Source organism: Euleptes europaea, chromosome 18, assembly GCF_029931775.1.
Source record: "Euleptes europaea isolate rEulEur1 chromosome 18, rEulEur1.hap1, whole genome shotgun sequence".
In the NCBI taxonomy this organism is placed as follows: domain Eukaryota; kingdom Metazoa; phylum Chordata; class Lepidosauria; order Squamata; family Sphaerodactylidae; genus Euleptes; species Euleptes europaea.
Genome location: NC_079329.1, coordinates 22,674,214 through 22,817,729, shown reverse-complemented (window position 1 = coordinate 22,817,729; position 143,516 = coordinate 22,674,214). Strand labels below are relative to the sequence as shown.

The 143,516-nt window shown below is 47.1% G+C and overlaps 4 protein-coding genes and 1 pseudogene across 4 annotated transcripts; 3 read left to right on the top strand and 2 right to left on the bottom strand.

The window, feature by feature from the left end:
• Window positions 1-7,608: 7,608 nt before the first annotated feature.
• On the bottom strand, window positions 7,609-23,184 carry DUSP3 (dual specificity phosphatase 3). The gene is made up of 3 exons (XM_056863848.1): window positions 23,063-23,184; window positions 8,368-8,594; window positions 7,609-7,822 (listed from the first exon to the last, which is right to left on the bottom strand). Exons 1-3 carry the CDS (start codon window positions 23,182-23,184, stop codon window positions 7,614-7,616), a joined length of 558 nt encoding a protein of 185 aa, XP_056719826.1. The 3' UTR covers window positions 7,609-7,613.
• A 4,498-nt stretch (window positions 23,185-27,682) lies between these two features.
• On the top strand, window positions 27,683-43,600 carry LOC130489929 (ras-related protein Rab-18-B-like). The gene is made up of 7 exons (XM_056863717.1): window positions 27,683-27,759; window positions 27,878-27,933; window positions 31,312-31,373; window positions 32,797-32,869; window positions 33,961-34,079; window positions 39,993-40,059; window positions 43,431-43,600. Exons 1-7 carry the CDS (start codon window positions 27,683-27,685, stop codon window positions 43,598-43,600), a joined length of 624 nt encoding a protein of 207 aa, XP_056719695.1.
• Window positions 43,601-47,493: 3,893 nt separating this feature from the next.
• Window positions 47,494-60,626, top strand: CFAP97D1 (CFAP97 domain containing 1). Its single transcript, XM_056864616.1, has 5 exons — window positions 47,494-47,614; window positions 50,834-50,904; window positions 52,164-52,282; window positions 55,255-55,378; window positions 60,570-60,626. Exons 1-5 carry the CDS (start codon window positions 47,494-47,496, stop codon window positions 60,624-60,626), a joined length of 492 nt encoding a protein of 163 aa, XP_056720594.1.
• A 9,553-nt stretch (window positions 60,627-70,179) lies between these two features.
• MPP3 (MAGUK p55 scaffold protein 3) lies at window positions 70,180-136,746 on the bottom strand. The gene is made up of 18 exons (XM_056863373.1): window positions 136,713-136,746; window positions 135,438-135,556; window positions 131,811-131,888; window positions 129,200-129,280; window positions 122,673-122,810; window positions 120,467-120,548; window positions 119,438-119,523; window positions 111,671-111,745; window positions 109,536-109,732; window positions 103,692-103,756; window positions 99,526-99,546; window positions 95,628-95,669; window positions 94,210-94,374; window positions 93,022-93,102; window positions 75,163-75,256; window positions 74,695-74,803; window positions 72,483-72,605; window positions 70,180-70,417 (listed from the first exon to the last, which is right to left on the bottom strand). Exons 1-18 carry the CDS (start codon window positions 136,735-136,737, stop codon window positions 70,238-70,240), a joined length of 1,761 nt encoding a protein of 586 aa, XP_056719351.1. The 5' UTR covers window positions 136,738-136,746; the 3' UTR covers window positions 70,180-70,237.
• Window positions 136,747-141,485: 4,739 nt separating this feature from the next.
• LOC130490807 (basic proline-rich protein-like) overlaps window positions 141,486-143,516 on the top strand; it is a 2,390-nt pseudogene continuing 359 nt past the window's right edge.

Here is a 143,516-nt window from a genome sequence, read left to right as displayed (position 1 = left end):
AAAGCAAGTAAGTGTAAGGTCTGGATAAATTGGAAAATAATGTCGATTATTTTGCAAGGCCACAATAATTCAAACTCCTCATCAAATTCATCTAGACATTAGGAAGAATTTTCTAACAGCTAGAGCGGTTCCTCAGTGGAACAGGCTTCCTCGGGAGGTGGTGAGCTCTCCTTCCCTGGAGGGTTTTAAGCAGAGGCTAGATGGCCAACTGTCAGCAATGCTGATTCTATGACCTTTGGCAGATGATGAGAGGGAGGGCATCTTGGCCATCTTCTGGGCATAGAGCAGGAGTTCCTGGGGGTGTGGTGGGGGGGAGACAGTTATGAATTTCCTGCATTGTGCAGTGGGTTGGACTAGACGACCCTGGTGGTCCCTTCCAACTTTATGATTCTATGATCAGAGGAAGGGCAGGAAGGGATGGGTCAGTGCTCGGCTCTCATGGCCCTTTCTTACATGCCCAGAGAAAATGCTGAAAGCCACTTTCGGGTCAGGAAAGAATTTTCTTACAGGGCAGATTGGCCAGGGATTCAGGAGGGATTTTTGCCTTCCTCTGGGCATAGAGCAGGAGTCCCTGGGGGAGTGGGGGGGCAGGCAGTTGTGAATTTCCTGCATTGTGAAGGGGTTGGACTAGATGACCCTTGAGGTCCCTTCCAGCTCTACGTTTCTAAGTATCCCTCACCACAGTTAAAATTGCAAAGCCAAAATGTGACAATTGTGCAAAAAATCCGTAAACGGGTAGATTTGGAATGCATGCAAAATATCATCATGACCTTTCAGATACGGAGAAGGAAAATGAGGGAAGAAGGAGGAGGAGGAGTTGGTTTTTATATGTCAACTTTCTCTACTACTTAAGGATCAAACTGGCTGACAATCACCTTCCCTTCCCCATCAGGTGGGGCTGAGAGAGCTCCAAGAGAGCTGTGACAAGCCCAAGGTCACCCAGCTGGCTTCACGTGCAGGAGTGGGGAAACCAACCCCGTTCACCAGATTAGCCTCTGCCGCTCATGTGGAGGAGTGGGGAATCAAACCTGGTTCTCCAGATCAGAGTCCACCACTCCAAACCACCCCTCTTAACCACTGTACCACGCTGTGATATACTCTTATTCTTTTAAAACACAATGCTGGAATCACTTTAAACTGTAGGGTGTGACAGAGGTACACAGGACTGCTACCCGACGCTGTCATGGATTCAGTGGGCGGGTAAGTTACCATCTTTCTTTGTGAAGCGGGGTAAAATGCGTTAAAATTACAAAAAGAGGACTTGTCACTGTTCTCCCCCGCCAATTGTCGCATCTGTATGGTGGAATCCTTGTACGCTTGAGAAATGCTGCCACCACGTGGACAGTTTGGAATCTAGCCTTGGTTGTATTACAGGGAATGTATGTTCAGCTTGCATTTACAAGGGCTAACGTCCTGCATCCGCTTTGTGCTTCAAACCAGGGTCCGCTGCTTGGATAAATGTGGGGTTTGCATCACATGTTCAGATGTACATGCGTTGAGTGTCACGTGAGAATTACTCAATGCGTGTAAAAAAAAGAAAGATCCAAGTGTACGCAGACTGGACGTGTGTTCCCCATAACTTGTGAACAGTTACTGGTTTCAGCCATCAGAGACTGAGGCCTGATACCCTTATGTGAAGATGGTTTGGAGAGAGTGGACAGGGAGAAACTTTTCTCCCTCTCTCATAATACCAGAATGCGGGGTCATTGGCTGACGCTAGAAAGTGATTCAAAACAGATAAAAGGAAGTATTTCTTCACACAACGTATAGTTAAATTGTGGAACTCCCTGCCCCAAAATGGATACTAGTTATGATGCATACTTATTCTCTCCAGGATCAGAGGAGCATGCCTATTATATCATGGCTTTTCTTATGTTCTTTCTTATGACAACCGGGGGAAGCAGAAATGGAAGGGCACCGCGTTGATCCGTTGGGGAGGGGGTAGAAATCAAATGAAACAGTAGCATGTAATATATATATTTTTATTCAGGTAATATTTTTTTTTTAATTCAGATCAACAAAAATAACCACAAAATACTGAGCACAATGGAAAGTGCAAGGAAAAGACAGTCTCTTTAAGCCACGGCCTTATCGTGGACTTACAAGAACTGAAGAGAACATCTGCTTCAAGAACAGATTTGGGCATGTGTTTAGGGAGTATCTGAGCCCAAAAAAAAACCCGGGTGTGCCTTAGGCCAGGCAGACAACGGAGCACTGGCGTCTCACGCCCTAAAGAAGAGGCTGCTGCCTTCCAAGTTAGCTGAAGGGCCTAGACAGTCACGGAGTACTGCTCTTCACAAAACATGTGATGCCTAGAGTAAAACCAGCCTGTCCATTTCCCCACCCCAGTTTTCCCCTCAAAAGAGACTAAGGCCACCTATCAGATAAAAGGAAGTATTTCTTCACACAATGGATAGTTCAACTGTGGAACTCCCTGCCCCAGGATGTGGTGATGGCTGCCAACTTGGAAGGCTTTAAGAGGGAACATGTTCATGGATGAAAGGGCTATCCATGGCTACCAGTCGAAATGATTGCTAGTCATGATGCATACCTATTCTCTTTAACGTGGTGTAGTGGCTAAGAGCTGTGGACTCTAATCTGATGAACCGGGCTGGTTTCCCCACTCCTCCTCGTGAAGCCAGCTGGGTGACCTTGGGCCAGTCTCAGTTCTCTTAGAGCTCTCTCAGCCCCACCTACCTCACAAGGTGTCTGTTGTTGGGAGAGGAAAATAAGGAGATTGCAAGCCGGTTTGATTCTCCTTTAAAAAGGTAGAGAAAAATGGCATATAAAAACCAACTCTTCTTCTCCAGTCTCAGAGGAGCATGCCCATTCTATTAGGTGCTGTGGAACACGGGCAGGATGGTGTTGCTGAAGTCGTCTTGTTTGTGGGCTTCCTAGAGGCACCCGGTTGGCCACTGTGTGAACAGACTGCTGCCTTGATGGTCCTTGGTCTGATCCAGCAGGGCTTTTCTGATGTTCTTATCAAAGCCAATAGTGTCTGGTGCACACAGATTTTAATGAACCTTTTCCAGCTGTTCCCCACCATCACCCCCGCTGACAGAAATCGCATCAAATTTGATAGAACACAGAGCATTCTTCAAGGTAGTCATTTTGAAAAAAATCCCGAGGGCCCATGGCTGAGGCACGAACTTGCCTTATACTGTCAGGCTCTTGGTCTATCAAAGTCGGTATTGTCTACTCTGACTGGCAGCCACTCTCCAGCATCCTTCCCATCGCTCACTACCAGATCTTCTCAGCGGAGATGCCAGGGATTGAACCTGGGACCTTCGGTATGCAAAGCAGACGGTCTGCCACAAAGCTGCAGCCCCACCCCTGTAAAATGGGGGTCCTCACCCTTCGCTATTTCCCCCTCTTTATACTGGAATAACTCCTCCCTGGCACATGAAACCAGAGGTGAAGTTTTCACGTGTTCAGCCAATGGCCTCCTATTCATTCACAGGGGCTTCAACCAATTTCAGGGACTGCACAAATCAGAGCACAAGGATGATCTACACCAGATCTGAAACTAACATAAGCAAGGAATATATCCTTAGCCTCAACTCCTGACCACCACTGCCTACAACTGGTCTACCTTGCATGGCAGGCGTTAAGATTACCTGTGGAGCGTATTCAGTAAACACCAGAAATGTACCAAGTACCACGTAATTAAAACTGATCTTTTGCTTTCTACTTTTTTTTGCCACTGTTGATTTGTTACTGATCTGGGTTTTTTTTAAGTTGTATTTTAGTTTTTTCCTCATTTGTTTGAATGGATCATTAGGGACTTTTTACCAAGGTTTTTTAAAAAGCAGAATGGAAATCAGTTAATATTGTTTAGTATTATTAGTAAACCTGTTTGCTGTTCACTTGCTCAGATCTGAAAACTCCCCCGTTTAAAAAAAAAAAGCCCCTCCCTGATGCATGGGAGATGTGGTTACTCACAGACAAGGGAAAAGTATTTCTACACATGCTCAGAGGCACTCTGTACTTTATTACTGCGTCATACAATCCAGAGAAATCCAGGATATCACACTCCAATTCCAGACCTCTCAATCTTGGCTCCAATTCAGTTCTGAACGAGTCCCTTTAATCGTGGAAGAAGATCTTCACCACCGACAGGCAACATGAAAAAGCCGGCAACCTTCAGCCTCCAATCCTACATACAATCTGACAACGGAGCTGGGGTTTTCAGAGCAAAATAAATGATGCAAAATGCCGTCGAGATAATACAGTTCCTTTTGTCAAAAGCTGCTCAGCCCTTAACTTCAAAAAACACAAGCACGCCCTCCCTGACCTTCCCCCGAATCTTAATAATATTGGACCCGGGTGCCCTCATTTAGCAAGAAGAAAAGACCCTTGGCGCAGGATTAGAACACTAATCTTCTGCTCTGCAACCAGAAGAGTATTTGGAGGGGGGGGGGAAACATCTCTGTGCAAACCTACAGCTGAGCGTGCTGGGATGTAGCTCCACCGGCCTTCTCAAAACGGCAGCAGGAAGCACCCCTTCTTGCTGCTGGACTCCCCTTCCGGTCCTTCAAAATGATCTTTCTTTGCAGGAGTGGAAAGTTCCGGTTCTGTTGCGGGGAGGGGAAAGGGGAAATTCAAGTCGATCGCGTCTACCCAAAGGGGGGGCAGCGATTAACCCCCCCCCCCAACCCTTTAGTACGCAAGTGAAGGCGCCAGTCCCTGGGATCACCAAGCCGAGGAGAGGGGAGAAGCGCCTAAGTGAAGACTGTAAAGGCAGCGGAAGGCGACTCAGATGGAGACTTCCTTTAATACGATCTGCGGTGGTTGGAGGATATAAGGGAGGACAGAGAGGGGAACCAGCCTAGATGGCTATCCAGTCAGCTAAGCAGCTTCCTCAGACGGGGAACAGGCTGATTCTCCAGAGGCTACACCTCCAAAACGTCCGATTATAGGCCACCAAAATGCCAGCTAGCTGGATCTGTACATGCTAGTTTAATCTGCTAAACTTAAAAAGAATTTGGCACCAAAAAAAAAAAATTATTGTGACAGACTGGGGGTGGGGAACGACAACAGATTGTCAGTAGCCTTCATCGGGTCTCAACAGCAACCCAGTGGCCGCCATCTTGAATAGAGCCAAGTGGCCGCCATCTTGAATAGAGCCAAGTGGCCGCCAACTTGACTAGAGCCAAGTGGCCGCCATCTTGACTAGAGCCAAGCAGTGTTTGCCATTGCTACATGTAGCCAGTCAGCATCCCAGTGACCCGTTAGCCAACAGTGGCCCCACACGTGCAGTGCACCCGTTGGGTTGGATCCCGTCTAATTTCTAGTCCCAGAAGGGCAAATTCTCTGCCCTGCTGCCTCCCAAGGCAGCCCAAACTGCCCCCTGAAATGCTGGGACCCCCAGAATTGACAAGAAGGAGGGGTTAGAAGGCAGCCACAGAAGGGGGGAGTTGCCCCTCCTCGAATATGTGGATCTTTTCCACAGGATTCAACCCACTGAATCTATCCAAGATGGCCCCAACCACAGGATACTGGGCTTCTGCCACACTGGCCAGTTTTAAGACAGCTATTTTTGACACCAAAAATGTGAGCACGGCTATATAAATACATACAAAAGGTTACCTGCATTAACAGCATATTCCCCAATGGCTTTTTTCTTCTTCATTGCTTGAGTGCATATACATATTATTGTACTCTCTATATATTATTGTTATTATGTATATATCCACAGGTGCATATGAAACACAGAGCTATACAAAAAAGCAAAGATTACAAGAAAGAGTGCTTCGGTGTATGTGCAGTCCGTTCGCCGAGGGGAGGGGGGGTAGGCACCAGATTTCAAGCATGCGTATGTATGAGAGAAGGTAATAGGATTTTAAAAAATATATGGGGGGGCAGTTGTCTCGGGCCGCAGCCCCTCTGTGTGCCACATCCTGCTCCCCCCTCTCCTTCCTGGGGCATCTTCCCAAAAATAACCCGAGAGCCACCTCGTTTCCACAACCGACGCATAATTGGGACGGCGCTGCCCTGAGAACAAGACTGTTAAGCAGTGGGACGGATCGAAATTAAATCAAAAGAGTTTCCGTCTAGGCATTAGGAAGAATTTTCTAATCATTAGAGCGGTTCCTCAGTGGAACAGGCTTCCTCGGGAGGTGGTAAGCGCTCCTTCCCTGGAGGTTTTTAAGCAGAGGCTCGGTGGCCATCTGTCAGCAATGCTCATTCTATGAACTTAGGCAGGTCGTGAGAGGAAGGGCATCTTGGCCACCTTCTGGGCATGGAGTGGGGGGTCACTGGGTGTGTATGAGGGAGGTAGTTGTGAATTTCCTGCATTGTGCAGGGGGTTGGACTAGATGACCCTGGTGGTCCCTTCCAACTCTATGATTCTATGAAAAGGGGAAGCCGGGTACTCAGACAGGCCGAGTTTTGCAGAGTAGGGCTATCCTTCTCCAAATGCTTCCCCCGGGTTAGAGGACTGAAACTCATTCCACAGGAAATCCGGGCAGAGAGACCCCACCGTAAGACCCCAGGCAAAGATTCCTGCAGGGAAATACCTGCTCACATCCCCCAGACCCAATGCAACTATCATACAGAAAAATAAATTGCATGACTTGCATGCCTTCGTCAGCCCTCAGAGGGACCAGAGCCCTTCGGAGCCATCCTGCGAAACACCCGCTATGGGACACGAGCCAATCGGCTCACTTGTCTAAAGTCCACAGCAAGGGTCCCCAACCTTTTTGAGCCCGCAGGCACATTGGGAATTCTGACATGGCATGGTGGGCGCAGCAACAAAATGGCTGCCGCAGGGGGAGGAGCCAGCCACAAAACGATGGCCACCGCTTAACTTCAGTAACACCGTGCCAATCCTTGTGCTGTGGTGGCAGCTGCCACCAAAGCAACATCTGCACAGTGGATCAAATCTCCAATAGTCACTCAGAAGCCTGGCTGGGCAAAAGCCCTACCTGGCCCCACCCACTCCGTAAAAAGACTTGGCAGGCGCCAGAAAAGGTGTCAGCGGGCGTCACAGCACCCACAAGCACCATGTTGGGGACCCCTGGTCTCCAGCTTAGCACGCTGGCTCAACAATCTCTCTGACGCGTTAACAGCAGCCCAGCTGGACTTTGCCTGTGGATCGTACGGAGCACTCTCAAACCACACCCTTTGACACGTAGGCGTAACCAGATAGAGGGACCATCTTCAACATGTCAGCTAGAAAACTCTCATCGATATCCCTCAAAACAGGGGGAGGGAGAAGGTTGGGCCACAGGGTGGGTGCCCCCAGACATGGCAGATACATGGGGACGGTGCCGGCTGACTGTGCCGGCAGGGACCTAGCGATACAAAGCTTGAGTCCCCAAAGTGGCCACAGTTGATAAGAAGCGCCCAGTGCCTCCAAACACACAAACACACACACACACACACATTACAACAGGCAGGTTCCACAACTAAAGACCCAGGAGACAAGCCGAAGCCTAGCGGTTGGAGTCTTCCTCGAAGGGTATTTGGACAGTGCCACGGCTCTCTCGTTTGACCCCCCCGGGGCGTGGCGTGGCAGTTGGAGCTGGACACCGAAAGCCACTGACGGCCTTGCGGCGAGCCACACGGAGAGAGAGAGAAAGAGAGGGAGGGAGGGAGGCCGGGCGAGGCAGCTACGGCTTCTTCACCTTGCCTTCCTTCACCAGGCGCTCGTTGAGCTGGCACAGCTGCCTCAGGAAGCCGTCGTTGGGGCCGATCTCCCGCTTCTGCCGGACCATGCTCACGGCGCTCTTGGCATCCATGTGCTGCCGGAGCATGAGGTAAGCGATGACCAGCGTCGGCGAGCGGCTGTAGCCTTCGCGGCAGTGGACAAACACCCGGCCTGAGCGGAAGAGAAGAGACGGACAAGGAGGGGAGGGGGAGAAGGGTGTCGTAAAACTGCTTTGGGGAGAGAAGCGGGGTGCAAACCAAAGGTGGACCATAGGGAGGAAAGAGGGCAAAGGGGAGGGAGAATGGGAACCCCCCCACCCAATCTCACAGGTCCCCATTTGTACATTTTAAAACACCATTTTGGTCAAGGTCACAAGTATGTGCTTTGCGCGTTGCATACCTGCAAGGAGAACCCACAAAGAGCAAAAACTACAGTCGGGAACCCACGGGTATCTAGCCATAAACACTGCTGAACAAAAAACAAGGCACCCAAAAACGAGAGAGCACCCCCACCCCCCAAGCTGCCAAACAAGTCCGCCAAAGAATTTACCCAGTGGAGATCATAGAATCACAGAGTTGGAAGGGACCACCAGGGTCATCTAGTCCAACCCCCTGCACGTTGCAGGAAATTCACAACTACCTCCCCACAGGTCCCCCAGTGACCCCCCTACTCCACTCCCTGAAGATGAGGGAGGGGCCACGAGCTGGGCATCTCACCATCTTTCTGCGCCAGTGCCTTATCGATGAAGTCAGAGGCCTCCTCGAAGTAGCGGCTGAGGTTGAACTCCTGGGTGTCGTTGGCCTTGATGCCGTGGTAGGTGATGCCGGTGCCCTCGTAGAACTCCGCGTTGGTGTTGACGTGCATGAAAGACCGGCCCTCGGCGGCATTCAGGACATGGGTGATCCCCAGCCGCTGCAGCCGCATGATGTTCTTGGCGATGAAGCTGTGAAAAAGGAAAGCCCAGTTAGGAAGAGAGGAGCGAGTCGGTTTTCAGGGAAACGCTGAGCGACCTTGGTTAAGCCCCTGCGCTGACAGACTTGCAAATGGCAACAAGGATCGATGGATTTCAAAAGAAACGCAAGAATTATTTTGACTATGCTCAACTGAAAATATAAAATGAGATATTTATATTTGAGAGCGTGCTTTAAGGATGGATGAAAATTAGGGGGGAAAGGTAGTAAATTGTGGAGAAGAATTTCCAGTAGAACTATAGTAGGGGGCTAAGTAAGATTAAAAGTATCAGGCAGTTTGTAATGTTAGAGTTTTGAGCTTTGTCTAATCAGAAGAACGGTAGAATGGAAGATGAAAAGGCTCATATGAGTTATATGCAATGTAGAACAGTTTATTACTAAGTAGAATTGATAGTATAAAACAATATTCTTGATTATTTACTGGCTTATTCACAATTGTTTGCTGATTTCCTTGGAAGAAGTTATAATCTGTACGTGTATGTGTATGCAATGTTTAAGCGTATGTAATGTTTAAATAATTAATAAAACATTTTTTAAAAAACAAGGATATTACAATGTTTTTTTCTTTTTCTGGGGGATCCAATGATACAATAACGTTTTATTCAACAAAGTTAACCGTTTCAAACACTGGCAGCGCTAGCTTTTTAGTTACACAGAACTCTTCTACAGGCACAACTGCTGAAACCTCATCAAGGGAAGGAACAGTATTTACACCCAAAGAAGAGTCTTATGTCTTATTTTTATCTTCTTGGGGTATTTATGCCCAACTTTCCCCCCCGACAGGGACCCAAAATGGACCTCCATTTCGTCCTCACAACAACCACCTTGTAGGGCAGGGAAGGCTGAGAGAGAAAGCGATGTGCCCAAGGTGACCCAGAAAGCTTCCATGGGAATGTGGGAGTTAGAACCTGGCTCTCCCAGATTCTGTTACAACAGTCTAACTACGCTACACCCATGCTAAATGTAGCTCAGAAGCTCACACCTTTTTTCCCCCGTCAAGTCACAGCTGACTTATGGTGACCCCGTAGGGTTTTCAAGGCAAGAGACTTTCAGAGGTGGTTTGCCATTGCCTGCCTCCGCATCACCCTGGTATTCCCTGGAGGTCTCCCATCCAAATACTAGCCAGGGTCATGGCCGAAAGTGTGTGACTGGACCAAGGTCACCCAGCAGGCTTCCATGGCATGGGTGGGGATTTGAACTTGGGTTTCCCAGGGCCAAGGAGGAGGAGGAGGAAGAGGAACAGGAAGAGGAGGAGGAAGAGGAAGAAGAAGAGTTGGTTTTTATATGCCGATTTTCTCTACCTTTTAAAGAGAATCAAACTGGCTTACAATCTCCTTCCTTTCCTCTCCCCACAACAGGTAACACGTGAGGTAGGTGAAGCCGAGAGAGTTCGAAGAGAACTGTAACTAGCCCAAGGTCCCCCAGCTGGCTTCATGTGTAGGAGTGGGGAAACCAGCCTGGTTCACCAGATTAGCATCCGCCGCTCCTGTGGAGGAGTGGGGGATCAAACCCAGTTCTCCAGATTAGAGTCCACCGCTCCTAACCTCTACACCACGCTGGCTCGCACACTTCTAGCCCTGGGCATTTCAAACGCTACACGACAAGCCACGTTTGCTTCCATTTTGCCATGCCTGGGGGAAACTGAGGCCACTAATGTTTCTAAAAGCGCATTTGTTCGGGGCTTGAGTAGTAAAGGATCTCAGGGGACAGGTGCTCAAATTTACAATCTGACTAGACCGTGCCGATATACGTGGACCATCGGTCTGACTCAATATAAAGCAGCTGCATAGGTTCCCAGTCTTGCCTGCCAGAGAAAACGTGTGTATCTACCACAGAACCCCAGCCTACTGCAGAGGATTCGGGGACACATTCTAGGCTAAGGTGTACACTCAATTCATGAGATGTGACGTGGCAGCTAGTTAGTGCGAGTCACAAGCTAGTTCTCGTTCAAGGGAGCTGGCACGATATTGGCGAGGAAACCCGACAAGCTGCTGGGAAAACACACTTTGCAAAACGAACACCCTGCTACTGAGCAAGCATTCTGAGTGACGGCAAAGCCCTCGCCTTTCAAGCGTTCTGAACCTGAGCACTGCCAATAAAAGGCCGCTCACGGCCTCCTTGGCTCAACTTGTTTCACTGGGTAATTACGCATCGCTTATATTTTTAGGCCGCCCTCGGGCTAGGTAGAGAAGTTAGATATCCACAGATCTGACAATTTTATATTTTACAGTTAATAATATTTTTAAAACTGTTTAGACACTTCTACGGAAGTCGGGTGAGGGGTCACTTTTTTAAGATGGGTGGAGGGTCAAAGGGGTATCTTGGTTTTTCCAATTTTATATATTCTATCATTGTAAATGAATTGATAAGTTTATATGGATACTCTTTTGTATTTTCTGTTTTTAAAAAATGTCTTGTATTATTATTATTATTGTGTTTGTTTTTTTAGTTTGTTATAAAAATAAAAATAAAAATTTAAAAAAGAGAGAGAGAGAAGTTAGAAGCCATTCATATTTAACATTATATACTATAATCATGAATAGCCAAGGCTGCAAGGCTGAACATCAAGAGCAAGGGGGGGACATTTCGGGTCGCTGCCCCCCTTTTGGGAGCTCTTTCCGTCATTCTGGAGGCCTGCAAAAGGCCCCAAATTTGCACGTTTTGTACTTTGGAAGCAGATTTTTCTGTGGGCTTCTTTTATTATTAATGGTACTATCCTGGGAGGTCACTGACCGGGGTTGCCAGGTCTCCCCCGGCCACCGGCAGCGGATGGGGCTATAGGGTTGCCAGATCCGGGGCAGTGGCAACTGCCCTTCCATTCCATCCCTGCACCCCCTTCTGTAGCAACGCGCATCTCAGCTATCAAACGTCTTTCCCCCAGTTTTCCAGAGCAGTGCCAAGAGAGCAAAACTTGGAACGCCAGCACAGATCACCATTACAAACCAAGCTGCCTCGGAACGATCAAATGCCATGTCTTCTTCCGCCCGAGACAGCGGAATTGACAGGAGCCGCTTGCTCTCGAAGGGAGGAGACAGATCTCCGAGCCAAGAACAACTTGTATATCCAAGGGCAGGAAGAAGGGAAAGTGGCACAAGTCCAAACAGAGGCGTTGCAGACTCACGACGCTAACACAAACACACACACCAGAAAGACAAAGTCTTAGTGCAGAACCAGAGATAAAGGTTTAAGGGTCTGGACCCACTTCAATTGGCTAGATTCTTGTCTTAGATGACTGAGTCAGAGATTGGAGGGGCAGGGTCTAAGCTTTTTTCCCCATTCTTTGGAGGTGGTGGGGAAACCCACTATTTTTCTTGGTATTTTTTCTCCAGGCTTTCACGTGTCTACTGTCAGCTAACCACAAAGATTAAAAAGAACAAGAAAATACATCCTCTGATCCAATAAAGAAGAAGAAGAGTTGGTTTTTATTTGCCAACTTTCTCTGCCACTTAAGAAAGAATCAGACCGGCTTACAATCACCTTCCCTTCCCCTCCCCACAACAGACACCCTGTGAGGTAGGTGGGGATGAGAGAGTGTGACTAGCCCACGGTCACCCAGCTGGCTTCGTGTGGAGGAGTGGGGAAACAAATCCAGTTCACCAGATTAGCCTCCACTGCTCATGTGGAGGAGTGGGGAATCGAACCCAGTTCTCCAGATCAGACTCCACCGCTCCAAACCACCGCTCTTATCCACTACACCACGCTGGCTCTCCAATAAAGGCATCTAAAGTGACGGGACGGCTGTGCCGGGGTCTGCAAAAGCTCCTTTTCATTGCCACGGATTAAAATCATCACCGGAGAAATCCTGAAAAGCCATGGGTGTTCACAATACATAACCAAGAACAACTAAGAGAGAAACTTTCTCTGCCATCGTCCCTGAGGAAAGTCCTGGAATCTTGCCTGCTCTAAATACGGCACTCACCCCAGTGAGGCCTGTAACCCTACACCCGCCCCTGGAATCAATTTTACCCTATGCAGAATATTACATTAGCAAGGGACTGATGGCCACCAGTTAACACGAATCTCAGCAACCTCTCAGGGGCAGCAGAAATAACAAAATTATTTCCTCCAGAGGAACTGGAATTGATTCCTGCCTCTGACACCTCAAGTTTAGGAGGCAGGAAGAGCAAAACACACATACAAGCTTATAAAGGGCCACTGAGACTTCAGTCTGGGGAACCAGGTTCGAACCCAGTTCTCCAGATCAGACTCCACCGCTCCAAACCACCGCTCTTATCCCAGATTAGAGTCCACCGCTCATGGGGAGGAGTGGGGAATCAAACCCGGTTCTCCATATTAGAGTCCACCGCTCAAAACCACTACACCACGCTGGCTCTTTGGTATCTAACCCCCCCACCCCAGAAAGTATACCTTGCTATTTTTGTACATTTTTTTTCTTTTTAACAAAAGCCCCCTTTCTTTAAAGGCTGTTGCAACCCTTCTGTAACCCTATAGTGTACTACTTTTCAAGTCTGGGGCAGGGGTTGTCAACAGGGTGACCTTGGGCTAGTCACAGCTCTCTTAGAGCTCTCTCAGCCCCACCTACCTCACAAGGTGCCTGTTGTGGGGAGGGGGAGAGAAGGTGATTGCAAGCCGCTTTGATTCTCCTTTTAAAAGGTAAAGAAAATTGGCATCTAAAAACCAACTCCTCCTCTTTTTCTTGATTGCTTCCCGATTGCTCCCTAGCTGCTTCCAGGCTCGAATGCCCAAACTCTGAAGATAACTTCTTAAAACTTTTTAAAGTTCATCAAACGGCATGCACAAGACCTGAATGTGTGTGTGTGTGGCGGGGGGGGGGGGGGTTGTACACAGCAAGTGACATCCCAAATCCTATTCTAAAAGGAACAACAACTCTCTCCCAACTCAGTTCCGGTCAGCACTCACAAGATTAGCAGAGGAACTCATGGGCAGGCAGGGAATGCCTTTCTAACAGCATGCTGGGAAACTGCCACCTTCCTGCAAAGAAAGGTGTCAGAATCCAGCTCAATACAGCACAAACAGTTGTCAATACATTGACTGCAAAACAAAAATAAAATCTTGGCAAACAATGAAAGATGAAGGAAAGGATATTCAGTGGTTATTATATGCCATTATTGGCATCAATAATGAAAAAACAGATTTAAAAAACAGGAAGGTGGAAGTTTAAGAGAAAGGACAGCTTATGAACATTTCATTATGGGAGACTTAAGACATTTGTTCGGGGAAAATATATAAATTGTTATTACAGTATGAAACCGAAACAGAACAAGTCAAAGATTAAAGTAATGTAATGGTCCCGAGGTTTACTAGGCAGACTTTGTTTACGGGGTGGTTTGCCAGTGTCTCCCCCAGTCATCTTCCCTTTACCCCCAGCAAGCTGGTGGAGTCAACCTAGAGCCGGCTACCTGAAACCATCTTCCGTTGGGATCGAACTCAGGTTGTGAGCAGAGCTTGGACTGCAGTACTGCAGCTTACCACTCTGTGCCACGGGGCTCTTAAATCAAAGATTACATGATAAAAATGGATGCAAAATCTGGGAGAGAGTATAAATATGAGCCAGTGGGAAAATTTACAGACAAAAAAAATTGAAGTTCACGGAATGTCAAACTCTAAGAGAGAACTGGTATAAAATTGTATTTTAGGTTGTAAATAACAACCAAAGATTGGTTCTTGTAGGTTATCCGGGCTGTATGACCGTGGTCTTGGTATTTTCTTTCCTGACGTTTCGCCAGCAGCTGTGGCAGGCATCTTCAGAGGAGTAACACTGTCCTTCAGTGTTACTCCTCTGAAGATGCCTGCCACAGCTGCTGGGGAAGCGTCAGGAAAGAAAATACCAAGACCACGGTCACACAGCCCGGATAACCTACAAGAACCAATGAACTCTGACCGTGAAAGCCTTCGACAATATTTTTAACAACCAAAGACATAGCAAAGGCTAACAAAGGTTTTAATGGGAAATGTTGGGAATGTCAAAATACAGACACAACATTCTATCACATGTGGCTGACCTGCAGAAAGGCAATACTGGATAATGACACATGATGAAATGCAAAGAATAAGTTTGCCTTAGATCCAAAAAGCATGCCGTTAAAATATTTTACCAAGCAATATCTCAAAAATATATTACGCACTATTAAGGTATGTGGTTCCAGCGGCAAGAATGATATATGCAAGAATGTGGAAAGCAGAGGAATGCCCAGATGGAACTGAATGGTTAAATAAATGAACAGAGTATGTGAATATGGCTTATTTGAAGTCTTTAGTACATAAGAGATCAATCTCTGAGTTCTATGAAAAATGGAATGTATTCTTTAACTAAAGGTAAAGGTAGTCCTGTGCAAGCACCAGGTCATTACTGACCCATGGGGTGACGTTTACTAGGCAGACTATGTTTATGGGGTGGTTTGCCATTGCCTTCCCCAGTCGTCTACACTTTACCCCCAGCAAGCCGGGTACTCATTTCTTTAACTACACAGCCAATAATTAATTATAGAAAGAGAAATTAAGAATTTTAGTAACAAAGGTATTGTAAGATATATGCGGAATATAGAAGAGTGTTAGTTAAAGAAGGCAATAATTGAATTGTAACTATAAAGTTCCAGTATAATGTAACAATTTGTTTATGTTTGCATGTCGGTATGTTTAGTTTGGGCCCTGACCTGGATGGCCCAGGCTAGCCTGATCTCGTACGATTTCAGAAGCTAAGCAGGGTCATCCCTGGTTAGTATTTGGATGGGAGACCACTAAAGAATTCCAGGGTTGCTGTGCAGAGGAAGGCACTGGCAAACCACCTCTGTTAGTCTCTTGCCATGAAAACCCCAAAAAAGGGTCGCCATAAGTCTGCTGCAACTTGACGGCACTTTACACACACACGTTTAGTTTGGAAATATATATATATATATTAAAAAATACATTGATTCACATGCAAATAGGCCTGGAAAGATGCATTGTGGCTGCAGTTTACACAGGGAAGGCAGCTGGTACATCTGCAAGAAGTAAAACAGCCTCCAATGACACCTTGATCTAACTTTTCTTTTTAATATTGTTAAGACCGCTCATTGGACTTGTCCTCATGTATTTCCCACCCCCATTTTTGCAAATGTTGCAGTTCCCTGTCCTGTATTTCCCATTTGACCTTTCAATGCGGGCGCATTAAAATGCATAGGGGTTCATTGATGCCCTGCTTAGCTAGCAATCCTGTATCAATGACCTTGTCAGCATTTGTACCAATCAATGTCTTCTTCAAACAATACCTTCGATACCTTTTTTAAAAAAATCTGGAAGGCTATTTTTAAAGAAACAAGATGGGGGGGCCGAGGAATCTTATTCACCAGTTTTCACGTCATAAACACATGAAACTGCCTTCTACTGAGCCTAGTTTGTTCTAGGAGCCAGCGTGGTGTGGTGGTTAAGAGTGGTAGTTTGGAGCGGTGGACTCGGATCTGGAGAACCGGGTTTGATTCCCCACTCCTCCACATGAGCGGTGGAGAATAATCTGGTGAACTGGATTTGTTTCCCCACTCCTCCACATGAAGCCAGCTGGCTGACCTTAAGTTAGTCACAGCTCTCTGAGCTCCACCTACCTCACAGGGTGTCTGTTGTGGGGAAGGGAAGGTGATTGTAAGCCGGTTTGATTCTTCCTTAAGTGGTAGAGGAAGTCAGCATATAAAAACCAACTCTTCTTCTTCTTCTAGTTTGTCAAAGTCAGTATTGTCTACTCTGCCTGGCAGCCGCATTCCAGAATCTGAGACAGAGGACTTTCACATCACCTACTACTTTATCCTATTACCTGGAGATACTTGGGGAATTGAACCCAAGACCTTCTGTGTACAAAGCTGATAATCTACCGCTGAGCCACAGCGTATTCTCTTGTATTTTAAAATTCCAATATAGTTACGTGAGCACCAGTGTGGTATCACTGCTGTGCTCAAATACTTGGTCTTCAGCCCCCACCCCTGCAAAGGAGTCTACGCATAACACAAGCAAATCCCTCTGGCAGACTGGGCTGCCCATTTCTCAAATGGGAATCATTGATCTGCTTCACAAGCTCACTCCAGACATAACGCCAAGCCATGGTGAAAAGAAGCTTATAGAAAAAATGAAAAGGGAAAAAAAATCAACCTAAATCACACAAAGAATTAAAAATTGATTTAATATTATACAAATTGTTGCTATAATTTATTATAAAGTGTACACGCATTAAAAACAGCAGGCCCAAAACGTATAGGCTTCAAATTAAAATTACTAAATATCCAACAGTGTTGATGATCTGTAATAAATACAAATAACCAATATAAACCAGATGTGTTTCGGCCCGTTCGGTCTTCCTCAGTGGTCATATGACCAGGGCGAAAGGGGACACGAGGCTGCCTAACGGCAGCTCCTTCCCCCGACCAGCACTGGGAATGCCTCCCAGGACACCAGAACGCCCCCTGGAACACCGGCGTGGGCCTTTATGTTGGTGGGACGCTGGCAGAAGGCCCCATTGGCGTCCTGGGGTGGCGCTGCCATGGCAGTGCCTGGAGACTGGCGTCCGGGCCTCCCCGCTGGGGTTGGGGCTACTAACGCCAGCGTAAGTAGCCCAGACACTGGGGGGGGGGGGGCTAACACAGCGTCTTCCTGGCCTCCTAAGGGCTTTTGCCCTTAAAGCTCAGGAATGCGCTGTAAGTCTACTGAAGTCTATGGCCATTTATGCATGGCTGTTTCCTCATGATCACCCCGCCAACTACTTTGGAGCTTTGCTTTCATTGTGCTAGCATTTTCCAATGGTCAGAGGTAGCCTTGATCTCCCTGCCATTTCCCCCACATTTTCTGGATCTGTGTTTAGGCAGAATCAAGAAAACACGGGGGAAATGCGCGGGGAGACCAAGGTGACCTCTGATGGTTGGAAAATGCAAGCACAATGAAAGCAAAGCTCCAAAGTAGTCGGCAGAGTGTCCTCGAGGAAACAGCCATGCACAAATGTTTAGAAGAGTAACATTGTACAGGTTTAGAAGAGTAACATTGCTCAGGTAATAAAGCAAACAGGCATAGGTTTGTGATTAATGCTCCCTGCATTTTTCAGCAAGAGAAGACGTTTGTAACCCGACTTTGTAAATCTCTTTAGGATGTGCCTCTTGGGTCTTTATACACTTGGGGCCCTCTGAGCTGCAAGCATGTGACAGGATGTTACATGACATCAGAGGGGTCATGTGACAAGATAAAGGGGAGCCCAACTTTATGACCTCACTGGCATCAGGACCATGGACAGCAAACCAAAGAGGAAGGGTAAGGGTAAATACCAGGAGATGAACTATAGTGAGACAAGCAAAAGGCAAGGGCTGTGGAAGAATCTTCTCCGCCACTGAGTAACCTCACCACACTGCCTGCTGTGCTTCTCAGAACACATGCAAAAAGAGGGAGGAAGCAGGGAACCAATGCTGGGAGAACCAAGGAAGGGCTGAATCAGGATCATACCTACAGAATCCATCCCCAGTCTCCACAAAGTAATAAGAAAGTGCATAGATGCTCATGTGCCACAGAGGCCCCTATACGGTACTCAAGTTCCAAACAATTCTGGGATGGGGCCAGAAGACCTGATCCCTCACACTCTCCCTAGATATTTATTTCTACTTCTCTGAGCATCTGCAAAGGACTGCTGTCACTTTTGGTTCAGAATTACGCTCGGTCGTCTAGCAAATCGGAGGCCATCCAGCAAATGCCGAGATCAAATTGTGGGCCAGTCTGTTCCCTGCCCCCATGACACTATAAATCTAGCTGGATCTTATCTCTGCAGTTCCTTGTTTCCATAACAGCAACACAGAGTGTAGGAGAGGGGATCATTTTGTTTACTCTCCTTTATCTCCTTCACGATCATTACCTGGGTGGCTTCCAGATGGTGAAGATTTTCCATGTTGCTTCTGCCACAAATGCAGAGGTGTATGAATGAAAACAACAACACCAGGCTAAAGAATGGAACAATATATAATGAATTAGACAAGAACCACCCACAAAATACTACAATGTATAGCAATCTATATAGTGTCTAAGCACACATGTAGACAAACATTACAGTCCAACCTCACGTGGGGGTAAATAAGACCGAGAAATCCAACAAGATGTGAAGAAAACTGGTGGTCAGGTAAGTGTGGATGCTGAACAATGATCCAAAATGGATCAAAAGGGTCCAAAGTGATCAAAGAAGGAGACAGTTGTTCCAGACACAAATTAGAAGTCTGTGCATAGAATTCAATCAATTCTTTCATAGTTCATTTCAGCCTCTTGCCATATTAGATTCCAATCATCGCGCTTAGCACAAGTGTGATCTTCTGAGATCGAATGACTGATGAAGCCTTTGGCAGAAACGGACTTCTAATCTGTATCGTCTCCTTCTTTGATCTCTTTTGGATCTTTTTGATCCACTTTGGATCATTGTTCAGCATCCACACTACCTGACCACCTGTATTCTTCACGTCTTGTTGGATTTCTCTGTCTTATTTACCCCCACGTGAGGTTGGACTGTAATGTTTGTCTACATATGTGCTTAGACATTATATAGATTGCTATACATTGTAGTATTTTTTGCATGGTTCTTGTCTATTTCATTATATATGGTTCCATTCTTTAGCCTGGCATTGTTTTTTTCATTCATACGTTGCTTTTTACAACACTATTTTTCATTTTTGACTTGTTTGTACGAATGCAGAGGTGTGCAGCTGGCAACGGGACTTCCACACAGGAATTTTCTGCGCACTATCCTCCACCAACCCCTCTAGATCGCCATTTTCTCAGCATTTTATCCCCTCTGTGCATCAGAGCATTTTGTAGTCCTGCAGCAATTACCATTTTTTCTCCAAAGTCCTTCAAAAGCCCTCCAGTGGCAACAAGCCAGCAATGGCTATAAGCCACTGAAAAGCCCCCCCAAAAAACAGCAACCATGACATTGCCTCGATGGCGAGAAAATACCACCCACACAGGCAGTTCCTTTGCAGGACAAGAAAATGTGCGCTTTTCTGTCCAGATGGCACAATAACCTGCTCTTTCCAAAAAAGATCCGAGCACAGCAGGTTTAAGAAAGAACACACTAAGGACAGGGAAAGGACGATCCAAGCACAGACTTCTATGGATACCAAAAATAAAATAAAAGCTCTCTAGAGGTTGTGAGCCAAGGTGGAGAGGGGGATAAATCTCCACGTGGAGGCAATCTCTTCACACATTGAAGAGTACACAGACTGGATCCAAGTTCCCCAACATGTGTGTTGTGTAACAGTTACAACGTTACTTGCAGGTTCACCTCGATTCCCGGGCATGTGGTGCCAAATATGGACTGTCACTGTGGAAACATGTAGAGAAGGAGCTTCGGCCTTCCCCACTGCACCGTTTTCCAAACTTGCAACGGTCATGGGAGAGCGTTATTCAGCCCATTGGGGAAAGCTACATAGACATTATTTAATACTCCCAACTGACCAATCAGTGCCCCCTCCCCCTCAAGGATTGTTTCAGGTAAGAAAATTGTAGGGGAAGAAGAAGAAGAGTTGGTTTTTATATGCCAACTTCCTCTACCACTTAAGAGAGACTCAAACCAGCTTACAATCACCTTCCCTTCCCCACAACAGGCACCCTGTGAGGTAGGTGAGGCTGAGAGAGCTCTGTGACTAGCACAAGGTCATCCTGCTGGCTTCATGTGGAGTGGGGGTGGGGAATCCAGTTCACCAGATTAGCCTCCGCCGCTCATGTGGAGGAGTGGAGAATCAAACCCTGTTCTCCAGATCAGAGTCCACTGCTCCAAACCACTGCTCTTAACCACTACACTAGGCTGAGGGAGGAAAGGCTGAAGACCCTGCCAGAGTTGTGGTTTAAATCAGGCACCATACACACAGGAATGGAGGAGGAGGGGAAGAAGGAGGGGAAAAATGAGAAAAAAGAGTTGGTTTTTATACCTGGCTCTTCTCTAACTTTATGGTCATAGAATCAGCATTGCTGACAGATGGCCATTTAGCCTCTGCTTAAAAACCTCCAGGGAAGGAGCGCTTACCACCTCCCGAGGAAGCCTGTTCCACTAAGGAACCGCTCTAACTGTTGGAAACTCTTTTGACTTAATTTCAACCTGTCGGTTCTGGTGTGTGAAAATCTTTTTGGGACCAGCCACATAAACATCTGCAACCCCTCTGGAAGCCGCAGGATGGGCGCTCGCACCAAAGGAGCTCGCAGCACCCAAACAGGGAGTCCTCCCACGGATAATACCCAGCCCTATACTTAGCTTCAGACATGGAACCACAGCAGGTACTTTCAGACCGTCCTCTGGGCCACTGCCTACAAAGCATCCTGCCACCGTGAGCCAGCTGGCCTGCTCAACGCCACAACAGCCACTACAGGCAACTCTTCCAAAAAAAGAGGAATCCAGCAACGTTTAACTTTTTTTCCTAGCAAAAAGACCAAGCCGCAAGGAACATGAGTAGGATGGGAGCGGGCAGGGCACGTCTCGCTTTAGGGCCAGGAGGCCCCAAAAGCATCCCACCGCCCTTTGCTTGCACAAAAGGGAAGTGAGCGCTTGGCACCTTTGCAAGCCAAAGCCCTTGCCAAAGCTCCTGGCTTCCCTTCCTCCCCAAAGCTGTTCCCAGCTCATTTCCTCCATGCATATTTTAAAATGTTTTTTTCCGCAAGTGGTACCCAGAACTCTTACGCATCTCCAGATGCACAGCCAGAACAAAAGGAAAACGGATCATTTTGCCCCCATAGTTGAACATAAGAAATGCCTTGCACGCATATTCTGTTTGTTTTCTGTTGCCCCTGAAGGTCGGACCAGAACTAACGGGTTGAAATTAAATCAAAAGAGTTTCCGTCTAGACATTAGGAAGTTAGAGTGGTTCCTCAGTGGAACAGGCTTCCTCGGGAGGTGGCGAGCTCTCCTTCCCTGGAGGTTTTGAAGCAGAGGCTAGGTGGCCATCTGTCAGCAATGCTGATTCTAACCTCCTTTTCCTGCCATCACTACATCCCCTGGCAGCGAATCCCACAATGTAATTACTCCTTGAGTGAAGGAGTATTTCCTTCTCGCCGTCTGGAACCTATTGCCAATCTACTGGAAGCCCCTGAGTTGTATGTAGCCTTCCAGGAAAAGGAGGGGGGGAGTTTACCGATAAGAAGAATGCAAAGCTCTGTTTAAGGAAGGTTATGGGAGCGGCCAAACTTCTAGCAAATGTGTCCAAGGTGTCAAACAGCCAGTCACGGGCAGCCGTTGTCCCATCTTGGTTGACATGTTAACACTCCAGGACCATTTCTCTCTCCAGCAGCAAGCCCCCCGCCCCAGGCCACTTTCAAATTGGGCAGATGTGATTCTTAAGCCTAACCTCTCAACCCAGAGCGGGTCCATACCTCCGCCTGCCAGGCCAAAACGCAAGGCAGGATTCAGAGTGGGTTGCAGAGAATTGCCTGCAGAAAGCATTACCTTTACTATGCAATGAGCACATCCTCCTTGCTGGGGAGGCAGACGATGAGTTCCCAGGGAGCGTTTGTACTCAAAAAATGATGCCCAGAATCGGATCGAGAGCCCGTGTGGTGTAGTGGTTAAGAGCAGTGGATTCTAATCTGGAGAACCGGGTTTGATTCCCCACTCCTCCACATGAGCAGCGGAGGCTAATCTGGTGAACTGGATTTGTTTCCCCACTCCTCCACATGAAGCCAGCTGGGTGACCTTGGGCTAGTCACAGCTCTCTCAGCCCCACCTACCTCACAGGGTGTCTGTTGTGGGGAGGGGGAGGGGATTGTCAGCCGGTTGGATTCTTCCTTAAGTGGTAGAGAAAGTCGGCATATCAACACCAACTCTTCTTCTTCATCCCTGGATACCCGTCTTCGGGACCTGTGTTCTGGTCCCCCACTGCTATGGACTAGCCTGGCGGCCTTTGGCCCAGTCCGTCTCCCTGGGCCTCAATTTTCTAACCTGTAAAATAGGAGCAACAGACAGAGAGCAGAGCCTGCCAAGAGAAGAAGAGCAGCCTGTTTTCCCGGAAAGCCTTATGGGGGGGTGGGGAATAGCCATAAACCTGAATTTAAGGAAATCGACCAGCCACTGATGCCTGGGAGGTTTTGCCGCTCTCTATCCCATCCAAATTCTCAAAACTTTGAATGGGGGCTTCTGCTCTGAGAATCCGGATGGGGAAAACGTGCATCCGGAGAGCAGCAAATCCAAGACAAAACCTCCCAGGCATCAATGGCCGATCCCAAAAACTCAAGCAAGCCGCCTCGGAGGCCGGGCAGGGACAGCTGGGGAGGGGGCCCCTCGCCCTCCCGCCGGGCCCATCCTGGGCTCCCCCTCCCTCCCCGGCAGCCCCCGCCCCCCTTCCCAGTCCCACCCCAGCCCCGCCCCAGTCAACAGGGTCGTCCCCCTGCCTCTCCTCCCCCGCCCGCCGCCAGGCCTAGCGCCGGCCCGAGGGAGGGGGTCTTCCCGGCCGCCCCCACCACCCCCCCCCCGGTGCGCGGGAGGACTCACGCGTTGCCCACGTGGATGCGGGGCGCCACCTCGTTGCTGTGCGCGCTGGGCAGGCTGTAGCAGCCGCTGCCGTTGGCCAGCAGGTCGTTGAGCTCCTCCACGGAGATCTGGAAGTCGGACATGGCTGGATCCCCCGCCCCGCAGCCTCTGGGCAGGGCCAGCGCCGGGGCCGCCTCCCCGCGCCCTGCCCGAGAGGAGGGGCGCCCATCAGCCGCGGCCGCGGCGCCCACCGCCGCTCCCGCCCAGCCCCGCCCGGGGGGAGCCCCCGCCCCCCGCCCCTTACCCCTCCAACCCCCTACTCCCCCAACCCCTTACCCACCCCGAACCCCTTACCCCCCCAACCCCCAAAACCCTTACTGCCCCCAACCCCTTACTCCCCCCCGCCTCGCACCCCTTACCCCTCCAACCCCCTATTCCCCCAACCTCCAACCCCTTACCCCCCTCGAACCCCTTACCCCCCCAACCTCCAACCCCTTAAACCCTTACTGCCCCCAACCCCTTACTCCCCCCCGCCTCGCACCCCTTACCCCTCCAACCACCTACTCCCCCAACCTCCAACCCCTTACCCCCCTCGAACCCCTTACCCCCCCAACCTCCAACCCCTTAAACCCTTACTGCCCCCAACCCCTTACTCCCCCCCGCCTCGCACCCCTTACCCCTCCAACCCCCTACTCCCCCAACCTCCAACCCCTTACCCCCCTCGAACCCCTTACCCCCCCCAACCTCCAACCCCTTAAACCCTTACTCCCCCAACCCCTTACTCTCCCCCGCCTCGAACCCCTTACCCACCTCGAACCCCTTACCACCCCAACCTCGAACCCCTTAAACCCTTACTCCTCCCAACCCCTTACTCCCCCCCGCCTCGAACCCCTTACCCCCGCCTGTAACTCCTTACCCCCAACCCCCCGCCTCGAAAACCTCACCCCCAACCTCTTACTCCCCCCGCCTCGAACCCCTTACCGCTCAAACCCTTACTCCCCCAATCTCTAACCCCTTACCCCTCAACCCCCCTACTCCCCCAACCTAACCCCTTACCCACCTCGAACCCCTTACTCCCCCCGCCTCCAACCCCTTACCCCCAACCTCTAACCCCTTACCCCCGCCGCCTCGAACCCCTTACCCCCAACCCCCCCGCCTCGAGCCCCTTACCCCTCAAACCCTTTCTCCCCCAATCTCTAACCCCTTATCCTTTCCAACCTCTAACCCCTTACCCACCTCGAACCCCTTACTCCCCCCGCCTCCAACCCCTTACCCCCCAACCCGTTATGTCACCCACATGAACACACGAAGCTGCCTTATACTGAGTCAGACCCTTGCTCCATCGAAGTCGGTATCGCCTGCTGAGACCGGCAGCGGCTGTCCGGGATCTCAGGCAGGGGGTCTTTCACATCACCTCCTTGCCTAGCCCCTTTGACTGGGGATTAAACCCGGGGCCTTCTGCGTGCCAAGCAGAGGCTCGACCACTGAGCCACAGCCCCCGCCTCCCCATAAATAAAGCCATGAACGCATGAAGCTGCCTTATACTGAATCAGCCCCTCGGTCCATCAAAGTCAGTGTTGTCTACTCAGACCAGCAGCGGCTCTCCAGGGTCTCAGGCAGGGGTCTTTCACACCACCTGCTTGCCTAGTTCATCCCTTTCACTGGAGATGCCGGGGATTGAACCTGGGACCTTCCGCGTGCCAAGCAGGTGCTCGACAAACTGACCCATAGCCCCCGCGTGCTTTCATGTGTCATGAGCTGACTGGGGCATCGCGTCCATTTGGGGGGGCTGGGGTCCACACACCCCCTCCCCGGCCCACGTACAGGCTGTTTAGTCCGGGTTCGGTGCGCGCCTGGCTCAAGCGACGGGTGCTGGGCTTCGGAAGTCCTCCTCTCTAACGCTAGGGGCGGGAGAAAAGGCTCTCTGCACGTGCTCGGAAGCCTGGGGTGGAGTGCAGTCCGGGCCTGGGGAGGGCTGAAAACAGGTGGCTGGAGCTGAGAACTTACCAACGATCCTTCCCTATGCGCCGTCGTGTAGTGCGTTCCTAAGCAGAGCTACAACCTTCTAGATCCGTTTAGGATTGCATTGTTATGCGACTGAGAACCCTCCCGCCCCCCCACCTTCAACGGTTTTCCCAAGCAATTTTTCAACTTCTTTGGCTCAGTTGAGAGCATGTAGGAATATTACTATTCATGCGGGATACAAGTCGGATACCAGAAAAAAAAATTTTTTTTATGCAGGATACAAGGAAAAATAATTTAAACAGCGGGATCAAAGAGCTGTAACCTTGTAACTGTGCAAAACTCAAAGGTAATAAAGCAAAGTGCAGGAAACACTGAAGATAACAGTACTTGGCAGTCTTGCTAATTTTCCTGGCATAGTCGATTATTTATTTACTAAGAAAATGGATATAAAGCCTCTTCACAAAACCTGCTCACAAACTAAAAACAATACAAGGAAATCATAAAAACAATAATCCAAGAAACCATATCAACAAGCTGGGGCATTAAAAACAACTTGAAACAACACTAAGCTGATGACTGCAAGACCATCTTCAGTTGAGAAGCAGACTTAAAATAACTAAAAAAAAAAAAGGAACACCTCGTTTACAAGTATGGGCAGAAAAATATTTTGGCCTGGTGCCTAAGTATATTAAGATAGGCACCAAAACAGCATCAAAGGGGGGATATTCCAAAAACAAGGTGCCACCACCAAAAAGCCCTGCTTCTGGTTGCCACCTGCCTCTCCTCTGCATTTGGGGCACAAAGAGAAAGGCTTGGGGAAAAGGTGTTTGCAACCTGTGAACTGGACAGTATAGCTCAGGGGCCCCCTCCCCCTGCTCCCCATAATGGCCAAGGATTTCCAAGCCTTTGTTAAGTTCTTGGGAGATGGTATTAAACATTTTGATGGATTCTCGTTCTGCGGTTTCTCGCTGGATTCTCCCTTGGAAGCTCTTTCGCTGGAGAAGGGTGACTTTTCCCTTACAGACACTGCGACTAGGGAGACTGAACTCGGTCAGCCCACGCAGAGGCAGGCAATGGCTAACCACCTGCAAACATCCCTTGCCTTGGAAACCCTACACGGTCGCCGTAGGTCAGCTGTGACTCGAGGGCCCTTTCCACCACCCCCACGTGCCTTTGAGCATGTGCAGAGTGCTTGTCGCTTACTGCTGATTAACCAGAGCAGGCTCACACGAGGAAACAAAGCCACCAGGTCAGACAGCTGGGTGACTGAGCTCGAGGCCTCTTACCGTTAAAACAGAAGAGATAGAATAAAGAAATAAATACATTTTATTTGCAGCTAATATGCCAGATAAAACAGAAACTGACCATACAGAGTAGATGTTTACAACCAGGGCCATTAAGGCGACGTCGCTTCATTGCCACTGCACAATATTTTGCCACCTGGGTGGTGATTGGTGTCGCTGTCTCCCAGCAGAAACCTTTTGGTCCATTCACCCTCCTCACCAGAGCCCATTCCCCTAATCAAAGGGTCAATAATATTGAGACGGGCTGACATGTAGAGGGGACATCTAAAAAATCCATGCTCAGTGGTTTCCAGCTCCCCTGTGTTGCACGGGCAAAGTCTCTCCACCCTGGGGATCTTCTTAAAGCTCCCTTCTAATATGGCAGATGGTAGGGCTGCACATCTGGCCAGTGTATAGGCACTCCTATGTGTGTTCCCTTCCAGGGAGTCTAAATATGCAACTAGTGAAGAGATAGAATACTTTTTGTAACACCGGACCTAAAAGTCACAAAACAGTGTGCAGCGTTCTCTAGAACTCTTCGTCATGCTGGCAGCTCAGTGCAAAGAGCAAAAACAAAATAAAAAATTGGGAGGAGCTGTGTGGAGCATAGAGACAAGGACCTAAATGGTTAATGTTGTGTCGTCCCCCCCCCCCCGCTCATGTTGTTATCTTATCTGCCCTCTCCCCACCTTGTCCGGGGAGGGCAGGTCAGAAGTATAACAAATAAATAAGAGCCGTGGACTCTAATCTAGAGAACCGGGTTCGATTCCCCACTCCTGCACATGAAGCCAGCTGGGTGACCTTGGGCTAGTCACAGTTCTCTTAGAGCTCTCTCAGCCCCACCTTCCTCACAAGGTGTATTGTGGGGAGAGGAAGGGAAGGAGATTGTAAACTGGTTTGATTCTCCTTTAAAAAGGTAGAGAAACCGGCACATAAAAACCACCTCTTCATCTTCTTCAGAGTCTGCCACCACGCCCAGGACAGCTTGTTATTTCTTGCCTGTTTTTGTAATTGCTCGTCCTGAACTCCCAGACAGATGAAGGCTTCTAAAAAAAAAACTCCCCCAAAGTTTTGTGATGTTTTGGTTGCTTTTCATAAAAGGTATTGCACAACTTTGGGAATGAGGATCAACACGGCCACATGCAATTTTGCCCCTATTTATAGAAAAGAAGTCACCGTGCAAAGCAAACGTCGAGGAAGGATACCGGCCCTCCCATGAATGCTTCCCCCCCGCACAGTGCAGTTCTGTGACTCTCCTTGCTGGAGGAGGAGGTGGTGAGGGTGACCTATATTCCTGTCCCTCCTCCCTGTGTTCTGGGCTGGGATGTGGAGGGTGGAGTCCTTGTTTTCCCTCTGCCAAAGTCTGCGGGTGCCTCTGTTGACAGGGTTCACCATGGCGCGAGAGGATACCCTGTCGCTGCCCACCCTGAAGCTGCTGCTGGTCGGAGACAGTGCAGTGGGGAAATCCAGGTGCAAGCCGAGAGGGAGGAGTGCACCACAGAGTGGGAAGAAGGCTGAGGGCCTTCCTCTGCGGGGAGCTGCTGTTCCCGTACAGCTCACCCTTGTTCTCTCTTGTCTCTTCCCGCAGTCTCCTGCTGAGATTCACAGAAGACCAGTTTGAACCCTACCTGGATCCAACCATCGGTGAGCACTGCTGGCTGCCTCTTTCCTTTGTCACCCATGAGTAGGGTTGCCAACCTCCAGGTACTAGCTGGAGATCCCCTGATATTACAACTGATCTCCAGCCCATAGAGATCAGTTCCCCCGGAGGAAATGGCCGCTTTGGCAATTGGGCTCTATGACATTGAAGTCCTTCGCCTCCCCAAGCCCCACCCTCCTCAGGCTCCGCCCCAAAAACCTCCCTCCAGTGGCGAAGAGGGATCTGGCAACCCTACCCATGAGGGTGATGCGCCCAGGGCTTATTTTACACCAGAGATCATCTGTTTGACACCAGAAACTTGTTTTCCTGTGCCCGGTAGACTGTGAAAGAAAGTGATCGCCTCTGTGCATGTGCAAAATGCCTTTCCGCGCACATTGGTACAACAGGGACAGGCTGCATGAGGCAGGTTTTATGGTATTTTACATTCTTTTAAAAATTGAGTTTGTAAGCTGTCTTGAAGTATGGGATGGTGGAGGAAAGTGCTATCAAATTGCAGCCAACTTATGGTGAACCCAGCGGGTTTTGCAAGGCAAGAGACAAACAGCGGTGGTTTGCCAATGCCTTCCTCCGCGTAGCGACCCTGGAATTCCTTGGTGTTCTCCCATCCAAGTACTCATCAGGGCCGACCCTGCCTAGCTTCCAAGATCTGATGAGATCAGGCTAGCCTGGGCCATCCAGGTCAGGGCTGACTATGGGACAGGTGAGGTATAAACAGTTTCATGAGTAAATAAATAAAACATATTATTTTGGTGTCAGAGAGTGAGCCGTGATCTGAGAAGTCCCTCGTGCGGAGATGCGGCTCTGTCCTATTGATCGATTTCCCTGGCTGGCATATACTCCTAGGTTGCATTTTTATCTTTCACGCTTGTTGATGTATACGCATCCTGGGAAGTTTGACATCATATACAAGGTGTGAGCTGTGGGCCATGTTTTAATACACATGGAATAAACATTCCTACACAAAGCCACACATAATAAAAGGGTTTTACCTATATTTTTTTACCTTGTATTACGTTAATGGAGATGTCAGGATGTGTATTATATAATAATTTTACGTATCACCACTGAGGAAGGCCTAGATAAGGCCAAAACGCGGCTGGTCTTAGTTTGGTCGTTGTATAGATATACATCAACTGTGAACGTATTGCATGTAAATGTTTATTGTTTTTAGTTAGCCTGTGGAGAGAGGCTGTGGCTCAGTGGTAGAGCATCTGTTTGGCATGCAGAAGGTCCCAGGTTCAATCCCCGGCATCTCCAGTTAAAGGGACTAGGCATGTAGGTGATGCGAAAGACCTCTGTCTGAGACCCTGGAGAGCCGCTGCCAGTCTGAGTAGACAATACTGACTTTGATGGACCAAGAGTCTGATTCAGTATAAGGCAGCTTCATTTGTACATTGTAGGCCCTGTGTTTTTAACATAATTGTGCACTATAATAATAAAACAGATATATTTGTTGACATTTTAATAGTGTTTAGCTCAACCCCTTTCATTCCTCCTAAGCTGTCTCGACGTGGCGCAGGGCTTTTCGGAGCAGCTGCATGATATTGTCCACTTACTGTGCTTCCTCCGTTTTGCTATCATTTTTCCCAAACTTGGTGTTGTCCTGTTCTTTTGGGAAAGATGGCAGCCCAAGCACCTTTGCTCTCTGTGTGAACAGGAAGATTTGCATTTCGGAAGGTCCCATCCAGATTAGTGCCATTTTCCTTGCCCGGCCCCTTGGGGCCGCCACCCCCCTGCCACCGAAAGAATGGTAGTGGCTTGCCAACTTCCACGTTGTGGCTGGAGATCCCACTATTACAACTGATCTCCAGGTGACAGAGATCACCTGGAGAAAATGGCCACTTTGGAAGATAGACTCTATGGCACTGAAGTCCCTCCCCTCCCCTCCCCAAACCCCACCTTTCTCAGGCTCCACTAGGGTTCCCAACCTCCAGGTTGTGGCTGGAGATCTCCTGCTATTACACCTGATCTCCAGGCGATAGAGATCAGTTCACCTGGAGAAAATGGCCGCTTTGGCAATTGGACTCTCTGGCATTGAAGTCCCTCCCCAAACCCCGCCCTCCTCAGGCTGCACCCCCAAAATCTCCATGTGTTTCCCAGCCCAGAGCTGACAACCCTACTTGTGGATTTCTGCCACCAAAGGAATCCTTTACTGTGCTGTCTTCTACCCTTCTGCTGTGTTTATAGTCGGTCATGCCTTACTTGGTTTTCTATTTGCATTGTTTCCTAATTCTGTATTCCTAGTCCTATTGCATTGATTCTTGGAGGTCTTATTCTCTTTGACAGAATTTTTTAAATATATTTTGAAATCTGTCTTGAGTCTAGGTGAGAAAGGTTGGCTGTAAAGGAAGGAAAGAAATAAAGAGATTGGTGATTGATGCATTGCTGTACCTTAAGGCTATAACAAGATGTCAATTACTGTGTGTGTTTTTTAAGCCTCCGAAAAACTTCCTGTGTTGCAGGGAAAGGGGGAAATGGCAGCCCTGGAGTGCTGCTGAAAGGAAAAGGAAAGTGAAAAGAAACAGCCATGCGGATGTAGAGGCATTCACAGCGACAACAAAAATATGGAAAATCACTCCCCTGTAGTTTAGGGTTGCCAGGTCCCTCTTTGCCACCAGCAGGGCATTTTTGGGGCAGAGCCTGGGGAAGGCAGGGTTTGAGGAGGGGAAAGACTTCAATGTCATACAGTCCAATTGCCAAAGCAGCCATTTTCTCCCAGTGAACTGATCTCTATTGGCTGGAGATCAGTTGAAAGAGCAGGTGATCGCCGGCTAGTACCTGGAGGTTGGCAACCCTACACTGGTAGGAGGTCTTGGGGGTGGAGCTTGAGGAGGGTGGGGTTTGGGGAGGGGAGGGACTTCAATGCCATAGTGTCCAATTGCCAAAGCGGCCATTTCCTCCAGGGGAACCGATCTCTATCCCTGTTTCCTTAGCCTGCAGTTGTAGTTGGGGGAGAATTTTATGGATACCGTGGACCGCCAAAAAGACAACTAAGTGGGTTCTAGATCAAATCAAGCCTGAACTCTTCCTAAAAGGGCTAAACTGAGGCTATTGTACTTTGGTCACATAATGAGAAGACAAGAGTCACTGGAAAAGTCAATAATGCTAGGGAAAGTGGAAGGCAGCAGGAAAAGAGGCAGACCCAACATGAGATGGATTGACTCAATAAAGGACCGTGGCCCTCACTTTGCAAGGTTTGAGCAAGGCTGTTCATGATAGGATGTTTTGGAGGACATGCATTCATAAGGTCGCCATGAGTTGGAAGCGACTTGACGGTACGTAACACACATACACAGCTGTAGCAGGCCGAGGGAACAGGTGGCCACCCATGTGTCTGACACCTCTGTCTCTTCACTTGCCAGGTGTTGATTTTAAAGTGAAGAAGATGGTGGTCGGGGACCTTCCTCTGCAGTTGGCAATATGGGTAAGCAACATCTGGGGTCCCTGTAACAAACTGGGATGCTGGCAGTGGGGAATTAAATCTATCTCCTGGGAGGGGGGAAAAATCAGCTACAATGGCTCAAAAGTGAGTTATGGTAGGAAGGGGGAAATAGTGTCTTTCCTTGCCGTGAAACTCCCTTAGACCAAGGATTCCCTGGACAACACACTGGTAACCTGCCGCCACCACTCATGATCTCCTGAGGACATCTAGACTGACCTGCTGAGAAGGCACTCTTCCAGCGTAGTACCAGGCAGGGGGGTGGGGGAAGGCACATCCTGAGCAGAGAGGGGAGCCCCGTGCCATGCCACGCTGATAGCCCATGCTGTCCTGAGCCATTGCCCTGAAGCTCCTGCTACAGTCACCACTGATCCCCGCACTGCCTGAGACTCAGACGGGGAGCATGGCACTAGCTGTAGATCAGTCAGGGAGCCCCAAATCACCCCACACACTGCCAGAGCATTTCTGTGACCCCATCCTGGAGTTTTGCACAGATAGAGGGAGGGTGTGTGCCACACTGGGGTTGCCAGGTCCCTCTTTGCTACCCTGCAGGAGGTTTTTGGGATGGATCCTCAGAAAGGCAGGGTTTGGGGAGGGGAGGGACTTCAATGCCATAGGGTCCAATTGCCAAAGCGGCCATTTTCTCCAGGGGAACTGATCTCTATCGTCTGGAGATCAGTTGTAATAGCGGGAGATCTCCAGCTAGTACCTGGAGGTTGGCAGCCCTAGCACACATACACATTGGAGCCAGACACTGGTGGCCCCAGGGGCGGTTGCTGCGATGCTGCCACATTCTTGCCCCACCCCCTGGCCTCACGTGCAGTTGCTGTAGGCATGGCACGGGCGACAAGGAAGGACAGGCATCTACATGCTGGGGGTGCGACTGTGGCTCAGTGGTACAGCATCTGCTTGGCATTCAGGTTCAATCCCCAGCATCTCCAGTTAAAGGGACCAGGTATGTAGGTGATGTGAAAGACCTGCCTGAGACCCTGGAGAGCCACTGCCGGTCTGAGCAGACAATACTGACTTCGATGGACCAAGGGTCTGATTCAGTATAAGGCAGCTTCATGTGTTCATACCTGGAGATATTGGGGGTGGAGCCTGGGGAGATGAGAGACCTCAGCAGGGCATAATGCCACCTTCCATAACGGCCGTTTTCTCCAGGCGAACTGATCTTGGTCATCTGGAGATCAATTATAATAGTGGGAGATCTCCAGGTGCCCCCTGGAGGTTGGCAGCCCTACTGTCACCCTAAATCTAGAGTTTATGGATTTCTTCTATGGAGGAATGCCCCATACAGAAAGTGCTCTGGCCTTTGTAAACCTTAACTTGGCGTGATGTTTACGACACAGATTTTTCAGCATCCTCTTTATCCTAAAAGCCCTTTTTTTTTCCTCCCCTTTTGTAGGACACGGCGGGGCAGGAGCGGTTTCGAACGTTAACTCCTAGTTATTACCGTGGTGCTCAAGGTGTAATTTTAGGTAGGTGGCAGACATCCCAGGGCTGTTATTAGCGCGGCTCTGAAGTCAAAGCCATTAAAGGAGAAGTCAATGAAATCATTTTTGTTATTCTCCTCCTTGAAGGGTGGCTGGTGCTGATGGAGTTAGAACAGCAATGAACGCTGCTGCACTCCCACGCCGATAGGATGATGGGAAAGCGTTTCTGTTTTTTGGCAAAGCGTTCCTGTTTCTTGAAAGGGCCGAAAATGAAAAAGCTGAAGCCCCTTTGGCTTGGCTTCGTAGGCATTTCCATTTGACGTTGGGTCGCTCAAATAGACTCGCAGAGCCTTTTCCCACGCAAACTGAGCCCCCGACTGTATTTTAACCTCTCTTTTTTTTTTTTTTGCGACACTCATTCTTTCAAAAAGACACACGCACGGCTAAAAGGGTTCACCCCGGCAAGGTTAGAGTTGTGCTGCCAAACTCGAATTACATCCAGGAGGAGCCTGTGAAATTCACAACATCTCTGTTCTTTTTCTGCGATTGAAAGGGTTCTGGAAGCCCTGGCTGGGAGAAGGAACTTTCTCCCCCCAGGTACAAAATATCGTGCTTTGAATACTCAGGAAAATGTATTGCTCCCCTATCAGAAGAAGAAGAAGAGTTGGTTTTTATACCCCGCTTTTCTCTACCTTTAGGAGTCTCAAAGTGGCTTGCAACCACCGTCCCTTCACCTCCCCATAGGGTTGCCAGGTCCCTCTTCACCACCGGAAAGAGGTTTTTGGGGCAGAGCCTGAGGAGGGCGGGGTTTGGGGATGGGAGTCCAATTGCCAAAGCGGCTATTTTCTCCAGGTGAACTGCTCTCTATCAGCTGGAGATCAGTTGTAATAGCAAGAAATCTCCAGCTACTACCTGGAGGTTGACAACCCTAGCTATCTCAAGCATGCATGTTCAGGGATTCCTAAGAGCTAGCAGCAGGATCCTAGGCCCTACGATGCTGCGGAGAACACATCCAGAACAGCAACATGGAGTCACATGTGTTGAAGTAACCCATTTATCTCCCTTCTGAAATGCTTCTGTGTGATCAAGAAGAAGACTTGTATATGTCTTTGCCTGGATCTCTTTCTCCTGACCAGTTTACGATGTCACCAGAAGGGAGACTTTTGTGGGGCTGAAGAGCTGGCTACAGGAGCTGGAGATGTACGCCACAAGGAAGAACGTCGTGAAGATGCTCGTGGGCAACAAAATTGATAAGGTTGGTTGGGAGACAGTCGCCCACTTAGGACTGAGTCCCAGGCGAGCAATAGGGCAGGGACAGCCTAATTTACTTCACGGGATAAAATGGAGGGGAGGAGAACAGTATGGACCCAGGGAGGACTCAGGGGGGGAAAGTAACATGAGGTTAGACCATAGATGGGAAGAAATTTAGGCTGAGTTCATGATTATTTTATTTTTATTTACTTAGAGAATTTATATACTGCCTCTCACATTAATTTGAGCCAGTGTGGTGTAGTGGCTAACAGCGGTGGTTTGGAGCGATGGACTCTATTCTGGAGAACCAGGTTTGATTCCCCACTCCTCCACATGAGTGGTGGACTCTAATCTGGAGAACTGGGTTGGTTTCCCCACTCCTCCCCATGAAGGCAGCTGGGTGACCTTGGGCTAGTCACAGCTCTATTAAAGCTCTCTCAGCCCCACCTACCTCACAGGGTGTCTGTTGTGGGGAGGAGAAGGTGATTGTAAGCTGGTTTGATTCTTCCTTAAGCGGTAGAGAAAGTCGGCATATAAAAACCAACTCTTCTTCTTCTAAATATTATCCACTCTGACTGGCTGTTTCCCGTCACCTGATCCTTTTTTTAAAAAAATTGAGTGGCCAGGGATTGTACCTGGGATCTTCTGCTCACAACGGAGATGCTCTGCCACTGTGGTGTGACCCCATCTCATAGCATGTACAGAAAAGAAGCACGCTATAGGGCACTGAGAGGAAAGGGGGCAATGGTACAGAGAATAGGTTAAAGGGAGAAAAACGAATGAACACTGGCGTTTTATGCATGGCTGTTTCCCTCGCGGACACCCCTCCGATGGCTTCGGGTCTTTGTTTTGATTATGCATGGCATTTCCGACTGTTAGAGGTCGCCTTGCTATCCCCCTGTGTTTCCCTGCTTTTTCAAATACGAGATAAAACAGGTCTCTGAAAACGTGGGCAAAACGTGGGGAAACTCAGGGGCAGAGCGAGTTGACCTCTGATGTTCGGAAACGGCATGCATAATCACCACAAAGACCCAAAGTCGTCGGAGGGGTGACACTAGGGTTGCCAACCTCCTGCTATTACAACTGATCTCCAGGCGACAGAGACCAGTTCCCCTGGAGAAAGTGGCAATTGGACTCTATGGCATTGAAGTCCCTCTCCTCTCCAAACCCCACCCTCCTCGGGCTCCGCCCCCAAAATTGACACGCATTTCCCAACCTGGAACTGGCAACCCCAAATGACAGTGAGGGAAACATGCATAAAAGACTACTGTAATCACAGGGAGAAAATCATAGAATCATAGAGTTGGAAGGGACCACCAGGGCCATCAAGTCCAACCCCCTGCATAATGCAGGAAATTCACAACCACCTCCCCCCTCCACACCCCTAGTGACCAGAAGATGGCCAAGATGCCCTCCCTCTCATCATCTGCCTAAGGTCACAGAATCAGCATTGCTGACAGATGGCCATCTAACCTCTTCTTAAAAACCTCCAGGGAAGGAGAGCTTACCACCTCCCGAGGAAGCCTGTTCCACTGAGGAACTGCTCTAACTGTTAGAAAATTCTTCCAAATGTCTAGACGGAAACTCATTTGATTTAGTTTCAACCCATTGGTTCTGGTCCGACCTTCATGAGCATCAGAAAACAACTCGGCACCCCCCTCTATATGACAGCCCTTCAAGTACTTGAACATGGTTATCATATCCCCTCTCAGTCTTCTCCTCTTCAGGCTAAACATACCCAAAATGCTTTTGAGGAGTTAATGAAACCGGACAGCACCCCCTCGAGGGGGTGAAAATTGGCTGCCAGAGTGGTTCGCATTGGGTGCCCCGGGTTTAGATGCCATCCACCCCTGATGCCCGCTGACCGTTCACACAGGCCTCCTTCTGCCTGTGGCCCAGCTCCAGAGCAGGCCACATGAGTAAGCCCTCGCTGCGCCCTGGGCAACTTTGACGCTCGAGCCCAACGGATTCAAAGGCTGGGCCGTCCTTCCCCCTCCCTCTGCACGGCTTCCTAACAGTCAGGAGTCCTGTCTGGGCCTGCCGGGGGATTACTGTTACCTGCCTCGCACCCGCACCCGGTGCCAGAGGCGTCAGCTGCCTCCATTCGTCATCTTCCTTGGCAGTATCTCCTCCTCAGCCTCCCTCTCCCATCTGTTCTGAAGCCAGCGGCTTCCCATTCATAATCCCTTGTTTTCTGTTGCTGGGTGGGTTTCTTTTGTTTTTTTGTAGATCACTGGCATATTTGTGGATCCACCACGGTTTTCCATCCCAATGAAGAAAGGAGTCCACAGGGAGCAGGCAGAAGGCCTCGGCCTCGTGTCCTTCTTTCAGGAGCTTCTTAGATTCCTTTACCTTGTTCTGCACTGAGAAATTATTTTTCACACATTACAGAGTACACTGGTCGGATCTGGGTTCCCACCCTGTGGAGCTGTCAGGAGTGAGTTGTGGTTTCTCCATAGGGTTGCCAACCTTCAGGTAGTAGCTGGAGATCTCCTGTTATTACGAGTGATCTCCAGCCGATAGAGATCAGTTCACCTGGAGAAAATGGCTGCTTTGGCAATTGGACACTATGGCATTGAAGTCCTTCCCCTCCCCAAACCCTGCCCTCCTCAGGCTCCGCCCCCAAAACCTCCCACCGGTGGTGAAGAGGACCTGGCAACTCTATTTCTCCTCAGTAGCTTCGGACCCCCAGTGCAGGGCATGACTGGGACACACATAGAAAAGGGGCTTCAGCCTCCCTATTGGGTTGCCAGGTCCCTTTTCGCCACCGGTGGGAGGTTTTTGGGGCGGAGCCTGAGGAGGGCGGGGTTTGGGGAGGGGAGGGACTTCAATGGCATTGAGTCCAATTGCCAAAGCGGCCACTTTCTCCAGGTGAACTGATCTCTATCGGCTGGAGACCAGTTGTAATTGCAGGAGATATCCAGCTAGTACCTGGAGGTTGGCAACCCTACTCCATACCCCCCGCATCATTTTCCTAACCTGAAATGGGCTGGGGAGGCTATTTGGCCCGTTGGGGAATCCCCCCACACCAGGATTGTTTCAGGTTGGGGAGATAGGTTGGAACGTTGAAGCCCCTTCTCCATCCCAATCCAAATTGGGCACTGCTTGCATTGGAATTGAGGACTAGGGTTGCCAACCAGAGGAAGAGAGAGGGGTGGGGACAGGGACAGGGGGAATAACATTACATCACTTTCAGCAAATACCGAGAAGTGGCATCACATTGGTGTGACATCAGCGTGACAATGTATGATTTGGACAGGTTTATCCAAATCCTAGAGCTGTGTCGAACTCATTTGTTATGAGGGCCAGATAGGACATTAATGTCACATGGTCGGGCCAAGCTTGCCCTGATTGGGACTGGGGGACGGCTGGCGAGCCCCCAGTGGGCTCTCCGACCATGATCGGGGCGGCGGGGGGCTGCCTCGGTTGGCTCCCAGGCCGGATAAGAGCTCTCAAGGGGCCGGATCCAGCCCGCAGACCATATGTTTGATACCCCTGTACGAGAGCATTGCACCAATGTCATGCTGGTGACGTGACGTCACTTCCGGGTGTCTGCCAGAAGTGATGTCATGCCCTTGGTGCAATTCTGCATTTAACACACACACCCCATGAGCCCTCAGTAGGCCCACAGGCAAAAGACAGGAACCGCTACTGGGGTGGGGACCCCAGACGCAACCTGTGTACTCCGCAATGTGCGGATCGGCATTTTGTTAGGAGAACAAGTCGAAAGGCAGAATATACAAGAGGAGACAGCAGAGCCTTGCCTTGCAGGGTTGTTACGCAGGCCAAGAAAAACCAGATGCCAGAATGAAACCGCCCGGGATTATTCATTACTTTCTGACAGGCGGTCAAATTCCTTCCTGACCCCACACAAGGCAGCCAACGAGACCCTCAATTGAGGGGGTTTAAAATACCGCGTCGCCATCCGCACATGCCTGTTTCCAGCGGCTTCAGTGCAGGAAGTCAAAGATACATGTGACGTGCCCAGAATAGATTCGAGTAGGCAGGAAAGAGAGAGGGAAAGTCAGAAGGCTCCTGTTCCTCCTTCCCTCAGTGATCCCTGTGGGAGATTCACACCAATAAGATCCTGTCGCTCTTGTCTCAGCTGCCTCAAGAGAGCAGTCCCTGGTGTAGGCACGTGAGAAATTACCAGGCTGTTTGCTGGTGATTCACGGAGCGCCGTCTTTCTCTTTAAAACTGCGAACTTGGCACTTCCCAGAGATGATAACCTGCCGTTCTTTATCCAAGGATGTAAAAGCCCGCTCCAGCAATCTGGATGTTTTTTTCGTTACCAACTCCCTTCAACTTGAGGAGCCCCGTGGCCCAGAGTGGTAAGCTGCAGTACTTCAGTCCAAAGCTCTGCTCACGACCTGAGTTCGATCCTGACGGAAGTCGGTTTCAGGTCACCGGCTCAAGGTTGACTCAGCCTTCCATCCTTCCGAGATCGGTCAAATGAGTACCCAGCTCGCTGGGGGTAAAGTGTGGATGACTGAGGAAGGCAATGGGAAACCATCCCATAAACAGAGTCTGCCTAGTAAACGTCAGGATGTGAAGTCACCCCATGGGTCAGTAATGACCCGGTGCTTGCACCTTTACCTTTACCCTTCAACTTCCAACAAAGCACATGCAAGGTTGTTTTGTTTTTTGGGTACACTAGTCAAATGATGACTTTGGAAGAAAAGTTTTACCAGCTGGCCATTCTAAATGTCAAATGTAAAATAGACAGCTCTTTAAAATGCCTTCCATGTTCTGTCTTGGGAGCTATAGAAGAACAGAGATTCTAAAAGACAGTTATTGTCAAGCTTTCCTTCAAGCTGGTGAAGGGGGCTCCTCTCATCTTTTTGGCACCTTTCAAGATCTGTCATCCTAGGCATCTTCACACTTTCATAGTTAAATGGTGGAACTCCCTGCCCCAGGATGTGGTGATGGCTGCCAACTTGGAAGGCTTTAAGAGGGGAGTGGACGTGTTTATGGAGGAGAGGGCTATCCATGGCTACTAGTCAAAATGAATACTAGTCATGATGCATACCTATTCTCTCCAGGATCAGAGGAGCATGCCTATTATATTAGGTGATTTGGTACGCAGGCAGGATGGTGCTGCTGCAGTCGTCTTGTTTGTGGCTTCCTAGAGGCACCAGGTTGGCCACTGAGTGAACAGACACATGTGTGAACAGACAGGACTTGATGGGCCTTGGTCTGATCCAGCAGGGCTTTTCTTATGTTCTTATGTTCTAGGCGATAGCCAAGGTTTGCCTAGCAGTTGGGCCGGCCCCAAGCTCATGCAGTAGCATCCATTATTCTGATCAAAATAACTGTGGGCATTTTTAACCAATTTGTAACATGCTTTGCAGTCTTTCTTGTGTTCGGTTGTGCAGCTATTTTGGGAGGCAAGTAGCCAGTTTTTCTCATTTTAGGCACATTTTAAAGTCTAAAAAACAGAGCCCTTTTATGATTGTTTCCCTCACAGTCACCTCTCTGAAGACCAGGTCTTTGTGTTGATTATGCATGCCGTTTCCAACCATCAGAGGTCACCACGCTCTCCCACTGCGTTTCCCCATGTTTTGCCCACATTTTCAAATTGGAGATAAAACAGGTCCCTCAAAACGCAGGGAAATGCAGGGGGAGAACGAGGCGATCTCTAACGGTCGGAAACGGCATGCATAATCAACACAAAGACCTGAAGTCATAGGAGGGGTGACGGCGAGGGAAACAGCCATGTATAAAAGGCCAGAGACTTGCCCAAGGCCACACAGTGAGTTTGTGGCAGAGGCCACCTCATTGGTCACAGGTCAATTGTTCCAACAAACACCGTATGCACTGGATCGTGGTGGCGCCTTGCAGAAAGCAGCCCCAGGCTCTCTCTTGAGGATTTCAGCAAATGCAACAAATTGTAACAACATTCTCTTCTTATCCCTAGCCCGACCGCGAGGTGGACAGAAAGGAAGGTTTGCAGTTTGCTCGGACGCACTCCATGCTTTTCATAGGTAGGTGAAGGAAACCTGGAACTGAGCCTGCTGGTTTTTCAGGGCTGTAATGCTGGAACGGGATAGTTTGGGAAGCCGTCTTTTTACAGCCAGTGGCCCCAGTGCAATTAACAGCAGCCTTATATGCAAAAGGGGAGCCCCGTGGGCTCAGAGTGGTAAGCTGCAGCACTGAAGTCCCAGCTCTGCTCATGACCTGGGTTCGATTCCAAAGGAAGTTGCTTCCAGGTAGCCGGCTCAAGGTTGACTCAGCCTTCCATCCTTCCAAGGTCGGTAAAATGAGTACCAGCTTGCTGGCGGTAAAGTGTAGACCAAAAAGTTCTTATACTTTTTCCACTCACGACCCCTTTTTGCCCGAGAAATTTTTACGCGACCCCGGGTGTATAGGTATATAAATTAGGTATATAAATCATAAAGAAACCTGATAATAAATCATAAAGAAACACTTTACTGTTGCCAAATTTTTCGCGACCCCCACATGCAGTTGTGTGTGTGTGTGTAAAGTGCCATCATGTCGCAGCTGACTTATGGCAACCCCTTTTTGGGGTTTTCATGGCAAGAGACTAACAAAGGTGGTTTGCCAGTGCCTTCCTCTGCACAGCAACCCTGGTATTCCTTGGTCGTCTCTCATCCAAATACTAACCAGGGCTGGCCCTGCTTAGCTTCTGAGATCTGACGAGATCAGGCTAGCCTGGGCCACCCAGGTCAGGGCCACATGCAGTTACATGACCCCATATGGGGTCACTACCCGCAGTTTAAGACGCTTTGGTGTAGACGACTGGGGAAGGCAGTGGCAAACCACCCTGTAAACATAGTCCGCCTAGTAAATGATGGGTATTGGTTCTTGTAGGTTATCTGGGCTGTGTAACTGTGGTCTTGGTATTTTCTTTCCTGACGTTTTGCCAGCAGCTGTGGCAGGCATCTTCAGAGGAGTAACACTGAAGGACAGTGTCTAGTCTGCCAATAGCAGTAGAAAAGAGCAAGAGTCCAGTAGCACCTTAAAGACTAACAAAATCTCTGGCAGGGTAGGAGCTTCCGTGAGTCACAGCTGTGACTTACAAAAGCTCACGCCCTGCTAGGCATTTTGTTAGTCTTTAAGGTGCTCTTGCTCTTTTCTACTGCCTAGTAAACGTCACCCCATGGATCAGTAATGACCCAGCGCTTGCACAGGGGACTACCTTCCCCTTTTATATGCAAAAAGACAGTGTAGTAATTAAAGTGTCAGACTCGGATCTGGGAGATTCAGGTTTGAATCTCCACTCTGACAAAGAAAGTGTGTGGGAGATGTTGGGCCGATCGCTCCCTCTCTGCCTAACCAACCTCGCAGGGTTATTGCTGCGAGGATAAAATGGAGAAGGGGGAAATCATGCTAGAAGGAAGACAATTTGGGGGCCCTCTAGAGAGAAAAGCAGGGTATAAATATCAAATAAAACCCAAGCAAGAGAAGCATGTTTTCTCACCTCTTTATCTCTCTTGCTTAATTTTTTTCCCCCAGTTTCAGTCACCTTTATTGGCATGATCATAGTAATAATAGTAACAGGAATACATAAAACTCCATTCTCACTCAAAAGAGTCACACATGCAACAATATAACCAAAACTTAACCATCAATTTAAAACTCTTTGGTTTTAAATGCCTTGCTTAATTTCTGAGCACCAGGCTGCCCTTAAAGGGGACTGGAGCTGTAGGGGTGGGTGGGAATGGTGGCCGGCTCAAGGTGGTCTAAGAACAGCAGAAGAAGTAAAGATGTTGGCTTTGGGAAGCAATTTTCCAAAATCCTTGGTAACTGCAAGCAAATCTTCTCTCTCACACACGAACAAACACACATACACATCCCTGCTCCTCCGTATCCTCCTCCCCGCCCTCCGTGAATGGCATTTGGAGGTCACCCTGGGCAGACTGCCCCTCCCAATATTTTCGGACCCCTCAAAAATAATACAGAGCTCTTCTATGTTGACTTTTTAATGTGCATGTCTAACTGTAAGTTTGTTAGTGGTTAATGTTGGTGCAAATGTGCCCCCATGTGGCGAAAGAGAACATCCGCTGGGGATTTTAACAAGAGCCGTTGACGGAAGATCTCTCAACACAGAGAAACCGCTGAGATTTTTTTTTTTTTAAGCTTAATGGAAAATAAACTCCCCCTTCCCCCGAGGGTTCTGTTTTCCAGGCTTTTCCTGGAAATATTTGTACATACAGTGGGCGATCTTTTTCAGAATGACGTGGTAAAGAAAAGATAAAAAGTATACAACACCTGTGTTAATTTATGGTTCTAAGCTTTAGTCCTTGAAAGGACAAGCTGTTGGAGAAGGACAATGCAGCTGGATGCATCATGTACAAGGAGATGGTTTTTATACCCCGCTTTTCACTACCTTTAGCCCCGTGGCGCAGAGTGGTAAGCTGCAGTACTGCAGTCCAAGCTCTGCTCACGACCTGAGTTCGATCCCAACGGAAGTTGGTTTCAGGTAGCCGGCTCAAGGCTGACTCATCCTTCCATCCTTCCGAGGTCGGTCAAATGAGTACCCAGCTTGCTGGGGGTAAAGGGAAGATGACTGGGGAAGGCATTGGCAAACCACCCCGTAAACAAAGTCTGCCTCGTAAACGCCGGGATGTGACGTCATCCCGTGGGTCAGTCACCCTGTGGGTCAGGAACGTGCCTGGCTGCAACATATTATCACTGCCACCCCACAGGAGATCTTATTACATTACAGCAGCGCCCTCTCCTGGCCACCCATATTCCCAGTCCTCCTAAGGTTGCCAACCTCCAGGTATTAGCTGGAGATGTCCTGCTATTACAACTGATCTCCCGCCAATAGAGATCAGTTCACCTGGAGAAAGTGGCCGCTTTGGCAATTGGGCTCGATGCCATTGAAGTCCCTCCCCAAACCCCGCCCTCCCCAGGCTCTGCCCCAAAAACCTCCCACCGGTGGCGAAGAGGGACCTGGCAACCCGAAGTCCTCCACTCACTGCTTGGTTCTATTTCCAGTGTTTCCCCACCCCCAGATAGTGCACATTTCTGATTTAATTTGCGACGCAGAAGCAGAGCGGCAAACTGAGCAGCTCTCTTCCCCTCATCAGTTGCTGGCAGACTTCTTGGTGGGCAGTCCAGGGTCATCCACCCTTGATAGGGTTGCCAGGTCCCTCTTCGCCACCGGTGGGAGATTTTTGGGACCGAGCCTGAGGAGGGCAGGGTTTGGGGAGGGGAGTCCATAGAGCCATGGAATCCAATTGCCAAAGCAACCATTTTCTCCCTATCGGCTGCAGATCAGTTGTAATAGCAGGAGATCTCCAGCTAGCACCTGGAGGTTGCCAACCCTAACCCTTGATTCATGTTCTGTGCCGAGTGATGAAGGAGCTTGTCCTTTGTTTCTGCCTAGAAGCCAGCGCTAAAATGAAGGAGGGAGTGCAGAGTGCCTTTGAGGAGGCTGTCATGAGGATCCTACAGACTCCAGAACTTTGGGATGTAAGAAGGGAAGGAGTCGAGCTGGTGGAGGATGGAATGCTTCAAGAAGTACCTGGCTGCGGTCCATATTGTTCTCTGGCTTAAAGTCCACCATCGTCAAGCCAAATATCTCAGGTCCAGTGTACTTCATAGACAGCCTCATTGTCTGTGTTCTGTTTAGCATAAGAACGTAAAAGAAGCCATGCTGGATCAGACCGAGGCCCATCAAGTCCAGCAGTCTGTTCAGTGCCTTAAGAGAATGCCCACATGGCTATCCTAGCTGTGTCTCAGGAATACATTATGAGGGCATACACATCAAATGCAACGGGAGCCAGCGTGGTGTAGTGGTTAATCTGGAGAACCGGGTTTGATTCCCCACTCCTCCACATGAGCAGTGGACGCTAATCTGATGAATCGGGTTGGTTTCCCCACTCCTCCACATGAAGCCAGCTGGGTGACCCTGGGCTAGTCACAGCTCTCTTAGAGCTCTCTCGGCCTCACCTACCTCACAAGGTGTCTGTTGCAGGGAGAGGAAGGAAAGGAGATTGTAAGCCAGGTTGATTCTCCTTAAAAGGTAGAGAAAATTGGCATATAAAAACCAACTCTTCTTCTTCTTCTGCATGGATGTATAGATAGAATACATGGATAGCCGACTGGCTGAATGTTCCCCATGGACTGGGAAGTTCTGGCTTAGATCCTAAGTGTAGCAATCCTGCTTTCCAAGGCAACGACTGAATGTAGAATGGTTTCGATGCATCTTTCTGAACTGGAAATTTTAGATAAATGTAATGAGCTTGGTTTAGGTTAACCTCGGAGAACAATCCTTCACACCCCACACTTAGCCAGCCAAGTGCCCCCAGGATAAGGGTGCACAGCTCATTACAAACCACGGCAGATTCCAGACTGTTTCCCCCTGAGTGGGGCAAGAGATGTGGCTTCCCTAGCTTCTAAAGGAGCAGGGCAGGTAATCTTTTACCCCGGGAATGTTACCTCAGTAGAAACGTGGCGTGGAACCTGATAGCAGGCTAAACAGAGAAACAAATGGTGTATAGTACGGTGGAGATGGGCCCCAATTTGGGGCTCCATAAACATTTTTATTCAAAAGCAAATCTGCGATAGAAATCGGGTTTTTTTCCCCCATCATCTGTTCTGTATTTTTGTTTTGTGCGATGCTTCCACTATTTCATGACAGCGTGGTTAGTTGTCATTTTCAAACCTCCCTCCGGCCTCAAAACATGCAAAGTTTCTACAGTCTTAAAGCAAAAGAGGACTTCTCATTCAAATGTGTCCTGGCCAAAAATAACGCAGAGAACTTTGATCCTGTAGTCAGTGGGGCTGTTTGTTACTTATTTATTTAGAAAATGCATAGTCCGCCTCTCTAGACAACCTGCTCACGGGGGCTTACAACGAAAAATGTGATAAAATCATTTTTAAAGCATGATTTTTTTTTCATAAAAAATAATAAACCATTAAGAAACCAAGCTAGAACATAAAACATTTAGCAACCTAAAATGATTTTTGTTGCCTCGCTGTCCCCACCTGTTTTTATGCATTTTGTCTGAATTTTCTAGATTCGTGTTCAGTCAGCATCCAGAAAACGTGGGGAAAACACACAGAAAAACGCGGGGAGAGCAAGGCAACTTCTGATGGTCGTAAAATGCATGCATAATCAAAGCAAAGCCCCGAAGTAGTTGGAGGGGTGACCACGAGGAAACATAAATGGCCTATAAGTCAGTCAGAAAGCTACAAGCCCAATATATGTGAGGGTCAGTTATCCATATTGGCCGGTGAATGAAATTCACTCTCCATATGCTCAAGGGCACTACATTAGGGTTGCCAATTGCCTGGTTGTGGCGGGTAAAGTACCACCCATCCACCGGGCTGCCCGCCGGCCAGCTGAGGACCAGCGGGCAAGAGCGCGCAGATGCAGCGCATGCGTCACTTTTGGGTAAACCCGAAAGTGACGCGGATGCTCTATCACCCTTGGCTAAAACTCTATGGAAACCATAGAGTTTTGGCCGGGATCGCTAGAGTGTCCCCGTCACTTCCAGGTTAAACCGGAAGTGACATAGGCGCATGGCGCACGGGCGTGCTGTGCCAGGTGCACATGCACATCACACACTAATGCCACGGCCCCATGAAGCTCCCGCCGGTGGAACTTCAGGGCCTGGCAAGCCTACACTACATTCATTTTCCAATGCTGACCCTCTGCACTAAAAACAGACTCTGAGCCTTGATGCTTACAGATATTTCTCTATTTACAAAGGCCAAATTATCAAAGGGTTTTTTATCACTTCCAGACGACAAACGGCTTGAAACCTGGTAGAAGTTTGTAAGCGTGTCAATGAGACAACGAATAAAAGAGAAGAACACAAAAGTATTCTCCCAAACGTAACTCAAATAGGCTCTTGGTCTGGCGTGTGTATCACTCCCAATTTACACAACCGCTTAGACTACAGAAGTAGAGGAAAGAAGATTTATTGCATTGTTCAAATAAAGGTGGAGTCAGTTTAAACACCCGAATTCCAACGCACAGCCACCCTCTCAGGTCTTTTATACAACATTCACGAAAGGATCACATGTTTTACTAAGTCCACCTTCTTTTAGTCTTATTGGGTTATTTTATTATAAGCAATGCATACACACACATCTTTATGTCCGTATTTGGGCTGCGATCACTCATTGTCCAGATGATTTTGGTCTAACAGTAAGCAATTGTAAATGGTAACTTCTTCCATGTACTGTGTACTCCTGTGTTATTACCCCCGCCAGCCAACTCAGTCCTAGCACACTGCGTATTTTTCTCTAAACTTGCTAAATTTTAGATAAGCATGCCAGCCAACACATATTTTCCCAGCAGGCAAGGAACAAAGACAGAAAGTGCTGAGGTTGTGCTAATTTAACCTTTAACCCAAGATAACTGTACTCTGGCCTCTTCACTACAACTGTGTACATAGCAGTAATTTGTGTGCGTATTTGTGATAGTCTCCCATTTTTCTTCGTGTCATTTGTGTGGGGAATACCCTAGCCTTTCAGGTGAATGCCATAGGTACATAAAAGATAAATATATTCCTGAAGGTCTGGTAGTCAGCAGCTACAACAGCCAAAGCAGCAACCTCTGTGTTCAGGGACACCACACCACAGTACATTCTGAGTACCTGCAAAAGAATTGACATTGTCATATGTCCTACTTGTGGATTTTACTAGTCCTCTGGGTTGGCCTCTTGAAGGAGACAGAACGTTAAGCCAAGAGGGACCATTTCTCTCTGTCCTAGCACAGTGGTGCTTAAAAACCAGTCGATGTCTGGGTCTCTAGGTTATAGGGTTGCCAACCTCCAGGTACTAGCTGGAGATCTCCTTCTATCACAACTGCTCTCCAGCTGATAGAGACCAGTTCCCCTGGAGAAAATGGCTGCTTTGGCAATTGGACTCTATGGCTCTGAAGCCCCTCCTCAAACCCCACACTCCTCAGGCTCTGCCCCAAAAACCTCCCGCTGGTGGCAAAGAGGGACCTGGCAACCCTACTAGGTTAGGCTTACCAGTTCTCGGTGGGGAAATATCAGGAGATTTGGGGGGTGGAGCCTGGGCAGGGTGTGGGAAGGGGGGGTTGGGAAGGGGGGGTTGGGAAGGGGAGGGGCCTCAGCAGGGTACAATGCTGTAGAGCCCATCCTCCAAAGCGGCCATTTTCTCCAGGGGGACCCGTCTCTGTCGTTTGGGGATCAATTGTAATAGCAGGAGATCTCCAGGCCCCACCTGAAGGTTGGCAACCCTACTTTAGGTCAGGAGTTTTTTAAAAAGCCCTTTTATGGGCTTATTGCACCCAAAGGCTGAGAGTTACAGCCCTTTCTTACAGCGTCTTACAGAATTGATGATGTCACAGCCAGAGCATCTATGGCAACCCCTGGGGGGAGGGGGAGGGGGAGGAGCATCTCAGAAGCTGAGCCTGAAGTTTTGCCCTTTTCCCCCTTGAGACCCTACCGTTGGCTGGCCATGCCAAGATGAGCAGTCTGGAAATCTTTACCTGTCCTGTGGTCGTTGCTGATTCCAGGCACAGGATCGCCCCTGTGAAGAAGACGCCCCGCTCGGCTGAACCCAAGCCTCACTACCGGCTGGAACTGGGTAGGCTTATAGCAACTTACTTAGTACTAGCATCTTAAGAGTTAAACATAAGAACATAAGAGAAGCCCTGCTGGATCAGACCAAGGCCCATCAAGTCCAGCAGTCTGTTCACACATTGGCCAACCAGGTGCCTCTAGGAAGCCCACAAACAAGACCACTGCGGCAGCATTATCCTGCCTGTGCTCCACAGCACCTAATAGGCATGCTCCTCTGATCCTGGAGAGAATAGGTATGCTTCATGACTAGCATTCATTTTGACTAGATAAGAACATAAGAACAGCCATTCTGGATCAGACCAAGGCCCATCAAGTCCAGCAGTCTGTTCACACAGTGGCCAACCGGGTGCCTCTAGGAAGCCCACCAACAAGGCAGCTGCAGCAGCACCATCCTGCCTGTGTTCCAAAACACCTAATATAATAGGCATGCTCCTCTGATATTGGAGAGAGGGAAGGAGGGAGGGAAGGAAGATAAGAAAAGCCCTGCTGGATCAGACCAAGGCCCATCAAGTCCAGCAGTCTGTTCACACAGTGGCCAACCAGGTGCCTCTAGGAAGCCCCCAAACAAGATGACTGCAGCAGCAGCATCCTGCCGGTGTTCCACAGCACCTAATGTAATAGGCATGCTCATCTGATCCTGGAGAGAATAAGTACGCATCATGACTAGTATCCATTTTTACTAGTAGCCATGAATACCCCTTTCCTCCATGAACATGTCCACTCCCCTCTTAAAGCCTTCCAAGTTGGCAGCCATCACCACATCCTGGGGCAGGGAGTTCCACAATTTAACTATTTAGGTGGTTAGGATAGGCCTCCATTAGGGTTGCCATCCTCCAGGTGGTGGTTGGAGATCTCCCGCTATTACAACTGATCTCCAGCCGATAGAGATCAGTTCCCCTGGAGAAAATGGCCGCTTCGCCCATTGCTCTATAGCATTGAAGTCCCTCTCCTCCCCAAACCCCGCCCTCCTCAGGCTCCACCTCAAAAACCTGCCAGTGTCGAAGAGGGACCTGGCAAACCTAGTGATCTTTGAACAGTTGCTATCTTCTAGCCTATCCTACCTCATGGAGTTGTTGTGAGGATAAAGTGGAAGAAGGGAGAACCAGATGAATACCCCTGAGCTCCTTAAAAACAGGCAGGATAAAAATGAACTAGACAATGATTAGCACATTACCTTACTTTTTGCAGGACAATGATTCAGCTCAAACCCAACCCCTTTCTGACTATATATTACTCTTCCTACACACTTGACACTGAGAGACCCTGTCCTTCAGTGTTACTCCTCTGAAGATACCTGCCACAGCTGCGGGCAAAACGTCAGAAAAGAAAATACCAAGACCGCGGTCACACAGCCTGGATAACCTACAAGAACCAATGAACTAGATAGTCATCTTTGGTCTTTTATGCATGGGTTGGATCTCCCTGCTTGGACCTGGGTTCATCGCACATTAAAGTAACCCGGGTTGGGGGGAACTGTATGCATTGGCTTGAATGATCAGGGACGAAACTGTGGGCTAATCGAACCATGAATACAGAAAAGCAAGTCTCCCAAGCTCAAATCAAGTCCCACCCCTTTAAATGCTGCTCTGTAATCGGCTTACTGTGAGAGATTTCCTTCCCCCCAAACCCAACTTCCGCATACAAAAGCATTTTAAGAAAGAAAAAAAACAACGGAGATACCTGAAAGAAGGGGGAGGGAGAAATCCAAGCCCCATTTTTTAAAAGCCTTTCTTTTGCTCAGAAAGAGCTCCGAGGTAGCAGGAAGCACTTGAATCCCTGCCTCTTTAAACACTGCTTCATGATTGGCTGTGAGAGAAGCCAATCTTCTGTGTTTCCCCCTAATGCAGCATGCACGCTCTGTGACTCCGGAATGAGCCAGGATGAACGGTTTAATTCAGGACAGAAGAGGAATGGGAAAAGCCGGGTTCGTTTTGCGTGGAAACAGCGTTGAGCTTCCAATGAATGAGATAGAGTGCATACTGAAGAAATAGATCCTGGCTGAAACAGGGAATAAAGGAGGTTAAAGCAACCATGCATAAATGACCTTTGAGGAAAGTTGTCACTGTCTTCCTAAAATGACCAAAGTTTGGTTTAGGCCTTTACAAACTGACAGTTGGCCAGAAGAGCGTATGCAATGGCAGAGAGGAGGAGAAACAGCAGAAAGAGTTAAAATTGTGGATTTTTACTACTATTTTTAACTGGTTTTTTTTTAATAAACAATTTTTATTATATTGTCGAAGGTTTTCACGGTCAGAGTTCATTGGTTCTTGTAGGTTATCCGGGCTGTGTAACCGTGGTCCAAGAAAAGAAAGGGGAAAAAAAAGAAAATACCAAGACCACGGGTACACAGCCGGATAACCTACAAGAACCATCATTTTTCATAACATTTTAAACAAAACATTTCGACAATGTATACAATTTATCAGTGAAAAAAGAAAAAATTAACATTATTGTTGAAAATATATCTTTGTTATTAAGTAGATATAGAAAACTTCCCCTTCATCTTCCTCCATCTTGTTATAAACCTATTTGCTCTTTTGTATTGAAAATTCTAATCCTAATATTGTCTTGTATAACTAAATATGGTGTCTTTACTCGATACAGTAATAAAGAAATTATTTAAAATTAAAAGCAAAATTACTGTATCACATTTCTTCAACAATATCTTTGAAAAATGGATTAGATCAATGAGTAACCTTTAAATTCCCCCAGTTGAAGTTCAGTTTCACAGTAAACCCTCCATGCCTCCCATTCACCCATGAATTGTACATTGTCTTTTTGATTTATCAATGCAGTAAGTTTTGCCATTTCCGACATTTCTAACATCTTTTGTATCCAGTCTTTTTTGTCTGGAATTTCCGTTGTCTTCCATTTAGCTGCATAAATTAGTCTCGCAGCTGTGGTGGCATATATCAGAAATGATCTCTGAGATACAATAGAGTCAGGTATCATACTTAGTAACATCATTTCAGGTGTTTTAGGTACATTGTTCTGTATAATTAACCTTATTTCATTGTAAATCATGTCCCAAAAGTTTTTTGCTTTATCACAAGTCCACCACATATGATGAAATGAACCTATTTCATTGTTACACTTCCAGCACTTCGGGGACATCGATTTGTAAGTCATTGCCATATTTTAAACTGGTTGTTTATCCAGAATTCTTCTGTTATTTTTGTTGGGGGAAAGGATATAACTTACAACATGTATTATCTTTCTCCAGCAAAGAGTTTAGTTGATACAAAGGCGCCATGTGCTCAGCCTCACCACTACTTCAAGGTTTCCAAGATTCAGGTACGTCACTTTCCCCTTGTAATGGGTGCGAACTAAGGGCCTAACTAGGGTTGCCAACATCCAGGTGGTGGCAGGAGATCACCCGCTGCTACAACTGATCTCCAGCTGACAGAGCTCAGTTCACCTGGAGAAAATGGCCACTTCGGCAATTGACCCCTATGGCATTGAAGTCCCTCCTCTCTCCAAACCCCGCCCTCCTCAGGCTCCGCCCCCAAAATCTCCAGGTATTTCCCAGTCTGGAGCTGGCAACCCTAGACCTAACCATTACACACAAACATGTGTAATTCCTAGGTCTTCCAGGTCTGCCCGGGCCACCAGCTCATGCAGAAACGCACGGGGACAGCGAGGCAACCTCTGACGGTCAGAAAAGGCATACATAATCAAAGCAAAGCTGTCTGAGAGCCAGCGTGGTGTAGTGGTTAAGAGAGGTGGTTTGGAGAGGTGAAGTCTGATCTGGAGAACCGGGTTTGATTCCCCACTCCTCCACATGAGCGGCGCGGGCTAATCTGGTGAACTGGGTTGGTTTCCCCATTCCTACACATGAAGCTAGTTGGGTGACCTTGGGCAAGTCACAGCTCTGTTAGACTTCTCTCAGCCTTGCCTACCTCACAGGGTGTCTGTTGTAGGGAGGGGACGGGAAGGTGATTGTAAACTGGTTTAATCTCCCTTAAGTGGTAGAGAAAGTCGGCATATAAAAACCAACTTCTTCTTCTTCGTAGTCGCCTGGGGGTGACCGCAAGGAAACAGCCATGCATAAAAGGCCTTTGTCTTCCGTAAAAGGTGTTAAGTGGGATTATTTCGGCACATCTTTGGCAGAAATAACTAACGTATGTCTCTGGCAGCCGATAGTGACGATGTTGCACTCTTGACCGGATGTATTTTAATTCAAGTGTTTAACTATTTTTTAATCTTTTTAATTATAAAACTATGCTTTTAATTGTGCATGCTCGTAATTTGAAAGCCACCTCGGGCGTTATGGAAAGGCGGGCTATAGACCAAGTTTTGAAAATCTAAGGCGAGTCCCCAAATTCTAATTCTTTTCCTTGTGTCACAATGTTATCATTGGTAGTGTTATTGTTCTGGTTTTTCCTGTATGATTCTGTAACAGTTTGATAATAAGTGTCTCATGGGTGGAGGTGGTAGAAAGGGGAGGAGGAAGTTCTGCTTGCAAGAAAATTGGGGTACCCCCAAAAATGAACATTTATTATGCCTATCCCTGGAAAGTTAAAAACCCGGGCCGTTGGTATCTCGTTCTGCAGGAAAACCAAAAGAGGATTAGTCTAATTGAAAGAGAAAACAGGAACTTCTCGGCACGCCTGGCTGAAATTTATCGTGGGTCAGGCTTGGTAGACTGCTGGAACGAGTACGTGAAGAAGAGGTCAGTGCAAAACCACACCCCCTTGATTGGGTTACCAACCTCCAGGTGGGGCCTGGTGTTCTCCTGGAATTACGACTGATCTCTCCAGACTACAGAGATCAGTTTGCCAGGAGGAAATGGCAGCTTCGGAGGGATCTACGGTACACCATAAATCAGGGGTGTCAAACATACGGCCCGCAGGCTAAATCTGGCCCCTTAAAAACCTTTATCTGGCCCACAAGCCAGCCGAGGCAGCCACCCACCCACCCACTCTCAATCTGGACTGGAAGGCATGGCCCGGCCCAACCAAGTGACATTTATGTTATATCCGGCCCTCGTAAAAAATTAGTTCGACACCCCTGCCATAGATAGATTCTACGTGAGACCCCTCTTGCCCCCAAACTCTGCCCTCCCCAACCACCGCCACCCCCCAATCTCCAGAAAGGTCCCAAGTTTATTTATTTATTTAAAATATTTATTAGCCACCTTCCTTATGGAGCTCAAGGTTGCTTAAAAGATTAATAAAATGCACAAAAATAAGTGACTCTAAAAAAACATAAAACCAAAATTTAAAATTACAGTTTAGGATTTCTTTCATCAAATGCAGTCCTAAATGAAACCATCTTCAGCTACCTCCAAAATATCAAAAATGAGGGGGTCAGGCGCACCTCACTGGGGAGATTGTTCCATAATCGTGGGGCTGCCACTGAAAAGGCCCTCTCTTATATACCCACCAAACAAGCTTCTTTGATTGATGGAACAGTCAGGAGGGCCTTTCCCTAGGGATGCCAACATCCAGATGGGACCTGGGGACCCCCTGGAATTACAGCTCATCTCCAGACTATGCGGTGTAGTAGTTAAGAGTGGTGGTTTGGAGCTGTGGACTCTAATCTGGAGAACTGGGTTTGATTCCTTACTCCTCCACATGAGTGGCAGACACTAATCTGGGAAACTGGGATGGTTTCCCCACTCCTACACAGGAAGCCAGCTAGGTGACCTTGGGCTAGTCACAGCTCTCTTAGAGCTCTCTCAACCCCACCTACCTCACAGGACGTCTGTTGTAGGGAGGGGAAGGGAAGGTGATTATAAGCCGGTTTGATTCTTCCTTAAGTATACCCAACTCTTCTTCTTCTAGAGAATGTTTCCCTGGGGGGGGGGGGAATTGATGCTTTTGACTCTATGGCAATGTTCCCCCTGAGGTCCCTGTCCTCCCCAGGGTCCACTCCCAAATCTCCAGAAATTTCCCCACCTGGAGACGGCAACCCTATCTCTCCCTGTGATTTTAATTCCTGGGCAGGAACATGTGGGAGAAGTCAGTCCTTCACATACCCTGGTCCCAAACCATGTAGGGCTTTAAAGGTCGAAAGCAACACCTTGAGTTGGGAGAGGTCATGGCTCAGTGGTAGAGCATCTGCTTGGCACGCAGATGGTCCCAGGTTCAATACCCGGCATCTCCAGTTAAAGGGACCAGGCAAGTAGGTGATGTGAAAGGCCTCTGCCTGAGACCCTGGAGAGCCACTGCCGGTCTGAGTAGACAGTACTGACTTTGATGGACCAAGGGTCTGATTCAGTATAAGGCAGCTTCATGTGAGTTGGGCTTGCAAGTGGCTTCATAGCCAGTGTGCTGTAATATTGGGGTCACACCCGATCGCTGGCCCCAACCGGCAGGCCAGCCATGGCATTCTGCACTAGCTACAGCTTCCAAACCCTCTTCACGTTGGAGTTGGCAAACCTTGACCCTTGTTTCAGTACTTGGACCAGATAAATATCTTTCCATCTACTGATGGTCAGGGTACTTCCACTTCCAGCGTGGTGTAGTGGTTAAGAGCAGTGGTTTGGAGCGGTGGACTCTGATCTGGAGAACCGGGTTTGATTCCCCACTCCTCCACATGAGCGGCGGAGGCTAATCTGGTGAACTGGATTTGTTTCCCCACTCCTACACACAAAGCCAGCTGGGTGACCTTGGACTAGTCACAGCTCTCTCAGCCCCACTTACCTCACAGAGTATCTGTTGTGGGGAGGGGAAGGGAAGGTGATTGTAAGCCAGTTTGATTCTTCCTTAAGCGGTAGAGAAAGTCGGCATATAAAAACCGACTCCTCTTCTTCTTCTTTCATTTAGAATCTGCTTTGTCAGGTACGTGACAAAGGGAGATTCAGCTCTAGAAAGCTTGGGTCTCTAAGGTGCTACTGGAATTGAATCTAGCTGCATAGCTCTATAGTACTTGTAATCTGCCTTGAATCCCAGTGAGAAAGACGAATGATAAATGAAAATTAAATAAACAAATAAATAGCCAGGAAGGAGGGGGTGTTATAATGACAAAGCAGTTCAAAATAAGATCCAATCCAAATAATCATTTCATTCAGAGTGGATATGAGACAAGTCAAAATGTTGTTTGATGGTCAAAATGTAAAACCTAACGTGTAAGGAAGTGAAATAATAGGAAGTTAGAGAGGGATAGCGGGATAAGTAAGCTATTAGCATGTATTGTGAGAGATTACAGATCCCTGTTAAAACCTGGCTGAGAGTCAGCATTAAACTTCTTAATGAATGTTAATTCAGCATTTCTCTTTGCATTCTCCCTTTGAGGTTCTTCTGCAGAAGAACAGTGACTTTAAGATCAGGAAAGAAATGCCCTGGAAGATTAAAATGGTCCCCACTCATTTTGGTATACTGCAAATTTTTAATGTCAGATTTTTTTCCATTTATGGTTTTGCATATTCATGCAAACATCTATTTGTGTGTATCCTTATGCTTGTGAGGAGAAGGGAAGGTGATTGACAGCTGTTGGATTCTTCTTTAAGTGATAGAGAAAGTCAGCAAATAAAAACCAACTCTCCTTCTTAGAGTCTTCCCAAGCGGGTGTCCAACAGTGATTCCTAAGCTTGTTAGTCTGCCCATATATCCAAGCTTGTGCTTTCCCCCTGCCTCCCCAGGGCTTTCCTGTGTAACTGTCCTCAGAATCTGATAAGTGGGGCCTGTTTGGGTTTTGCAGCCCACTCCGACAGCAGCAGAACAGGGAACTTGTGAGGATCACCGTGGAGAACCAGGGCATCCTTAAGAGGATCAGAGATCGAAAGCCGACCTACGACAGGAAGAAATCTGAGTTAGATTGGCAGGCAAGTGCAACCTTTGCCGTATTTCTCAAAAAAGAAGCCCTTTTTTTTTTCTAATCATGGTAGTCAAAAGGATTCTAATGCTTAACTCACGGGTGTCGAACTCATTTGTTACAAGGGCCAGATGTGACATAAATGTCACTTGGTCAGGCCAGGCCAGGCCACACCAGCCCAGATTAGGGCTGGGGTGGGGTGGCTGCCTCATGGGCTGGAGAAGAGCTCTCAAGGGGGTGGATCCAGCCCACAGGCCGTATGTTTGACACCCCTGGCTAAACTGGTTGTAAAGGCAGCTTTTCCATAATGCTGCATGACTGGAAAGGATGAAAAATCTGCAACAAGTGAGAGGTGAAGGACTTTATTTTTTTTGGTTATTTATGTATATCCATGGAATTTAAGGTAGTGACATAGGTCTTGGGATGTGAAATGGCATAGTATAGCCCATTGTCATCAGATGTTGAAAGCTAAGTTGGGTTGGTACTTGGAAGGGAGACCTCCAAGGAAGACTCCGCAGAGGGAGGCAATGGCAAACCACCTCTGCTTAATCACTTGCCTTGAAAACCCCACCAGGGGTTGCTATAAGTTGGCTGTGACTTGATACCACTTTATGCACACACATAGGTCTCCCATCTGGGTAGTGACTACACCCATACCTGTTTAGACTCCACAAGAGCATAAAAAGAGTCCACTGAGACTAGCATTGTGTTTTACTCAACAGCCAACCGGTTGTCCTGGGGGACCAACATACAGGGCATAGAGGCTGAGGCCTTCCTCTGATGTTGCTTCCTGGTGGCAGCCTCATGTATCCGTAGGGTTGCCAACCTCCAGGTACTAGCTGGAGATCTCCTGCTATTACAACTGATCTCCAGCCGATAGAGATCAGTTCACCTGGAGAAAATGGCTGCTTTGGCAATTGGACTCTATGGCATTGAAGTTCCTCCCCTCCCCAAACCCCACCCTCCTCAGGCTCCACCCAGAAAACCTCCCGCCAGCAGTGAAGAGGGACCTGGCCACCCTGTGCAACCATAGCTTCCTAGATAGGTCACACACAGCTCTTCAGTTTGAAGAGAAACGGCTCTTCCGTTTCCTGCAGCTTCCTTTTAGCCCAAGATCACCTGGCTGTAGCTCTAGGATCTGTTCTGAAGGGCCTTGTTTTGCGCTCATTCCTGGGATATGTGTCATAATAAAGAGGAAACGTTATTCTGAGCACATCCAGAATGCCACATTTTCCCTCCTGCCCAGATTTTGGTGATTAGTGTGCAGGGCATCCAAGTCAGAGGGTACATTCAAAGGCACATTTGTCCCTATTAATTTTAGGGCTAATGAGATAGTTACGGGGGATGCATCATTGCTAGCGGTCCACAGTTGCCTGGTAACACCTTACACAACGAAGCATGATGGGACATCCTCGCACTCAGCATTTCTGTGCCCAGCTTCACTCATTGGTTGTTTCTCACAGAGAGTGAGGCAAAGTAGAAGATGATAATGCCACATCAGGTGTTTCTTCGATTAGATTTTACCAGGAGGTAGGGTAGGGTTGCCCAGTCCCTCTTCGCCACCAGCGGGAGATTTTGGGGGCGGAGCCCGAGGAGGGCAGGGCTTGGGGAGGGACTTCAACGCCCTAGAGTCCAATGGCCAAAGCGGCCGTTTTCTCCAGGGGAACTGATCTCTATCGGCTGGAGATCAGTTGTAATAGCAGGAGATCTCCAGCTAGTGCCTGGAGGTTAAATACAAAAAGGCAGCACAGAGGCTCAATATACAAATACACTATAATATAGACCAACTCATATCGAAAAACATGTAATGCAAAACCATCAAGAATCCTATTACACACAAAACTAAACACATAACAACAAAGACAACACGAGGTCCGTGTATCTGTCACGACACCACTTAAGGAAGATCCGGGAGTAATGACTAAATCCACAATTCCGGCACGCAGAAGCCAATAAAGTCCGAAAGCAGAAATGCCGGAGTTGTGGGTTTAGTCATTACTCCTGGATTTTCGTTTAAGTGGTGTTGTGACAGATACACAAACCGCGTGTTGTCTTTGTTGTTATGTGTTAAGACTAAGGGGAGACATGATAGAGGTCTATAAAATTATGCATGGTTTGGAGTGGACAGGGAGAAGTTTTTCTCCCTCTCTCATAATACTAGAACACGGGGTCATCTGCTGAAGCTGGAGGGTGACAGAATCAAAACAGATAAAAGGAAGTATTTTTTCACACAACGCATAGTTCAATTGTGGAACTCCCTGCCCCAGGATGTGGTGATGGCTGCCAACTTGGAAGGCTTTAAGAGGGGAGTGGACATGTTCATGGAGGAAAGGGGTACTCATGTCTATTAGTTAGAATGGATGCTGGTCATGCTGCATACCTCTCTAGTATCAGAGGAGCATGCCTATCGTATTGGGTGCTGTGGAACACAGGCAGGATGCTGCTGCTGCTGCCGTCGTCTTGTTGGTGGGCTTCCTAGAGGCACCTGGTTGGCCACTGTGTGAACAGACTGCTGGACTTGATGGGCCTTGGTCTGATCCAGCAGGGCCTTTCTTATGTTCTTATGTGTTCAGTTTTGTATGTAACAGGATTCTTGGTGGTTTTGTAGTACACGTTTTTCGATATGAGTCGGTCTATATTATAGTGTATTTGTATATTGCTGGAGGTTGGCAGCCCTAAGGTAGTGCAATATTGAGAAGTACCTGGAGGTTGGCAACCCTAAGGTTAGAGATGTACCTGGAGGTTGGAGATGTACTTGGAGGTTGGCAGCCCTAAGGTGGGGCAATCTTGAGATGTAGTCTGGAGATGGCCATGCAGCCTTTGTCCGTTAGGCCTTCAGACTTCTGGTACCGGCAGCTTCTTTACATACAGTTTAAAACGGCAACAACAAAAAAACAACACTGAATAGATCACTCCGCTCTGTGCCTAACAAAGAAGGACGGTTAATTAGCGTTCCCGTTCTAGCCGTAGATGTTGAAATCGTTACATTTCCAAATAAAAACAGGACCTTTGGAGCGCAATTAATTTTGTAATTTTCCCTCCGCGTTTGCAGAATGCGGTTATTCCGGCGGGGCAATTTCGGAAGCTCGCGTGTGGGCGAGAAAGCGTTCCAACCCGGTTATTAGCAAGGGGTGAGGGGAGGGTTGTGCAGGGTTTGTATCCCACGTGTCACGTTGCAAAGTCTCCCCTTCTTCTCTCCCCCCACTCCCTCTCCCCGTTCGTGATTGCAAAAAGTTGCCTGCGCTAATTTCTTTGTCAGCAGAGTTAAAATCTCTTCCCCAAAGCCAGACATCTCGGTGGTGACAACGAACCTCCCACAGATGGAGGGGCGGGGGGGGGGGAGCAGATGGCACAGCTGCAACCTTTCTCTTAGCACACAAGTTACGGCCTCTTTGTCTCCCACTTGTCTCCCGTGTAAATCTGGAGAGCGAAAGGATGCTTTCTCGCCGATTGGGAAGAAACTCCAAAGAGTTGTCGAGTCCCGTTCCCAGCTGCGTGACAGATATAATTCAGTGATCTGTCAGCTAGGCCGATTCTATGACCTTAGGCAGATCATGAGAGGGAGGGCATCTTGGCCATCTTCTTGGCATGGAGTAGGGGTCACTGGGAGTGTGTGGGGGGGAGGTAGTTGTGAATTTCCTGCATTGTGCAGGGGGCTGGACTAGATGGCCCTGGTGGTCCTTTCCGACTCTATGATTCTATGATCCCTGCCACCATGGCACCTAGGGTCCCATGCCATCCACCAACAGGTTTCCTGGCAGGGCTGCCAACTCTGGCCTGGGAAATTCCTGGAGATTTGGGAGCAATGCCTGTGGAGGGGGCAATTAAGAGCATAAAGAAAGCCATGCTGGATGAGACCAAGGCCTGTAAAGTCCAGCATTCTCTTTCACACGGTGGCCAACCAGCTGCCTCTAGGAAGCCCACAAACAGGAAGAGGGAGGGACCGCAGCTCAGTGGTAGAGCCTCTGCTTGGCATGCAGAAGGGCTCAGGTTCAATCCCCAGCATCTCCAGTTAAAGGGACTAGGCAGGTAGGTGATGCGAAAGACCCCCTGCCTGGACCAACGGTCTGATTCAGTACAAGGCAGCTTCATGTGTACATGTGTAAGACGGCAACAGCACGATCCTGCCTGTGCTCCCCATCAACTGATTTAAAGAGGCATACTACCTCTGGTATTGGATTAGTAGCCACTGATAGCCCAGTCATCCATTAATTGGTCCACCACCACCCCTTTTAAAGCCTTGCACGCTGGCAGCCGCAACCACATCCTGGGGCAGTGAGTTCCACTAATTGACTAGCTTTGCCAGCTCTGGGTTAGGAAATACCAGGAGGTTTGGGGGATGGAGCCTAGGGAGGGCAGGGTTCGGGAAGGGCTTCAGCGTGGTATAATGCCATAGAGTCTCCAGGGGGACTGATATCGATTGTCTTGAGATCGGTTGTAATAGCGGGAGTTCTCCAGCTACCACCTGGAGGTTGTAAGGAAGCAATCACAGGAGCGAAAGTATATCACAAAGTGCTAAATATAATATGATACAAAATATATAACATAAAAAAAACTTTTCTTGACATTTGGAAACTGCTTTTTCCCTTGTACCTGGCTGAAGGACATCTGAAAATAAGAAGATTCACTACTACGTATACTCTTACAGGCTTTTGTACCAATATTGGACTTTTATAACACATGCAAGCCCATTTGGGGATAGTAATCTTGTGTTATTTACTTGGCTATTTATAGCTACGAGGACAGATATATAGTTGCACTGTCATTGGTCCTGTTTTTTATGTTATGTAGCTTGTATCATATTATATTTATGTTATGTAGCTTGTGTGTGTGTGTAAAGTGCCGTCAAGTCGCAGCCGACTTATGGCGACCCCTTTCGGGGTTTTCATGGCAAGAGACTAACAGAGGTAGTTTGCCAGTTCCTTCCTCTGTACAGCAACCCTGGTCTTCCTTGGTGATCTCTCATCCAAATACTAACCAGGGCTGACCCTGCTTAGCTTCTGAGATATGACGAGATCAGGCTAGCCTGGGCCATCCAGGTGTTGCTTGTATCATAAGTATATTTGTGATATACTTTCACTCCTGTGTTTGCTTCCTTATATTCTGTACTCCCACAGTGGTGTCCCTTTTGAGTAACCACCTAGAGGTTGGCAACCCTATCACTGACTAACTGGTGGCCTTGGTTGTTTTCATACCCGCAGAATTCAAGAAAGTATCTTAAGAACAGCACCCGCTTTCTAATCTCGGCCAGCAACTAGGTACAGAACGTCTACTAGATCGACCAACAAGGTGTTCTATTTGTGCGTATGTAGAAAAAGATGTACAAATAGGGCGGGTGGGGGAGCATGCCTATTATTTTGGGTGCACTGGAACACAGGCAGGATGCTGCTGCTGTTGTCTTGTTTGTGGGCTTCCTGGAGGCACCTGGTTGGCCACTGCGTGGACAGACTGCTGGACTTGATGGGCCTTGGTCTGATGATCCAGCATGGCCTTTCTTATGTTCTTATGACTTTGAGAGTACGCACTGCACTTTTTTTTTTTTTTGACAGTAAAAACTTGGAGAGAAAATCATAGGCATTGGTCGGTACTATTAAATGGACAAGATCAGGAGAAGTTGACCTTTCTGGTATTAATTCAGTGAATACAATCCATCTGTAAGATCAAGTCTGCGTCTGCACAGAACTGCCGGGGAAAATAGACAAAAGCCTGCTAGCTGGAGGATAGGGAAATCACATCATGAAATGTCATCACACATGTAGACCTGAATGCCTCCTGTCATAAGGGTTCCCATGCTGCAGTCTCCATACAAGGGCCCACAGGCAATTGACATTCGCTAAGGCGATAATGTTTTGCGCACATTCCCAAGAAGAAATTAGCATCTGCTTAAGTTAAATTCGGCAGGCTCTTAGGATGAACAGTTATGATTTCAGACCTTTGTTTTGATTTTTGATGTGACAAAATTCCCATAAGGTGGCTTTAGTGCATACGCTGAGGAGCCGTGTGGCGCAGAGTGGTAAGCTGCAATACTGCCGTCCAAGCTCTGCTCACGACCTGAGTTCGATCCTGATGGAAGTGGGTTTCAGGTAGCCAGCTCAAGGTTGACTCAGCCTTCCATCCTTCCGAGGTTGGTAAAATGAGTACCCAGCTTGCTGGGGGTAAAGAGAAGATGACTGGGGAAGGCACTGGCAAACCACCCCGTAAACAAAGTCTGCCTAGTAAACGTCGGGATGTGACGTCACCCCATGGGTCAGGAATGACCCAGTGCTTGGACAGGGGACCTTTACCTTTACCTAGTGCATGCATTGCAACTGATAAATATGCTGGTGGCTCCAGTGTAGGGAAGTAGAGAAGAAGAGTTGGTTTTTATATGCTGATTTTCTCTGCCTTTTAAGGAGAATCAAAACAGGCTTACAATCGCCTTCCCTTCCTCTCCCCACAACAGACACCTTGTGAGGTAGGTGGGGCTGAGAGAGCTCTAGGAGAACTACAACTAGCCCAAGGTCACCCAGCAGGCTGCATGTGGAGGAGTGGGGAAACCAACCCAGTTCACCAGTCCACAACTCATGTGGAGGAGTGGGGAATCAAACCCGGTTCTCTAGATTAGAGTCCACTGCTCTTAACCACTATGCCAGGCTGGCTCTAAATAACCAAATACAGACTAGAGATACGATTCATCAAGTTGCTCTACAGACACAGGGAGAAAGTGTGAGTATTCTCTCTCACACACATTCAGGCTTACTGTCACACACACAATGTCAATTATACACTCATGCTCAGAGAATTGTGCATCAGAACAAACGCTTGGATGATTTGTACAACGCTAGGGAGAAATTGCACGAATCACTCCCATGTACAGTAATGGCACATGTGATTCTGCAGGCATGGTGGGAGTCTGTGAGTATTCAAGACCTCTCCAATCACGCCTACGGAGGGCCTGTGTACAAAAGTGGCCAACGGGAGCATCTGTGCCGTAACATTTGCCACCTTTCTCTTGCAAATGGCACAGAGGATGCCTGGGATTTGGAGAGGGGCAATGGCTTGACCCACATTCGCTTGGGATGGCTGTTCCTTTTGGCAGCTGCATCCCTTGACTCAGGGACCCCTATGCATTATCAGAAAGCCCTGGAACAGCTATGGGAATAAAGGCAGGTCTGTCCTTTGCTTAGGGCATGGCAAGGATTGTGCCTTCTGCTGCAGGGCCTTTAAGCTGCAGATGAGGCTTCGGTGCTGGCTCCTGGCTGTGATTTAATTTTGGAAATAGCCAGAGAAAAACATCCACCTCAGTTACGCTGCTGCTTTTTTATTTGGCAGAATGCACAGAGAAGTGGCTCTACAGCTGTGTCCTTTTAGGACATTGCCATCTACACACTGGTGAACAACGTATGAGCCCAATTCCACTTTAAAGCTATCTACAATAGTGGCCAAGAGGCAGCGTGGTGTCGTGGTTAAGAGCGGTGGATTCTAATCTGGAAAACCGGGTTTGATTCCTCACTCCTTCACGTGAAGCCTGCTGCGTGATCTTGGGCCAGTCACAGTTCTCTCCGAACTCCCTTGTCCCAGTGGAGGCAGGCAATGGCAAACCACCTCCGAACGTCTCTTGCCTCGAAAACCCTACAGATTCACCATAAGTCAGCTGTGACGTAGCGGCACTTTCCGCCACCACATGATAATGGCCTACTGGCAGTGAACTGCACAATTTAATTCCTCATTGAGTAAAGAAGAGTGGGTTTTTATACGCCGATTTTCTCTACCTTTTAAGGAGAATCAAACTGCCTTACAATCTCCTTCACTTCCTCTCCCCACAACAGACACCTTGTGAGGTAGATGGGGCTGAGAGAGTTCAGAGAGAACTGTGACTAGCCCAAAGTCACCCAGCTGGCTTCATGTGGAGGGAGTGGGGAATCAATCCCGGTTCTTTAGATTAGAGTCCATTGCTCTTAACCATTGTACCACACTGGCCTTGTGCCTGCCCTGAATCTATTGTCAACGTCATTGGGTGCCTCCAAGAGCTAGTATTAGGAAAGGAAAAACAAGCTCTTTCTGGAGACCAAGTCCTATGAAGAAAGGTTGAAGGAGCTGGGTATGTTTAGCCTGAAAAGGAGAAGACTGAGAGGGGATATGATCACCATCTTCAAGTACTTGAAGGGCTGCCATTTAGAGGAGGGTGCCGAGTTGTTTTCTCTTGCCCCAGAAGGTCGGACCAGAACCAACGGGTTAAAATTAAATCAGAAGAGTTCCCGCCTAGACATTAGGAAGAATTTTCTAACAGTTAGAGTGGTTCCTCAGTGGAACAGGCTTCCTCGGGAGGTGGTAAGTGCTCCTTCCCTGGAGGTTTTTAAGCAGAGGCTAGATGACCCTGGTGGTCCCTTCCAACTCTGATTCTGTCCATTTGTTGTACTCTGTGCATGATTTTACAAACTTCTGTGTCATCTGCCCTTCCTCCTCAGGCTTGCCTTTTTCCTTACAGCAGGACTTCCTAATATTACCTCTCTTCATGTTCTGCAGGAAGCCGTGTTACCTGAGGAGATACCCAAGTCATTTAGTGCTGCCTGAAACCTAACAAGTCGATGGTGCAAACCACCGGCCCGCTCTCTTAGGGTTCTAGAATAAAACACGAGGTTCTGAACCCATGTCTCTTGTGCTGCGTCCCCCTTTTCACAAGTGCCCGCCCGCCCGCACGCGCACACACTGACACACGCACACTTTCTCTCAGGATTTGTTGAAAATTAAGAACCGAAATATTTGAGCTAGAAAAAACCCCGTCTGTCAGTTTTCCCCTGAGAAAGCAAATCCTTGGAACTCAACAGAAAACAAAACACCTGCCGCCAAATTTCTCTCCCATATGTTGCAGCTTTGAGATATTAGAGTTTGGATTGAAATTCAGTAGCACGTAAAACACTGCGCTCCGTTCGTCCGTAGTTGTTTTTTTCTCTGCAAGGGCTTATAGGAAGGCAACACAGCAGGGGTATGAATAATATCCAAGGAGAAGAAATTTCTTACTTCAGAGCCGCCTGCAGTCGTTACAGAAAATCTTTGTAAAAAGCTTGGAAAGAGCAACAACTGTTATCCTCTGTTGGCTCTAGGTTACGAGAGAACCCTTTCATCTCCTCCCCACTGCAGCCTCCTGCCTGATGTGTAGGGTTGCCAGCTCCGGGTTGGGAAATACCTGGACAGAGCCTGAGGAGGGCAGGGTTTGGGGAGGGGAGGGACTTCAATGCCATAGAGCCCAATTGCCCAAGCGGCCATTTTCTCCAGGTGAGCTGATCTCTATCGGCTGGAGATCAGTTGTAATAGCAGGAGATCTCCAGCTACTAACCGGAGGTTGGCAACCCTGCTGACGTGACACCACGTGGGTCCGGTGACCCCAAGAACCAACTTGTCCAGGGTCAGAAATGGCTGCCCTCGGAAGAGGAAAGCCAGGAAGGTCAGGGATCCTTGCACAGACCTCCAGTCCTGACACTGGATCCCAACCATGATCTTTCTTCAGAAACCATGTTATTCTGGCTTCACCTTGGAGCCAGCCTAACAAGCTTGTTTTGATATGAACACTGCTAGGGAACTACCTACTTCACCTGGTGCATGAAGTTTACTGGAGGTGGCAAATCCTAATGGCCTTTAAAACAGAAGTTATTGTCGATTATGAGTCTTTCCATCCTCATTCTTACAATTCCTACAAGGCTGCACGACGGCAGCTGTCTCCCACAACCTCCTGACCCACTTGCTGTTTTTGTCCCTCCTCTGGACCATAAATCACACCACATTGCTTGCCCAGTGCATATATTGTGTAGGGATGCCAACCTGCAGGGGGAGCTACGGATGCCCTGAAATTACAGCTCATCTCCAGACTAGAGATCAGTTCCCCTGAAGAAAATGGCTGCGAAGAAGAAGAAAAGTTGGTTTTTATATGCCGACTTTCTCTACCACCTAAGGGAGAATCAAACCGGCTTACACTCACCTTCCCTTCCCCTCCTCACAACAGACACCCTGTGAGGGAGGTGAGGCTGAGAGAGCTCGAAGAGAGCTGTGACTAGCCCAAGGTCACCCAGCTGGCTTCGTGTGTAGGAGTGGGGAAACAAATCCAAATTCACCAGATTGGCTTCCGCCGCTCATGTGGAGGGAGCAGTGGGGAATCAAACCCGGTTCTCCAGATCAGAGTCCACCGCTCCAAACCACCACTCTGAACCGCTACACCATGCCGGCTCTCCACGCTGGCTTTGGAGGGTGGACACTATGGCCTTGTACCCGACTGAGGTCCCTGTCCTCCCCAGGCTCCATCTCCAAATCTCCAGGAGTTTCCCAACCCAGATCTGGCAACCCTACCCCTCCATCCCCCCGCTGGCGGCCAGGCAGGACCTGCCAACCAACCCCGTGGCACTTCTTGAAAGAGGAGGGAAGCACAGACAGGTACTGCTGCTCTTTGCAGTCTCTCTGCAACACATCTCCGATTCAGTAGCGCACACTCCCATTATAAATAGATCTATTAAATTAAGAGCACCACTGCTCATTTCAAAGCAGCGCTGTGCCGCATGGAATCATTACGCTGTACTGATTGAATTATGGGCAGTGAGGGGGAAGGGATGTCTTGCCACCATACTGAAGGGGGGGGGAAGGATATCCAAATGACTCAAACCCATATGGCTCGAGCATAATGAGCCTAGTTGGAGGGGTACCACGAAAGAACAAAACACATTGCCAGTGTCCGGCATGACTGCCCAAGCAGTACGAGGCACAGTAAATGGGAGACCATGTTTGTTTCTTATGCAAGTAAGCCTTGCAAAAATTATTATTATTAAAGGGTTTGTGAAATGTTTTCACCCACTTGGCAGGCCCCGGAAACCATGCCCTCCAGAGCAGGGGTGTCAAACGTAAGGCCCACTGGCCGGATCCGGCCCCTTGAGAGCTCGTATCCGGCCCGCGAGCAAGCCCACCACATACACATTCCTGATCTGGGCTAGCAAGGCAAGGCCCGGCCTGGCCAAGTGACATTTATGTCATATCCGGCCCTCGTAACAATTGCGTTCGACACCCCTGCTCTAGAAGAATGGGATTTCAATGGAGAGGAGGATCAGAGGAGCATGCCGAATATATTAGGTGCTTTGGAACAGAGGCAGGATGGTGCTGCTGCAGTCGTCTTGCTTGTGGGCTTCCTAGAGGCACCTGGTTGGCCCCTGGGTGAACGGACAGCTGGACTTGATGGACCTTGGTCTGATCCAGCATGGCTTTTCTGTAAGAACATGAGAGGCCAGTTGCCTGGCAACGACAGAAGGGGGCCGACCTCCAGGAGAGAGAAAGGGAAGAAGCTGGGGCATTTTTGTCCCCTGAGGGAGTGGAGAATTTCTGAAGGAGATGTCCCAGAGGAGAAAAGCCTGTGGAGGCAGAGAAATGCACTTGGCAGAAGAGTGACATTCTTTTGGCATGGGCATTTGATCCTGAGTGTTTATGGGACATCTCCTGCGGCGGCTGTGAGGAAAAGAGGCTTCTCAGAGTTGTGAAGAACACAGCCCAAATAATGCACTTTCAGCCCACTTTCAATGTACTTTGAAGGTGGATTTTACTGGGTGAACTGGCAAAATTCACTTGCAAACGATCGTTAAGGTGCAGTGAAAGTGGATTGAAAGTGCATTATTTGGGCTGTGTAAATAGCACCTTAAGTGTAAAAAGGGACCTGCCTACAGTTCGAGAGTCAGCAGCACCAGCAACTAAAGAGACCTCCTTCTCTTCAACCCTGACTTTGGGGCTGCTCAGCATATTTTATTACCAAAAAAAAAAAATGTTAACACCTCTATGTTAACAAGCAGAAGCAGTAATAAAAATCCAACATAGAAAGGCTAACGAATACAAAAACAAGTACCAGCCAAATCTTATGTAATTCTAAAAATAGCATACAGCATGTTAATTCACTTGTATAGTTATGGAACTGAAGGAGGACTTTGAAACGGGGCAATTTCTAGAAGACCATTTTCCCTCTGCTGGAGCTTCATCGGATTTTTGGAGCTACGGCTTCCCCTTGTATGGACTAGAGTGTCATTAGTCTGTGCATTTATTGCACTGTATACACATGTGAAGTAACATGTTGTATGCTATTTTTAGAATTATATAAGATTTTGTTGGTACTTGTTTATGTATTTGTTAGCCTTTCTATGTTACATCAGTATATTTTATTATGCACACGGTTTTGTTCAAAATGCACTGTTCTAAACCCACTGTTTCTCCCACCTTTAAATAAAAGCTGTTTTAAGTGCCTTTCAGGATTTGAATGAGGCTTCCACAATTCTATGCCCACTAACCCGGTCCTTTAAAGTAGGGGTGTCAAACATAAGGCCCACAGGCCAGATCCGGCCCCTTGGGAGCTCTTATCCGGCCCGCAAGCCAGCCACCCCACCCCCACACTCTCAATCTGGGCTTGTGAGGCTTGGCCTGGCCCAGCCAAGTGACATTTATGTCATATCTAGCCCTCGTAACAATTGAGTTCGACAACCCTGCTTTAAAGGCTAAAAGGTTTACACTTGGTATCCATAGATTGCTGTAAGGCAGTGTGAACAATGGGCATGACCATCTCCCGTTCCACTAAAAACCTTGCTGCAAGTTTGCTGACCAAAAAAAAAAAAAATGCCCCTTGCTCCTTTTTAGTCATTGCTCCAGGAGAAAGAAATGAAAGCACAAGAGGGGCTGATCTAGCCAACTTTTTCACTCAAACCCAATTCCATTCCACATGACAGTTCCCACTGCACATGGCTTTTATGCATGCAGGTTCCATGATTCTTTGTGGGTAGTCAAAGGAGAGGATTCCTTACTTTTTTTTCCAGCAGAAAATTTGGTTAGATCCAACCCAGGATCCTTTTGTTTTGTACCCTGGGTGAGTCTACCTGAGGGCTGGATGCCATGGAAGACTGCTACATACACAACAGTAGAAAAGAGCCAGAGTCTAAGAGCACCTTAAAGACTAGCAAAATTTCTGGCAGGGTGTGAGCTTTTGTGAGTCACAGCTCACTTCTTCAGAACTGAGCCATAGTTCCATAGTTTCATGAGCTGTGACTCATGAAAGCTCATACCCTGCCAGAAATTTTGGTAGTCTTCAGCATCCGCTATGGGAACCCTCTGGGCTGCCGACGATTCCAGGGGCTTGTTCCACAAGTACACAGTCAGTTTATGAAGAATGCTGGGCAGGTTTATTGGGCGTCACCATCTGTCTGCATCCACACATACCGGATGCATCTTTGGGAAAGATATACAAGTCTCCTTCAACGGCACAGTTGCAAGCAGTCTTTTAGAGAGGCTTACAACACTACAAATGATCTTTTCACTGAGGTATTCTGAGAGGCTTCCAAGGAAAATGTGTCTGGAACATGGTTCTGAAAATCATGAAGCCAAAGCATAACCACAGCCAACACCACAATCCAAGCTTAACCAATACCTCCTTCTCAAAGACTTGGGCTAAAGGCCAATTATTCTCATGGAGGCACAAACACAGAAAAATACTACATTGGAACATAAGCTCAGTTTGAATTTTCCAAGTGGGGGGGACACAGGCCGCACGCAGGACTAGGCATCTTCACATTCACAAGACACAACCCCCCAACAAACTCAAATACAAAATTCTATGCCAAGAAAATGTACAGTTCGCGAAAGGGATTATGCAAAACATTTGCTGTGCATGCTTGTGCTGCATAAATTAATCAGTGTCCAAGATCATTTTTTTTAAATATAGAAGGATGTGATAAAAAAACAAACAAACTGGAGAAGTAGAAAGAGGAGGGGAAAAATCAGAGACAAGTTGGAAATGATTTCTATGGAGGCTGTAATGTACCTTCAACCCAATTCTTAGAATAGGCACACACAACTTCCCTTTGGCTATGAAATGGAAGCAACACTCTACAGTGGTGAGAACTAGAAACCTGCTTTAAAAAAAAAGAATTAAGGATTTACAAATATGGAACTAAATGGAAATTGGCTTTAGTATGCCATTCATGGAGCTGGAGTGGGTGGTTGCCTCCACAGGCACCTCGACATTTCACAGCTTGTGCAAGTAAAATAAAAAAGGGGAGTATATTAAGATGCTTCGAGGCATTTGCTTATTTTTGGATTTCTGTGTTTGTGGCTTTTCTGGTGAGAATGAGGGAAATTGTCCATTGCCTCTAGAGCATACAATTCAGAACGTTGTTTATGGCAAATTGCAGATAAAGTAGAGAAAAAGGATGCAATGACTCTTTTGTAGCTATATGTAGGTTACATAAGGTGGCTAATGTTCAGGCAGGACGTTGGAAGCCTGGATGATTTGCCCAGGAATTCTTCCCTTTTGCAAAAGGATGAAAGAGTCACCATTTTGATTAGAGCTCTCCCTTTTCCAGTCTGGCCAACCAATAAAAGAGAAGGTCCTTCTTTCGTCATCCAGAATTATAACCCTGTAACAGAATTTATCTTTCGTTCATTGTCCACCACCAAAAATTTGGAATTATCATGTTTTTTTTTCTTATTCAGTAAAGTTGGAATCATCTTTTTCTAGTGTTATTTTTCTTATTCAGAGGCATCTTTTCATCTGGATCACTGCATTTTGATCCTGCATTGCGACTTACGAAAGAAAAGCTAAAGGCTTCCATCTGCGGAATTGGAAGCAGCACACAAAACTCTGGATTGTATCCTGTGGGGATTTGTCATTCCACCACAACGATTTTTTTTCATTCCCACAGAGGAAATGATTACATCAGAAAAAGTTCTCAGATGGAGACGTTTCTCTTTGCTGCTTTCCAAGCCAACCTGCAATTTCAGCGGATGGGTTTTTGCTTTTGTTTTGTTTCCCTTTTGATCATCCATTATATTTACAGCATATTAGCAAACAGGAATCACTTCTAATTTGGCACAGCATTGCTGACTATAATCTGACCCACGATACCGGCACCCAAAAGGAGTCTGTGTTTAGTTTCTCCAATATGGTTTTCAACTGGCTGCAGGCACTATGGAGGTCTTCTTTCACCAGGACCGTGTCGATAAAGTGGCCGTACTGTTCTTCGATGAAGGCAGCCGAGTTAGCCATTTCTAGCTGTTCCTCATCCTGAAAATCGAAACGGAAAGTCAACAGAAGGCAACACGTTCCTTCGTACGATATTAACTGGGCTAAACTTGTTTCCTGATTCCAATAAATCAGTATTTTTATGGTCAGATACCAACTCATTTATCGCTTATAGGATGTCACTTCTTGCCCTAGCAGCTAAAAATATCAGAGTGAAACTGGCGCCAAAGAATGCAACTAACCAGAACTGATGGCCAGCTAGGATATATTTTAATTACATTGTATTTTATCATAATTTATATGGCATTTTGTATTTTATCTTTTATCTTTATTGTATAATTTTCTTGTTTTATAGTCGATGGATGGATGGATGGATAGATGGTTTATTTACGTCCCTTGGCCAGATAAAACAAAAGATACATGGACTAAAATGGTTTTACCAACAAAGGTTTACAGTCCGAGTCTTAAATCACTTTAAAAAATAAAATAAAATAAAATAAATAACATCCAAGTTATAACTGCCATTTGGACTAAGAGACTACTCTATGGCAACGAATTTTCATAGCTTCCATACAAAAGTTTGCTACCTGAGAGGTGATTGAAGGATTATCTCCTTGTAGGAGCTTTTCTATCTTTTCTCTTTCCCTGTCAGGTCCCATTCTCAGTATGAGGGGCTCAATAAACTTAGACGTTTTATAGTCTTATTTACTTTGTAATGGCCTTTGACCATCTACAAATACCTTATCTACAAATAAAATAGTATCAGTATAAATTTTATTAATGTTTTAGTCACAGACCTTAACACTATTCAGATTAAAACCATATACAATATATAACCCACAACACCCAGAATTACATGAATAAAATTTTTAAAATGTTTCAAACAGTCACATATATACATATTATTACTGATTTAAACATTGTAGTTCCCCTAAAATATTCTTTCTATGGCAACTTCGGAGCCTAATTTTCAACAAATTCTTCCTTAACTTAGACGCTAACGTGATGATAAAAAAGCCACCCTAAACACGATCTTAGAATTAACGTCTGCCATTAAAAATCTAACTTGGCCCTCAACTGTATCTAATACATCTGAGATATGCTGGGTTAATTTTAAAGGAATGGAGTCATAAAATGGGCAACTAAACAAAATAAGTGGGAGATCCTCTATTGAACCCTTGGAATAGGCACATGGCCTTAGATTATGGGGAATTTAAAAATATCTACCATGGGTATAAGCTGAAGGCATCGTTTGAAATTGTGCCGTTGCAAATACTCTCTTTAACCCTTTCTTACAGAAGACAGCACAGAGGGGTTTTCCAAAGAAATGCCACTGGGGTGCGCCAGCCAAAAAGAAAATCCTCAGGATAAGTAATTCTGACAAACGATTTTGGCTTTTGTTACTGGCAAATAATGCAGAATACACCAAACTCTGGCTATACCTCTGGGCCCTAAGCAATCTATTTCCTGTGCTAGCCAGCCAGAGTTTACATGTTTAACTTTCAGCGTACTAGCAGTGCCTTCCTTAACTGGCCTACTCAGAATCTAATCCAATGGGGCTTACTCTCAGGAAAGTGTTTTTAGGATTGCATAGTGTGACTCCCACTGCAACCTGCTTTGAACAACAACACAGGAAATATGAATGTGGGACATGAAGAAAGATGGAACAGATGAGTCTAGACAAGCACAGCAGATGAAACACCAGAACTGAAGAACATAAGAGAGGCCATCTTGGATCAGACCAATAGTCCATCAGGTCCTCCCCAGCACTGGAATTCAGAAGTTTACTGCCTCAGACTGTCCAATGCTCATGTGGAGGAGTGGGGAATCAAACCTGGTTCTCCAGATCAGAGTCCACCTCTCCAAACCACAGCTCTTAACCACTACACCACGCTGGCTCTCTTACTAGTAGTTCCCACACCAGTCCTAGTTTCCAACTGGACTCTTCCAGGTGGTCCCCATTTTCACACTATCTGCAACCCCTGAGGACTGCACAAAACTTGCATCCCAGTTTCAGGGGCATCCCCAGCCAACAGCAATCCCGATCCACACACACGCATACAGAGGCTCCCTTTACGCTTTCCGGGCCACCGTGTGAAATACTTACAAGCGGGGCAGCGATGTCATCCGGCGCGAGGGACGTCGGGACAGTCTTTTTCTTTTCCAAAATAAGAGGCTTCACAAAGACAACGTAGGGCTTGAACTCCGGCGTCCGCAAGTGCACCACGGCCTGCAAACGGAAATAGAAAACAAGCAAGGCTGGTCACCACATGGTCATGTCAGACGAGAGAAAAATCCAATCAAAACGGGTTTGTTTCAAAAGCCACTGAACAAGGAAGAAGATAAATGGGGAAAGGGACCCAGGAATTCAGCCGTGCAGGCTGAATTTCGCCGCCTCTAGCAAGAGCAGCATCGCAAAGCCGCCGTTATTATCTTTGCTCAAATCGCTCCAAAGCACTTTGGAGTCACCTAACACGTTTTCTCAGGGAATCGAATATGCAATCCCTCTCTGTCATTGCTGCTGGCAGTTTCTTGTTTTGCACTGCTGATTCCCTCATAAACAGAAATACGTTGCCTAGACTATTATTAATGGAACGGCAGTTCTTTAAATTAAAAAAAAAGTATTAACCGTCAGAATCTGATTTTAAACAAAAAAAAAATCTGAACGTAACAGAATGGTTCTTCTGAATTACAGGCAGGGCTGAACGAAAAGCTGTCCAAGGAGGATTAGAAAAGACTGCTTCTACCCCCTTCCTTGTGGCACAGAGTGCACAGTAGGGAACGGGGAAATCATCTGGACTGCAGAGAGAGATACCTTAGATCAGGGGTGTCGAACTCAATTGTTAGGAGGGCCGGATATGTCATAAATGTCACTTGGCCGGGCCGGGCCATGTCTATCATAAAATTTAATGCCAGGTACCGTAGATACAAACTTTATAGAAGACACAGGCAAAGCCAATTGATATTATTTTTTACTTAAAATAGAAACATGCTTAAAACAATAATACTCTTACAGTATTTTTATTTAACAGCGTTTGATAATTGACACCTCAAGACTGGAGGGAGGTGGTTGCCTTGGCTGGTGAGCCCACAGCAGATTCGCCAACCCAGACTGGGACTGGGGGGAGGTGGCTGCCTTGGATGGCTCACGGGCCAGATAAGAGCCTTCAAGGGGCCGAATCCGGCCCCCGGGCCTTATATTTGACACCCCTGCCTTAGATAATCTAGAATTGGGAACAGAGATGCAGGTGTGAGTAGACAGAGAAAATGGCAATAATGCATAAAAACACTTTGGGGAGAGCAAGAGGGACAGTTTTCTCTTGTCAACGAGCAACTATTTAAAAACGTATTAGTTGTGTTCTCTGACGTGGTGTGCCAAATTATAAAATCTTCCCGTAAAACTGTCATCAGTGGACAATGAAAACCAAATCAGCAAGAATCTGAAACTGGAGTCGACCAAGCCTGTCAGTCAGCGGATATTAAAGAAGAAGAGAAGAAGAAGAGTTAGTTTTTATATGCCGACTTTCTCTACCACTTAAGGAAGAATCAAACCAGCTTACAATCACCTTCCCTTCCCCTCCCCACAACAGACACCCTGTGAGGTAGGTGGGGCTGAGAGAGCTCTAAGAGAACTGTGACTGGCACAAGGTCACCCAGCTGGCTTCATGTGGAGGAGTAGGGAAACAAATCCAGTTCACTAGATTAGCATCTGCTGCTCACGTGGAGGAGTGGGGAATCAAACCCGGTTCTCCAGATCAGTCTCCACCGCTCCAAACCACCGCTCCAAACCACTACACCACGCTGGTTAATAAAGCAAAGTTAGAGGCAGAAAGTTTTTAAAAATTATCATTATCTCAGTAAGTTCGTGAAAGTAACATCTCAGTAACTCTTCCCCCAACCCAGTTCCACTTGCACAAGATCTTGACCAACGTGGAGTAGTGGTTAAGAGCGGTGGACTCTAATCTGGAGAACCGGGTTTGATTCCCCACTCCTCCACATGAGCAGTGGACTCTAATCTGGTAAACTGGGTTGGTTTCCCCACTCCTACACATGAAGCCAAGTATCTCTTTAAAAAAAAACTAAAAGCAGATCACACCCAAAGCCAACAATGAATTCACTGAGGCCACTGCTAGAAATCTCAGTTGATTCCCCAGCCAGAAGGCCAAGGGTCCAGCAAGCAGGTAGTGGGGTATCCTGATGCCAAGAACTCCATATTGTCGAGTGATGATACAACAAACTGATCTGCCAAGACCTGACTTCCATGGTTACAGAATGAACGAGTCCCTCAGAGCGACTTCGACAACAAAACTGAGGATTACCTCAGGCACGACATCCACAAGGCACGCTTTGTTCTTGGACATGACCGACTGTATGGCCTCCAAGCTTGTCCCGTAGAGATTCTCCTTATACTCTCCATGCTCTACAAACCTAAAAACATTGAGGGGAATAATTTTTAAAAAACAGCAGAGACCGCTGTAAAAATGTGCAAATGCTTACTATGGCATTACAATTTCCCTTGGGGAAAAAAATGGCTGGCAACAGAAAGGGTGAGATGGTTACATACCGACTCTTAAGAACATAAGAAAAGCCCTGCTGGATCAGACCAAGGCCCATCAAGTCCAGCAGTCTGTTCACACAGTGGCCGACCAGGTGCCTCTAGGAAGCTCACAAAGGAGTTCACTGCCCTGGTCTCCATCACAGCACATCAGATATGGCTCAGCTTGCTAAATTTGCCTCGCCAGACATGCCTTTTGTCCCCCCGCCCGGCACATCAAACCAAAGCCTACTTGTTATGTTGCACGTCGGACTCAAATGACTGCTTGGAAACAAAGTTGTACTCCACCCCCTCCTTTTCGTGACTCTTCTTGGACCTTGTGGTATCTGGAAAGCAGAGAAAGCCAAGATTAGACAGCGCCAATTTATCAAATGTCGCCGTTGGCAAGGTGGGCACTGGCTATTGGCAACAGAGAAAGTCACCCAGTGTGTTCCCGTGTGGCAGCTCTGATCCTCACACTAATTCCGGCTTGTTCTCCCATCCCAAGGGCTTGTTAGGAAAGCCCACTGCTAGAGCGGGCTTTTCCAAGGGTTTCAGGAAGGCACCCCCTTTGCTCATATTCTGGAAATTGTTCAAAAGGGCTTTTGCAGTGGGCGGCTAATCTCTCTCGGGGCTGCTGGAGTTTCCTGTGTTGTTCTTATAAGCTGCCAGAAATGAGTTTGGATCTCCCTGTCATCCATCTTAATCCTTCCAGAGAGGCTGGCCTCATCCTTTGAACGCCACCATTCCATCTGACCGCTTTCTCTCAGCTGCAGTGTAGTTGGTCCAGACTCATCCACTGGTTTGCTTGTTTATTTGAGACAATTTTTAGCCATCCTTTCTCCAGCATGTGGACGCCTAAGCCCCTAGCCATCTCCATGCCTTGTGACATCGAATCTCATAATTAAGCATCATGCAAAGAAGGGCATTGTCTTCTTCCCTTTTGGCTCCTCCTCTCCCACCTACATCTGAAAACCCATTCCTCATTCCAATATCATAGGACCCCTACAACAAAATGCATCACTCAAGATGAGAATTTGGTGCTCCCCCCACATCAGTTTTCTAATTCCCCCTCTGCATGTATGTCTCTGGAAACAATCATTCTCCCTTTACTTCCATCTGTAAAATATATGGAAATGTTGAAGAACTGTATACACCTTCACCTTATTCCAAAGGGATCTCTATGTGCCGCACGAGGATATATATTGGCCTGTCTAAGCGAGCGCCTGCTATACAACTTCTTTCTAATAGAAGTTATTTGGTTGCCATGGAGTATGTGGCCTTTGTTGTGTCTTGGCTGTTTCTAACAATATTACATATTTTCCCATGCAAGTTGAGACAGGCAGTAAAGAGCCACCAGATCATATGCACAGTTCTATGGAAGAGTGGGAAGGTGAATCTACAGCTACGGAGACATGGGCAGGCTCTTATTTAGGAGATGCTCAAATTCTTTCCTTGTCCACTTACCTAATATGTCGGATTGAGCCAACCCATGTGCTTACCGACAAAGGCAAAGGTCAACAAAAGCTAAAAGATCAACAGAAGCTAAACTGAGGCTATCGTATTTTGGTCACATTATAAGAAGACAAGGGCTTCCGGTGCTGACGCTGGGCTGATTGCTACGTCCTCCCAGGGGCTCCTGGGGAGAATCCAAGTTTGCGTGTAATTTGGGGTGTTTTACCGCACCCCAATCCAGCCCTTGCAAGTGGGCTGAGAAGCAGGAATTCCCTGCAGCCATATATGCAGTTTGATCTCCTGAATACTCCGAGGAAGCTTTATTAAGTCCCCCGGAGTTTCAGACGTTTGATCCCGTGGGCACGAAGGGATTGAAATCGCCAGCGCGCAACTTCGGCTTTAGAATCTACCCTCCAGCACCTTATAAACATCATAAGGACTACATCAAGATTAAAACCTCACCTCCAGACGCCCAAGTGAGTAGATAACAATCCTTCACTTTTCACTGGCGTTATCGATTAACAGGGGGTTGAAGAAAACATTCCTGGTAACCGTTTCTCTCCCTTAATTGAACTGGATGATTTTGCTGCATGAGATCCATCAGACAAAGCAGCAGGAGCCTTATCAAACTGATCAACTTAAACTAAAACAACAAGCTTGAATGATTGACGTAAGATCTGCCAATCCGACGCGTTCTTAAAGGAAGGGGAGGGAGGAACCTTTGAGAATTTGCTTGGGGTAAAAAAGGTCCTCCAGCCACGTTTTACAACAAAGAGGATTCCTTGACCGGAAGACTCTGTGCTTCCTTCAATATCCCTCTCTATTGTTCTACAAGCAAATCAACAGGAAGAAGGTCGTAGGACCGGAAATTCGTCTTACTCGTGTTACACCAAAACCATTCCTGAAGGTAACCATAGAGAAGAGACGATAGAAGGTCCGCGATGAGGCAACTCCTGGAATACTTCCTGGTTCTGCCGATCTAGAGCGTCTGGTAAAACTCGTTGGTATTTTCAACTTTAAAAAGTTATTTTAAGCTTAAATACTCACTTCTTCAACCCGAAAAAGATATTAAGCTGGTCAATGAAATATTCTCTATCAACTACATGTAATGGACTCCTGCTAGATGACCATCAATTTTTTAACTAAGTTACATATGTAAATGTCTGGAACCTCTCCCTGATCTGGCTAAATTCATAGCCCTGCCCTTATGAAATTAAAGGAAACTTTACAGAATTTAACCATGGAAAAAAAAGTACAGGACATGCTTGCTAAACATTCTGAGGCGACAATTAAACAAGTAAAACAGATATCAACACAGATGGCTCAACTGATTTCAATGATGATGACTCTTGACCAATCATCACAGGTATGTAATCAGAAGTTGGACCTGGTTACAGAAGATATAAAAGTCATGAAAATTCAAATGATGGCCACAAATACAGACATACAAGTAATGGATTCTTCTGTCCAAAAAGTCATGGAAGAATACAAGGATACAAAGAAGAAGACAGAAGTCCAAGAAGGTAACCAGTTGGTGACAAAGAGATCAGACATACAAGAAATGGACTTTTCATCTAAAAAAGTCATGGAAGGACGTGTGGATATAAGGAAGAAGAGAGCAGGTCAAGGAACACAGATTGAAGCCATGATGGAAATGAAGCCCAGAAAGAATTATTTTTGGATACATACCCTGTCTGAGGAAATGAGAGAGCATAAAGAAATCCTGTTCCCATACCTGACTGACTTATTTCAGTTGCAGAAGGAAGTATTAGACCATGGTTAAAGGACTGATTTAAATATGATTGCTGGATTGGAAGGCTTTGACAGTGTGGATGGGTGGCATGGCTATTAACGATGTAGTGGAATTAAGATTTAGACATCATTTTGGGATTATCTAAACAAGTCCTCCTTTTATAGACTATCAATTGATATAAAAGTATACTGGAATATGTGATTATTACTTTAAGGAAAATGTTGGAATGTACTAAGGATACTGGTTTTTTCTCCTTTTTTTATAAGGGGCGGACTTGTGATATGGATCTGGGATATGATTTACACTGAAATAAGATCGATTAAACAGGAAATATCCCTAAAATATTGGAGAGGATGTTGTTTAATATGATTAAATTTATGTTATACTGGCTGCAATTTTATGCAGCCAAATGGAAAGGGACAAAGGTTTCAGAATAAAGGGATTAAATCATTTAAATGTTAGAACTGGTGGAGTTGGAGAAACTAGGGAAAAGGGGAGAATTGAAGGAATCATTGTGATAATGTATAAGATCTGGGAAAAATGGAAGGTTACTTTTTACTCTGATCCAGAATGTAAAATTTTATATAACATGAAACTTTAGAATGAGATTAATACTAGGATCAGAATATGTTAACAAAGGATACTAACACTTTATTAAGAGGTAGATGGAGGTGATGGGGAAGTCAATTTATTTTTTATGTTTAATGGTAATCAAGACAACAATTAATGTAATTGTGATTGTGATATTATTTTTACATTGTTGTTAAAATTATGAAGAATTTATAGTTTTAAAAAACCAATAAAAATTTATTTTAAAAAAAAAACATTATAAGAAGACAAGAATCACTGGAAAAGACAGTCATTCTAGGAAAAGTTGAGGGGAGCAGGAAAAGAGGAAGACCCAACAAGAGATGGATTGACTCAATAAAGGAAGCCACAGACCTCAGTTTGCAAGGCTGTCAAAGATAGGACATTTTGGAGGACACTGATTCATAGGGTCGCCATGAGTCGGAAGCGACTTGACGGCACTTAACACACACACACAAACATCGAAAACACTAAGAACAGGGCCCAGTTCACACACACTTGTTTGCAGCAGCTAGGACACAAACATAACCAGCAACTCCTTGGCATGGAGGGGGTAGCAAGAGGATGGGACAAACACTAGCTCTATCGCCCTCCTCCCAAGGGGCTGATCAGCGTCAGCGTCTGATCCGCTACCAAGCCCATGTGTGGTACGACCCTGGCAGTTGGATCGGAGGAGGAAACTAAAACAACATAGCTGTTAAAAACAAAACATTTAAAACCAACGGCAATAAAAGCCCTTTTTAAAAACCAAACTGAACTCATCCCCCAGCAACGCTTTTTCCAAAATGCCTTAAAAAGAAATGTTTTAACCTGCTGACAAAAGAAAGAGAGAGAAAAACATAAAATTGAACAGAAAGTTAACATGGTTAGATGTCATTTTCAAAGGGGGAAAACATCATAAATATGAGATTTGTTAAGAAGAAATTGAAGGACCTGCTAGGGGGGTAAAAAACCTTCTGGAAGCCCGGAGGTAGGTTAAAGTCACTGTAATGTAACATTTAATTTGTCTGACTGGAATCCCCATAAATTATATGGCTGAATTATAAGAACAACGTTAGTAATATTTGAAGCAGTGGATTATTGTTTTAATATTGAACGGATAATTAACTGAAGGATTGGTTTCAAAACAGTATTTGAAATTAAGTGGTCTTATGGTCAAACAGAGGGAATGAACTAATTGATTGGGCGCAGTACAGGGCTAAGAACATTTAGGAAGAAGGTAAGGTTAGAAACTTTTATTTTTCTTGACTTATCAACTATCACCTCAGCGAGAGAGGAGCTCAACTGTTTAACCAAGATAAAACCAAGAACAACTTCCATATAAATAGGGCTTACCTTTTAGACTAATGATAGAAAGCAAGATTGGGATAATTAGCTTAGCAGAGGAAGCAAAGGGAATTAACAAAAACCTGATTCAGGTCAAACAAGAGACAGAGATATGGAACGATACAGCAGAAATTAATCAAGACCTGGAAAAGAATGAAGCTCTGCAAAATGAAAGAGAGTACTGGCAGGAAGGAAAGGAGAATTAGAAGATTAGGGAACCATAGGTAACAGGACTGCAGAACTGATTTCCAAGCATTCAATTATAAGATCGTATCTACTGGAGCAGAATAAAATGCATCCCCCCTTCTTCTCATTTTCTTTCTTAAGAGTATTTTTACTCTTGATTTTCCTAAGTACAAATAAAAATGGATTATACAATGAAACGGTTGGCATTGGCTGTAACTGGATTAGTCAATCCATTTAAGAGAAATGCCAAGGTTATTAAAAAGGATGATGCCGGCATAATTTCCATTCAGGAAACATACATTAGGGAGCGAAAGAGGAAACACTTTTAAGGATTTATATAGATGGGAGAATTGTTTGTGGACTAAAATCAACTGGGGTACTGACCAGGACACAAAACACATCATGCCTTTATCAGCATAAAACAAACGCAGCCCAATCCTAAACAGAGTGATACCCTTCTAAGCCAACTGGCTTCAATGAAACAAATCTGCTAAACAGCCTAACACGATATTCTTAAAACAGTCCTCAGGCTAGAAGCAGGCCATAAAACAGGTTTTAAAAACAAAGATGGAAGCCCTTAATTAAAAGCTTGGGTGAAAATAAATGTTTTGGCCTGGCGACTAAAGGAAAATAAGATATGTGCCAGGAGATCTATCAGGATACCGACCTGTGTGTCACCGTGTAAACTATTAAGGACATAATCCTGTGTATTCTACCGAAAAGGTCGGACCAGAACCAACGGGTTGAAATTAAATCAAAAGACTTTCTGTCAAGACACTAGGAAAAAATTTCTAACAGAGTGGTTCCTCACTGGAACAGGCTTCCTCGGGAGGTGGTAAGTGCTCATTCCCTGGAGATTTTTAAGCAGAGGTTAAATGGCCATCTGTCAGTAATGCTGATTCTATGACCTTAGGCAGTTCATGAGAGGGAGGGCATCTTGGCCATCTTCTAGGCATGGAGTAGGGGTCGCTGGGGGTGTGGGGGGGGAGGTAGTTGTGAAATTCCTGCATTGTGCAGGGCGTTGGACTAGATGACCCTGGTGGTCCCAACTCTATGATTCTGCGATTCTATGATTCTAAGTCCTTTTGAACACAATGGGGTTTACTACCAAATAGACCTGCTTAGGATTGTTCCTTTTGGGCCTTTTTAAGAAGGAGCAGACTGTTCCTATTCTAAAGTGTTCTAACCAGGCACACCACAATCATGACCAAACAGAGGTTAGCACTGACTGGCTGTTCTCAAATTGTTCCAAGGCACAGAGTAGGACAGTCCGATTATATCAATAAACCTGGTTTACTTTTGAAGCCTAGTTTCACATTTTTTTTTGAGTGGTTGATCTAACTTCCTGGATCTAACGCTGATTTTTTTTTTTTTTTTGGTCGCCTGCTGGTTGGGGTTCTCATTTTTTACTGTTTTGTGCTGCTACTATTACAGCTGGACTTCTGTATATTTGGTGCTTTTAAACTGTGTAAGCCATTTGGTAGAAGGTTGGGGTAGAAATGCAGCAAGTCCATGGACTCTGAACCAACAACTTTCCAATTAATTTTACCTTGAAATAACTCCTCCCCACTTCTTTTTTTTCTGCCCTAGATGTTGGTGATGCCGCTCAAATATCCACCACTTAAGCGCCGGGGCACAGCAGACACTTAAAAGACAAATGTGATATGAATAACAGTTTTACATACACCTACAGTCTCCTGTTAAATTAATCCCCAGACATGCATCAACAGCTCTGTAGGCGAACATGACACATTGTCAAAGATTTCCCCTACCCCACTGCTACCGCTTTCTCCATCAGCCCTTTCGTTTTCAAGTCCTTTTTTTTTGCTCACTCAATACAGAATGCAGTTTTCTTTGCTGCAAGGAACATCATCTATAGCATCTATTTCAGATATTTATACCTTACTTTTCTCTCCAATGGGGACCCATAGTGGCTTCAAGGGCAGCCATGAAGGAGCTAGAAAAGATTTTGAAGTGTAAGGATGTGTCACTGGCCACCAAGACTAGATTAATTCATGCCATCGTATTCCCTATTACTATGTATGGGTGTGAAAGCTGGACAGTGAAGAAAACTGATAGGAAGAAAATAGATTCCTTTGAAATGTGGTGTTGGAGGAGAGTGTTACGGATTCCGTGGACTGCCAAAAAAACCAATCAGTGGGTTATAGATCAAATCAAGCCTGAACTGACCCTAGAAGCTAAAATGGTTAAACTGAGGCTATCGTATTTTGGTCACGTCATGAAACAACAAGAGTCACTGGAAAAGACAGCCATGCTAGGAAAAGCAGGAAAAGAGGAAGACCCAACAAGAGGTGGATTGACTCAATAAAGGAAGCCACGGCCTTCAATTTGCAAGATCTGAGCAAGGCTGTCAAAGTTAGGACATTTTGGAGGACTTTCATTCATAGGGTCGCCATGAGTCGGAGGCGACTTGACGGCACTTAACACACACACACACACAGTGGCTTACATCATTCCCCTCTCCTCTATTATATTCTTACAACAATCCTGTAAGGTAGGTTTGGCAAAGAGGGAGGGAAAAACCAGCCCAGGGTTACCCAGTGAGCTTCCATAGCAGAGTGGAGATCAAACCTGGATCTCCCAGATACTAGTCAAACACCTTAACCACTACACTACACTGGTTCCTAAACATACCATTGTCATGAAGTGCCAGTTAATCATGGCAAACTAGAGAAAAATCCCACCCAATTACACACACATTTGCCTAATTGATATGGTGCTGTGACCCCCTTATCCCTCTGAGGGTGACCTTGACAATACGGACCTCAAAGCAGGAAGATCCCAGAGCCCCTGAACCCATTGGATCCAGCTTTGGATAACATAAGCTATTATGGCATTAGCCAGGAAAGATACAAACCTTATCAATAAAACCCATTACATGATAAAATAATCTCTTCGTAAAAAATACAGAAGAAAATTTATCAATTAAAATTAAGCTTACTAGCACTAGTAACCTTTTCCGGACAGATTTTAATTGCTGCAGAACAATATTTGGCTACCTGTAAATAACATTGAGAGTCTCCCTCCCTTAAGAGGAATTTCATTTTCGATCCAGCTTTGGGTCCAAAGATCATATTATTGCCCTGGAGCCAGTTCTGGGGGATGTGGAAGAAGGAGAGCAGTGACTCTTTCCCTTGCAACTGGAAAACTGTGCTGCATTATTATTATTTTGCTCGTGCTGCACAAATCTTTGGATCCAAGCCAGAGAGCCTGAAGGAAGCCTCCCTACAGACCTCTCTAAGGAGGATGTTACCAGACTCGGGCAAGATGTCTGAATCAATCCACCAAACCATCCAGACACTGCTCTGCTTATAAACCTCCAGCAGACACAACATCTGGTCCATCTGAAACAATGCCAGTGTGCCACCCCGGACAGCTTCAATTGAAGGGCATAGCTCCATCAGGCATCAAGCCTTTCTTGGAGACTTCCTGAGTAGACCCTGGGAGCTGCCCCAAGTCCTGAAGCATACTAGTCTAACCAACTGCCTGTCCTTGCACAGTTTCCATATCAATTTCTATGGGCCCTGGGAGCTGTCCTAGGTCCTGCACAATAACCAACTGCCTGTTCTTGCACAGTTTCCACATAAACTTCTATGGGCCCCGGGAGCTGTCCCAGGTCCTGCTCTATAACCAACCCCCTATTTTTGCACAGTTTCCATATCAACTTCTATGGGCCCTGGGAGCTGTCCCAGGTCCTGCACAATAACCAACTGCCTGCTCTTGCACTGTTTCCATATCAACTTCTATGGGCCCTGGGAGCTATCCCAGGTCCTGAACTATAACCAGCTGCCAGCTCTTGCACTGTTTCCATATCAACTTCTATGGGCCCTGGGAGCTGTCCTAGGTCCTGCACTATAACCAACTCCCTGTTCTTGCACTGTTTCCATATCAACTTCTATGGGCCCTAGGAACTGTCCCAGGTCCTGCACTATAACCAGCTGCCAGCTCTTGCACTGTTTCCATATCAACTTCTATGGGCCCTGGGAGCTGTCCCAGGTCCTGCACTATAACCAGCTGCCAGCTCTTGCACAGTTGCCATATCAACTTCTATGGGCCCTGGGAGCTGTCCTAGGTCCTGCACTATAACCAACTCCCTGTTCTTGCACTGTTTCCATATCAACTTCTATGGGCCCTAGGAACTGTCCCAGGTCCTGCACTATAACCAACTCCCTGTTCTTGCACTGTTTCCATATCAACTTCTATGGCCCTGGGAGCTGTCCCAGGTCCTGCACTATAACCAACTCCCTGTTCTTGCACTGTTTCCATATCAACTTCTATGGGCCCTGGGAGCTTTCCCAGGTCCTGCACTATAACCAGCTGCCAGCTCTTGCACAGTTTCCATATCAACTTCTATGGGCCCTGGGAGCTGTCCTAGGTCCTGCACTATAACCAACTCCCTGTTCTTGCACTGTTTCCATATCAACTTCTATGGCCCTGGGAGCTGTCCCGGATTCCGTAGTATCCCAGTAGCTGCTCTTGCACTCTCTTACCAACTGCCCTCCCCTCCTAAGAATCTGGTGCAGAATTCTGATACATATTTTCAACACAGAGAGTAAAGCAGCCCTTCCTCCCAAGAACAGCTCATTAATTCCAGCCTTTCCTTTATGCCATGGAAGCCTTGCCTTCAGCAACCACGTCTTCTTTCCCCTGTGCCTTTACTGAAGCCAGAAAAGATATCCCACATTTGGCCCGACAGCGCTAGCGTTTATATAATCTCCTCATTAGTTTCCCCCAAAAAATTGGTTCTCTCTTTCTATAGGCAAACACTGTGTTAGACAAATATTTCAATTATTCATCAGCGATCGTTTTACCAAGCATTCTTGCTCTTATTCAATTCTGGCACGTTCAGAATTGCATCATGTACCTGGTACTGCTATCACGCCTCCCCAATTCTTGGGCCATTACTGAAAACCAGGTTTCCTTTTTTTCCCCTCTCTAATGTAGTGGGGAGCAAAACAAGTTGCCCCACTGAACTGGTGCTTTTCACTCTGTCATCTCCCCAACATCGTTGCTGCCGATCCTTTCCAGACTGACTATCTCTAAAAGCAGAAATGCTATAAAGACGGGCTTCCAGCAAGCAGACGGGTGGAGGGTAATGGGAAAATGGGATGTGGCTACATCTTTTCAGGTGAGGAGCAAGGAGCGAAAACGGAGGATACGAAGCATCCTCGGAGTATGCCCTCTTCCGATAACCAAACCCTTCAGCAGAGTAATTGCTTCCCTCGAGTCGCTCCCCTTATATTCTGCCTTCTCTTCTGCCCTGCCTGCAGTGCAGCACAGCAGGAAACCTGCTCACTACGGCAGCTGAGAGAAGAAAGTGGACGTTGGAACAAAGAGAGGAAGGAAATACAAGCCTCTGCGCACCACCAGATGGTTAATTAGTTCATTAAAAATAATTCTGCCCCACCTTTCCATTAACATTTCTAAAGGGTTGAAATATTGCAAATCGGAACACAGTAAAATGCAATAAATACCACATTCCACAGAACCTTAAATGAAGCAGGAATCAGGTTAAAACTAAAATCTAGTTTTAAAAAAACAACAGTGACAGTCAACTCTCAGTGAATGTCGGCAAAAGCAGTTAGAACTGTAGCAGTTGTTCTAAAGCAACCACCAATTATCTCATCACAGGACCATGAACAGTCACCGTAAAACTAACCATCAGTCAAAAGCTAATAGAAAAGAAAAACTTCTGCACCTGACACTGAAATGATAGTAACAATTGAACAAGTTGAACATGCTGTGGAGAGCTGCTCCATAACCGTGGCGCCACCACTGAGAAGGCCCTGTCCAAGTGACTACCTGCTTTCATTCTATAGGTGGAGGGCATGCAGTGCAAAATCTCCAACAAAGATCTCAGAGCGCAGGCATGCATGGATGAGGGCAGGCGGCAGCTTAAAGGGGAAATATCTGGTTGGCAAACTGGCAAACTATCTAAAATGTTTCTTTTTTCCCTCAAAGGCGGGAACACTAACACCTTCAACACTAATCTGAAACGGAAAACACAGTGAGTTTTTCTAAACTTTATTTTCTGAAATAAAATTATAGCCTTATCCAACCTAACCATTCCTGAAATACACAAACTGTCTATTACCCCTTCAAAACACATTCATTCATATTTTTCCCAAGGCTTGGGAGGGGCTGTGGCTCAGTGGGAGAGCATCTGCTTGGCATGCAGAAGGTCCCAGGTTCAATCCCCGGCACCTCCAGTTAAAGGGTCTAGGCAGGTAGGTGATGTGAAAGACCTCTGCCTGAGACCCTGGAGAGCCATGGCTGATCTGAGTAGACGATACTGACTCTGATGGACCAAGGGGTCTGATTCAGTATAAGGCAGCTTTATGTGCTTTTGGTTAACAATTCCTTGGCACTTGGTGACAAAACACATTTTATTGGCAGGCAAACAGGATCAGGACCACGATGAATAAAGTCTGCACTGAAAAGATTCTTGGACCCAGCCTCTCCATCTCTAGATTATTCAAAATACTCATCAAGACATCATTTTCCCCTGAATTAGCCCCATCATTTGGAAAACTACAGGAATTATTTGTGACCAAAACCTTTAAATTTTCCGGAGCCACCACCCAAAACACAATATTTTATTTCTTCACTTCATTTATACTCCAACCTTCTCCCCAATAGGGACCCAAAGCAGTTTACATCATTCTCCTCTCCTCCATTTTTATACTCACAATAACCCTGTGAGGTAGGTTAGGCTCTGAGGGTGTGATTGGACCAAGGTCACCAAGCAAGCTTCCATGGCAGAGTGGGGATTCAAACCTGTCTCCCAGATCTTAGTCCAACACTCAAACCACTATACCATACCTCCTTTACAGAGGAAATTTGAATGCGTAACATTCCCAGCAAAGAAACAAATTAGCTCCAACTATTCTATTGAATCTCACGAGTCCTATGCACCATTTATATAATAAATTATATCGAGGCTCCCTGACAGAGGTGCAAATTGCTACACTCTTAATAGATGGATGTCTCTTTTCCCACATCTTATCTGTCATTTTCACACCTAGCTCTTCGCTCCATTTTAATTTAACGTCTATGCCCTCTCTTTTCTCCTTCTCTCTCTCTGTTCCTTGGGACATATCTAAACTGCACACGCAGTAGATGAAAAGGTATTTCTTTCCTCCTGAAAACCCAGGCAAACGTAGTTTTGGGGAGAAGAAGACAGGGTGCAGGTCTACCATGGAGAAAACTCAGCACTCTCACCAAACTAGCTGCAATGGTTCTCTCCCATCCTAGGAATTAACAGAGGTTCCCTTTGGGGTACAGAGAAAGGGGCTCAAGGCTCCCACCGCAATGTTTTTCCCCATTCTGAACCCACTCCAGAGAGCCAACATTTGCCCTTCTAGGGCCAAAGTGTGTACCAGCGGGTTACATGGAAGTTTTCCCCAGTGGGACTGACAGCAGCTCCATTTGAGGTCAGGAAAGTGGAACAGAGAAAGGGGGAGGCTTATGGCCCAACATGCCGCAGTCCTGACCTCCGTTGGGGCCCTGCACGCCTGGGAATCAAGTTTTGCCCAGCAACTCCCAGTGAATGCCTGATTGACCATCTCCGCAGCAGACCCAGGGACAGACCTGGGAACAGTGTACCACGTAATAAGGTCCTACTCCAACCACTATACCATACAGGCTCACTCAATATGAGAGGTAGTGTGGTGTAGTGGTTACGAGCGGTGGTTTGGAGCAATGGAGTCTGATCTGGAGAACCAGGTTTGATTCCGCACTCCTCCACATGAGCGGCGGACTCGAATCTGGAGAACCAGGTTGGTTTCCCCACTCCTACACATGAGGCGAGCTGGGTGACCTTGGGCTAATCACAGCTCTCTTAGAGCTCTCTCAGCCCCACCTACCTCACAGGGTGTCTGTGGTGGGGAGGGGAAGGGAAGGTGATTGTCAACCAGTTTGGGTCTCCTTTAAGCAGTAGAGAAGGCCAGCATATCAAAACCAACTCTTCTTCTTCTTACTATGTACTGGGTTTCCTGTTCAGTGCCTCAGCAGAGGTTTATTATTTTTCAGAGGCATCTCCCATGGTTATAAAGCAGGGCCACAACTTAAGACAGGGCAAGCAGGGATCTGCACCAAATGGAAAGATAAGGTAGTCCCTTGTGCAAGGACCAGGGCATCACTGACCCATGGGGTGACGTCACATCACAATGTTTACTAGGAAGACTATGTTTACGGCGTGGTTTGCCATTGCCTTCCCCAGTCATCTTCCCTTTACCCCCAGCAAGCTGGGCACTCATTTTACCAACTTCAGAAGGATGGAAGGCTGAGTCAACCTTGAGCCGGCTACTTTAAACCAACTTCTGTTGGGATCGAACTCAGGTAGTGAGCAGAGCTTGGACTGCAGTACTGCAGCAGACCACTCTGCACCAGGGGGCACTAAATGTAGCTGTTGCAAATGGAATCTAGCAACAGCAAGGGTAAACAGGAACGCAAACACAATCTCTCCCCTGTATCGTCAAACAGAAAGGAGATCAAAAGCTGTGTTCAAATCCTGCTGGGCTCTTTTTACTTCTCCCTAGGAAAAAGGCAGAATGGAAGGGCAACAATTTCATATAGCTAGTTAGAGCTCCCCAGACAACTGTGGTGTTTTTTTTAATTCAGAAACTTGCAAACACACATGAAGCTGCCTTATACTAAGTCAGACCACCGGTCCATCAAAGTCAGTCTTGTCTACTCAAGATTGGCAGCGGCTCTCCAGGATCTCACATCACCTCCTACCTGATCCCTTTAACTGGAGATGTCAGAGATTGAACCTGGGACCTTCTGCATGGTAAGCAATTGCTCTACCACTGGGCCACAGTCCCACCCCCTCTGTGTCAGCAAGGTACACAAACCCTCTAAGGAAGCTCTGGAGGCACGCCAACCCCCAGTTCTGCCTCCACCTTTGTTCCTTCTAAATCTGTGCTGCTCGACAGCTTTGTACAAAACTAACAACTATGTATTGGCCCAGATGGGCTCTCAGCACCAAAAAAAACCCCAGCACTTTTTCCACTCTTAGCAACCCGCAGTAAATATAACTGAAGAACACGAGCTTCTAAGTGACATTAGACTGCAGAGGTTGAGCAGCAAAAAACGGCACGTTGAAAGAGAGCAGAGCATCTATTTAGCTTTAAGGAAGAGCTCCAGGATGAAAATCAGAAGGTCTTCTTACCACAGGAATGTAAAACTCTGGAATGGTTTGCCTGGAACATTTACAGCCTGACATAATTGTTAAAGACTCAAGGATGATAGCATAGTGTAAAAACAAAAAAACCAGTCATATAGCATGGGACTTCCCGTAAACATGCAATAGGACTTGAATCACAAAAATTAGAAACGACATGTAAGGAAGTACAAACTTTTTGGGAAAAAATACATAAAGAAATACAAGACTTTACGAACACCAATTTCCAACTAGAAGCCAAATACTTTTTATTAGGTATAATCCCATCTCAAATTTCACCTAATCAAAGAGAACTGTACCAATATGCAACAACAGCGGTGAGACTGTTACTGGCTCAAAAATGGAAAGATAAGCAGATACCAGACTTAAACATGTGGATTATAAAAATGTATGAATATGCAATGATGTCAAAACTATTCACCATACTACATCAAGAATCATATGAAGAACACAAACAAAAATGGCAACCTTTTTATGACAAATATGATAGAGCATAAGTACATATTTTAGACAATATTGTTAAGATATCGGTGACTGTTTTTAACAACAGATCAAAAGGTATTAGAGGTATTAAAAATAATATTAGAAAATTGGAATGATGTAATAGTAATAAATCAAAAGTAAGATTATGATAGATATAATGACATTGAATGTCTGTACGCCGGTGTAATAGAACTGTGATTATAATCATATTATCCCTTTCCCTGTTTTCCTTTTCCCATGCCTTGTAATAAAAACAATAAAAAAAAATTAAAAAAAAAATTGAAACAGTGCCCCCAAAAAGTTACAGTGATATCTGAAACTGAATGCAGTGGCTTTTGTTAGTGGCTCAGTGGAGTCAGGAAGAGCTTATTTCCCCCACATGTTCATTCTGGGGGTTCCTCTCCTTACCTCCTTCCCCAGAGCATTAAAGAGCGTCACAACCAGCAAGGGTTTCTTGGTAAATAGCATCTTCTTCTGGGGTCACTTAACGTGGATTTCTTTCTTATTTAGGGTTTGACCAATCACTATCACCTGGAGACTGAAAGGAATTTCCCCCGAAACCCGATTGACTAGACAGCATGGGACTTGCAGCTGCCCCTTGCAATATGTGGCATGGCTCACTTGCTGAAGCCTCCCACAGCCAGTTTGCTTGGCCCTCTGAACCATAATCACCCTCCATGATCCGGATTGCTTAGATTGCTCTGGTGAGCAGCAGAGTCTGATTATGAAGATTAAGTTTGTAGTAGTGGTAGTGGTAGTTGTAGAAAGAGAAGGAGAAGGAGGAGAAGAATTGGTTTTTATATGGCGACTTTCTCTACCACTTAAGGAAGAATCAAACCAGCTTACAATCACCTTCCCTTCCCCTCCCCACAACAGACACCCTGTGAGGGAGGTGGGGCTGAGAGAGCTCTAAAAGAGCTGTGACTAGTCAAAGGTCACCCAGCTGGCTTCATGTGTAGGAGTGGGGAAACAAATGCAGTTCACCAGATTAGCCTCCGCCGCTCATGTGGAGGAGTGGGGAATCAAACCCAGTTCTCCAGATCAGAGTCCACCACTCCAAACCACCACTTTTAACCACTACACCACACTGGCTCTCCTTATACTTCCTTGCCAACTTTGATGAGTCTGACAGTAATAGCAAGGCCTTGCCTCCACAAACACTATTTCCATGCCAATCCTCTCTGTTTAAAAAGCACTGGGGACCAGTTAGGCTCTGAAGAGCATGCTAAGGATCACAGCGAACAGACCAGGGAGAATCCCACAGGAGGGCAGGCAACCCTTCCCCCTCCACTTGGCATGAGTGGCGGCAGCCCGCCCCCCAGTCAGGTGCATCTCTAACCAAGGTAGAAGAGACCATCTGCACTTGGGATCCCCAGCGGACCCAAGACCCATCTGTGCAGCTCTCAAATCATCAGAAACGGGCAGCTGAACTGGGCATTGGGACTGGATTATGTCTGGCACACGCATGCAGGCACATGATTCATGATGCTCTGGGACATTTCCTGATTCCTTTAGCACATTGCTATCTGCATCCCTTTAACTCAGCGCATGATTTCCGTCTCACACCGTGAACAGGCAGGGGGTCAGCCCTGATCCATCATAGAAACACAGCCGCATTTGAGAACAGTTCCATCCTGCAGCCTCACAGCCCATGTGAATGTAAATTCCACAATAACGGAGGCTCTGATGAACGTGCTTCATCTTAGAGACTATCTGCTCTCTTTCCCCCTGTGATCTTTCAAGTTTTAGTAGTTCTTTTCTGATGACTGGCTGGGGTCATATGGGCCATTGCAACATCCCGTCCTTTCAATAAGCCAAGGAGGAGGAAGAAAATGAAGAAGAGGAGGAGGAGGAGGACTTGGTTTTTATATGCCAACTTTCTCTACCACTTAAGGAAGAATCAAACTGGTTTACAATCACCTTCCCTTCCCCTCCCACAGCACACAGCCTGTGAGGTAGATGGGGCTGAGAGAGCTCTAAGAGCTGTGACTAGCCCAAGGTCACCCAGCTGGCTTCATGTGGAGGAGTGGGAAACCAACCCAGTTCACCAGATTAGCGTCTGCTGCTCATGTGGAGGAGGGGGAATCCAAACCACTGCTCTTAACCACTACACCATGCTGGCTCCCACACCACACTGGCTAACTGGAACATTTGTCCAATTTCATACACTAAATAAAGGAGAGCAATCTCAAGGGCAGAGAACTGGTCTCAGTCTGCGAATGTGAGAATACAGAGAAGGGTAAGCAGTGACTAGAACAGGCTGTGGCTCAGTGAAAGAGCGCCTGCTTTGCATGTAGACGGTCCCAGGTCCAATCCCTGGCATCTCCAGTTAAAGGATTTCAGGTTGCTGGTGTTGGGAAGGGCCTGTCTCTGCTATAGAGCCCGCAAAGACTGTGCTGGCCAGAGCAGACAGTGTAAAGCTTATTGCTCTTTATTATGTTTTATTGTATGTATAATGTTGATTATGATGTGAGCTGCCCTGAGCCCAGTATTGCCAGGGAGGTTGGGATATAAGAGCAATAATAAATAAATAAATAAATAAACCTCCTGCTTTGTAAAAGAGCCCCGTGACGCAGAGTGGTCAGCTACAGTACTGCAGTCAAAAGCTCTGCTCACGACCTGAGTTTGATCCCAATGGAAGTTGGTTTCAGGTAGCTGGCTCAAGGTTGACTCAGCCTTCCATCCTCCCGAGGTCAGTAAAATGAGTACCCAGCTTGCTGGGGGTAAAGGGAAGATGACTGGGGAAGGCACTGGCAAACCACCCCGTAAACAAAGCCTGCCTAGGAAACGTCAGGATGTGAAGTCACCCCATGGGTCAGGTCAGGAATGACCCGATGCTTACACCTTTACCTTTTTTGTAAAAATGCCCTCCTGAACATTCCTGTTTCACATGTTCTGTCTTTGCCTCTTGCTCTGCCTTGTTGGTTCTTTGCCTTCTGCTATTGCCCGGATCTCTGGATATTTTCTCCGTCTTACACCCACTCGACAGAGCCTGCCAACCCCTACACTTCTCAAGTTGCACACGACAGATCATCGAGAGCTGTCAGGTTGTAGTTGCAGTGGGAGGGGAGCGAGAGTAGGGGTGGGGGAGTACGGCACTGTAAAAGGGTACTTACGTGGCACGGCGACCCCATATTCCTGTGGGTTCTCTGACACCACCTTCTGCTTGAGTTCGTTTAATCGGGACCCCAAAGAACCTGGGGGGGGGGGGACAGAGGGGAAAGGTGCGTCAGTGGACAGAGCGCCCGGATGCCCTGCAGAAAAGGAAGGGGAGAATACAGGCCAGGAATGGACCCTCTTAATTTCACTCACTGCTTGAAGACTGCCAGAGATAACTGATAATAATTTGACTAGTGTGGAATGTTCCCCAGTGAGGTCTGTCACTAGCATCGAAAAAGGGCCTTGAAATTGGGGCCCAGACAGTTCTCAAACCAGGGACTGCTTGAAAGCCCGTGTGTGTGTGTGTGTGTGTGTGTGTGTGTGATTTTGCCACATTTTCACAGTCACAGCTGCCTTAGGGCAAGCCCATATACACAAGAAAATCCTTCCAAGGAGTGTGGCATACAAATTCTACATAAATGCATGCATCAATGTATGCATAACCTTGGAGAATTCAAGCTGAGGGGAAATGGTAACTCTACGATCACAACAGTCCAATCCACACATTTCTCACCCAGCTCTTTTTGCTATTGACTCTCTGCACGATTAAACAAAAACCACTTCAATTTTATATTTAGATAGCTATTTTGATTGCAGGGATATTAAATATGTTTTGATAGACACGATAAGGCGGTCATGTTTTGATCCTATTATATGATTAGCAACGTTTAAATATTTCTTTTACCGCTTGAGTAACTAGTTGATAGTACTCTGGCGTTAAAATAGCATGGCAATGCAATCTGTTTGACTTATTTCTACTTCTTTGTCCTTTCGGTCGCACTGTGGATACCCTTATTTTTCCCATTTTTCCTTTTGTACCCCTCCTTTTATAAAAGAAAAGAAAAACATTGTTTAAAAAAACACGGTCCTTGTAAACTGTCCAAGCTCCATCTACGACTGGTGCCGATTAGCAAGACAGACTATGGAAATGGGATTGTGGTGGATGAGCATCTCCCCCTTCTCTCTCTTTCTCTCTCCAGAGTGCCTCACGCCTTGCTGAGGAGGCAAGAGGCCCTGGGGATTCTCCTTCTCTCCTCAGAGGTTTGGAAAGAGATGGGTTGGAGCTCTGGCCCCTCTCGTTTTAGAAACTGGTCCCCCCACCCACCCGCAAGGCAACCGTATCCCCCTCCCACAGAGTGACTCACCGATCAAAACCACCAGTCTCTTCCTGTCGCCCGGCTGCTGCTGGTATTTGGTGACTTCCTCGTATGTGAGAAGTTCAGAGGTCTGAGTGGGTTCCGCTTGCCTGGTTTCAGGCTGGCTGCTTTGCTTCTCCTTTCGGCTCAGCCGGAAGCTCCGCCGCAAGCCGGCTACAAGGCCCAAAACTAGCGTTATTGTCGCCGCTCTTCGCCCAATGTTGAATTGAAGGTCTGCTTAGCTCGGACTGCTCGTCCTCGGGATCAACGGGTAGTTCTCGAACTACGGTAAATCAAGGCCCCTCACCCTCTTGTTTTAATTTAAGAAATGCATCAACCAATTCTTCCCCAAAATACAATAAAATCATAAAACCATAATAGGAAAAAAAACAGTCCACAGTGCCAAAGCCTGCCTAAAGAAGGAATCTTCATTGGCACATGAACACATGAAGCTGCCTTATACTGAATCAGACCCTGGGTCCATCAAAGTCAGTATTGTCCACTCAGACAGGCAGTGGCTTTCCAGGGTCTCAGGCAGGGGGTCTTTCACATCACTTACCTGCCTAGTCCCTTTAACTGGAGATGCCGGGGATTGAACCTGGGGCCTTCTGCATGCCAAGCAGATGCTCTACCACTGAGTCACAGCCCCTCCTTCTAAATGCAGGCAGAGATTGGCTCGGGCAGGATGAATGGGAAGAGTTCCCTCAACAGAGAGGCCTGTTGCCAAAACCCGCAACATTACACCCGTAAAATTATCCGGAAGGCAGCTCCCGGGTGGCTGGCATTGTTCTCATCTCCTCTTTTTTATTATTATTATTTTATTTTAGAAATTGCGGGTACAGAAAAAAGAAAGGAGGGGAAGGGGAAAAGCAAAATGAAACAAACTTTGTCCTCCGGGCCTTAACAAAGTTTGTATTAAGAGGGGAAAATAAAAGTATTGTCAGAAATTCTATCCTTAATCTATAACCCTAGAACGTCTTGAAACACAATCAAACATCTAAACATATCTACTCTTTATATTTCAGTACGAATTCTCACTGCGAGTGCTTTCTAATATTTTGGATTATTTATATACTATTTGAATAGTAATCACAGAAAGGCTGCCATTTCAACTCAAACTCTTCTACTGATTTCTCATTTACCAATTGCGTTAATTTAGCCATCAAAGCAAAGTCTAAGAGTTTGTTGGTCCACTCCTCTTTTTTATCCTCACAACAACCCTGCGGGATAGGTTGGGCTGAGACCTTGTGGCTGGCCCAAGGTCACCCAGCGAGCCTCCATGGCAGGGTGGAGAATCAAACCTGGGCCTCCCAGACCCTAGTCGGACACTCTAACCACCCTGGCTTCCATGCAAGAAGCCGGCACTGTTGTAGGATGCCCACAACCAAGGCCCAAGCAGGTTTTTTTTAAAAAGCCCAGTTCCTCACCTATATACTGTCCATTGAAGTATCCCTCGCAATCACAGTCTTCTGTTAAGAAAGGAGAGAGAGAAGGGACAGGGTGTTAGAAGGAAAAATACAGGGCCTCAGTGTGGGAGAAGCATTTCTCGTTGCATCTTTTTGCTTTCACAGGGCACTTGAGGAGCAAGGACAGCAAAAGGGAGAGGCCGCACTTGAAGGGAAGATATTTGAATTATAAAACTCTGTGGAGAAAATGTATGGAGAGGAACGGTTCTCTCTCACACACACACCCTGACAGCAGCACAGGGCACACAGAGGGGATTTCTTTCCTTAGGAAATGCACCTCAAGCAAGGTTTCTATTTTTTTTATTTATCCATTTTTTAATTTTATTGACGTTATTTGTAGTCCACCTTTCTCACCGAGACTCAAGGCAGATTACACAGTGTGTGTCAATACAATCAGCAGGCAGGATCCAATAAATAATGCGATAGGATCTGCATGACAGAAATCTGGAACCAAGCAGAAATCTGAAAACGGAGCTGGTACAAAGCATTGGCATTAACGTAACACATTAAACCAGGGGTGTCAAACATAAGGCCCGTGGCCCTGATGTGGCCCACTGAGAGTTCTTATCCAGCCCGTGAGCAAGCTGAGGAAACCACACACACCCCACTCTCAATCTGGGCCTGGCCTGGCCAAGTACCATTTTTGCCATATCTGGCCCTTGTAACAACTGAGTTCGACACCCCTGTGTTAAACTATGCAGAAATGGCATAGTAGGATCATACTTACAACACACTGAAAGGACAAAACATTCAAATTCAGAACAAAGGATCAATAAGCAGCCGATATAGAAGAGCCCATTTGCATCAATGAAACTGTACAACTTAACATTACTGACAAGTGACATGTTGATTAATAATCCGCCACGTTTCCACAGCCAAAACACTGGTAGCCGTGAGTCCTTTTGGAAGTGGCACGCACGAGGCCTCACAATTAGTAATCGATATACCCAGGGGCACCCTGGGCCATTGTTTTGGCCGAAAGAGAAACAGAGAAGGGAGAGAGCTGGGCAGGGCCAATTTCACATACTGGGAGGAAATAACCAGCCAAATCTAGTTTCCGAGCCAGGGCTCGCTGAGAATGCTGCCTCCTCCTCCTCTCAAACCAAACGTGCAGCAACGAGTCCTGCGCCTATCTACATTAATTTGGAAAGCGCGGTGTTTATAGCTTCAACGCAAGCTATTTGCTTTCTACTCTTTCAACTGGACATCGAGCATCCTTTGTTCCTTAACGACAGCCGCGCGGTGCGGGAAAACAAATGGAATCACGAGCTCGTACCGTCGGTGTTAAAATTTAACTGCCGAGTGAAGGAAAAATATTAATCACTACCATTATTATCATGTACAAAGCACCTCAAATACTAGGCGCCGCACAATTGTTGAGTTCAAAAGCACAAGCCGTTGTTTGGAGCCTCCGCAAGAGTAAAAAGGGGCTCTTTTCTTGCAAGGCGCAGCTCCGAGAAGTCGGGAAGCAAAAAAAAAATAAAAGCATCGCCATCGCGGATCATCAGGAAAATACCTGCTGGGTTCACAAAAAGCTCCCAGGAAGCTGTACAATAGCTGTTTAAGAAACAGCGGGAGCTTAATCTGTGTGATTACAGCAAAAAAAAAATTACACGGTTTAAAAACATTCAGCAAATTAATAACTAAGGAAAATTAAACACGAGTGACATTAACCGCCTCAAGGGCGCAAGAGAAAAAATTCAACATCTCCCCCTCCCCAGATGCTAAAAAGGGCTGCTTCTGCAACAACCTCAGTACAGCCCACTGACAGCTTGGGAGTTCATATAAATGAACCCAGAGCTGGGCTGGAGAGGGAAACCAGGGAAATTAGAATTGGAAGCAAATCAGCCAACCCATTTAGCACGCCAAGACCATTATTCCCAAGATCCAGGATGAATCAGGCCCTCACAGGTATGGCTTGTGAGTCACCAATAGTGCCGTGCTAAGCAGTTACGCCCTTCCACGTCTACTGAAGTCGATGGCCTTAACAGAGTGTAATTCTGCTTAGGCCTAGGTGTGTGTGTATCGATAAACCCGAACCAAAAATAAACCCGAAAGTAGCCATTTCGGTGAATTTCCAGTTCAAGTTTATCGAATGTACAAACCTGGAGAGAAAGCTGAAGTCGAATAGGCAATTCTGGGGAAAGCCTAATAATTATAATTATAAACATAAATATAATTATTAATTATTTGGCTTTTTCGAGTCCTGGGGGGGTCATTTTTGGAGGCAGAGCCCCCAAATTCACAGCGTAGCTTAAAGGGTCCTTGCACAAATCCCAAAGTTTGCTGAAGATTGGGTCAGGGGGTCTGATTTTATGGGGTTAGGAAGGGGTTGCCCCCCCCCCCATGAAAGCCCTTGGTCCAAAAGAACCAGAAACCACATCATAGACAATCAGGTCCAAAGAAGCTGGTCTTTACTGGTCAAATAGAATAACAGAGCATAATAGGAAGGGTGACAGCTATGAGGCTGGCTGGCCTGAACTTGGTAATATAAAAGCACTGAAAAGGCGAGAGATTACATATCAAAAACAAAGCTGTGTTCCCAGAGCTTCAAACAGTGTTCAGTAGGCATAACAGTCCTTGAGCCTGGTCGGCGGGAAAGCGAAAGTAAACATCAACTGAGATACTGGCCTGACACCCATAGACAATCATTGTTGTCTATGGAGGAGGGGGCAGCCCTTTCCCGACCCCACAAAATTGGACCCCCTGACCCAATAATCACCAAACGTCAGGAGTTGTGCAAGGACAGTCCCTTCAAGCTATGCTGTGAATTGGGGGGGGGGGGCTCTACCTGCAAAAATGATCCCCCAGGGCCAATTTTTTTCAGGAAACCCAAAAATATTTACCAGTATGGGTATTCAGCCTATTTCAGGTTTCCCGAAAAAAATCGGGACCAATAAACCCAAACCCGAAATTTACCGAATATTTTTTTTTTGCACAGCCCTACTTAGGCTGCTGCACACTTTATCGTTCTCTTTTGCAGAGATGGCCTCTGCCGCTTTGCCTTCTCCAAGTCACGCCTTGATACCCTCGTCTTCCGAAAGCCCTTCCTCGATTTCTTCCCTCTTGCATGATTTCCCTCCCCATCTTGCCCGTCTAACGACAGAACATGAGTTCAGCATGTCACATTTCGGTCCCACGTGCCACCAAGCCCACCTTCGCACTTTAACAGAAATTAAAAATAGTAGTAAAATCTGCAAAGGTGAGAATTTCAAGGTCACACAGTCACCTGCTTTTTCTGACCCGAAGACTGAAGGATTTGGTCCTAGTGAACATGGTGGGATTTACTGCTAAAGAAGCATATGTGATAGCATAGGGCTGAAGAAAAACAATGAGTGAAGCAGTTTTTGTTTCTTTCAGTTTTAAAAAATACCGAAGTACACTAGTCGTCATGATTAATCAGAATCACAATCAGATTTATTCCATTTCCATTCCACGTCCTGGCCTCCTCACTGGCATTGGGGCCACTCACTGCGGTGTAAGTAGCCTGGGTGCCAGCGCGGAGGGTCCCAACACCAGCGCAACCCCTTTTTGGCCTCCTCAGGTCAGGAATGGGGTGTTAGGCTGAAAGAGTAAGATAGGCCCAAGCTCACTATGGCAGAGTGAGGATTTGAACCTCCCAGATCTTAGTCTGCCATTAACTACTACACCCAGCTGGAAGGTAAAACGAATTACAGAAAACGGCACAAATGGATAGTGTTTCACCACTAATTTCAATTACCGAACCTGGGTTTATAGGTAAAAACACATACACACACATTATACATAATGACTCCGGTTACAGGAGGCTGTTTTAATTATCAGGCTACGCAGGAAAGGAAACATTAATTGCTCACTTCAGAATAGGTGAAGAACCTACCTTTCTCGGAAGACTGATCGTCTGCGGTTAGCATAAAAAAGATAAGAGGCAATAACAGGTTTTAAAAAGACCAAGGAAATAGTTCGATAGAATGGAGGGGTGGGAATTAATGGAAATATGCTCATATTGTGGCTTTTCAGAGTGCAACGTGTGGGCAATCGCAAAGGGAGGCACCAGTCCTCGGCTGTTTTTTCCCAAGAAATGGGACAAAGGAGCCCCCATAACCACATTTTTGTGTTAATGGACCGCCAGCGCTGGATATCTCTGGACACACTCGCTCGTTTTATGCACTGAGATCGGTGCAGCCTCATTCCCAACTTTTATTCTTCCACTGTGGGAGGAGAGCAGAAGTTGATAGACAAGTCTTCTGTTGTTTCCTCGCCTCTTGAACAAATTGCATCTTCTTTTTGAGGGGGCTTCCCCCTGAACTACTTATTGACCATTCAAGGTTCCAGTCTGGAGCATGAAATAATTTGAGTTTTTGAGGGCTCATTATGGCCTTTTACACATGGCTGTTTCCCTCACGGTCACCCTTCCAACGACTTCGCGTTTTCGTTTCGATTATGCATGCCGCTTCTGACCGCCAGAGGGTTGTAACTGTGCTTAGGGGTACACCTGGCCATTCATTTTTGGGTCTCCTGTCTTTATCCCTCTCTGCAATCCACATTGGATGATACTGGGGGCAACATACTTTTTATGGGACAGAAGGAAGAAAATTCTAGAATTTCAATGGAACTGATTTATTTTAACTAAAAGTGATTTTATTGTTGTTATATTACGGATTGTAGAATGCTGGAAACCGCCCTGAGCCCGGCTTCACTGGGGTAGGGGGAGGTACAAATTGAATAGAATAAACAAAAATAAAATAAACAATACATGACGCCTCTCTGCTACGGGACAGACAACCCAACAGCTCTGGCTGACAACCTTTCCTTGTTGGGATTGCATTTTAAAAAGCAGACATCAGTCCATGCCGTCTCTGCCTCTCAACAGTGGATTGGCAGTGTGTTGGCAGAACAATCCATATGTTTTTGCTATTTTGGCAAATTAAGCCTGGGGGTAAATTACATCCGGAAACTAATGTGGGGAGAAAGGGTTCAACCCCTGCCCCGAACCACTGCAATCCCAATCCAATTCCCCCTCCTCTGGGAGCTTCTATTAATAGAAGCTTGAAAAGGTGGGTGATCCAATCACAGATCTCCGGGGTCACCACCTGATAGCAGGCAATAATTCCCAGATCTCGAGATATGTTGCTAGATACTGCATGTTAATATGTAGGGCTTGGAAATCACAGCAGTAATTTTTAACTTATCTATTTTATTAACGGTCATATTTTATTCTAATAGTGTTATCTGGTTTGTCTTTAAATCTGCCTTGTTTTTGTTGGTAAGGCTTATGGTATGCATCGCTGTATTTTTATAATGCTGGTCAAATGACTGTAATAAATGAAAAGAAAGATCTCCAGGAGTCTCCTCTCGTTGCATCCTTAGAGGACGCACAGATGTTGGTGCACGTGGCTTCCCAAAACATTATCCACACTTCAGTTATGAAGAAATTGGTAATGTCTTCAGCCTTGAGCATGGCCTGCTAGGCATATGCAGTTTGGATTTTACTGTTGACATGCAGGTTTCTAAAGTGGCAATCTGAACCGCAACCAGATGCCATCCCCCACTACAGAAAGGCGGCTTCCTCCTTTATATTTTGCAACTGAACAAAGACTCAAAACCATAAACCATAAAACTATCTCATCAAGAGAAAAGGCCAGCACGTGAGACCAGAGGGTATGGAAAGGAGAAATGATCAAGTGGCGTGATCCCATTGCATCTCCAATCTGAGGGCGTTGTGGGTGGGGATGCCAGCTCTGGGTTGGGAAAAACCTGCAGATTTTGGGGGGAGAGCCTGAGGAGGGCGGGGTTTGGAGAGGGGAGGGACTTCAATGCCACCGAGTCCAATTGCCAAAGTGGCCATTTTCTCCAGGGGAACTGATCTCTGTCGCCCAGAGATCAGTTGTAATAGCGGGGTACCTCCAGCCACCACCTGGTGGTTGGCAACCCTAGTTGTGGGTCCCCCACTGCATGGAAGTGTTGTTGCTTTGTTGTTGCTTTGGATTTTTAAAAAGGGACAGTCTTTGACACTAATTTCCATACACACCCTCCTAATTTTTGAATCCTGAACTCAGGACAAAGCATAGTAGATTAAGACACCCTAGGGTCTTGGGATTTTCAAAATATCAGTAAAATTATTACTAACAGGGGCCTTGCAGCACCTCAAAGACAAACAGGTTGTATAGTGGCCCAGGCTTTCGCAGGTTACCGTTTGCTTTGTTCATCTAATAGATGCGTAACCTGGGCTCTCATCCATAAAAGCGTGGCATAGTGGTTAAAAGCGGTGGTTTGGAGTGGTGGACTCTGATCTGGAGAACCGGGTTCGATTCCCCACTCCTCCACATGAGCGGCGGAGGCTAATCTGGTGAACCAGGTTGGTTTCCCCACTCCTCCACACGAAGCCAGCTGGGTGACCTTGGGCAAGTCACAGCTCTCTTAGAGCTCTCTCAGCCCCACCGACCTCACAGGGTGTCTGTTGTGGGCAGGGGGAAGGGAAGGTGATTGTAAGTCAGTTTGATTCTCCCTTAAGTGGTAGAGAAAGTCGGCATATAAAAACCAACTCTTCTTCTTCTGCTACAATAAGTCTTCGAGGGGTCTCAAGACTCCCCTTCATCAAGGCCGTGTTCCCTTGTGCTGCCTTGACCTTCCATGCAGTGGAGGACCCACAACTACGGTTGTCAACCTCCAGGTGGTGGCTGGAGATCTCCCGCTATTACAACTTATCTCCAAGCAACGGATATCAGTTCCCCTGGAGAAAATGGCTGAATCGTGCCATTTGAGTAGTACAGCTGGCCAAGAGTCATGTATTGCTTATGGGTTGATAGGATTCATATGGGGAATGTGGCTCATGACAAGGAGCCTGAGGAGGGAAGATTTTGGAGGGGGGAGGGACTTCAACGCCATAGAGCCCAATTGCCCAAGCAGCCATTTTCTCCAGGCGACCTGATCTCTATCGGCTGGAGATCAGTTGTAGTAGCAGGAGATCTCCAGCCAGCGTGGTGTAGTGGTTAAGAGCAGTGGTTTGGAGCAGTGGACTCTGATCTGGAGAACCGGGTTTGATTCCCCACTTTTCCACATGAGCAGTGGAAGCGAATCTCGGGGACAGCATTGGTTTCCCCACTCCGAATAAGACCAGCTGGGTAACCTTGGACTAGTCACAGCTCTCTCAGCCCCACCTATCTCACAGGGTGTCTTTTGTGGGGAGGGGAAGGGAAGGTGATTGTAAGCCGGTTGGATTTTTCCTTAAGTGGTAGAGAAAGTCGGCATATGGAAAGTCTTCTAGTACCTGGAGGTTGACAACCCTAATGTGGAATATTCCTCTTTCTTAAGGACAGGCTGGAATGGCACAGGTTGTGGAGGTTCCGAAACACGTGGTTCTTCATCAGAAGGCCGGTATGCGCAGTCAGAATTCTCAGACTGTAGGATCGCTTTCAGAATCTTTCCACCCCTATGACTTCATCTCTCTTCTACCCTTCAGCCAGCATGGTGTAGTGGTTACGAGCAGTGGCTTGGAACGGTGGACTCTGATCTGGCGAACCGGGTTTGATTCCGAACTCCTCCACATGAGCGGAGGGGGCTAACCTGGTGAACTGGATTGGTTTCCCCACTCCTACACATGAAGCCAGGTGGGTGACCTTGGGCAAGGTACAGCTCTGATAGAGCTCTCTCAGCCCCACCTACCTCACCGGGTGTCTGTTGTGGGGAGGGGAAGGGAAGGTGATTATAAGCCAGTTTGAGTCTTCCTTAAGCTCTAGAGAAAGTTGGCATATAAAAACCAACTCTTCTTCCTTTTGCCCCAATGGAGCTCATTTCCCTTGTCACGAGCCACGTTCCCCATACGAATCCCACCAACTCACAAGCAATACGTGACTCTCGGGCAGCTGTTCTACTCAAATGGCATGATTCTGCAGCGCTGCCTGCTCCCTGGGGCGTCAAACTCCGGTCTGTCAAACAATCGCCGTTCAAACCCCGCAAAGAAAACCTTCCAAAATTCAGCTGGGCCAAAAATGCGAGTTCCTTGGGGAGAGGGGAGAATAAAGAGAAAGACGTGCAGTGACTTACAGAGCGGCTTTGTTAAGCTTCTCGTGTTGTGCAGCATGCCGATGGTCCTCCTGTACATCAGGCGCCTAAATACAAAAATAGCAGTTATCATTCAGAGACAGGGGGAACTATAAAGAATCAGACAACGGTGCAGACGGAAACGTGGGTGAGAGTCGGTGCCTCCAGCTAAATGGAGAGCAGGGTGATGTATTTCTACAGCGGCAGGTGCTGAGAGAGGGTTAAGGAGAGCATTTGCAACAACACGATTTCAAACGATGCCATCAGCTTATACCCATGGTAGATATTTTAAAAATTCCCCATGATCTAAGGCCATGTTCCTGTTCCACGGGTTCAATAGAGGACCTCCCACATATTTTGTTTAGTTGCCCATTTTATGACTCCATTCGTTTTAAATTAACCCAGCATATCCCGATGTATTAGATACAGTTGAGGGCCGAGTTGGAATTTAATGGCAGGTGTTAATTCTAAGATCACACTTAAAAGGGTAAAGGTCCCCTGTGCAAGCACCAGGTCATTCCTGACCCATGGGGTGACATCACATCCCGACGTTTCCTAGGCAGACTTTGTTTACGGGGTGGTTTGCCAGTGCCTCCCCCAGTCATCTTCCCTTTACCCCCAGCAAGCTGGGTACTCGTTTTACCAACCTCGGAAGGATGGAAGGCTGAGTCGACCTCGAGCCAGCTACCTGAAACCAACTTCTGTCAGGATCGAACTCAGGTCGTGAGCAGAGCTTGGACTGCAGTACTGCAGCTTACCACTCTGCGCCACAAGGCAAGATCACGCTTAGAGTGGCTTTTTTTGTTGTTGTTAGCGTCTAAGTTAAGGAAGACATTTGTTGAAAATTAGGCTCTGAAGTTGCCATATAAAGAATATTTCGGGGAACTATAATGTTAGGGGAATAATAATATGCATATACGTGACTGTAACATTGTAAAAATTTTATTCATGTAATTCTGGGTGTGGGTTATATATTGTGTATGTTTTTAATCTGAATATTGTTAAGGTCTGTGACTAAAACATTAATAAAATATATTGATCATATTTCTACAGTGGCAGGTGCTAAGAGGCATACTGTCTGATCTGGAAGGCTTTGCCCCAGAACCTGGAGCGTGTAGAGATTATTAGTACTTGCGAAGTGATGAGCAGAAAGTATTTTGTATGCTCCAAAATGCACACTTTTCTGTTCTTTGTATGTCGCAGGAATCTATCTCTTTTAAATATTTATAAACCCACCCTTTTCCCCAGATAACTAGGCAAGTATTAACAATAAAAACCGCACCCCCCCAAAAAAATCCATTAATTATATAAAACAACAGCAACAAAATAGCATAGCCAGTGTGGTGTAGTGGTTAAGAGCGGTGGTTTGGAGCGGTGGAGTCTGATCTGGAGAACCGGGTTTGATTCCCCACTCCTCCACATGAGCGGCGGAGGCTAATCGGGTGAACTGCATTTGTTTCCTCACTCCTCCACACAAAGCCATCTGGGTGACCTTGGGCAAGTTACAGCTCTGTTAGAGCTCTCTCAGCCCCACCTACCTCACAGGGTGTCTGTTGTGGGGAGGGGAAGGGAAAGTGATTGTAAGCCGGTTTGAGTCTCCCTTAAGTGGGAAAAGAAAGTTGGCATATAAAAACCAACCCTTCTTCTTCTTCTTCTTCTTCTTCTTCTTCTTCCCAAAAAAGTAATGATATTAATAGTGTAGACCTGTTTGAGAAATTCAGCATATAAAAACCAACTCTTCTTCTTCATCATCATCATCATAAAGAAAAATATTTAAAATGCAAGGCACTCACAAAACAAGCATCTCGAGGAGTCAAAAGGCGATGTAGTGGTGGGAAGTGCGGCAAACACGCAGCCAAATTATGGCAATCCCATAGGGCAGGGATCCCCAAACTTTTTGAGCCTGCGGGTCACACTTGGAATTCGGACCCGGCATGGTGGGCACAGCAACAATTCCAACCACAGGACACAATTCCAACCACTGGACCTTCTTTGTAAGCCAATCCAGGAATCCAGGTATGAGACCGACACTCGCTCAAAATAAGTCATGCGCACAGCCAGCGCATCGAAGTGCTTGTTCAAGGGCCAAGAGAAGGGAGGTGGCACTTTCTTTGGAAAGAAACTGTTCCTGCAGCTTCACTGGGGAGAGGGAGGAGGGAGGGATTAGCTCCCTCCCCGCCCCCCGCTTTTAATAGATCAGCCACACGTACAAAACGGGAAAGATTAAGCCGTCTGCAATGCTACAGCATTTTCTTTTCCTGCTTCTGGTCTTTATTACTATTCGTTCGCTCCCGTCCAGATTCTGGATGCAGGAGTTGTCCAAAGATGAATACTCAAAGGAAAGGTTACAATTAAGGGCGGAAGGCGAGCAACCCGCAAGATGCAGAGCATTCATTTCTATTATCATCGATCTGTTCCCTCCTGGGCGCACACAAAAAATCAATTTTTAGGAAAAAGAAAAATTCACAGCAGCAAAGCTTTTCAGAGGAGGCCAGTTCTGTCTCCTAACCCTTGTGTGGTTGCCGAGGCTGACCAGAAAATTGGGGCCCATACGTTAAGGGTGTAAAGTTTTGCCGTGCGGGGCTGCGGGTAACAGCATCCAGCTCATCTATGCCGGCAGAACTCGTCTCTCACACCAATTTTTATCCTTTTAGCAGGGGTGGATTTTAATATCACATTGGCGGCTACCAAATTTCTTTCCCAGTCAATTAAGATTAAAAAAAATACTTTAATGGTATTGTTCACATGGCCAATTCGGCCTTGAACAATGTCCCACTGAGATCAAAATAAAAAGGAAGAAAAAGGAACTATCTGAATAGCCCACGAGGAAATTAGTATTCAGGGCCGAATTGGCCATGTGAACAATATCATTAAAGTAAAGTACACATTTTTATCTCTCCCTTCCCCCAAGGAGCTTAGGGTGCCACGCGTGATGCTTGCCTCAACCCTCTGAGGTAAACTAAGCTAAGAGATTTCCACATTATGGAGTACCTTAGAGAGGATAGAGGACCTGCCCGTATGGCCCCCTGTCTCCTTAAGGGAGGATGAATCCTTGATTGACCACCTTAGAGTAGGAAAAGCCCCAGGTGCTGATTTTATTCCACCCGAACTTCTGAAAAACAACGTAGATTGGTGGGTTCCTTTCCTAGCCTCATTTTTCACCTATATAGATAGGACTGGACATAAGCCAAAGTACTGGGGCAGGGCGATTGTGGTGCCATTTTTTAAGGAAGGAAAGAGGGACAATCCGGCCAACTATAGGCCTATTAGTCTCCTCCGCATTATTAGTAAATTGTATGCCAAGCACCTTCACGACAAATTTACCAACTGGCTAGATCAAGAGGACATAACTGTCGACGAACAAGCAGGCTTTATAGAGGGCAGGTCTACTTTAGACCACTGCCTGATTTTACAACATTTAATTGAAAAATATTCTTCTAAGGGTCCAACAGCTTTGTATGCAGCCTTAATAGACCTTAAAGCAGCATTTGGCATGTCTATTATGTTAGGTGCTGTGGAACACAGGCAGGATAATGCTGCTGCAGTGGTCTTGTTTGGGGGCTTCCTAGAGGCACCTGGTTGGCCACTGTGTGAATGGACAGCTGGACTCGATGGACCTTGGTCTGATCCAGCAGGGCTTTTCTTGTGTTCTTAGGATGGAGGGACTGCAGTGAAGAGACAAACTTGGTAACGCTGAGTAGAAAATCTGATAGGATTCACTCCAGAGTCTATCCTGAATGTCACACTGGACTCAAAAAGCAGAATCTAGCATTTAGCCTGCCATTTGTGAGATTGAAATGGAGGTCTGCTGTAATTAACAGAAAAGGTTTGCCCCGATCAATTCACAATAGATTATCCTTCCTGAACAGCACGTTCAAGAGCTCTTCCATTTCGATTTCCCCAGCCAGACAGAAGCGGAAGAGGCTGCAAAAACAACAGACCCTTTTTGAAACGGCACCTTCCCTGTTTCTCCTTACCCCCAAAGGCATGCAACACCGTTAGATTCACCCCTCTTAAGCAGCAAGGGGAGATCATTCTGTGCAAGCTCAGAGGCACTCTTGTCATTGAGCAGGACAGAAATCCAAGCAAACAAGTAAACAAGCAGGGATTCATTAAAGGTAAAGGTCCCCTGTGCAAGCACTGGGTCATTCCTGACCCATGGGGTGACGTCACATCCCAACGTTTTCTAGGCAGACTGTGTTTACGGGGTGGTTTGCCAGTGCTAGTACTGCAGCTTACCACTCTGCACCACAGGGCTCTTCATTAGTCATACATATTTAACTGGAGGATGTTATAGTTCCTGAATGGGAACAATGCTCAGGGATAAGTAAATGCCATTGTCCATTTGCATAGAACAGAAGTTACAGAATCTGAATAGATATTTGTATTAAATGAAGAATGCATCCAAAGGCTGCCCAATCCAATCCCTTGCTACAAAGGCAAAATCATCCACCTGGTGCCATGCACAGACCAACCTGCACAATCCAGACTGCAGTATGAAAGAGGTGCACCACAGAAAAGATGCCTGCTGGGCAAAGAGATGGCTCTGACAAGCGAGCCAAGTCACACAAAGCACAGAAAGGCAAAAAGAAAGGGGGGGAAATGCTTACATTGAGAATCAGTGGTCAAATTTTATCCCTGCCCTAAATCTGGCTATTGATTGAAAATGAGAAAGACTATCCAATGGAACTGTTATCAGGGTATGTCCCCAACATTCTCTGGATCCAGACTACAGTAACTCTTCACAGGATTGCACTGTGCACCCCTTTACACAGAAGACCAATTCGTATGCTCATAAGATGAAATCCACACATGCTAAAGTGGCCCCAAGTGGGAAACAATGTGTGGACTCTTCAACAGCTTCAACTGGGCCCAAAACAGGAACTAAATAGAAATATTTAGATTGCCTATAAATACAGAAAATATACAGATTCCTCTTAAAAGAAGCATCGCTGTATTGCAAAGACACTGAGACCATGAGAAACCAACTCAAACAGGTTCAAACAAGTCAGTATTGGTTAACAATGCACTAAAATTGAAAGGAGGCCTCAATTCAAAGAGGATGTGGGCAGAATGGAGTGGGTGCAGAGGAGAGCGACGAGGATGATCGGGGGCCAGGAGACCAAGCCCTAAGAGGAAAGGTTGAGGGAATTGGGAACATCCAGTCTGGAGAAGAGGAGATTGAGGGGGGATATGTCTGCTCTCTTTAAGTATTTGAAAGGCTGTCACTTAGAGGAGAGCGGGGGGCTGTCCTGTTGGAAGCAGAGGATAGGACTCGCAATAATGGGTATAAATTATGGGCAGAAAGGTCCTGGTTGAATATTGGGGGGAATATTTTACAGTAAGAGTTGTTCAGCAGTGGAATCAGCTACCTAGGAAGGTGGCGAGCTCCCCCCTCACTGGCAGTCTTTAAGCAGCAGCTGGACAAATGCTTTTCAGGGATGCTCTAGGCCAGGCTCATCCAAACTGCGCATGAGGCCCAGGATGGCTATAAATGCGACCCAACACAAAATCGCAAAATTACTTAAAACATTATGAATTAACTATCGTTAGCATTAGTGTACTTTATGTGCAGCCCAAGACAATTCTTTGTCTTCCAATGTGGCCCAGGGAAGCCCAAAGATTTGACACCCCTGCTCTAGGCTGATCCTGCACTGAGCAGGGGGTTGGACTAGACGGCCTGTATGGCCCCTTCCAACTCTATGATTCTATGAAAATTAGCAAATCAGAAGTTAAAAAGAGCCCCCCTCTCCTCATCGCATTCTTGCCTCACCCCTGATCTCTGCTATAAACCAAGCACAGAAACAGAACTGGCAAACCCCTCCACCCCACCGTCCTCCAGCTCACCTTTCCTGGAACTGCTTCGAGGGGATCAGCCCAGCCCGAAGGTTGGTGTCCCCCACACGCTTCGCCTGCCACCAGGTCGGGTCATCCTGGCTCACCACCTCCAAGATGTGTCTTCTCTGAAATGGCAGCCCAGCTTCCTGGCAAGGGATGGCTTTATCCTCTTTGGGGTTGTAGGAGAAAAGGGCTCTCATGAACACCTGGCGAAGGACAAATGAAAACCAGGGCCCGCCCTGTAGTTATTCTATGGTGCATGAAACAGACGCAGGGTAGGATGCAGCCGGCGTCTTCACTAAATCTCACCCAATTCCTCTCTTTGTTACAGCCCCCGTCACACGTGACTTGTTCATGCCGGTCCTCTGATCCTCAGCATGTTTGGTTTCTCCCTTTTTCATCAGCAGAGAAGCTGGCTGGATCCAACCCACAGGATTTTCTATTGATCACAGAATTCGCCACCCTGAATTAGAAGAATTAGAACCCCCCACCCCCACCCTAATAAACTATCCTAACTTCTTCCAACATGGAGACAGATCTCAATGGGTAGCTGTGTTAAGTCTGTCTGAGGCAGTAGAAAAGAGCCAGAGTCCAGTAGCACCTTAAGGACTAACGAAATTTCTGGCAGGGTATGAGAGAAGATGCAGTCAAAAGCTCTGTTCACGACCTGAGTTCAAGCCCAACAGAAGTTGGTTTCAGGTAGCCGGCTCAAGGTTGACTTAGCCTTCCATCCTTCCGAGGTCGGTGAAATGAGTACACAGCTTGCTGGGGGTAAAGTGTAGACAACCGGGGAAGGCACTGGCAAACCACCCCGTAAACAAAAGTCTGCCTAGTAAACTTCGGGATGTGACGTCACCCCATGGGTCAGGAATGACCTGGTGCTTGCACAGGGGACCTTTACCTTACCTTTATGAGAGAAGAACAGAGAGAGAGAAGAAGAGTTGTTTTTTTATATGCCAACTTTCTCTACCACTTAAGGAAGAATCAAACCGGCTTGCAATCACCTTCCCTTCCCCTCCCCACAACAGACACCTTGTGAAGTAGGTGGGACTGAGAGAGCTCCAAGAGAGCTGTGAGAAAGGTCATCCAGCTGGCTTCATGTGAAGGAGTGGGGAATCAAACCCGGTTCTCCAGATTAGAATCCACCGCTCCAAACCACTGCTCTTAACCACTACACCACCCTGTGTAAAAAAGCTCATAACCTACCAGAAATTTTGTTAGTCTTTAAGGTGCTGCTGGACTCCAGCTCTTTTCTAATTCTTCCAATGTACGATCCAAACACAACAAAAATGCAATAAAAGCCATCTTAAAAAATCCCATACACCAAAAACACACAAATAAAAAGGTAAAGGTCCCCTGTGCAAGCACCAGGTCATTCCTGACCCATGGAGTGACATCACATCCCGACGTTTACTAGGAAGACTTTTGTTTACGGGGTGGTTTGCCAGTGCCTTCCCCAGTCATCTTCCCTTTACCCCCAGTAAGCTGGGTGCTCATTTTACCGACCTCGGAAGGATGGAAGGCTGAGTCAACCTCGAGCCGGCTACCTGAAACCAACTTCCGTCGGGATCGAAGTCAGGTCGTGAGCAAAGCTTGGTCTGCAGTTCTGCAGCTTACCACTCTGCGCCACGGGGCTCCTTAACACACAAACAGAACAACCTAAAATCAAGCCAGAAGCAGCAAGACAGACCAGTTATGACAGATCATGCAGGCCAGGAAAGGAAGAGCGTGGAAGGGTCAATCCCCAGAACAGGCCAATGGGACAGAAGTTTCCTGGCACCTAAAAGTCCCCAGAGCAGGTGCCAAGCTGTCTCCTTGTCACGGCCTGCCGAATCTCAGATGACGGGCAGCCAACGGAGGGCCTTGGAAGATGAGGGACTTTAAGGCTTGCTTCTGGGGACTACGGTTGAATGAGGAAGATAAAGGATTTCTATTACAGAATTCTCATCCCCCTGCCAAAGCTGTCAGGTTTCCTTGAGGGAAACCATGACAGTTAATCTCTCTGAAAGCAGTTTAAGCTCGTCTGTAAACGTGGCCCTGACCTGAAACCCGCTACAGCTTCCCACAGACTCCGAAAGCAAATTCCCAGCCTGGAGTCCTTCTAACAAATTGGAGCATCTCCTTATTCCAGCGCGCTCTCTTACCTTGCTTTCCTTCAGGCGATCTTCTTCCTTGATGGCTGGAATTATTTTCAGCATTATCGATCCCTGGGACTGAGCCTGAGAGAAAGAACATGGAGGGGGTTTGCGTGTGCGCATGTGTTGTGTATGTGGGTGGAAAAGAAGGCTGCATCTGCACAAAGAAACCCCGTTTGGCTCAGTTATGATAAGAATATAAAACCTTCCGACGTTCCAGATCTCACATAGGCTGATGTGCTCAGAGGAATGGCAGAAGAAAATGGAGGGAAGGGGAGCTGAATGAGTCGACATTCTGTGGAAATCAATAGCAAAAAGACCAAAACTTTGTGCACAAACTGAGCACAGAGATGCCAAAGGTAACCAACAGTGGGTTGAACCACAGAAACATATCAAGATGCCTTTTACCAGACCAAAGGTCTATCAACCTCAGTACTATCTACTGACTAGTGCTCCGGGGTCTCAGACAGAGGTCTTTCACATCAACTGCTAGTCAATTTCTTGAACAGGGGATGGTGGGGATTGAACCTGGGACTTTCTCCATGCAAAACAGATGCTCTCTCATTGAGCGGCAGCCTCAATCCATAGTGCCTTTCTGCGTGTGGAAGGGCCCTTTTCGATCGAGTGCTGGAATAACATGCAAACAAAAGTGAAATCAAATTTGTTCTGCTTGTACAAAAGGTTACGGGGCTGTCTTCCAGAAGGGAAGGAAGGAAGGAAGGAAGGAAGGAAGGAAGGAAGGAAGGAAGGAAGGAAGGAAGGAAGGAAGGAAGGAAGGAAGGAAGGAAGGAAGGAAGGAAGGAAGGAAGGAAGGAAGGAAGGAAGGAAGGAAGGAAGGAAGGAAGGAAGGAAGGAAGAAGGAAGGAGGGAGGGAAGGAGGGAAGGAGGGAAGGAGGGAAGAAGGAAGGAACCCACCACCCTATTACAATTTACAACAAGATCCTAATACTAACTATGGCCAACCCTGCTTAGCTTATAAGATCTGATGAGATTGGACTACCCTGGACTATCCAGATCAGAACTTAAAGCTATCTAGGGTCCTGGTTATCACTACACCCACGGGCAGTGAATTCCACAATTTAATTATACATTTGATCCCAACGGAAGTTGTTTTCAGGTAGCCGGCTTAAGGTTGACTCAGCCTTCCATCCTTCAGAGGTCAGTAAAATGAGGACCCAGCTTGCTGGGGGTAAAGGAAAGATGACTGGGGAAGGCACTGGCAAACCATCCCGCAAACAAAGTCTGCCTAGTAAACATCAGGATGTGACGCCACCCCATGGGTGCTTGCACAGGGGACCTTTACCTTTACCTTTTTACATGATAATAAAATAAATAAGCAATGTATTTCCAGCGATAAAGGCAGGAATCCCCAACCTTTTTGAGCCTGCAGGCACACTTGGAATTCTGGCACAACACGGCGAGCGCAGCAACAGAATGGCTGCCACAAAATGGCTGCTGCAGGAGGCGGAGCCAGCCACAAAACGATTGCCAAATCTTAACTTCAGTAACACAGCATCCTTGTGCTGTGGTGGCAACTGCTGCCAAAGCAACATTTTTTAAAAAATCTGCACCGCCAATCAAATCTAATGCTATAATTGGTACCGGTTAAGTAGACAACTGAGAATGTGCCTTTCTTTTCTCCAATGGCATTTCAATTACATCTACCACTTTTCCATATCAGTTCAAGCTGCTGGTATTATTGTAATATATATTTCTGTGTATTTCTAGTTTTTTATCATGTTATAAAGAAATGTATTTTCTTTCTTAAATGAAGACTTTTTTTAAAAAAAAAATCTCCAATAGTCAATCAGAAGTCTTGCTGGGCAGAAGTCTACCTGGCCACACCCACTTCCAAAAAACACTTGCCGGGCACGAGAAAAGGTGTCTGCGGGTGTCATGGCGCCCACAGGCACCAGGTTAAGGACTCCTGGATAAAGGTGCCAGCATTTTGCATGGTCCCACCCTCCTTATGGTTAGCCAAAGCAGAAAAAAAATGCAAATACTCCAGGGTATGGACATTTCCAGGATTTGAGTAATAACACAAACACTGCAGAAACCAGCTCTTAAGAACATAAGAAAAGCCATGCTGGATCAGACCAAGGCCCATCAAGTCCAGCAGTCTGTTCACATAGTGGCCAACCAGGTGCCTCTAGGAAGCTAACAAACGATGGCAGCAGCACCATCCTGCCTCTGTTTCACAGCACCTATTATATTCAGCATGTTCCTCTGATCCTGGAGAGAAGAGGTATGCATCATGACTAGTATCCATTTTGACTAGTAGCCATGAATACTCCTCTCTTCCATGAACATGTCCACTCCCCTCTTAAAGCCTTCCAAGTTGGCAACCATCACATCCTGGGGCAGGGAGTTCCACATCTGAACTATGCGTTGTGTAAAGAAATGTTTCCTTTCATCAGTTTTGAATCTCTCACCCTCCAGCCCCCGCGTTCTAGCATTACGAGAGAGGGAGAAAAGCGTCTCCCTGTCCACTCTCTCCATACCATCCATAATTTTATAGACCTCTATCATGTCTCCCCTTAGCCGCCTTCTTTCCAGGCTAAACAGTTCTTGGCGAAGAACTGGGGGCTGGGGCCGACGTGTCTGCAAGAGAGCTACACAAACGGCATTGCCAGTTAGGAGCTCGCCTCCCACGTGGTTGCTCTGTTGCAAAAAGCAATCGCTATTTTTCATTCGCCGCTTTTGTCCCTAGAGCAGCATTTCCTCCCCCCCCCCCCGCTTAATACTTTAAGCATTCAAGAACAAATACCATACCACTTACAGCACATTGTCAGAGTTTACTAAATAGACAGATGCCGCCGCTGGCAGTGAAACTGAACTGAGATGGTTCTTTTTTTTCTTTTTTGGTAGCCTGAATCCCTCAAGCAAAGCCGAACTTACCTGCAAGTCCCTGAATGCCGACTTCTGGGTACCCCTGTTGTGAAAGCTGCCACGGCTGGGAGAAGTGTTTTCCTTCTCCTTTCTGCGGCCTAAATACGGATTTTGTGAGGCCAGGGAACGCAACCACCCACATTCGAAACATTAATTGGCCCATCAAAGGATTCCTTCGCTTGGTTTCTCGTTTCTGAGCCACGCTGGGGAAGATGAAAAGATGCTACCCTCCCCAAAAAGACAAGAGGCTCATTTTTTCTAATCATGAAGCGACAAGCGCTCTGAGGAATATCTCAATTTTTTATAAAGCATCATGTACATCAACGATAGAACCGTGATAATAAAAATACTCAATTGGGTCTGGGGCATGTCACAATTATACAGTAGCGACAATACTGTGTGTTTGCGTAGCGCTTAAGAGGGCTCAAAGCGCTTCATGTACATTATCTTGTCGTAAACTTTTACAATCAGAAGGAGATTGAGACTAGGAAGGGCAGCCATGAAGGAGCTAGAAAAGATTTTGGAGTGTAAGGATGTGTCACTGGCCGCCAAGACTAGATGAATTCGTGCCATCGTATTCCCTATTACTATGTGTGGGTGTGAAAGCTGGACAATGAAGAAAGCTGATAGGAAGAAAGTAGATTCCTTTGAAGTGTGGTGTTGCAGGAGAGTGTTACAGATACCGTGGACTGCCAAAAAAACAAACCAGTGGGTTATAGATCAAATCAAGCCTGAACTGACCCTAGAAGCTAAAATGACTAAACTGAGGCTGTCGGATTTTGGTCACGTCATGAGACGACAAGAGTCACTAGAAAAGACAGTCATGCTAGGAAGAGTTGACGGCAGCAGGAAAAGAGGAAGACCCAACAAGAGATGGATGGACTCAATAAAGGAAGCCACAGCCTTCAATTTGCAAGACCTGAGCAAGGCTGTCAAAGATAGGACATTTTGGAGGACTTCATGCATAGGGTCGCCATGAGTCGGAAGCGACTTGACAGCACTTAACACACACATAAACTTTACTGCAGCTCCATAATACATCTCTTACATTTTTAATCCCTCCTTTCTTCCAAGAGCTCAGAGCAAATACAGGGCTCTCCCTTCCTCCATTTTATCTTCACAACAACCCTATGAGGTACGTTAGGCTAAGAGATTAGCCTTTTTCAGTCGCTATATTTTGGGCACTCCTAACTCCTTGCGTGCCAGGAGTGTGTGAATGTGCCCTCAAGTCACAGCCGACTTATGGCGACCCCGCAGGGTTTTCAAGACAAGAGACGTTCGGAGGTGGTTTGCCATTGCCTGCTTCCACATGGGCTGAGAGAGTTCAGAGAGAACTGTGACTGGACCCAAGGTCACCCAGCAGGCTTCAAGTGGAGGAGTGAGGAATCAAACCCAGTTCTCCAGATTAGAGTCCGCCGCTCTTAACCACCATGCCACACTGGCTCCAGGGGTCTGAGTTTTACACAATCCTCTTGATACATGCGGTCACCGTTTCGTGTGGACAGGAGATGGCCCAGGCTACTTCGATCTCGTCACGTCTCAGAAGTGAGGTAGGGTCAGCCCTGGTTAGTATTTGGATGTCTCTTGCCTTGAAAACCCTACGGGGGTTATCATAAGTTGGCCGCAACTTTATGACACTTTCCACCACCATCAATTATCTGCATGCCAACAGATGTATGTCATTTTAAGTGACACGGGTGTAAATTTGGTCTGAGCCCTAGCAGAGCTGGGAGGTGAAAGGGGCTGTGGAGAGCCACCTTGGGCTACGAGACACCTTCATACCTTTTGAGAGCCAGCGTGGTGTAGTGGTTAAGAGCAGTGGACTCTAATCTGGAGAACCGGGTTCGATTCCCCACTACTCCTCCACATGAGTGGCAGACTCTAATCTGGTGAACAAGGTTGGTTTCCCCACTCCTCTACATGAAGCTAGCTGGGTGACTTTGGGCTAGTCACAGTTCTCTTAAAGCTCTCTCAGCCTCACCTACCTTCCAAGGTATCTGTTGTGGGGAGAGGGAGGGAAGGAGATGGTAGGCTGGTTTGACTCTCCTTAAAAGGTAGACAAAATCAGCATATAAAAACCGACTCTTTTTATTCTATTTCTTGATACACGTAGTTACCATTTTGTGCGGAGAGTGGATAGCCCAGGCTAGCCCGATCTTGTCTGATCTCGGACGCTAAGCAGGGTCGGCCCTGGTTAGTATTTGGATGGGAGACCACCAAGGAAGTCCAGGGTTGCTACGCAGAGGCAGGCAATGGCAAGCCACCTTCTTACCTTGAAAACCCTACAGTGTCACCATAAGTCAGCTGTGACTTAAGGGCACTTTCTACCATTATGCATATTTTCAGCTATGGTACGCAAGATTAGAAACCCATGTTTATGCAGGTACGCGTTTGCACACACTGAAGCTTGAAAATATGTACATTGCCCTACCCACACAAAAGATTGATGACTGCATTTATCAAGAGGATCGTAGGTAGTACACTCTCCCGGTACACATTGTAGGACGGCCAAAAATATAACAACTGAAAGTGGGTATTGTGACTGGCTCAGGGTCATTTGGTAAGCTTTATGGTGGAGCAGAGTTCTGAACCCAAATGCTCCAGTTTCTAGTCAAACACTCTAACCACTATAGTACACTGCCTTTCCCAGTGACAAAGGTCAGCATTACTATCTCCCCCCCCCCCATGTTACAGATTCCAGCTGAGACTGGGGGGGCAGGATTTGAATTAGGGGATTTCTTGATTAGATGCTTAGACTCTAACAGCGCAATCTTAAACAGACTTATCCCCTTGAATTCAACGGACATGCAAAGCTACAACACTACTTAGGATTGGGCTGTTAGCCACTGAGCTACAATACCGTTCTCTTATATAGCACTCCATCAGAATACATGATCCTTTCAGCATGAACAAAAAGGTAGAGTTCCTTCCCCAAGGAATTTATAATCCTAACTTTGCATGCGGGGAAGGGGGTGAGTCAAGAATGATGAACCGTTGATGGGAAAACTTTGTTGCAAGACCTTGGGGAATTCTTCTTTTGCAAAACTGCTTCGCCAGTGAATTGCTCTTCTGCTGGCCACGTCTCCTTTCCTAAACTCTGCACTCTCTTATCAACACACCATTCCTCATACCGATAAAATCATTTCATTCCGAGAACTCGTCAAGCATGCACATTACTTGCTGTCTGTCACCGAGTTTGTCTGGTCACATTTCCTCCATTGGTCAATTGGTAATCCACCAGGAGCAAAACAGACACAATGGGGAGAGATGGATGAGTATTTTTATGCATACTGCCACACTTCTCCTGTAATGCAGGGTTGAGGGCCTTTAATGGAAAACTGAGGGCATGGATGAAAGGATCTGAGGTCAAGACCGGTTCTAGCCAAGCCTCAACATGGAAGAAGAAACCTCAGAAAGAAATGAAAACCCCTTGAGGGAAGGGGAGCCCCCAGGGTCTTCACTATAGATACTCTAGCTCTGAAGAGCACCCCCAGCCTCCCATTCAAGATCCTAGCGGGCAGGGCAGGAACCCTCGGAGTGGACCCGTCCATCTTTAGTACCCCAGAGTCTACCCCATGAATAAAGAAGGGCAGAGCTGAATCCTGCACCAGTTGGAGGAATGAAAGCCAGGCAAGACAAGGCCCCTCACACTCTGACTCAAGAAGAAAGCACTACCATCTAGATCTTCTCAAACTGTTCCGGTCCTGTCTCTCTAGTCTCCCCATCTCCTTTTGTTTAGCTGAACTAAAATTCCATGATGTTCCCCTTAAAATATCTTCCTTTTTTGCAGTATCTCCCGATTTCCCCCCCCCTTTTTTTTTAAACAGGAAGATAGCACTAGTGATTAAGGTGCCCTTGGCTACTCTACAATCTTGCAGAGCAAATTTTTGCGCAACTCGCCTCGTTTGGAAGCAACATTTGTGACGGCAAAGTTAATTGCATCGGCGTCAACAAGGGCTTTTTTCAGGTCCCCAGCGTGGGAGTTGCAGAGCACGTCATCTCCTCTTTGGCACGGAAGAGGTGGGCCTCGTGACTATATAATTAACCCCGTGTCAAAGTTGACACCCTAAGTGGGTCTCTGCGGCTCTGGGAAAACAGGAGACTCGCTTCCCCAATTAAAAGACTCTTCTCGAGACGAGGAGAAAAACCTTAGAAAAAATGCTGAGCATAATTAGGAGAATGCACTAAGGCAAAATGACAGCGAATGAATATCGGACCACATCGGTCCTTCCTTGGTTAAGGTTGGATCCAACCAGATTTTCCGCTAGTGTAAAAGGGAGGAGGGGGTACACTTTGACAACCCAAAAGGGCTACACTATAGATCAGCGTTTCTCAACCAGGGTTGGCTGCAACCCTAGGGTTCTGCGAGAAATCACTACGGGTTCCACGAGAAATAGTGATGAATAGGCTAATCATACATAATCATATGTAGGGGTTCCCTGAGACATGAATATTATTTCAAGGGTTCCGCGAGGGTGAAAAGGTTGAGAAACACTGCTATAGATCATGGGACCTGCATGGACAAAAGCCACATGGGACGAGGTACCAGCAAGAATAGGCTGAAACAGACTAAAAAGATGACCCGATCCAAACTAGCCCATCTGCTCTTTTACACCCTCCCATCCAGTTATGGTTCTGATCTTACTCAGGCCCTGTAAAAGAAACAGTAAACCACTGGGAGACCCAGTTGCAGAACTTCACATCTGGTTCGGCCCAAAGAGAGAGCAGCTTACAATTCATGTATCACCACCACAGTGTTTATTGATTTATTTTACTTCATTTATACCCTGCCTTTCTCTCCAATGGGGACTTAAAGCAGCTTAAAATGGGGTAACTGCCAATTGATAAATAGATATCTTACAAGTAGAGGGGGAAAATAGCACCCACCAAAATCTGGCTGATTTCCTCGGGCCTTTTGTGAAGTACAACAACGCCATTCACTTCACGCAGCTCATCGCCTACGTGCACAAGACCTGGGGGTGGGGGAGGAAGGAAAATATATTAAATGATATCTGCATTTTATTTTATTTTTTAATATGTTTTTATTTCCTCACACTATTTGTTAAGCAATAAACCAACAATACATACCATACACAACACAATATAATACAACACAACCACTTACATTGGTTTAAAGTGTTTTGTGTGTGTGTGTAAAGTGCCGTCAAGTCGCAGCCGACTTCTGGAGACCCCTTATGGGGTTTTCAAGGCAAGAGACTAACAGAGGTGGTTTGCCAGTGCCTTCCTCTGCACAGCAACCCTGGTATTCCTTGGTGGTCTCCCATCCAAATACTAACCAGGGCTGACCCTGCTTAGCTTCTGAGATCTGGCCAGATCAGGCTAGCCTGGGCCATCCAAGTCAGGGCTAAAGTGTTTTAGGGGAGAACTAATAGGTCCGTCAGTGTTGACATGCCATAACCCCAAACACATATGTAATCCCATACCCCTTTCCAATCTGAAATGTAGTGCTGGAGGAGACTTTTATGGATACCATGGACTGCCGAAAAGATAATTAAGCGGGTTCTAGCTCAAATAAAGCCTGAACTGTCCCTAGAAAGTTAATGACCAAACTGAGGCTTTTGTACTTTGGTCACATTATGAGAAGAAAAGAGTCACTGGAAAAGACAATAATGCTAGGAAAAGTTGAAGGTAGCAGGAAAAGAGGAAGATCCAACATGAGATTGATTGACTCTATAAAAGAAGCCATGGCCCTCAGTCTTCAAGACATGAGCAAGGCTGTTCACGATAGGACTTTTGGAGTTCATTCATTCATAGGGTCGCTGTAAGTTGGAAGAGACTTGACGCATTTAACACATTCACTCAACCACACACAACAACGGCAGGTTATCAGTATGAACAAAGTGAACATTTCAGAGTTGTTTGCCACAAAGAAAATGTATCGGGGAAGAAACGTACCACTGCGATCTGCGGCCCCGCCCCTCATGATCCGTGCCACAATGACAGCACCGGTGTGCTCATCCCGCCGAATGGTTGCACCCTGGAATGGAGAAGAGACATTCACCAATGTCTATATATTATTATAAAATGGACATTTCCATTCTTTGAATGGTTCTTGTCCATAACAGGTCTACATTATTAATATCATTACTTTTTTGGTAAGAAGAAGAGTTGGTTTTTATATGCCGACTTTCTCTACCACTTAAGGGAGACTCAAACCAGCTTATGATTGCCTTCCCTTCCCCTCTCCACAACAGACACCCTGTGAGGTAGGTGGGGCTGAGAGAGCTCTAACAGAACTGTGACTGGCCCAAGGTCACCCAGCTGGCTTCGTGTGGAGGAGTGGGGAAACCAACCCGGTTCACCAGATTAGCCTCCACCACTCATGTGGAGGAGTGGGGAATCAAACCTAGTCCTCTAGATCAGAGTCCACCACTCCAAACCACCGCTCTTAACCACACCACCATGCTGGCTCTGTTAGCTTCACTAAAATGTACACCTCTTTTATTTTTGACAACCAATCATGTATTTTAGGGGCAGCTTTCTGGTTCCACTGCCTAGCAAAGACCATTCAAGCTGCAGTTAACATATGTAACACCACTATCCCCCCCATTTCTGTACCCCGACACGGCCTGCTTTCGGGTGACATTATTGTCATAGCCCACACCTACTGCCTCTCCCCTTGCAAGATGTAGTCCTCAAACACCAGGTCAGGATACAACAGATCAAGATTCTCTCCCAGGTCCAATAATTTTAGAAGCGGGCCCTGCTTCTAGTTTGGAGGGCTTTAAGAGGGGAGTGGACATATTCATGGAGGAAAGGGGTATTCATGGCTCTTAGTTAGAATGGATACTAGTTGTGCTGCATACCTATTCTCTCTAGTATCAGAGGAGCATGCCTATTATATTGGGTGCAGTGGAAAACAGGCAGGATGGTGCTGCTGCAGTCGTCTTGTTTGTGGCTTCCTAGAGGCACCTGGTTGGCCACTGTGTGAACAGACTGCTGGACTTGATGGGCCTTGGTCTGATCCAGCAGGGCCTTTCTTATGTTCTAGCTTGAGGATTCTTTTATGGATATTGTCAAGCTCCTCAATAGTTGTTTTAAACTGTTTATGCTGAGCATGCAGTAATATATACCACCAAGGAAGGCCAGGGTTGCTGTGCAGAGGAAGGCACTGGCAAACCACCTCTGTTAGTCTCTTGCCATGAAAACCCCAAAAGGGGTCGCCATAAGTCGGCTGCGACTTGAAGACACTTTACACACACGCATATATATTATTATTATTTTTAAGCAGGACAGGCGAGTATTTATTCAAGTTCACCAACGTGAATAGTTCGTTAAAGCTTAGAAACATGGTTTTGAAGGCTCATTGGCTTACAGAATTCGTATATACATGTTCTTGGATCAATAACTGTTTTGTATCCTGGGACAGCTACAATACCACCATTTCTGGTACAACATGAACGTAATCTAGGATTGCATCTGCATTTAATACATTCATCAGTGTTCCATTTAGTTCCAAAGAGATGTTTGCTCCCATTATCTGGATCAATGCAACCATCTGAAGGAAGGAAAATTCCTGCCAGTTTTAGCAGCAGTAGTACCAGAACCTCTAGTCATCCCTGAAAATCAAGTTCTAATATCAGATGTTCCATCTTGGGAAAAAAATCCTGTTCTGTGGGTTGCTGTGTGCTTGGGTTGCCAACCGGCTTGATTTAATATTCATAATTTATCTTGCTGTTCCTACGGGTTGGATCCAGCCAGCTTTTTTACTCAGTCTTCCCCAATTCCCGCCCTTACATTCCACACAGCTTTGATATACTTAGGAACCCATGACCTCCAACATACCCTTTATGGGTGGTCAAAAGAGACCCCTCACTCCTTTTACACTAGAAGAAACACTGGTTGGATTCTACATTATGATGTTATGTATTCTTTTTTCTACTTGGAGAAGTGGCATATAAATCCCTTAAATAAATAAATAAACTTTGAGAAGCAGAGCCTGCAGCTATCAGCTCCCTAGGACTTCCCTCTCCATTTTTTCATTTCACCTTCTCTCGTTCCTCAACTGCCTTCAAATCTTCACAGAACAGCCCGTTCTCTTCAGCTCCTGATTTCCTCACGGCTTTTGAGAAATGCTGCTCGGACAGATAAGCATACGTACCAAGGGCTCTTTATTCTTCACCAGACGAACTATTTTCACCGATTCCTCATCAAAATCTTCATCAAAGTTGTCCGGCAAAGGAGGAAGGACAGGGTCAAAATTCTTCTGGGCAACCGTGTCGTGTACAACAAGCATCGCCTTGGGAGTTGGAAGAGCGGGGAAGAGAGAGAAAAGAGTAATGTGAAAGATGAAACAGGAAAGGACTTTTTCACATATTTTTGTCCTGCTCCGAGATGTTATACGCGGTTCTTCCTCTTCCTCCTCCTTTTTTATACTCGCAACAACCTTCTGAGGTAGTTTAGGCTGAGATAGAGAGCCCACATCACTGAGGAAGATTTTCTGTTGAGACATAATCTGAACCCAGATCCCCTCAACTTAATCTAACACTCTAACCACTACATCAGAGGTCCCCAAGTTTTTGAGCCTGCGGGCACATTTGGAATTTTGATACGGCATAGTGGGCGCAGAAACAAAATGGCTGCTGTAGGAGGCGGAGCCAACCACAAAATGATTGTCACCGTTCAACATCAGTAACAGTTTAGATCCTTGTGCTGCGGCAGCAGCTGCTGCCAAAGCAACATCTGCATAGCCAATCAAATCTCCAATAGCCAATCAGAAGCTTCGAAACTGATAAAAGGAAGTATTCCTTCACACAACGCATAATTAAATTGTGGAACTCCCTGCCCCAGGATGTGGTGATGGCTGCCAACTTGAAAGGCTTTAAGAGGGGAGTGGACATGTTCATGGAAGAGAGGGCTATCCATGGCTACTAGTCAGAATGGATACTAGTCATGATGCATACCTATTCTCTGAAGGACCAGAGGAGCATGCCTATTATATTAGGTGCTGTGGAACACAGGCAGGATGCCGCTGCAGTCGTCTGGCTTGTGGGCTTCCTAGAGACACCCGATTGGCCCCTGTATGAACAGGCTGCTGGACTTGATGGGCTTGGTCTGATCCAGCATGGCCTTTCTTATGTTCTTATGCCACAGGAATAACAGATGACTCCAGACAAAGACAGGGCTTACTTCCTAGGGGTTACCCATGTGAGCAATCCCAGGATTTAGAGGCAAGCGCCATCCCATCTGTGAATGGAGTCCCCAATCCTCTTTTGCAGGAGAATCTCTTACATTTAATACAGCAGAACCTCATGCCGGTTCTGCACAAGGACTGCAATCGCTTGGCAGGCACCCAAGATGAGTCCAACCCCGCCAACCCAATTTTAGGAGCAGCGGATGACAACAAAGCGGATATTGGGTCATACTACTTCTTCGTAAGACCCTTGGCAGTTATCTTCCTGGCGCTCATGCTCTGCGGACGTGCAGCGTGGGAGCAAGCATGTTCTTAACCACTGTTAAGAGCAATGGTTTGGAGCGGTGGAGTCTGATCTGGAGAACCGGGTTTGATTCCCCCCTCCTCCACATGAGCGGCAGAGGCTAATCTGGTGAACTGGATTTGGTTCCCCACTCCTCCCCATGAAGCCAGCCGGGTGACCTTGGGCTAGTCACAGCTCCCAGCTCTCTCAGCCCCACCTACCTCACAGGGTTCCTGTGGTGGAGAGGGGAAGGGAAGGGGATTGTAAGGCGGTTTGAGTCTCCCTTAAGTGGTAGAGAAAGTCAGCATATAAAAACCAACTCTTCTTCTTCAGACGTGTGGGGGCGTGATGCTTAAATCTGGACCCGAATCCTGGCTTTCCTTTTTTCTCCGAAATTGTCTTTCCATGCTTTTTATTCTGTGCATTTTTAATTAGACGGGAGATAAATCCAAAAAGCGCATCACCGCCGCACTTGCCTGGTATCATTAAATATTTCATACAATGGATCTAAGCTGGCAGCCAGCCAGGAAGCTGCAAGCGGAGTTTCTGGAGGAAGTATTTTTTTTTTCACACTTCGGGGGATACACTGACTTCTGAATGAGTAAATGTATATTGATGGGAAAGGAACCGGCGTGGCGGCAGCAAAGGCACGAGAACCCACCACAATAGAATCCCACAATTTCATTATTAACAGTTGATAATAAAACTGAGCCTCGGTGTGATGCTTCAGCACCACGTCCCATTCAATTTCGGGTGATATTAAACTAGAAAACAGCCCTCAGTTTGCACAACCTGAGAAAGCCTGTTAACAATAGGACGTTTTTGAGGATATTGATTCATAGGGTCGCCATCAGTAAGAAGTGACTTGATGGCATGAAGAAGAAGAAAGAAAAAGAAGAAGAGTTGTTTTTTATATGCCAACTTGCTCTACCACTTAAGGCAGAAACAAACCGGCTTACAATCACCTTCCCTTCCCCACAACAGACACCCTGTGAGGTAGGTGGGGCTGAGAGAGCTGTGACTAGCCCAAGGTCACCCAGCTGGCTTCATGTGGAGGAGTGGGGAAACAAAACCAGTTCACCAGATTAGCCTCTGCCGCTCATGTGGAGGAGTGGGGAATCAAACCCGGTTCTCCAGATCAGAGTCCACCGCTCCAAACCACTGCTCTTAACCACTACACCATGCTGGCTATCTATGATTCTATGATTCCAAAGCTTACTGCAAAACCAGGAGATTCTCCTCCTTTTTTTCAGGCTTGGGAAAGGGGTGGGGGGACAGAATCTCAGGAAAAATACTGTTGCTTACTGTTGTTCATCGAGTGGTCCTCCTTGCAGGCACATATGGGAACTTTGCATGCTCAGGCTGGGACTGCATGTGGGACTGCAAGGAGGACACGAAGATGAACTGCTAATGTGCAGCGGAAATCACCAACGAGAAGGCTCCATGCCATGTGGATGAACCACTGCCCACTCGGCCTCTCTGAGCTGGGGAGAAGGGCAGGAGAACTCTCATTCCCACAGTTGCACTGGGTCTCAGAGGTTCTCACAGCATCTCCAAAGCTCAGTGGACTATGAAACGCCTCCCCTTGGGTAGAAGGGCAGGGCCCCTGATGAGAACCAATCCTGTTTGATGAGCAAGGCTAACCAAAATGTGTGCGCCCTTGCTGAGGGGCCAGCACCGAAAAGACCCTGTTCAGAGGCCTATATTCGATACAAAGATGGGTCCCTCCTTCTCCCGGTCTAAATCTCCACAGATCAGAAAAGAGGGAAGGGAAGAGAGGGAACAGAATGGAAGAAAAGGTAAAATTTACAGAGAGACAGAAAGAAGGGCAACGAAGAACACAAGTGAACTAATACAAACGCTCGGTGGTAGAAAGTGAACACATGAAGCTGCCTTATACTGAATCAGACCACTGGTCCATCGAAGTCAGTATTGTCTACTCAGACCGGCAGCAGCTTTCCAGGGTCTCTGGCAGAGGTCTCTCACATCACCCACTTGCTTAGTCCCTTTAACTGGAGATGCTGGGAATTGAACCTGGGACCTTCTGCATGCCAAGCAGATGCTCTACCACTGAGCCACAGCCGTCTAGTCGCAGCTGACTTACGGAGACCTCACAGGGTTTTCAAGGCAAGAGGAGTTCAGAGGTGGTTTGCCATTGCCTGCCTCTGCGTAGCAACCCCAGACTTCTTTGGTGGTCTCCCATCCAAGTACTAACCAGGGCTTAGATTCTGAGATCTGATGAGTTGAGGCTAGCCTGGGCCATCCAGGTCAAGGCTGCAAATGGATAGAGGATGCTTTACCTGAGGATGCAGGCTAACAGTGCAATCCTATGCAGAGTCACTTCACCCCATTGAAATCAGTGGGCTTAGGCTGGAGCAACTCCGCAAAAGATCGCACACCCAGAGCCGAAATTGTAAGCTTAACACACACACACAATACATTTCACGCATTATTTAACTTTATATGAACACACACATTTTTATATCATGCATGCACAATCTCTTATTGTGCGTGCGTGCGTGATCCAAAGACAAGCTTATTTCTTTGTTAGGCGGCATCTTAATTGCCATTACTTTTATCAGCTTGCTCAAAGAAAGGATAATTTGTTAAACAGCCCCTCCTCTGCACTACCCGAATTTCCAATTCGCTCCGAATCTATTATAGACCTCGACAATTTGAACCCATTTGCAAGCATTGTCTTCCCATCTTCTGGTTTTCAGTAAAAGTTATTAAACCCCTACTCTGAAAACCCAGTTCATTATCTACCTATTCAAACCTAAAAGGGAAAGAGAGTTAAAGACCTCTATCCCCGCAGTGAGAAAATGAAAGACTCCCGCTAGCAGGGGAAGCTGCTGTTTGCATTATGCATTGAGCACAGGACGAAAAGCAATAGGTTTAAATGACTAGGTAAGGCCAATTAAATGTTGGGGGGGGGGGGAATCCCAAACGGCAGCTCTGCTATGGGAGAAACCAGCTGTTTCAAAGGCAAAAGAAATAAGTATTAAGGGAATTGCCGCCAAGCATACTTCCAAAGGGGAGCTGCAACTATTCCTACATATCTGGAATTAAGTGATAAGGGGTGTCCAGAGGAGAACGCCAGACTCAGCAGCTCAAAGCCCATCTCCCTGAAAGCCAGGGGTTTGCACCTGAGAAATAAACAGTGCAATCCTAAAGAGAGTTACTCTAGTCTAAGCCTATCTGGTTTGATGGACTTGGACTGGAGTAATTCTACGTAGGGATGCATAGTAAGCCTGCTTCCTCCTCTTCCAAATGTCGTTACTCATCTTCTGCTCACCTCCTGGAGAAGAGTGTGCTTCAGAGCATTGCAGAATGCCATCTGCATAGCATGGAGTAGTGGTAAAGAGCAGTGGTATGGAGCGGTGGAGTGTGATCTGGTGAACCGGGTTGGTTTCCCCATTCCTACACATGAAGCCTGCTGGTTGACATTGGGCTACTCACAGCTCTCTCCGAGCTCTCTCAGCCCCACCTATCTCACAGGGTGTCTGTTGTGGGGAGGGGGAGGGAAGGTGATTGTAAGCTGGTGTGATCTTTCCTTAAGTGGTAGAGAAAGTAGGCACATGAAAACCAACTCTTCTTCTTCTTCTCAAGATAAGAATTAAATTAACACGAACAAACACATTTCCCTAGCACCAAAGATCTTATACAGATAGGTCCCCCTGAAGCCTGTATCTGGCAAAGAATGTCTGATCAGAGAATCCCAGACACAGCGGCCAGGACGTTACAGTGGCTACAGTGCTGGATTAGGGTCTGGGAAACCCAGGTTCAAATCCCCACTCTGGCCTGCAAGCTTGCTGGGCCAGTCACATACTCTCAGCCTAACCAACCTCACGGGGTTGTTGTGAAGATGCAATAAAGGAGAGGAGGTTGGCATCATGAGGATAGTCCAAAAAACCCTGCTCCTGTTCAAGAGCCAGGATGTAGCAAATCTTCCATGTGGAAGTAGCCACCGATGCCCAACAGGAGGTCTTATGGGTGGTTAACCAACAGCCAAGAATTGCTAGAACTGATAAAATGCCCAAGAACAGTTTCCCCATCCATCAAGCATCACAGAACAGTGAGGGTAGGGTTGCCAACTCCAGGTCAGGAAATTCGCATTTTTGGGGTGGAGCCTTGGGTGGTCAGGGTTCGGGGAGAGGTGTGTGTTAAATGCCGTCAAGTCGCTTCCGACTCATGGTGACCCTATGCATGAAAGTCCTCCAAAATGTCCTATCTTTGACAGCCTTGCTCAAATCTTGCAAATTGAAGGCTGTGGCTTCCTTTATTGAGTCCATCCCTCTCTTGTTGGGTCTTCCTCTTTTCCTGCTGCCCTCAACTTTTCCTAGCATGACTGTCTTTTCCAGTGACTCTTGTCGTCTCATGACGTGACCAAAAAACGATAGCCTCAGTTTAGTCATTTTAGCTTCTAGGGTCAGTTCAGGCTTGATTTGATCTATAACCCACTGATTTGTTTTTTTGGCAGTCCACGGAATCCGTAACCCTCTCCTCCAACACCACATTTCAAAGGAATCTATTTTCTTCCTATCAGCTTTCTTCACTGTCCAGCTTTCACATCCATACACAGTAATAGGGAATACGATGGCATGAATTAATTAGTCTTGGTGGCCAGTGACACATCCTTTGGCTACTTGAGAGGTTATCTCCTGAGAGGAGAGGAGGGACCTCAAAAAGGTATAACGCCACAGAAAAGCCCCTCCAAAGCAACCATTTTCTCCAGGGAAACTTATCAATCAACCAAGTTTTATTTCAATACAATATCAGTTCTGAATAAAAATCAAAGTTAGGTTAAAAATAATAAAATAAAATAATGAAAGTTGATGATTCTGGGAGGGATGATTTGAAGAAGAGGAGGAAAGATCGTCTATGGGGAAAGATTTTCAATCAGCCGTTTACGAATCCCACTAGACTGGAGGCAAAATTTGGCTGCTTGAGAGGTTATCTCCCGAGAGGAGTCTGCTAAGAGAAGGGAAACTTTGGCTTCTTCCGATCTCCCAGGAAAGGATGACAATATGGGGAGAATATGCCGTGATCTTATGTCGTCGTAGAAGGGACACTGCAGCAGAACACGTTCTGGGAAACTTATCCGTGTAGCCTGTAGATCAGCTGCCATTCCAGGAGATCTCCAGGCCCCACCTGGAAGATGGCAACCCTACCCTCACCCCATTCCTGAGCTACCCAACATAGAGTCTTTTACCCTGAGATGTGGTGTGGACAGCAGCTGAAGCAGCTCCTTTTCATCGTTATTCATGGGCGCCGTCTGCAATTCTTCTATCACCTTAAAAACAAAACAAAAAGGACACACATAACAGAGAAATCCATCTGTGTGCGAGAAAGCAATGACTGCTTGCATTGTCTGGTCTATGTTTCCCTAACCAGTATGGTGTAGTGGTTAAGAGCGGTGGACTCTAGTCTGGAGAAGCGGATTTGATTCCCCACTCCTCCCTCCACATGAGCGGCGGATGCTAATCTGGTGAACTGGATTTGTTTCCCCACTCCTACACATGAGCCAGCTGGGTGACCTTGGGCTAGTCACAGCTCTCTTGGACCTCTCTCAGCCCCACCTACCTCACAGGGTGTCTGTTGTGGGGAGGGGAAGATGATTGTAAGCCAACTTGATTCTTCCTTAAGTGGTGGAGAAAGTTGGCATATAAAAACCAACTACTACTATTACTACTACTACTACTCTTCTTCTTCTCTATCCATATCATGTATCCCAGATCATGTATGTTGGCTCCAATTTCCAGACCAGCTTCTGGGAATCACCTGAATAAGCTTCAGCCCAAGATCACCCAGCAGGCTTCATGTGGAGGAGTGGGAAAACCAACCCGGTTCACCAGTCTGCCGCTCATGTGGAGGAGTGGGGAATCAAACCTGGTTCTCCAGGTTAGAGCCCACTGCTTTTAACCACTACACCATGCTGGATCTGACCAGTATAGACTGAGGTCACGATGCTGGGGAAGAGGGGACATTCACTCTTCCCCCTTTGTCATTTCCTGGTGATCACCCAGAAGTGACATCACCGTGTGAGCAATACTGCAGGAATTATCCCAATCTCTATGGTAGAGACCATAGACACTGATGAAATTCCTACAGTGTTCTATGCGTGGCAACCAAAAGTAACATTGCTCGTCCATGACATTATCCCCATCATGTCCTTTTACAACAAGCGAGATATGTTAGGCTGAGAGTGTGTGATTGGCCCAAGGTCACCCAGCAAGCTTCCGTGGCAGAGTGGGGATTCGAACCTGGGTCTCCCAGATCCTAATCCAACACTCTAGCCACTTCACCACACTGGTTCTCAGAGAAACAGTGCAAACGGAAAGGGATAACACTCCCCCAGGTCCACAGCCCCAGTCAAAATTGATAAGGAAGTGGGGAACAGCTGCTATTTACCAATAAAAATACCCAGGAGACCAATTCATGGATTTCCCAGCATTTTACTGTTTTGTCCTTAATCATGCTAGTGTAAGACAGAGATGGAAAGTTAGAACATAAGAACATAAGAAAGGCCATGCTGGATCAGACCAAGGCCCATCAAGTCCAGCAGTCTGTTCACACAGTGGCCAACCAGGGGCCTCTAGGAAGCCCCCAAACAAGACGAGTGCAGCAGCACCATCCTGCCTGTGTTCCACCACACCCAAAATAGGCATGCTCCTCTGATACTAGAGAGACTAGGTATGCAGCACGACTAGTATCCATTCTAACTAATAGCCATGAATACCCCTCTCCTCCATGAATATGTCCCTCCCCTCTTAAAGCCCTCCAAGCTGACAGCCATCACCACATCCTGGGGCAGGGAGTTCCACAATTAAACTATGTGTTGTGTGAAAAAATACTTCCTTTTATCTGTTTTGAATCTCTCACAGTTGGCCACAGATTAGCAAAATGTTCTTCTTTAGGATCAGTGGTGTGTGATGCATCTCTGCGTAGAGGCATAAATCGCTCCCTCCCACAATACCTGGCTATTAACACCAAGACCCACTGTTGACAAGAGTGAAGAGTAGGTATTGCCCCCCACTACAGCAGAGGAACGAATGGCACGTGTCCATTTATTCTGGAGAAAATCAGGAGGTGCATTTGGAAACCCCAGAGTGGGGGCCAATACGTTGTATCACTGTTTGATGATTTACACATCCACAGGACATTGTAAAAATACTGTAAGAACCTTTGTGTGTGTGCCAATTTTAAATGGTGAAAATAACATATTTTGATACAATTGACAACAGGCCACACAATTTACAAGGTGGTTACTTTTCAACATACTTTTAATGTATTTTTGGATGTGTTTGTGAAAATATGTATGAATGTGTACATGTCCACTGAAGAAGGCCAAACGGGCCGAAACGCGTATGGTTTTATATTGGTCATTTGCATTTATTACAGATCATCGACACTGTTGGGTATTTAGACATTTTAATTTGAAGCCTATATGTTTTGGGCCTAGAGTTTTTAATGTGTATACACTCTATAATAAATTGTAATAACAATTTGTATAATATTAGCTCAACTTTTAATTCTTTGTGTAGCTTAGGTTGAGTTTTTTCCCTTTTCGTTTTTTCTATTGACCTCAGGAATCAGACTGAGAATCCAGCCTATGCGGGCCCACCTTTTCTTCTGCACTGCCCCATTCTGGGTTCTATTTCTTGGCCAGACAAATGGAGCAGGCTTCTGTAAGCAGAGATTATTAGGGGATTCTCAATACCTGTTTTTAAAAAGAGCAGCCGAAACTACTACAGAAAGAGTACTGCCCAAGTTGAATACGCTTGCACATACACGCTTATCAAACGACAGCTTATCAAACTTACATCTTCAGCTAGAGCCGATGCACTGTGCAGAACAGGGACCGGACTCTGCCTTTCATAATGGCACAGCTTTTCATGAATCTGGAACAGATAAGAGAGGGAATAATAAGAATATAATAAGACCAAGGTCCTTCAAGTCCAGCAGTCTGTTCACACAGTGGCCAACCAGGTGCCTCTAGGAAGCCCACAAACAAGACAACAGCAGCAGCATTATTCTGCCTATGTTCCACAGCACCTAAGATAATAGGAGAGGAATGAAAGGAAATCGTAAGCCAGTTTGATTGTCCTTAAAAAGTAGAGAAAATCGGCATAATAAAAACCAACTCTTCTTCTTCTACTTCCTCCTCTCCCCACAAGAGACACCTTGTGGGGTAGGTGGGGCTGAGAAAGTTCAGACAGAACTATGACTAGCCCAAGGTGATCCAGCTGGCTTCATGTGGAGGAGTGGGGAAACCAACCCGGTTTACCAGATTAGAGTCCGCTGCTCATATGGAAGAGTGAGGAATCAAACCCAGTTCCCCAGATTAGAGTCCACCACTCTTAACCACTACACCACACAGAGGCAACCTCGGGGGCAGATGGGGGAGGTCAATCTCCAGCTCTTGAACTGGTGGATAGCATCAGCTCAGCTTCATCTTGACTACAACTCTCATGGCTCCTTATTCAGCCATCCCAATGCAAAATGGGACACACTCCCACCAGACTTGCTTTTTCTAGTAGTTGGGGGTCAATCCTTGACTTCTCCCCTCAGCTGGTCTTCTCTACCAAACGTAAAGAAGGAGGCCCCTGAGCAGGGTCCTTTATTTATACCCAGCCTCTCGACCAGATGTGTCTTGCAGCGGAGTTACAATTCAAACCAATTCCAAATCCAAATTAAAACATCAATAAAACCAAATACCGTTATTTAAAAAAAAATTATCAAAAATTACTCCTCATCCCCTTGTTTTAGTTTACGATCTATTCTGAGGGTGGATAGCCGAACCAGTTATGAGTTATTGTTTATGGGTGGCATCATCTGCTGCAGTGAGCACTTATATATGGCGACCATCTTTTAAATTAATTGGAGCTGTTTTATGGTTTTATATATTTTATTGTTTTACTGTTATATTGTAAAAAATTTAATGTTCTAACCCGCCCGGCCTGGCTGGGAGAGGGCAGGCTAGAAGTATGAAAAATAAATAAAATAAAATAAAAGGCAGAGGAGTCGTTTGTGTTTTGTACAGTTCCAGCTACATTGGCGGCATTCTAGAAATGACACTTACACCACACAAATCTTTCGTTGTGTTCGTAGCAGAATTCAGCCCCTCCTCAACCTACTTTTTACATACAGTGTTTCAAAGAGGCTGCGCAAACATTTCTTTCAGACTATCAATTCCTTCCGAAAGCAATTTTGTTGAGTTGTTTGGGTATTAACTGAAGGCAGGACTTTCATGCTCCGTCAAGCGCTCTGCCGACCAGACTGCCAAGAAGAAGAAAACGCCGCTCTCAAAAGTCACCCACGCAAATGCATGCATATATTCCAGCGTTCTTTTCTGTCACCCTCCAAGATCTCAGCAAAGAACCTTGTTCGGCTGCACGGTTCTGCCTCGATTATTCTTGCACGCGAGGGCTTTGCGCTCCACGGCCCAAACGGCATTTTAATCTCTTTCGCTTCCCCTGCGCGGGCTCTGGGTCTGAACTTAACGTTCTTCAAACAAGAAGCCTGGTTCATAAGATTTGTTCTCTACCTCCGAAGCCCTGCCGGTCCCAGATTTAGGGAACCTGACTGTAGTTTCCCAGCCCCACTTCATCATTGGCCGGGAGCCAGCGCTGATACAGTAAGGGGGGGCACCATACGATCCTCCGCTTCACCACACACCTGTGTGAGTGGGGGGTCGTTCCTGCAGACATTTAACCACCTCGAGGTTCAGTGAGCTTGATCTCTTTCCTTTCCTTTACCCCTTAGAAGCTCCTTGATCCATTGATCTTTAGCAACGTAGTTTTAAATCTGATGTTTGAGGGATATAAGGACTGAGATCAATCTTGCCACTGCCAATGTAGCCTTGGGATCCCTATCACTTAATAAAAAAGGTATTATATCAGACACAGAAGCACTGGATTTATGTATTAAAAGAGGAGAAATCTATCATGATCTAAGATTCTCATAGAAACGGCATTCCAAGAGCACATGAGCTAATAAGTCGATAGAGCCAGAAGCACAGGGACAATATGGTAAATTCAGAATATGGTAAATTCAAAATTCTGCCTTGCATTACCATAGAAGAGTTGGCATTTGATCTGGCTAGAAAGAAGGCTCTAGAGAGACGAGGGACTGTCAAGTAATAAATATAGGCAGGCAAGCCATATGGTGGTGGTATTCCGAAAAACTGAGATGAGCAAACGCGATCCGCACGGAAAGATGTTCTATCATAATGAACCTCTTTTTTTAAAAGATATTTTTATTAATAATTTTTTAGGGTACAGAAATAAAAAGGGAATTGGGAAAGGAAAAAGGGAAGTTCAGTCAATAAGAACTTTACACATCTCAAAGACAAATTAATCTATCATACACCCAATCGAATAATATACCTTCTGATGATCATACACTGGTGCTATATGTTCTTTTAGGTTTTAGTTTCTGATTAAATCTAATTGCCCTATTAAATACTTGTATTGTATAATCAACCTCTTTGATAAGCTTTTGTATTATAATGAAAGCTTCTGTTTTTCCAAGATCTGATATCATATCCCATAAGATGCCTATCAGTGACAATTTCTCATCAAAGATTTTTTTGCAGTGAGGATCTATATGAGTCATGCTTCCGAGAAACTAGATACCCCTCCAGTGCTAAAAAAAACTTAAGTTGTAGCTGAAAAGCAAACAACCATGCCCTAGCCTCGAGAGACATTTGGCCAAACTCAGAGCGAAGGGTAACGCAAGCAACACACTGAGGGGCATTTAACAATTTTGGTAAAAACTGAAGCAGTGGTCAATCTATGGCGTCATTAACAGCAATTATCCAGACAGCAATACCAAAAAGAATAATTGAGATATTTTTTAAGTTAAACACTTGAATGGCCCCTGGAATATATTTTCCACCTTTAGTATGGAAAAAGTTAACAATAGCCCCAGTCCCAGGTTTAATTTTGTTAAATACCGCTTTTAGATGAACATTCCAGTTTAGGTTACAAGAAAAAAGAATACCGAGATAAAAGAACTCCTTGACTTGGTCAATGTCAAAGCCATCTAATACCCAATGGGGCTTGATCTTTTTCCTCCATTTTTTGAGAGCAGAGCCCCTACACAATTGAATGTCCTCATTAAAGCCTTGCTCAAATGGGAGGAGGTCCATGGGGGAAAGGAGAGGAGCTCATGTCACCAACCACCCTATTTTCAATGCATCTTCTGGGAAAGTGCCATAGCTCAGTGGTAGAGCATCTGCTTGGCTTGCAGAGTGTCCCAGGTTCAATCCCCGGCATCTCCAGTAAAAGGGACTAGGCAAGTAGGTGATGTGGAAGACCCTTGCCTGAGACCCTGGAGAGCCGCTGCTGGTCTGAGTAGACAATACTGACTTGAATGGACCAAGGGTCTGATTCAGTATAAGGCAGCTTCATGTGTTCAACCAAACAACGCCAAGACAAAATATTTACCTTCATTAAATAGCTAAGACTTCTCTCGCTGAAGATGTCCTTCAAGAACACCATTTCTTCCTTGTGATTGGAGTCAGGCCTCAGCTGCGACGTCAGGAGGGCCAGGGTCTCATGCAAACCTACGCAAAGATGCAGGAGGGCTATGTTCAGGGGCCAGCGTGTCATAGCAGTTAAGAGCATCGGACTTTAATCTGGAGAACCGGGTTAAATTCCCCACTCCTCCACATGAACCCTGCTGGGTGACCTTGGGCCAGTCACAGTTCTCTCAGAACTCTCTCAGCCCATGCAGAGACAGGCAATGGCAAACAACCTCCAAATGTCTCTTGCCTTGAAAACACTACGGGGTCACCATAGGTCAGCTGTAACTTAGGGTTGCCAGGTCCCCCCTCTCCTCCGGCGGGAGGTTTTTGGGGCAGAGGCGAGGCAAAGATTGCACACGGGCATGGCCACGCCGAAGCAATCGCGTCACTTTTAGTTTACACCCGGAAGTGCCACATCGCAAGAGGGATGTTTGGGAGTGGTAAAAGGCCCGTTGGGAGTTGCCAAGCAGCACTTCTGGGTGAAAATGCATCGCCAAGCAGCACTTCTGGGTGTAAATGCATCGCAAGGGGCCTTTTACCACTTTACCACTTCACCAATCTCTATAGTAAAAACCAAAGATGTGGGGATTCCTAGAGTGACATCAGTTCCAGGTGCAACCGGATGTAACTTTGCACGACATTGCTCTCACCATTTTTGCTGCCACTGAAACAGACAGCCCCAGGGTGGCTTGGAGCCCAGAGGTGGGAGTTTGCCGGCCCTCCCCAGGCATACAGCAACCCAACTGGTAACACAAGAATGTAGAACTACCTGGGAGAAGCTGGATCACACAGGTTGAGCCAAGCTAGCATGCGGCTTCTTTTCTGCTCCCCTCATCCAACCTCTGATTTGCTCAGAAATACCCAATCTTCTGCCCCATGCCATGTGGCGACAATATCCTAATATCACCAGAACATGTGGAATGGAAGCCACAGAAAGTGGCCACTGAGTGATTCCTGTAATATATGACTCAGCCTTTAGGCTGTGGATAGAAGATACATCATTTTAATGGCAAGATCACTGTGACCGTTCACTCAACACATTCTGGGGTAGTTTTTTTCCAAACGCTAGCCAGACCTCTCCCCTCTCCCCCCCCCCAAAAAAACCATGGATCAAACGCGGCTGTAATTTACAGCCCAGTTTTCTAAGACATCAGCGTCGGTTGGGGACAGATTAAGACAGCAAATGGCTCCTTACCTGAATCTTCTGATAACACAGGCATGGCTTCTTCCTCAAGTGTGAACTCCAGTCTTCCGCCAAATGACCAGCCTTCCTCCAAAGGAGGAAACGTCTACAAGGCAGCAGAATACCTGGAGCCAGAGAAAAGACTGGATGAGAATTTGTTTCATCTACCTCAAATGCGATTGGCAAAGTATGGGTGGCATGGACTATTTTCTTGGGCCACCAAGATGCGGAGAACTGCTTTACTCAAATGTCACTGGCCATTTATGCTTGGTGGCCCCAAGCAGCGGGTTCCAGGCTGAAGTGCCCCGCATATTTTTTTATTTCTTCACGCTGAACGGTCATTCAAGATGTCACTGTGGTTTTTTTGTTTGTTTGTTTGTTTTATTAAAGTGCATACCTGCTTCCCATTGTTTAAGAGCCCCTTTAACACGACCTTTTGTATTTGCTCCACCCCCACATCGAAGCATTCACTGAAGGAAGCCTGCAGAATCCCAGCCAGCTTAGCTATGCAAACGACTATTGCTAATGGCTATGCAAAACGAAGGAACGAAGGAGCAGGCGAGTGGGGGGGTGGAATTCGTTTGACTATCTCCTCTTGCATCGGGACCGTGAATAGTCATTTTAAAGGTCAGGTTTAAAAAATCAGCATTGAGCGAGGAGAGGAATCGACCCTGCATAAATGACCACTGTGTCATCTTAGAGTGGCAGAAACCCCGTAACAAACTGCCTGGCAGGGCAAAACAGGCCCTTGGGCCCAACAGCAAGACTCAGCTGGGCGGAGCAGGATGGGACCAAGGGCAGAAACAGTGCGGTCAAGATAGCCTGAGCAGTTTGGCCCAGTGAAGCTCAAGGGTGTAGAGGCAGTGAGCAAACCTGGGTGAAGAAACAAGCCCTTCCCAGTCACATTCTCCTTCTGATTTCTTGGCTGCAGTCTCCCTTTTGGTTGATGGTGGAGCTCAGCCAAGGAATAGAAAGTCTTGAACAATTTCCATTTCCTCATTGTCAACCTTAAAGTTGAGTAATTCTCCTGTAGTCATTACAGTTCCCAGAATGCCTGATGATAATAATGAAGGGAGGGGGGGACCAGGCACCTGTTCCCTCAACTAACCCTTCTCTCGGGTCTCTGCTTTCCAGCAGACCATATTCTTTCCTTCAGCTCCCTTGCCTCTAAGCTCTCTTCCGGCTGAGCTCCCACCCAACCTCTGCTTCTCTGCCTCCAACCCAGCCGGCGTCATACGGCCACTCCTACCCCGCTGCCCACAGATTAGGTCATGCACAGTGGAGGTGACCTTCCTCTGTCCGGCAGAAGCCGCTTGTTTAGAGAAAAGACAGATGTCACTCTTTTTACAGCGTTAATAAATACAAAAGTCCGTGCTAAACCCCTTGAAGAAGGTACAAAAACGTAGCACTAAATGACTAAATGGAAACTGTTCAATCATTGCTTATAACAATAAATATATAACTAAACCATGAATGTATGCGCTCTTAGAAAATCACACTTGCTATTGTGCAACGTTACAACAAATAACACACAAGCATACACAAATCATGGCAAACAACTTTGCAAACTGCAATTGACACTGACAAAGTCCATAAGCGTACAAACGGTGACCCAATAGGTTCCAGCGCTATATAAACATCCTGAACTGGAAGTAGAAGCACATAGAAAAAACTGTCAGTTTGCAAAGTTTCTTCGGTCCTGGTCGTGGGTCTTCCACTCAAAAATCATAAACTAGCGCGAAACACACGCCAATGAAGTAGAGAATCCAGTGTCAGTCACTCCAAACACCCTCAAGGACTGCTACCCCTGCTTCTACAGGATAAGTTCCAGTCAACATGGCTAAAGACGGTCCTTAATAAAATGGCCTGCCTGGGCCTTTCTCCACCTACTCTGTTAGCCATGGGCGTAGACCAAGCATCAAGTTTCTTGAAGCAAAGGGTAGAAGACATTGAACACCAGACAGACCTTGGAAAATCACCATTTTTCCTAGTACCTGATAAATCTAGATACTTGGTCTCTCTCTTAGAGCTCTCTCAGCTCCACCTACCTCACAAGGTGTCTGTAGCGGGGAGTGGAAGGGAAAGAGAGCAAATCCCAGCAATGCATGCCAAGGAGATGCTCTACAAACTGAGCCACAGCCCCTCCCCAAGAAGTCTTTTCCCTCCCCCCTTTGAACACTCATGAATTTCTCTCAGTAGTTAAAAACAGAGCCAGTGTGGTGTAGTGGTTACGGTGTTGGACTAGAGTCTGGGAAACCCAGGTTCGAATCCCCACTCCGCCATGGAAACTTGCTGGGTGACCTTGGGCTAGTCACAAACTCTCATCCCTGACCCCAGCAAGTATTTGGATGGGAGACCTCCAAGGAATACCAGAGGCATGACGCGAAGGTAGGCAATGGCAAATCACCTCTGAAGGTCTCTTTCCTTGAAAACCCTACGGGGTTGCCATAAGTCAGCCGACTTTCTGTACCTTTTAAGGAGAATCAAATCGGTTTATAATCTCTTTCCTTTCCACTCCCCGCTACAGACACCTTGTGAGGTAGGTGGGGCTGAGAGAGCTCTAAGAGAACTGTGACTAGCCCAAGGTCACCTAGCTGGCTTCATGTGGCGGAGTGGGGAATCAAACCCGGTTCTCCAGATTACAGTCCGCTGCTCCTAACCACTACACCATGCCGGAAAGGAGGGGGATTATATACAGGAAGCACCAGAGAGCCTCCTGGAGGTGGTCAGGAGACCACCTGGAGGTGGTCAGGAGTTCCTTGCTGCTGGGAAGGCAGGACGGGCCCCAAGATTTTGTCCCCTCTCCAAAAGTAGATTGCCCAAAGATAACAGGAGGATAGAAATAAGGCAACCATTATGAAAGACCTGGAGGAAGCTATCCTGACCTCTGAGTCGGAAACCACTGAAGGCATGTAGGCATGACACAACATTGCTATCCTCAGCCCTTTTAAATGGGCAGAGTAAAATGGCTAGCGATAAAGCAACCGCAGGCTCCACATTGGTGGCAGATCTTGGGACCGGCTTAGAACATGAGGGCAGACCACGTCACCTGGGACCACCTAGAGCCCCCGGCACAAACACAGTTCACCAGACTGAAGAAACCACTCCAAATTCCTTGGCACGAGTCAAACATAGGTAGGCAGGCGTCTGTGATATTCTTTTGCAGCCTCAAATGTTCTCCCCAGCCGGGGAATTCTGATTTCAAAGCTCTGACTTCAACAAGGACTTGAAGCAACCTTTTAGAACCCAATCATTTCAGAACGATTAGTAATTATGATTTTGCATGTAACAATTATTAAGAAATTATACCAGTGTCACACAATCCAACCCTTACATAATTTCCTCCGCTTCCATCCTCCCGCTTTCCTAAAGACCTCCGACCTCCAACCCACTTCCAGCTCCACAAAGGCCCAGGCAAAGCGATCCTCTTGCGCCTACGCTCGTCCACGGAGCAACTGCTGACTCACAACAACCACCCTGTTCTCGGCTGCCTTAAAGAAAGAAGAAATTCCAGCGCTCACAGCAAAATGAAATTCTTCACTATGCTGAAATGGTCCACCAACAGATCACGCGTGATTCGTTCCACAACATGCTTTGAGCTGGCCCGTTCCAGACACCACAAGCGGCCCCATGCCTCTCTTCCTAAGGTCTGTACAGGTGAGGGTTGCCAACCTCCAGGTGGTGGCTGGAGATCTCCTGCTAATCACAACTGATCTCCAGGCAACAGAGATCAGTTCCGCTGGAGAAAATGGCATTTTTGGCAATTGGACTGTATGGCAGGGGTGTCAAACATAAGACCCATGGGCTGGATCTGGCCCCTTGGGAGCTCTTACCCAGCCCGTGAGCCAGCTGAGGCAGCCACCCCACCACCGCTCTTGATCTGGGCTGGCAAGGCATGGCCTGGCCTGATCAAGTGACATTTATGTCATATCTGGCCCTCGTAACAATTGAGTTCAACACCTTCCTCTATAGCACTGAAGTCCCTCCCCTCTCCAATCCCAGCCCTCCTCAAGCTCCAACCCCACAATCTCCAGGTATTTCCCAGTCCGGAGATGGCAACCCTAGTATAGGTCTTTCGCCCTTACTAGATTTCTCTGAGGCAACTTCTATAACCTCCTTCACGAAACTTTAAAGTACTGAGAACAGATAGATTTTGCTTAGGCAGAATACCTGGGCTCCATGGGGTGGTTCTCACACACATGAACATACACATGAAGCTGCCTTATACTGAATCAGACCCTTGGTCCATCAAAGTCAGTATTGTCTACTCAGACCGGCAGCAGCTCTCAGGTAGAGGTCTCAGGTAGAGGTCTTTCACATCAACTATTTGCCTAGTCCCTTTAACTGGAGATGCCGGGGATTGAACCTGGCACCTTCTGCATGCCAAGCAGATGCTCAACCACTGAGCCATGGCCCCTCTCTGAGGCAACCAGCCCTGATAAACATTTGAAGAAGCACATCACAATTATTGGTGGGGCTCAAAACAAGCTTGACAGGTAGGGTTGCCAGCTCTGGGTTGGGAAATACCTGGAGATTTGGGGGGTTGGCGCCTGTGGAGGGCAGGTTTGGGGAGGAACCTCAATGCGGTACGAGTCCACCTTCCAAAGCGGACATTTTCTCCAGAGGAACCGAGCTCTGTCGCCTGGAGATCAGTTGCAATCCTGGGAGATCTCCAGACACCACCTGGAGGTTGGCAACCCTGTTAACAGAGCAGACCAGAAGGGCAAGGAGAAGGGGAAGAAGAAGAAGAGGAAGGCCTAGGAAGGTGACAGGAGCAGACATTCGATGGCGTAAGGAGGGGGGAATGGCCAGTGGCAGAAGTAAAGGGAAGGAGTGAGGAGGGGAGAAGGAAGCCGACAACGGGGTAGTGTTGGGAGGGAAGCCCCTCCCCAATGTGGTGAGTGTGTCCATGCCAATCCACAAGTGTACCCGTGAGACCAGGTGTGCAAAGAAGGGCACAGCAAAGGAAAGCCCATTTGGAATCACAGAATCATATCCTAGAATCAGAGTTGGAAGGGACCCCCAGGGTCATCTAGTCCAACCCCCTGTACAACGCAGGAAACCCACAACCACCTCCCCCCCTACACCTCCAGTGACCCTACTCCATGCCCAGAAGATGGCCAAGGTGCCCTCCCTCTCTTGATCCGCCTTTCCTTCTGTCCACCTCCCTTTGCCTTCATCTCCTCCCCACTCCCACCCACCCCAAAAAAACACATTTCTTGAGGGTCTCCACTTGTTGCTTAGCTATTTTCAATGGGAGGCAGGCTCCAAAGATCCTCTGTGCATGCACAGAGGGCTTTCCCCTCACCACCCAGGGGCCACAACAGATCCCACGCTAAAACATGAGCCGAGTCCCAATTCCCTTGGAAACGGGGGCGGGGGGGGGGAACCAACCATCTGCTGGTTTGAGGCCTTGCCCCACCCGCCCGTCTGAACCACAGGGCCCGGGGGCAAATGCAGAACGAGAAAGCACCCATGCGATGATGCCTGGGCCCAACCAAGCCAGGCTGCAGGCAAATGCCATTTATGCACGGGAGGTTTTGCCTGGGGTTTGCTGCTCTCCAGATGCCCATTTCCCCCATCCCAATTCTCAAAACTCTGCATGGGGAAGGGGGGGGGCTTATTGTTGAGTCTCGAGAATTGGGATGGGGGGGAAATGGGGCATCTGGAGAGCGGCGAATCCCAGGCAAAACCTCCCGTGCACAAACGGCCTTATCTATTCCCCCCCCTCTTCCAGGAATGAACCTCTACGGCGCCTTGCAGGATCGGGGGCTGCGGGGGGCGGGCGGAGCAGGGGAGGGGGGGAGGAGTGGGGGGCAAGCGGGGGGGGGCAGGTCTCTCCCCATCCCTCCCCCCGGCCGCGCTTCCCCGCCCCCAGCCCCACGCCGCCGCCGCCGCCGCCACCCCCCCGGTCCCGCGGCCGGGGTTACCCGCAGGATCGGAGCGGCGCCGGGATGGCTGCCCCGCCTGCCGGCCTCCGCCTTCCTGCAGCCTCCGGGCTCCGGCCGCGGCGCGCGCGCCCCCGACTCCTGGGCTCCGCGCGGGGGCGCGCCTCGCTCATGCGCTCCGCGCGGGGAGGACGGGCGGAGACGCGGCCCCTGCGGCCCCCACTCCACTCCCCCTCCTCCTCTCCCCCCCTCTCTCCCCTCCCCCTCCCTCCCTCCTCCTCCTCCCCCCTCCCTCCCCCTCCTCCTCCCCCTCCCTCCCCCTCCTCCTCCTCTACCCCCTCCTCCTCTCCCCTCCCCCCTCTCTCCCTCCCTCCCCCTCCCCGGCTCCTCCCCCCTCCCTCCCCCTCCTCCTCCCCCCTCCCTCCCCCTCCTCCTCCTCTACCCCCTCCTCCCTCTCCCCTCCCCCCTCTCTCCTCCCTCCCCCTCCCTCCCCCTCCCTCCCCCTCCTCCTCTCTCCCCCTCCCCTCCCTCCCCCTCCTCCTCTCTCCTCCCCCTCCCTCCCCCTCCTCCTCTCCCCTCCCCCCTCCTCCCCTCTCCCCCTCCTCCCCATCCTCCCCCCTCCCTCCTCTCTCCCTCCCCCTCCCTCCTCCTCCCCCCTCTCTCCCTCCTCCTCCCCCTCCTCCCTCCCCCTCCTCCCCCCTCCTCCCCCCTCCTCCTCCCCCCTCCTCCTCCTCTCTCCCACCTCTCCCTCCTCCTCCTCTTCCTCCTCTCCCCCTCCTCCCCTCCCCCTCCCCCCTTCTCCCTCCCCTCCCCCTCTCCCCCCTCCTCCCCCTCCCCCCTCCTCTCTCCCTCCCCCTCCTCCTCCTCTTCCTCCTCTCCCCCTCCTCCTCCCCTCCCCCTCCTCTCCCCCTCCCCTCCCCCTCCTCTC

Bases quoted from the DNA above. Each gene is read 5' to 3' on its own strand.
- DUSP3 (XM_056863848.1), bottom strand. From the start codon at position 23,184: ATGTCCGACTTCCAGATCTCCGTGGAGGAGCTCAACGACCTGCTGGCC. The intron at 8,595-23,062 runs GTGAGTCCTCCC...CCTTTTTCACAG, and splicing joins CGCATCCACGTGGGCAACGC to CTTCATCGCCAAGAACATCA. The intron at 7,823-8,367 runs GTGAGATGCCCA...TCTTCCGCTCAG, and splicing joins GGCACTGGCGCAGAAAGATG to GCCGGGTGTTTGTCCACTGC.
- LOC130489929 (XM_056863717.1), top strand. From the start codon at position 27,683: ATGGCGCGAGAGGATACCCTGTCGCTGCCCACCCTGAAGCTGCTGCTG. The intron at 27,760-27,877 runs GTGCAAGCCGAG...CTCTTCCCGCAG, and splicing joins AGTGCAGTGGGGAAATCCAG to TCTCCTGCTGAGATTCACAG. The intron at 34,080-39,992 runs GTTGGTTGGGAG...TCTTATCCCTAG, and splicing joins TGGGCAACAAAATTGATAAG to CCCGACCGCGAGGTGGACAG.
- CFAP97D1 (XM_056864616.1), top strand. From the start codon at position 47,494: ATGAGCAGTCTGGAAATCTTTACCTGTCCTGTGGTCGTTGCTGATTCC. The intron at 50,905-52,163 runs GTACGTCACTTT...CTCGTTCTGCAG, and splicing joins TCAAGGTTTCCAAGATTCAG to GAAAACCAAAAGAGGATTAG. The intron at 55,379-60,569 runs GCAAGTGCAACC...TCATACCCGCAG, and splicing joins AATCTGAGTTAGATTGGCAG to AATTCAAGAAAGTATCTTAA.
- MPP3 (XM_056863373.1), bottom strand. From the start codon at position 136,737: ATGCCTGTGTTATCAGAAGATTCAG. The intron at 75,257-93,021 runs GTAAGTACCCTT...TCTGCTTTCCAG, and splicing joins ATATGGGGTCGCCGTGCCAC to ATACCACAAGGTCCAAGAAG. The intron at 74,804-75,162 runs GTAGGCTTTGGT...CAATGTTTTTAG, and splicing joins TCCGACGTGCAACATAACAA to GTTTGTAGAGCATGGAGAGT.